The sequence below is a fragment of the Leopardus geoffroyi genome, chromosome A1 (assembly GCF_018350155.1).
Source record: "Leopardus geoffroyi isolate Oge1 chromosome A1, O.geoffroyi_Oge1_pat1.0, whole genome shotgun sequence".
NCBI lineage: Eukaryota > Metazoa > Chordata > Mammalia > Carnivora > Felidae > Leopardus > Leopardus geoffroyi.
Window position 1 is genome coordinate 188,003,102 of NC_059326.1, and position 127,532 is coordinate 188,130,633.

Here is a 127,532-nt window from a genome sequence, read left to right on the forward strand (position 1 = left end):
GCCACCTCCAATTCAGTGCACCCAACACCCAGGTCTCCGCTTCCCGAGATAGAACTCCTTATGAATCATTTAGAGTCCCTGAAAAACTCTTCTGGGACTTGCTTCTCGCCTTCACCCAGCACGCACACCAAAGTAAAATATGTTGTGTGTTGTGACTCAACAGAGAAGGGCAGGCTGCTGAAGCCTCTGGGATCTAGGATGCGGACTCTCTTATCCCTCCTCCCCATTAGCTCCTGGGCAACCCACTCAGGCCTGCTGCTCTGCACACCCTGTCCAGAGATTCCGTGTTTGGAATCCTCCTATTGGGAGGATGGCTCGGGTCATCCTGGGTGGCCCAGGTCCTGATTCCCCAGTTGGTGAGTTTCAGCCCACCTAAGGCTCTGTGCTGACAGCTGGGAGCCTGGAACCTGCTTCAGATTCTGTGCCAGTCTCTCTCTCTGCCCCTCTCCCGCTTGCACTCTGTCTCTCTCTCTCTCTCTAAAAAATAAATAAACAAATAAACATTAAAACAAACAAACAAACAAACAAAAGGAATCCTCCTATTAAAAGACTACCCTAGCCTTTTTTAAAAAATTCACTTAGTTATATATTTATTTGCTGAAGTAAGGATTTAAACATTTCTTAAATACATGTGCATTATAGAAAAACGAGAAAATTAGGATAACTGGAACATGCAGATGAGCAAAAAGAAAAGAAAACCCACATTGATTCTACCCCCTGGAAATAACTATTCACTTGCCTAGCCATTTGTTTATGAATTCTACAAATGTTTTTTGAAAGCCTGCCATGTGCCAGGCACTGTGCTACACATGCGAGAGATGCAGTGATGAACAAGACAGACATCACAAGGGTCTTTTTTTTCCCTAGGTATAGCTAGACACGCATTCCTTCCTAAACCATGTGGGCTGTTTTTAAAACAAACAAATACAAATAAAACAGAGTAGGAATTTGGCATAAGAATGTACCGAAGCAGTTTAGACCTGTATTTGCATATGTAGTCAGAGCACTGGCTGGGGGTAAACACTGGAATAGCCTTAAAATAAATGCTAACACTAGTGCCTGGTCCCTGGCTTCTGGCTCAGAATTTACTTCGGATGAACCAAATGACTTCCATGCTCCCACTCAGGCCTCCAGACCTCTGGGAGGGATAATAAGAACTGTTACCACCTATAGACATGATCCAATTTAATGTAACCTTCACAGCAGCTATTTGAGGTAGAGATGATGATGATCATTCCTGTATTACAAACGAGGAAACTGAAACAGAGGTAAATAATGATGACAGAGGAGCAATTCTATCAAAATGATCTGGGGGTTGTGGTTTCTCAAGATTGGCCCTCGTATCACATGTACCTCGTTAGCTGATGTTTCCACCTATTTTTCAGAAATCTTCACATAAGGTCAGGAGCTCCTTGTAATCAATGAGCAAATAAGTATTGATCTCTGATGCCTATTTTTATTTTTTATTCTTTTTTATTTTTTTAGTGATCTCTGCACCCAATGTGGGGCTCAAACTCACAACCCCAAGATCAAGAGTTGCATGCTCTTCTGACTGAGCCATCCAGGCACCCCATCCGATACCTAGATGTGCCTCAGTTTCCTAATCTGTAATGGTGATAATTATGGAATGTACCTAATTAGGATATAATATGGTTTAAGTGATTTCATGCCTGATAAGAAGTAAGCACATGATAGAGACTAAATACCATTACTTGGATAAGCACTAGTCTAAGGAAGCTATAAAATGAAATCTTTTTAAGAGTCTCAAAATCTAAGGGGCACCTGGGTGGCTCAGTCTGTTAAGTGTCTGACTTCAGCCCTGGTCATGATCTTGTGGCTTGTGGGTTTGAGCCCCGCGTCGGGGCTGAATCCAGGCTCAATCCAGGCTCAGAGCCTAGAGCCTGCTTCAGATTCTCTCTCTCTCTCTCTCTCTCTCTCTCTCTCTCTCCCCCTCCCCCGCTCATGCTCTGTCTCTCTCTGTCAAAAATAAACATTAAAAAAATTTTTTTTAAATAAACATTGAAAAAAAGAGAGTCTCATAATCTAAGACCTGCTACCTTTAAAATGATAGAAGAACCCAACTGAGAGAAATAATCAAATACATAAATGTTCTTATAATTTTTTTTGAGAGGGTGGATACAATCAAGGTAGAATCTAAGGTCAGGTTTAACTTGTGGGCTTGCAACTAGAAGGCTGGACAAAAAATGCACACTGATATGCCTTTTATCCAAAAATCCTGTCCTGGAGGATGGTGAAGGAAATAGAAGAAATAGCCAAGAGATCAAAGTTGCCAAGAGCACATCTTTGGAGACTCAGAGACCTGGTGCCCATCCTAATCCCATTTTCCAGCTTTAGAAGTTTTCTTTGACCTCTCCAAGGCTCCCTTTCCTTCTGGGTTGTTGCAAGGATCAGCATTCATTTCTGCAAGACACCCAGCATGAATCCTGGCCAACTATCACCATTTGCCCAGGACTGTCCGACTTTTGAGCTGAATGTCCTACATTCCAGAAAACCCTTCGGTCCAGGCAAACCAAGATGGTCAACATAGAACCACTCCCTCTAAAGCAGTGTCCTTGAAGTGCAATTTTAAGGAACTATGTTGACATGGCAGCTGTTGAAAATATACAAAGAAGGGAGGGGGAGCATGTGAAAAAACACCCAAGACTGTAGAGGAAGATGTCTCAGGACAGTACCCACCTTTGATGTACTTATCGTCCCCAGGCTTACCTGGCTGCTGTCTACACCTGGCACATAGGAGGTACTCACAGATCAATGATGGCTCTCCTTATAGGGATTGCTCTCAATATTAGGATTGACCTTTGTAATATGATGGCCTCTTCCACCTGCCTATCTGAGGTGTGCATCTGTTACTAAGGGGCTGGTGGTATGGGATGTACAGCATCTACATAGAACAAGAGGCTTTAACACAGTCTGTGGATGAGTATGTGGGGTGGGGGAAGATTTAGGGAAATATCTCAAATATTTTTCATTTTAATTTTTTTAAATCTTAAAAAAATTTTTTTAATGTTTATTTATTTTTTGAGAGAGAGAGAGAGAGAGAGAGAGAGACAGAGAGAGACAGAGAGAGACAGAGTGCCAGCAGGGGAGGGGCAGAGGGAGAGGGAGACACAGAATCTGAAGCAGGCTCCAGGCTCGGAGCTGTCAGCACAGAGCCTGATGCGGGGCTTGAACTCACAAACCGTGAGATTATGACCTGAGCTGAAGTCAGACACTTAACCAACCGAGCCACCTGGGCACCTGTCATTTTTAAAAATCTTTAAATTGTGTGGTAATCAGCTCCCAATGATCCTTGCCTCTTGATACTCATGCTCTTGCATAATCTTCTCTCTTAGTGTTTGGGCTCGACCTACTGACTCGCTTCTTTTTTTTTTTTTTTTTAACACTTATTCATTTTTGGAGACACAGAGTGAGATAGGGCGTGAGAGGGGGTGGGGCAGAGAGAGGGTGGGGGGACACAGAATCCGAAGCAGGCTCCAGACCCTGAGCTGTCAGCACAGAGCCCGACACGGGGCTCAAACCCACGAACCACAAGATCATGATCTGAGCCAAAGTTGGATGCTTAACCCACTGAGTCACCCAAGCACCCCTTGATCTACTGACTTGCTTCTGAATAGACCATAGCACAAGTGATGAGATGCCTATTCTGAGATTAGGCTATAAATGACTGTGACTTCTCTATTGCTTGCTCCATTTTTCTCTGATGAAGCAAACTGTAAATCATGAACTGTCCTATGGACAGGCCCATGTGACAAAGAGGTGAAGGCAGCCTCTAGCCAACAGCAATGAAGGAATTGGCTCCTGCCAAGAATCATGTTAGTGAGCTTGGAAGTAGGCCCTTCCCTAATCTAGCTTTCAGGTGAGATTGCAGCCCCTGTTGGCATCTTGGTTACGTTTTAAGAGAGACCCTAAACAAAGGATCCAACTAAGCTATGCCTGAATTTCTGCCCAGAGGCACTGTGATAAAATACATGTATGATGTTTAAGACACTAGCAGTAATAGATAACTAATATAAATCTATATACCAAAAAGCACACATAAGTGCATGGCTAGATGAACTTTTATAAACTGAGCATTCCTGTGAAACAAGTAGGTAGATGAAGAAACAGAAAATTATCAGAATCCTAGAAAACCCTACTCATATTAGCTTGTAGTAGTCATTAGCTGAACTGTCCTGTTCCCCTTCCCTGGTCAAAAATAACCTCTATCCTGACTTCTGAGAGCATACATTTGCTTTGCTTGTTTTGGTACCTTATGTGAATGGAGTCATACAATATGTAAAATATCTTTTTTTGAGCAGATTCTCAGAGAGATCCCTTGATACATTTAGAACCACTGAGTTGCATGGAGAGAGAGCCAATGATTGACATGTTTGTCAGTAGTTATCAATCACTGTCTTGATCTGAGAGTAGGTGATTTGATTTTAGAAGAGAAATATTGGTTACTGGACAGAAATTGTTCTAGAAAAGGAGGAGCAATTCATTCAGTGACCATGGTTTTGCAGTCATGTGCAGTGAGTTAGTTCCTTTTGTGGTGGGTCTCTGCTCCCCATGCTATTTTTTGTCTATAATTTGATTTCCTGAGAAACCAAGCCCAGAAAAAAATAACCACAATTAGCCATATTTAAAACTCTCCATGAACCAACACCCCAGTGTTTGGGGTTTTATTTAGTCTTTCACAAGGTTGGTTAGTGGGAGTCAGAGCCCCTAGAATATGATTAACACCAAATGTAATAAGACTGAATATCTAAGGGCACCTGGCTGGCTCAGTTGGAAGAGCATCCAACTCTTAATCTTGGGGTTGTAAATTTGAGTCCCACATTGTGTACAGAGATTACTAAAGAAAATAAATAATATTTTAAAAAAAAGACTGAATTTCTAGATCTAGTTGCTAACAATAATGGCAGTGTGCTTACTATGATTTAGGTTCTATGTTAAACACTTTACATATATCACTTAAAAACAAGCACACCCTTACGTAGTTATTATTTAGATATTTTGTAAATGAGGAAACAGAGATTAATCAACTAGCCTAAGATCATGCCCAGATCATATAGCTAGTCAGAGGCCAACTGGGGAATCACATACAGTTTCATACACTTCCACTTTGAGTTTTTAGCTACTGAACTGTAGTACCCCACAGAGCTCAAGATCAAAGTCTTCTTGTGACAGTGAAGATCCACTTGAGTAGTCAGCTATATTCCTTATCCCTGCCATTTATCTGTCCATCCATTCAGTGATCTGTTTAATCACCATTTATCTACCTGCTATGGTCTGGATGTTTGTGTCCCTCCAAAATTCATATGTTGAAATCCTAAACCCTCATGTTGATGGTATTAACAGATGGGGGTCTTTGGAAGGTGATTAGGTCATGAGGGTGGGGCCCTCATGAATGAGATAAATGCCCTTGTAAAAGAGGCCCAAGAGAGCTCCCTTGTCCCTTCCTACCATGCTAGTATATCAGAAGTCTGCAACCTGGAAGAGGGCTATCACCCAAACCATGGTGGCACCCTGATCTTGTACTTCCAGTCTCCAGAACTGTAGGAAATACATTTCTGTTGTTTGTAAGCCACCCAGTCTGTGGTATTTTGTTCTAGAAGACTGAATGGATTAAGACATCATCCAACCTTTCAACCATCCATCCAACCCTCATCCATTCATCTAACCATCCATCTAATCTCAGATACCATGTGGCTATCCATTCCATAAATACCAAGGGCTTCTTCTATGCTGATTCTATGCCAGGAAGAGGCTGAATGCAGGGTTGACTAGGATACAACAGCTTAGGTTCCCAATAGACTTGAAACTCCCTGAGGGTAGAATCTCTTGTTTTTATATCTTCAGTACATAAAATATGATTTGGCTCTGTATTCCTTTCCAATCTTATTTCACAAGCTATGTTCTTGCTCATTCCTCTTCAACAACACTGGTCTCTTTCTGTTTCTGGAATGAACTAAGCCCCCTTTGGCCTAAGGACTTCAGCAATTGCTGAAGTCATACAACAGTCAATAACTGGCTCTGTCTTATCCTTTGCATTTTAGCTAAAATGTCTTATCACCAGAGGGACTTTTTCTGACCACCTTATCTAAAGAAGACACTCTCTGCCCCTCTGCTAGAAATGATTGTTTATCACTCATCCTGTTATTTTTATGGCATTTCTCACAATCTGTAATCATCTTGTTTACTCATTGCTTATTTTCTAACTCCCTAATTAGAAAAATAAGCCCCAGGAGGCCAGGCATTAAGTTTCTTATGTTCTTTCTACATGCTTTCAGCCTGGTAAGCCCAGTAACTGGCACATAGTAGGTCTTCATATTTATTTGTTGAATAAATGGATGAAAGATGCATGATTAGCTCTTCCCAGTATTAACAAGCTTGAGGAGTACTACAAAACAAACCTGAAAGATAGAGGAGGAACAGAGAGGGCCTTGACAGAAAAGCAGAAGGGGTTATGCTTGATGTGAACATAGAGACCCAGTAGAGGCTCTTGGGTTGCAGGATGAAAACAGTGATTTAGAGGGAGGACTTGGTATGCGGCAGTCTGCCATAAATGCTTAATTTAAGTGATTCACTGCAGCATCTTGCGATGAATTACTGTAAGAGTTAATCAGGTCCTAGGACCTGAGCTGTATTTTTTTCCTTCTGAGAGGTTATACAGTGTGGGAACTCAGCATGGATCTAGGAGTTTTATAGAATTATATGTAATAATTAATTGACTATAGTGAATTATAGACCAAGTGATCATGGTGAAAACCCTGTAAGGTGGGATCCATGTCTGTTTACTGCAGGCATCTGGCCTGCAGGAGATAAATTATTTGTTCAATGAATGAGTGAGTGGAATAGTTGTGCACCTTGGCAGAGGTGTGTTAGATTGGACCTGCTGTTAGGCGTGTGACCTCTGAGATCTTTAACCTGGCTAAGGGTCAGTTTTCTCATCTGGAAAAGAGGGAGAGGATTTAATTCACAGGATTTTAAATGAGAGCTTATGGGAAAAATCTCTGACACAGACTGGACAGTCAGTAATTTCATTTCCTTCTGCTACTTTGGAGATGCTAAACCTGCCCTGACTAGGATTTCCTATTGGCTTTTCCCGAGAGCCCCGTGACTTGAAATAGTCAGAACATATGGTGATATTTAGTTTTTTCCATTTTTGGTCCTTTTCAATGTAAAATTGGAATTTTGTCTCTGAAATTTACTAGCTGAGTGACCTCTTTGTGCTTCAATTTATCTCTAAAATGGGTGTAATAGTACCTACTTCATAGAAGTAGCATAAGGATTAAATGAGATGCTATACTAAGGGTTTGTACTAGGGCCTGGTACACAGGTGCTCAATAATTGTTAGCTATGATTATTTAGAATTTCATTTTTTTACTCTCCTTAATACTGTCAACTTTTCTCTCCTCCCTCTGTTGGCAATCGCAGTGCCTACAACCTCTTCTGGAGAATAGGCTGATTCTGAGGTGCAATCTGAAATAAATGGCTTCAGTAGATTCTTCTAGACATAACAAATGAAGAGACTTAAAACGGGAAGAGCGTTAAGGTGGGAGCATTAGGACACTGAAAAGAGTTTTTGAGCCTGTGGCAGAGAGCCCAGGAAAGAAAAAGGTTTAAGCAAGGAACCAGGTGCGTCCACTTTCCAGTGAATTTGGAGACAGCAAACAATGTTCACATGTAAGCCCCTAAATGCCTCAGGACTGCTCTTTGGAACATTCATCAGCTGAACACAGTATGCATGGTGTCCCTCCTCTTTTCATTAGCATTTTCCTACTTTGAAAAAAGTAGGTGCATTGTTCCTAGAAAGTGGAGAGAAGTCAAGGAAAACACTCCTGTGTGTGGGCTGGAGTGTCTGTCACGGGGTTATGGAGAATGTCTTGCACATCATTCTATCTCCAACACCTAGCACGGTTCCTACCCTAGTAGGAGCTCAAAACATGTTTGAAGAATTATTTTCAAACTTTAGATGGCCTTCCAAAGAAGCTTGTCGTGCCTACAGGCGGCCGCAAGCAGGTCCGCGCCTAGAAATAACATTTATTCTAAGGGCCTCCGCGCAGGGATTCTTGGGAAGCTGTTCCCCTCGCATACTCCCCTTACTCCTCCCCTCGGTCGCCTTTGAAAGAACTAGCACGCTACGTGATTCTCTCCTTTATCCCACCTCTGAAAGCCTGACTGATAATGGGCAAGAGCGTAGACCAACCATAAAACTTTATTTCCTCTTCCAGCCAATAGAAAGAGGCGACAAGTATGTGGCTCAGCTTTTGTGACTTCCCTCGTCCCCTCACTCCTCCTCTAAGATTCAACATTTGACAACTCATCCCGCCAATGAGAAGTTCCTACTCTGCATGGGAGGGAGGGACTGACTGGGTGATAGACGCCCGCACCTGGCCAATGGAGTATCACAAGTGCGGGAGGGGTATAGGGCGCAACCAATGGCGCGGTGCCAATAACGAGCAGCAGGGAAAGGGCGGGACGAAACTGTTCAAGGGAGGGAGGGGAAGGCCCAGGGAACCAAGCAGCGCTGCTGCCGCCGCTGCAGCCCGAGCTGGAGGAGGGAGAAGCCAGGAAGAAAATGGCGGCCGTGGCTGCAGAGGCGGCAGCGACTGCAGCGTCCCCCGGGGAGGGGGGCGCCGGCGAGGCCGAGCCGGAGATGGAGCCCATCCCCGGCAGCGAGGCTGGCACTGACCCCCTCCCGGTCACGGCGACTGAAGCATCTGTGCCGGACGGCGAGGCCGACGGGCAGCAGTCTTCTCCCCAGGCCGACGAGCCGCCGCTCCCGCCGCCACCGCCGCCGCCGGGGGAGCTCTCCCGCAGCCCGGAGGCGGCGGGGCCAGAGCTGGAAGCTGAGGAGAAGCTGCCCGCTCGGGTGGCGGAGCCGGCGGCAGCCGCGCCTCAGGGAGGGCCCGAGCTTCTACCTTCCCCTGCACCGCAGCCCGAGCAGCCCCCCGCTCCCGAGGAGCGCCAGGAACCGCCGCTGCCCCAGCCCGCAGCCCCGGCGCTCGTGCCGCCGGCGGGCGGGGACTCCGCGGTGTCGCAGCTGATTCCCGGCTCGGAGGTGCGGGTCACGCTGGACCACATCATTGAGGACGCGCTCGTCGTGTCGTTCCGTCTAGGGGAGAAGCTCTTCTCCGGTGTCCTCATGGATCTGTCCAAAAGGTACTGCGCCCGCCCCAGCACGCCCCCAGGCCCGCTTGGTCCCTAGGGAGGGAGCGAGCCGGGACGACCCCTGCATCCCCGGCTCCCGCCGCCTGCACGCCCTCGGGTCCCGTGCGGCGCGGGGCGCGAGCTCCGAGTGGGGCATCAGCGCGAGCCCGGGAGAGGGCGGTCCCTGCCCCAGGTGGGCGCCTGCGAGGGCAGGTGTGTCACCAGGTGGGGGACGCGGGTGCCTGACGGGCTCGCGGAGCTCATCCCTCACCCCTGATCCCCGTCCCTGACGTGGCCCTGGTGTACCCCCTCTGGGGGCTGGTGGGTTAACGCGAAATGCGGGAGTTTTGCGGAGAACCTGGTGCGGGGGTGGGGGGACGTTGCTTGTGGGGCACTTTTCTTCTTAACCTTTAACGAGGTTGAAGAAAGGGGTTGTGCGTTGGGGTCCCCAGAAGGTTAACTGTCACTCCTTATAGGGGGAAGAGTATTTGTTAGAAATGAACCTCCAGACTTTTTCTTACTGTTAGAACTAATTCTCACTGGATAACTGTGCAATAGGGAAACACATTTGTCTAATTGAAGTGATGGTTTTAAGAAAAGCCTAAAGAAGAGAGATTTTTTTTTTTTACCCTGTAATATCAAGATGGTGTGGTATAAAACTGTTCAAATATTGACTTCTAATACTGTAGATATAGTATAAATTTATGTATTAAGGGCAAGAAGGTTGAGTTCACCCATAAGCCTTTGTCTTAGTCATTTTCATCTCTGATTTAAAATGTTTAAGGGCATTGCTTTAAACAGGTAAAGAATGTGTTCTAAGTCTAGAGTAAAGTTAATCTTTTTATTCTCTTCTTTTGCAGATATGAAGTGCAGAGACTCCCATTCACGGCTCTCCATTCTGTTTCCTGCAACAGCACACACTCTGATGGGTATCTCACCTGTTTGGAAATGGCTTATTTTAATATGTTTTATTTTAAATTTCTTGTCCTCCCATCACGATACCAGAGTCCTTTTCCTATTTGGGAGAAAAAAAAAAAAAAAAAACCGTTTAAAATACTGAAAGCGCTTGTAAAAAAAAAAAAAAAAAAAAAAAAAGGTTGAAGTAGGGTGTTTGGGCAGGGGGTGAAGATGGGAGCTGGAGCCTTTACAATTAATTACTTCTGTACATTGTGTAATCTCAAAAAAAAATTTTTTTTTTGGTTTTTCTTTTTTTTTTCTTTTTTTTTTTTTTTTTGAGAATTTTGGATTAGGACTTTTTGCACTTTTGTTTTCATAGTTAGAAAGCAGAATAAGACCAGTGTGCTTTCTACTGATGCGTTTAATAGTGAAGGAGAGAGACTCAGTAGTGTGTATGCTATTGAATCAAACAGAAATGAAGGCCAGTGATTGTGTGAGAATCTGGATTTCAAATCTGCAAAAGGAAGGTGCAAAAAGGTAAGTTGTTCCTGGCAATGGAATGGATAGTGCTTTTCTCTGTTGAGGTGCTCATGGTGTTGGTGTTTTATTTTATTTTAAAAAATTTTCTTTGATAGGAAATTGCAATTTGTTGTTTGAGTTCTACTCTGCTAATCATGCTTCTTATAGACAGCAATTTCTTTGCTTGAAGGAGGTATTTTTATTGCAAACCATTTGCATTTTAATGTTTTAAAGTGAAAGGATTCTGTCATTAAAGTTTTTTTTTTTAAAAGGTCGTTAAGGAAATCATATCAACCTTTCAACAAATACTTATTGAACACATCTGTGACTAAGGCACCTCTTAGTGTTTTGAATGTTATGAGATACAGTCCCTGCCTTCTGGAAACTTATATATGGGAGGTAGCCGTTGTGGAATTGGTGAGGAAATAACAGAGTTTTTAAAATTTAGCACTTGAAGGAATTATTATTGGACAAATGATTGACTAGTTGGGTATCTCTTTTTCATAATATAATTTGGAAAAATGGATCTGTCCATATATTTTGTAATCTGTGCTTTACCTTGATTGCATACTTGCATGTGCAGTTTGGGGTTAACTGATGATCCAAGAGATAGTCTTCATAGATTATACCATGACTATAGTAATCAGCTGCTTTAAAAACAGTTTGTATCCTATTTGAATTGGCTGTTTAATTAAACCTTTGGCTAAAAATAACAAGAACTTCCTATTGAGTGCTTATTATGTACCAGGCATTGTACCACTTGTTTTAGTCTTTATAACTCTGGTGGTATTTTTCATTTCTATAGGAGGAAATTGAAGTTCATTTAATTTGGCCAGTCACTGCGCCTATGGCAAAGTAAGGATTCAAGTGTAGGTTGATCTGATTCTGAAGCCTATACATTTTCTATTTTCATATTAGAAAGTTGGGCTGCAAATTTTCTTTTAAACAGTAAGTAAAGAATTGCAGATTTCTGAAATTTAGTGCCTATCTTGATTTCAGTAGTTATATGGGATAATACAGAGGGTATGAGTGTTGGAGCCAAGCAGATTCTTCAGTCAGGTAATAGCCATGAGACCCTTCTTCTCTGCACCTTCCCCATTTCCTTAGCTGTAAATTGCAGAACACAAAGCAGTCTCTGAAGTCTTGGTTCTTGTTCAAGGAGACAGTCAGGAAAGAATTACATTTGGGAGACTCCTAAGTGCCTCAATGTATGTGCATGGTTTTCTTCAATCTTTAAAAGGGCCAGTTAATGCTTTTGATTATTTTATTCTGACATTATGAATGGTACAGAAATGTCTTTTAACGTTGGAAGAGTTGTTCACTGTGTAGAAAAGTGTTCAGTCCTAGTGTACAACTTTTCATATATATGGATTGATCCGGAGTCTGCTTTTGTAAGCATTTGATGTTCTTCACCCTCCTGTCATTGTATTTTTTGCCTTATTTTTAGTTATTTGATTGAAGAACACATTTTTGAGGAGAATCTTTTTTGTGGAGAAAAGGAATAGGACACATGTGATTGAAAAAGAAAAAAGAAAGTGGTAGTACCACTTACTGAAAAGTAGATTGATCTGGGCAGAGTGTCAGAGTAATTGGGGTCTGACTCCTGGCGCCAGGCTTTCTAGTTAACACTGTAACTTTGGGCAAATCTTTATGCTTTTTTGGGCTCCAGTCTGTAGTCTGTGAGGATAATTCATTTTGACTTTAGGCAGTTCACAAACCCAAACATTAAACAAACTTCATGCCTCAGTTTATGTATTTTTGTAAAATAAATAGGGTGACCAGGAGGTCTGGTTTTCCTGTACCACCCCAGTTTGATTACTTCCTCCTCATATCTTCAAAGTAGCTTGCTTTGGCTACTATTTAAATGACATGGTCACCTAAAAATGAAGGTACTTGAATATCTGGTTAAAAACTGCTTTTATGTAGCTTAGGATTTATGAAACTGAATACCCTTTCAGGCATTCTTTAGTTTATTCTAGGTTCCTCCACTGTTGTTTTATACCCAGCTCTCTTAGGTAGTTTAAAATTACATGCCTACTCCTGATTTCATTAGCAATATGTGATGACAATAATCTAATACTAGCAGATAAAAATAATCAACTAACCCACAAATTCAGTTTGGTTTTCTTACTCCCTTTTCTTCCTTAATCTTAAGCTTTTGAAATTTTGACATAAATATATTTGTTTCATTTAGCATTATATAATAAGCATTCCTTCAGGTTGCTAAACTGTCTTAGTGATTATTTTAGAGTAATAAATCAGTGGTTGTACCATAATTTTCTTTTGTATTTTATTATGGGAAATGAACCTCCTTGTATGTATCATTCTTGCTTTGACGTTTATCAATTCTTAGTCACACTCCTTTCATCATATGCCCACCTCCACTGGATTATTTTGAAGCAAATTCTAAACCTATTTCTTTACCATAAGAATTTTGGTATAGATCTCTGAAAAGATAAGGACTTTAAAACCATAATTGTACTGTTGTTACCACAGCCCAAATAATGGCAGCAGTTCCTTTCTATTATCCTGTGGCCAGTCAGTGTAAAAATTTCATAGTGCATCTCAAACTTAACATCTCAGTCAGTATCTAAGTTTTGTTCAAATTAGGGTCCAAATAAAGTTTATACTTAGTAATTGGTTGATGAGTTTCATAAGTTTTTCTTGGGTAGTTCTCTTGCCGTTACATTTATTCCCTTGCAGTTTATTTGTTAAACCGTTGACTTTGGCAGAACTTTCCACATTCTGGATTTTTTTCCAGTTGCATCCCATTGGATGAATTTTCATGATTTTTAAAAGTAGTTCTTTTCCTTCAGGAGCAAACTGAAGGTGCAACAGCCACAGTCCCCTAAGACCTCTTTTGAAAGCCTCTCTTCCCTAGTTTGGGTCAGTAGAAATGATACAGGTATCACTTGCCTGCTTGCACACTGTAGACCTATCGCTTAAACACACTTTCAACTTTAATAATTCCAAATATAGAAAAATTTAACCAGTGAAGATTTTTTGCAGAGGGCAAAAGGCTGCAGCCCCAGTTTCTGAAAACGTAGTTTCAGCCTTCTCAATTCCTACCTGAAGAGACAGTATATACCGGGACCTATGGTTTCTAACTACACAGAGGGATCATTTAAATTGTTTATTACTGCTCTCCACATCTTAAAAAGTAGTTCTAAAGCTACTTTGAAATCCTGAAAAATCTCTCTGAATTCCATTTTATTTGATCTGATATGAATTAAGGAGTCATGAAGTAAATGTTTATGCTTAAAAACCCTGTGCATTTTAATTTTGTGGTACATGCTTATTAAAAGTTGCAGCTAGTTACATTTTAGACTTGACCTTTTACAAATATTGACTTGTGTATGTCTATGGGGTACTGTTGCATTAAAAAGAATTGAGGTGATTTCTTTAAAAAACTTCAGATTTCACTAAGTTCTTAAAACAGTTTGTAGAAAATTTATTTGTTTTTTTTAAGGAAATATAAACCAAGACAATGATTTTCTTTCTTTACAGAGACCATGAAACGTATGGTGCAATAGCTCTACTTTTGGTGGGAAAAATATACAGCCATTCTGGTGAAGCAGTGAGTAGTGGTATTAGTAGCTTATATTAAGCATCCAGGTTGAGAATTTAGGTCCTGAAGTAGTATGCTTGAATGCTTGTGTTGAGTTGTACATATTTAAAACACTTACATTTTTATTTTATTTATTTTTTTTTGGTGATTATACTGCTTATATCCCAAGGTGTTGATAAAAGGTTCCCATAGTAAGATAGCACAGAGGCAAGTGCCAACTACTTTCTGACCCAGTTTTAGGACACCCACTACTAAATCAATATATATGTTATATTGAGAGTGCACTCTTCCATAGCATGTTGGACTGCAAGGATTTTCTTTTTAAGAGGTGATAATTGTTGGACATTAAAAACCTAGTTTGAGTGTAAAGAATCCTGTAACATCATGCTATTAAAAACAGATTTTAAAGCTAAATTTTATAAACTAGATAAACTAGATGTAGACACAAACTATGCCAGGCGTGTTTTATTGGACTTGGGGTTTCTAATGAGGCTAATTTTCAGCCTTTTATATGTAAGACAGACCATACTTCACTATATACTGTTTTAAATCAAAGTTGTTGATGAAAATCGGCTTAATCTTCCTAAGATCTGTTTTTCTGTGGGGCTATTAAAGAGTTTGTGTAGTATGTGCTCATCTTCTCTGTTATGGCTGAGTTGATGTCACATTGATTAAAAAAAAAAGTTCTTCATAGTTATTTGTGCCTATGAAGTGCATCCTTATTTCTTGATATTGGCCCTGTTCTTCCTAAATTCCAGATTGATTCAGGCACACATTACCAGCAGAACAGAGCTTGCTCTAGTTAGCGTCTGATCTTGCAAGAGAGTAAGTGGAGGTTAAGTTACACTGGGTGGATTTAACAGAATGTTTTTGCTAAACATGTTGGGCAGTGGTTCTCCAAACAAATGTGCTTAAGCTCCAATTTGCAGTTTTAACCAAGATGATTCTGATGCAGGTGATTCTTGTACCATATTTGGAGATAACTAATATTTAAGGAGTGGTTTTGCCAAAATAGTAGGACCATAAATTTGTTAAACCTGTTTTAAAAGTTACTGGTTAATTTTAATTGGGATGTAATTACAAAGTAAGCAGTACATGTGGAGATGGGCCACTTGGGTGGCAAATCTAGATCCTTAGTATAGAACTGGCAAATAGGTATCCTAAATCTGGTTACCCACTAGAAATTTAGTAGTCTATAACTTTTATCTTTTTTCCTTGGACCAGTTTTATATAGTCACCTTAAAATAGAATGGTGGTTTTTAGCCTTTTAAAACTCATACCTCCGAAATATTTGATTTCACTGTCTGCATATTCCCATCTTCTAGGAAGGTTGCCAATCTTTACTTTCTGTAATTAACAGTAGCCACTATGTATTTCCCACTCTTAAACTAGGTCCTAGGCCAAGCACTTTGTATATACATTGTTTTCACTTGACTCTCTGGAAAATCCAATGAAGTAAATTCCGCTAATCCCCATTTCACAGATAAAGACACTAAGGCTCAGAGAGATTAAATAAATTGCCTGAAATTCTAAGTGGTAGATATTAGTGGGTAGTTTACAGATGCCCTTTTTGAACAATATGCAATTCTCTAAGATTGGTAAACAATCATGGTCTAAATCTAATACACTTCACTGTTTTTATCATTACCATTTAGCTTATGATTTTGATGGGGTGGGTAGAAATGATAGATTCCTTGTTCTTCTCTCAACCGGGCAATAGTTGCTTGCTTTTAAAATATGAATTGCTGGGGGGGGGGTGGGTGGTGCCAGGTGGCTCAGTCAGTTAAGCATCTGACTCTTGATTTAGGCTCAGGTCACGATTTCAGTTCAGGTTTGTGAGTTCGATCCCCGTGTCGGGGCTCGGTGCTGACGGCGCAGGGCCTGCTTGGGATTCTCTCTCCCTCTTGCTCTGCCCTTCTCCTGCTTGTGTGTGTGTGCTCTCTCTCTCTCAAATAAGTAAACTTAAAAAAAAAGAAATGAATTGCTTGGAGCGCCTGGGTGGTTTGGTTGAGTGTTTGACTCTTGGTTTAGCCTGGGGTTGTGATCTTAGGGTTGTGGGTTCGAGGGCTTCACATCAGGCTGCGAGCTGAGGGTGGAGTGGAGCCTTCTTGAAATTACATCTCTCCTGCGCCTCTCCCTGGCTTGCTCTGTCTCTTAAAAAAAAAAAAAAGGGGGGGGGGAATTGCTCTTCACTCCAATTTAGTGAATACTTTGGGCATTTTTGGAAATGGGGTTGCTTCATATATGGTCCTGGGGTGTTTTGCCAACTACTGAATAGCTTAATTGGAAAATAATTTGAAGACTAAAATATTGTAAGTTGTTGAACAGCCGGTTTTTGGTAAAATACGAATAGAAAAATAAATTGAATAAATTGTCTTAAAAAAGTCTGTTGAGAAATCATTTAGGCCTCTGTGTGGTGGACCCCATTAAACATAATACAAAAGAGATATTAAAAGTACTTAGAATTCATAATAGAAAGTTTGCAAACCGATGAGTGTTCACATTAATGAAAAGGATCCTTTGATACCAGTGTTCATTTTCTTGGGAAAATGTCAACTGTGTTGCTCCACGTGATGTATAAAAGTGAAGTCAAGATTTGTCTGCTCTTGACTGGTGTTGAGCAGCCGACTTGACACATGCTTCCTGAGTTCCGAGCCCTTCACTGGGCTCCCTGCTGTCAGCACAGAGCCTGCTTCGAATCCTCTGTCCCTCTCTCTCCCCAGCTTGTGCACGCTCTCTCAAAAATAAACATTTAAAAAAAAAATCAAGAGTTTACTATTAAGGAGTTAAATAATTTGACTACCATACAGATGTTATTACTATTTTTACTTTGAAAAAGACTGAAGCATATGGGCACCCGGATGGCTCAGTCAGTTAAGCGTCTGACTTCAGCTCAGGTCATGATCTCGCAGTTTGTGGGTTCGAGCCCTGCATCAGGCCCTGTGCTGACAGCTCAGAGCCTGGAGCCTGCTTGGGATTCTGTGTCTCCCTCTCTTTGCTGCTCCCCTGCTTGCGCTATGTCTAGAGAGACATCTCTCTCAAAAATAAACAAACATTAAAAAAAATTAAAAAAAGACTGAAGCATAAGTTTATCCATAGTTCTCTCCATCTTTATTTCCAAACTTAGTTATCCAGGTAGGTTTTTAGAGGATTGGTTGAAGGTACATGATTGGGAGCTTAAAATTGAAATTATTGTGTTTAACTCCCTGACCCCTCCAAAAGCTATCCATATTTTATAAGAGGGTTGAATAGACTTTTCAAAGATTGAGTATATTTTTTTTAATTTAGATGTTATTTAAAAATTTTTATGCAGCCTCCCTCCCTACCAGTGAATTTTAAAAGATACTTCCTGGGATTCTAGTTCATAATTGGTGCATGTTTTGTTTTTCTGTTGCTAAAGTCATCCTCCCTCCCTCCTTGCCCATTTGGGTACCCATAGTCCCTGCAGATTGCTCTTTTAATACTTGTAGTTTTTAATTAAAAACATGATCCATATTTACTTATATTTAATAAAATGAATACATTTTAACTTTAATAGTTACCATATATTGTGCCTACTTATTATGTTCTAGGCCCTAAGGTGAGCGATTATGCATATTCTCAATCTAGATGACAGTTCTTTGGAGTTACTTAACTGCAGTTACAGTATCGAAAAAGCTCTTAAAACTGAACTTTTTTGTTACTTTTTTGGTGACTATTTCATCTGTTTATCTATCAAACCTTTACATCTACTTATCCCATTTAGTGTGAATTTTCTTTCATTTCATTGCTGAAGTATTAGTATGCTTGATGATAGGCTGCTTGTTACCTCAAAAACCAGAAAAATTCTGAACTGGGAAGCCTGTCTATCTCCACAGGGTTCTGAAAAGAGCGTATGGAGCTGTCAGCTCCTCCTCTCCCTTAGTGGGGAGTGGAGGTAGAAGAAAGAGGATAAGTAACTTGATGAAACGGAGGTAGTGGTCGTAGCAGCAGCAGTGAGGAACCTGACTTTGGTTAACTGCACGGATTCATGTACTGGCTCTACTACGAACCAGCCGTGTGATCGTGGGAAGATCACTTAACCCTGTCTAAAATGGGGACAGGTCTAACACTTCACTAAAAGCGTTGTGGTGATGAAATCAATTAGTGAAAATAAGTATATATTAGAATAGTTGTTAGCATATAGTAAGTGCTATATGTATTAACTAAGTGGCAGATGTAAGCAATATGGGTTTGCTTGACTAGACACTCACCCTAAATCCTGTTATGTTGCAGTGTAATCTTTACCTTTAAAACACCTTAAAAGGACCGTAGAAGCTTCAGGTAATATCTGTGACGTATAACTTGGCCTTTTAATAAAGAAGAGTGACATTTACATTTTACTAGGGAATGAGTAAGTAGGAGATGCTTGCAAAATATATGGTGTGGTGTATTTTTTTTTTTTTTTTTTTTTTTTTTACGCACTGCCGCTTGGGGCAGATGGCTTTTGAGGAAATTTTGGGCTTTGTCATGAAGAAAAAGTTACAGTCTCAGAGAAATTTAGTCCTTATAGTGTTTCTACTTACTATATGCTTTTAAAACATTGAATAGGGCTTAGCTTTGAGAATGACATATTTCAGTGAGAGAAAAGAATATAATTTTGTGCTTTTCTTTACACTTATTAAATGATAGAACCAGACTAGCATGGCTGAGCCTGTTTTTATTTTTTTAAATTTGTTTGAGAGGGAAAGCACAAGCAGGGGAAGAGCAGAGGTTGGGGGGGGGGGGTGCGGGGAGAGCTGAACCTTGGTCCTGTGACTGTGAGATCATGACCCTAGCTGAAACCAACAGTCAGTTACTTAACTGACTGAGCCACCCAGGTGTCTCTGAGCTAAAGTTTTATCAAAATGATGGAGACACTTCCGATCCCATCACTGTACAATCAGAAGCCTTCATTGGTCTTGTTCTTTTTGGGGGGGGGCAATTAAAATGTTTAGTTTTGAGAGTGTGAGTTGGGGAGTGGCAGAGAGCAAGAGAGAGGGGCAGAGAGAGAGGATCCAAAACAGGCTCTATGCTGACAGCAGAAAGCCCAACTCAGGGCTGGAACTAAGGAACCTCAAGATCATGACCTGAGCCAAAGTCAGATGCTTAGTGAACTGAGCCATCCAGGTGCCCCTTTCTTGGTTTTGTTTTAAGTGACTAGTTTTCTCCCTTCACCATCGTCTCACCGAACTTTCATAGCAGTGCCCTCCCTCATGCACAGTGTCTCCGGCATGCGTTCTCTTTCCGCCAGATGGATTATCTTTGTTATTGCCTGTGTAAGCTGAATTCTTACCCCTCTCCTATGGAATAGGGAATCAGGTTGCTCTGTGGTGACTCCTAGTGCATCTGGTCATCTGCTGATTTTTTTTGTGACACCTGTTCACTGTTTCTCTTTCTTTCTTTCCTTCCTTCCTTCCTTCCTTCCTTCCTTCCTTCCTTCCTTCCTTCCTTCCTTCCTTCCTTCCTTTCTTTCTTCTTTCATTTTTGAGAGATAGAACAAGTGTGGGAGAGGCAGAGAAAGAGGGAGACATAGAATCTGATGCAGGCTCCAGGCTCTGAGTTGTCAGCACAGAGCCTGGCCTGGGGCTCAAACCCACCAGCTGTGAGATCATGACCTGAGCCGAAGTTGGACACTTAACTGACTGAGCCACCCAGTCGCCCCAGTGTTTCACTTTTTTAAACCAGCTTAAATTGGTTACCAGCATTCACAAATGGGTAACCACTTTTTACCACTCCTTGTTTCACTCTTCAGTAAATCTGTCTAGGTCCTTCTCGGTGTAGGCCATTTCCTGCAAAGCTCATTGCCTGGTCACTAATCCACTGTGATTTCTTCCCTCTCAAGTCTGTAGTTTCTTTGGGCAACAAGTATTACATTCTGGTCTTGCCTACTGAAGTTGGGTTCTAGGACTGAGGCTTGGTTTTATACTGTGAATAATTAGCATAGTTGTATCTGAATATAGATTTTGTGCTTAGTGGTACTTGAAGTGCATTTGTTGGCATTTCTGCTTAAGTAGGACAAGTTTTTGTTTTTAAGTAGGCTGCACATCAGTGTGAGGCTTGAACTTATGACCCTGAGATCGAGAGTTGCGTGCTCTACTGACTGAGCCAGCCTGGTGCCTCCAATTTTTCTTTTTTATGTACTTTCTTTGCTTAAATGTTTTGGTGGAGTTGAGGTGAACTAAATTTAAGATTATACCTTTTAAAAACTAATTTAGAAAATTTTTTTAATGTTTATTTATTTTTGAGAGACAGCGCAAGTGGGGAAGGGGCAGAGAGAGGGAGACACAGAAGCCGAAGCAGGCTCCAGGCTCTGAGCTGTCAGCACACAGCCCGATGTGGGGCTCGAACTCACAAACTGCGAGATCATAACCTAAGCCGGAGTCGGGAGCTTAACCGACTGAGCCACCCAGGTGCCCCAATTAATTTTTAAAACCTTTTTATCTTAAAATAATTTCAAACACAGCAGAGAACTCTTATAATAAGCCCTTTATCTAGATTCACTAATTTTTTAGCATTTTGCCATGTTTGCTTTATTATTCTTTAAATGTATTTTTTTCTTGAACTATTTTGAGAGTAGGTTGCATACATCATTGTCCTTTACCTCTTAATACTTGTGCATTTATTTCTTAAATCAATATAGTTTTCAAATCCAGGAAACATTCACAGAGGACTTTAATTTGCAGCCCATATTTCATTTTGTCAATTTTCCCAATAATGTCCTTTAAAGCTTTTTTCCTCCTCCAGTAAATGACCATGTATTGTATTTAGTTGCCATATAATATAGTCTACATGTAATAGGGACTTTTCCTCAATATTGGTTTGTCTGATAGTTGCTTACATGAGGTTCAAGCTATACAGGCAGGGCGGTGTTCTCAGGGCACCACGTCTGCAGGCACATAATCCTTATTTGCCCTCATTGGTGCTGTTCACTTGGATTGTCCTCAGGTCAAGGTATTGTTCTGTTATTCCTCAGTGTAGTGACTCTTTCCCTTGCACTAATCATTCCATTACTACCATGAAAATATACTGCTCATCAAACTTTTCCCTTCTGTATTAGGTAGATATATAATTAAAAATTCTTTTTAAATTTTAAAAGGCGCATATTGTGTTCCATCCTAACCAGTTTTAAGTGTGTAGTTCTGTAACTAGTGTTAAGTAGGTTCACGTTGTTGTGAAACAGATCTCCAGAACTTTTCAGTCTTCTAAAACTAAAACTCTAGACCCATGAAATAACTCCCCATTTCCCCTTCCCCCAGCCCCTGACAACCACCATTCTACTTTGTTTCTCTGAATTTGACTGACTTAGATGTCTTATAGTGGAATCATATGGTATCTGTTTTGACTTGTTGCACTTAGCATAATGTCAAGGTTTATCTTTATCTATGTTGTAACATGTGACAATTTACATTTTAAGGCTGAATAATATTCCATTGTATGTACATACCGCATTTTATTTACCCATCTGTCTTTTGATGGGCACTTGGATTGTTTCCACTTCTTAGCTATTGTGAATAATGCTGCTATGAACACGGGTGTGCAGTAATCTCTTTGAGACCCTGTTTTCAGTTATTTTGGATATATACCCAGAACTGTGTGTACAGGCGTGAAGTTTTAATTTTGGGGGGCTTAGAGGCACATTTTTATTTTGTAAAATTTTCTGTTGTGTACAGCTTATTAATTTCATTTGTCCTAAGATTAACATGGTAAGATTAACCTAAGATTTGACATGGTAACCAATCTCCAGAGATGTAATGTGAACCAAAATCGTGCTTTACGGTTTCCTCCTTCATGAGTTAGCCTGCTGCTAATTTAAGGAAGAAGTAATTTCTGAAAACATCTACTTGAGTTGAAATAAATCAGGATTATTATTTTTCAAGTGGTTAACTGCATATAATTTTTTCCTACTGTAGATTCTTTAAGAGAACATAATTCTGGGAAGGAAGAGTTTATTTTTGTTTTCTGTTTATTGGAGGGAGGTCTAGTTCAGCCAGAACACTGGGGTCTGTCTCAGCTAACCTCCTGAATTATTTTCTGAGTGTTGAATTCCTCGGGACCCCTGTTTGCTTGCCTAAAATAGTAATACCTTAGTTTTTTGTTTCTTTATTTTTACTGTACAATATTTTTAAAAGAATTTCCTCCTACAGTTGGAGCTTGGCAACCAGAATTTGAAGGAAGAAAATGAGAATCAGTTGTGCACTGTTAAACTGTTGTAAACAGGAAGGAAAAGAGTATAATCCTAGGTCAGAGATGAGGTGATTGAGGTTGCTGTGAAGTTAATGCAGATAAACAAAATACCGGCATTTAAAAAACACTTTCAGAATAAGAGGTAAGAGTTGTTGGTAAACATTTTTTGCTTTGTTTGAAGTGTTCCTGTGGAAAGGGAATTTGAATGATAATTTTTACTCTAAGAAGTGATGCCTAATTTAGGTATAGGATTGATTGGTAATGCTAGAAATCTTAAGCAAGCAAATATCATAATTTTATTAGTGGGTGATTAAGAGCTTCATTTAGTCAAAGCTAGAATCCTCCATGGAATTCAGACCTCTAAAGTAGAACCCAAATATTAGAAAACATTCTTATCATTCCTCTAGTAGTCACATTTTGAATTTTGCTGTATTAAATACTTTATATTACATTGGTTTCACCTTTACATTAGCTGAGGATACTTTTCCTTTCTTTCTTGCCTTGACACAAAATAACAAGCACCAGTATTCTCCCTCCTCAAGATTTTGGCATTCATTATTCCAAAATTATTAAGAAGATAACTAGTTTTAAAACTTAATTTTATAGATTCACAGGAATTTGCCAAGATAGTTCAGAGAGGTCTCTGGTGTACTTCACCTGGTTTTCCTTGGAAGTTATTTTTATTTTTTAAAAAAGTTTTTAAAAGATTAAAAACCAAATTTTTTTTAAGTTTATTTTGAGAGAGCCAGCTTAGGTGGGGAAGGGGCAGAGGGAGAGAGAGAATCCCAAGCAGACTCTGATAGTGCAGAGCCTGATGCAGGACTCAAACTCACAAACCACGAGGTCATGACCTGAGCTGAAGTTAGGTGCTGAACTGACTGAGCCACCCAGGCACCTCTTTAAAAGATTTTTTTGTTTTTATTATTAATTTCTTTAAAAGATTTTTTAAGCGATCTCTATACCCAACATGAGGCTCGTGACTGAGCCACCCAGGCACCTCTTTAAAAGATTATTTTTATTTTTATTATTAATTTCTTTAAAAGATTTTTAAAGTAATCTCTGTACCCAACATGAGGCTCAAACTCACAATCCTGAGATCCAAAGTCACATATTCCACCAACTGAGCCAGCCAGGTGCCCCAGTAGCTTTTTTTTTTTTTTTTTTTTTAAATTTTTTTAAAGGTTTACTTATTTTTGAGAGCGAGAGAGAGCGAGTGAGCAGGGGAGGGGCAGAGAGAGAGGGAGACACAGAACCTGAAGCAGAATCCAGGCTGTCAGCTGTCAGCACAGAGCCCACTGCAGGGGCTTGAACTCACAGGCCATGAGATCATGAGCTGAGCCAAAGTTGGGATACTTTACTGACTGAACCAGCCAAGGTACCCAGGAGCTATTTTTAATTAAGCTATAATACCTGAATATTTTTCCTTTAGAGTTTTTGGGTAGTGGTTAAAGATTACTGAAAATAGGTAAGGGTTAGGATGAGTCCCTGATACATTAATACCTTCGTGCTGCACGAAGAAGGGGTGAGGAAAAGAGGAAAGATGCTTTGTGTCTTATTTATTACTCAAGTATTTGTGAAAAGTTCTTTTAGAAAAAGCTCAGGCAAGGGATGTTAGTCAGCCTTCCACCTCTCCGTGATTGAAGTCTTCCTCTGCTGAGGTCACCCTTTGAACACTCAAAGGAGACCTAAATACCTTCACCTTAGAAAAAGCGAAAGCAAAAGTTCTTGTTAAAAATTTAAATTCTGCTTTCCACCCTAGGGGAGGGTCTTAGGATTGTCTTGTGGCAAGGGCTTAGGAATCTCCATTTTCAACCACCACAGAGTATTATGTTGCAGATTTTGAGAAATTAGATTTTGTGATTTTTTTTTTAAGACGTGACCTTTTTTTTTTTTTTTTTTTTTTTTTAAATCCATGCCCAACCTGAGGCTTGAACTCATGACTCTGACTGAGATCAAGAGTCACATGCTCTACTGACTGAGCCAGCCAGGTGCCTCAAGAGGGTATAGTTTTGTAGCTACTTTATATTCTTACTAAGGTTACAGTATCGTAAATTAGTGGTTTTCAAACTTTTGAGCATAGTTACAAATATATTTTATGTGAGCATCTGTATATACATACATAGATGAAACGGATTCATTGCAGTTTCATATATTTACACTCTGATTTTAAAAATTTAAATCATAGTTGTGATCCTAGAAATTGATATCTCAACCAGCATCTCCACCCTTAGTTACTAAGTGTTGCCCATGTTAGGGAGACGTATTAGGGAGACAACTGAGATGGAGTGGTACATTGATACCCCTTTTCTTCTTAAAGTGATTTAATCTTTCTGGTCCTTTGAGAAAGTTTCCTTAACAAATATTTTTCTGCTTTTGCCAATCATGCACCACTCACAGTTATCAGCTTGGCTCCCCCCACCCCCACCCCCTCTTTCGGTGCCATATTACACAATAAAGTGCCTTCCTGTGTTAGTAAAAAAAACATTTAATGCTTGTATTTTATATGCTTAAGAGGGAAAGGTGAGGGAAAAACCCCAGGTATGAAATTAATGTTTTTATTAAACTCTCTGAGGAAAAATATCAGATTCCACAGCTTATTTGATATAAAGTTCTAAAATAATTGGCTAGATCATCCCACTTTGAGATTATAAATTAAGGTTATAGGAATGTTCCTTAAGTCTAGTAAATTAGTTGAAAATAGGATCAAATTAATTAAATGAAGTAAATTTTAGTCAAGAAAAATGGCTGACATTTTCCTGTTAATCCTTACCTGAATCCTTAGTGGTAGGAAGTAGTGTTACCCATTTACACAAAAAATTTAGGTTTAGTAACACCTATGGATATAGAGTTGGTAAGAACAGGTGTGAAAGTTTACCTCAGACATTAGGATGATTATGGTTTTAGTTATGCCTAATAAAGGAATGGCATGTTTTTTTGTTCCACTGTGAAAACACCATGTGAGAGTGCAGGGGGGCAAAATGATAGCTTCTTAAATGGTAGAAATTTTATTGCTAATACCAGTTGTGGTTCTCACCTTAGATAAGTTACATTGTTTTATATAGCTTTATGTTAAAATCCAAGAATCACCTGTCTTGTTCTGTCATCTTGAAAAAGTGGTCATTGAGCATATAAGAGAACAGGCTAAATGCCCAGAGTGCCTTGCAAGTAAATAGGAAGCCAACATTAAGTACCAGATACTAGAATAGAAAGCCACTTGGCAGAGTCTGATAGAGGAGAGTGTCCTTGGTGGATTAGCCCAGATTCAAATTTGTCCCACCCTAGGTAAAAGCTTTCCTCTTCCTTTGTAGTTTGTAAGTATTTCTCTCAAACTGTTGGTTTGTGGTCACCAAATAGAAGACTTCAGGAAGAAAATGATTTGGGTGTTAGAACCAGATAGAACTTAGTGGTGTTGGCTCTTACTGTATCCCTGTCCGCGTTTGGGTGTGTTTATAGTCCTAAGAATGTAATCCCAACATTTCTTCCCAACAGAGATATTCTGAACCCTTTGGGGGACATAAGGACATTTTAGAGAGTAGAGAGTATGAGAACCAAAAACAGACATGTAAAACATTTGCATCTTATGAGTTCAGGCTGCCTGAAGCCGGTCCGTGGGTTCTAAGCACCTCTGCCTTAAAGGATTGACATTAGAATTGTATTCACTGGTATTCAAACAGCATCAAATAGTGCTTAAAAGTAATGTGTTAACATGTATATGATGACATTTTTTTGGTAGTGTGACTTTATGTGCAGGAGTCTGAGTGTGGCAAGTTTAGCTTTAAGAGTTCTTGATGTTTAGCCCAGGAGGATTAAACCACAGTGATTTCTAAGTCTACATGAGAAACAAGGTTATGTTGACCCCTGTTTTATTAGAAACGGAGAATTGTAAAGATTCGTGTTCTGTACCAGTGCTTTGCAAATTTGGTCGGGACCAGTTTTAAAATCCATGTAATGTGTCATATTACATAATATGAGGTTAAAAGTATTTAGTGAAACTGTGGCGTGTCTATTTATATATGTATACATGCATGTATACATAAATGTTTTAGATTGCAGTGTGAAAATATTTTTTTAATGTGTGATGTGTGTTTTAAACAGTTAGAAAGCCACAGCTCTATACCTGTCTGCTTGTGTGCTAACTTGAGCATCTGAATGTCTCATATTTTTATGATTTTGCGGGGCAGGAGGTAGATGAAGGGCTGAAGAGTTAGGGTGCAAGATGAGTTAAAGGAGCACAGCTGTCTTTGAGTCTTTAGTGATTAAACAAAGTTGAGATGGGGTTTTACTGATTCAGTGTTTTGGGATAGTTAAGGCTGAATTTGTTTTGTGAAGCTTTTGAAAGCTCATATAACCAGAGAGATATGTATGTTGCAGATTCATAGTCGCATTTACTAGACTTGTCCATAGTCCAGCGAATGTAATATCAAATGTCATTTCGTATTAAGCTACCTGATAGAATGAATGCCTTTCTGATCCAAGACTGAAAGGTCTATTTTAAATAATCTCAGTTATTCTGGCACTGCTTAGAACAGTCGTTTGAGTTTATACCTAGACATATAATCTGTTTAGCCCTAAGATATGGGACCAATGAAAAATTGAAGGGCTTTGGGATTTTGGGGGTGAGGTGGTCAGTTGGTATTTGTTTTTATTCTTTAATATGAAATAGTTTTCAGGAAAGCCATACAAACAAACATTAGGTGTTGTTGCAGTTTAAGAAACTGAATCTTAGACACTTACTTAATGACTTCTTTTTTTCTTTCATTTCTTTCTAAGGTTTGGGCCCCATGGGATCCCTGTGACAGTATTTCCCAAAAGGGAATATAAGGACAAACCTGAAGCCATGCAGCTCCAAAGTAATACATTCCAAGAAGGGACGGAAGTCAAGCGTGAAGTGAACGGTGCTGTTCCTGATGACCCTTCTCCAGTCTCGCCTCCCGAGCCGAGCCTGGCTGAAAGCCTGTGGACTTGCAAACCACCACCTCTCTTCCATGAAGGAGCACCTTATCCTCCCCCTTTGTTTATCAGGGACACATATAACCAGTCAATACCTCAGCCACCTCCTCGGAAAATCAAGCGACCCAAACGAAAAATGTACAGGGAAGAGCCTACTTCAATAATGAATGCTATTAAACTACGACCCAGGCAAGTCCTGTGTGACAAATGTAAAAACAGTGTTGTTGCTGAAAAAAAGGAAATTAGAAAAGGTAGCAGTGCAAGTGACTCTTCTAAATACGAAGACAAGAAACGGAAAAACGAAAGTGTAACTACTGTGAACAAAAAACTGAAAACTGACCATAAAGTGGATGGGAAAAACCAAAATGAAAGCCAGAGAAGAAATACTGTGGTTAAGGTTTCCAGTATTGCTCACAGCAGAGGCAGAGTAGTCAAAGTTTCTGCTCAGGCAAATACATCAAAAGCTCAGTTAAGTACTAAAAAAGTGCTCCAGAGTAAGAACATGGATCATGCAAAAGCTCGGGAAGTGTTGAAAATTGCCAAAGAAAAGGCACAGAAGAAGCAGAGCGAAACCTCTACATCCAAAAATGCACACTCAAAAGTCCATTTCACACGTCGATATCAGAGTCCTAGCTCAGGTTCCCTTCCACCCCGGGTTCGTTTAAAACCACAGAGGTACAGGAATGAAGAGAATGACTCTTCTTTGAAGACAGGACTTGAGAAAATGCGGAGTGGCAAGATGGCACCCAAGCCCCAGTCTCGCTGCACCTCCACCCGCTCAGCAGGTGAGGCCCCTTCAGAAAATCAGAGTCCCTCAAAAGGCCCCGAAGAGGCCAGCAGTGAGGTTCAGGACACCAATGACGTGCTTGTGCCTGGTGAGCGGGATGAACCACAGACACTGGGCAAAAAGGGCAGCAAAAGCAGTATCTCTGTTTACATGACCCTAAATCAAAAGAAACCTGACTCTTCCAGTGCTTCCGTGTGTAGCATTGATAGCACAGATGATTTGAAATCCTCCAACTCTGAGTGTAGTTCTTCTGAAAGCTTTGATTTTCCTCCAGGCAGTATGCATGCACCTTCCACCTCCTCCACTTCCTCCTCTTCAAAGGAAGAGAAAAAGCTCAGTAATTCCTTGAAAATGAAAGTCTTTTCCAAAAACGTCTCTAAATGCGTCACACCAGATGGCAGGACCATATGTGTAGGGGACATTGTTTGGGCCAAGATCTATGGCTTTCCTTGGTGGCCAGCCCGTATTCTTACTATAACTGTGAGCCGGAAAGATAGCGGCCTTTTAGTCCGACAGGAGGCCCGTATTTCATGGTTTGGGTCTCCAACAACCTCTTTTCTTGCTCTTTCGCAACTCTCCCCCTTTTTAGAAAACTTCCAGTCACGCTTTAATAAGAAGAGAAAGGGCCTGTATCGCAAGGCTATCACAGAGGCGGCTAAGGCTGCCAAGCAGCTGACCCCTGAAGTGCGGGCTCTGTTGACACAGTTTGAAACGTGAACATGGACAGTAAGGTAGGCAAGAACCATCGGAAGGCGCCACAGATTTTCTAGTCTAGTTAGGAGTAACTTCTACAAAATAGCTTGGCCAAATCGGAGAGAGAAATTGTGCTCAGTTGGCTGCTTTTTTATACTTACCTTATAGCCATTTTTAGACTGAGAAGTTAAAATTGAACAAGCAATCAATTTGTCTTAAGGAAGTGAGATTTCAGCAGTATTTTTCAGTTTTGAAGTCAAACCATCCCAAGGCATAGGAGCCATAGCCTCAACTGAAAATGAATTTTTGCAGGGACTGTTAGTTGCCATTTGTACCTTGTACTGTATGTGTGTATATTTATATATATATACACACACACATACATATATGTGTGTATATGCATACATACATATATACATACATACACACATACACATATATATGTATGTGTGTATATATATATATAAGATAGAGCCTGTCACTATGTGACACAGGTTGCATATTTGGGATTGCAGTAAGGGCTGGTGAGCTGGGGGCGGGGGGTGGTAATAGTGTGGATATTTAATGACGTCTTGTTTTTAATTAATGAACACTTAGCCTTTCTATGTGCATAATGGCGCAAGAGTTTGATACTTAGGTGTTTGACAGACTGAGATGCTTGCTATTCAGTTGCAGACTGGGGAAAGAGCCCGGTATTTGGGGTTAAGACTTTCAAGGCTGACTAGGTTTTTGAATCATCACTCTCTTTTGTCCAATGGGGATTTAACAAAAACTTTCAAATTTCTGGTTTGGGAGTTTAGGTAGGTTTGTCTTTGGATGTGTAAATAGTTGATTGCTAAATTTGGTCAGATTTCTCCTGACTGGCTGTTCCTAAATTCTTAGGATACGTCCTGGTAAATTACACTTTGTGAATTAATTGTCATATGTGTAATTGTTGCATTTTGGATGTACCTAATTTGATAATTTTTAAAAGATATTTCCGTTTAAGGTATCTGTTTGCAGGTCAGAAAATGAGAAAATGTAATTGTGTAATGCTCTGAAATGTAAAAAAAAAAAAAAAAAAAGCTGTAAATAAAATCGACTAAATCCAAATTATTTGTGTGTGTTTCTCAAAAAGCTTTGAAAAATTTCAAGATGGTAGAAAATTATTTGTTAGTGTGTAGAGGAGATGAAAAAAATCAAACTTTTATTTTCCTATTTGTCCTATCAGAGAAAATATCTGAGTATAGATGAAATTCAAGTAAGTGATCCTCATAATCTTAAAATGAAGTTTTATAGCATATAGGTCTGATGTGCTTCTAGATTTGAGACACTCTTCCCGCCAATTTCTCATAAACGTGTGGGGTTAATTTTCCTCATTTTTAGCCTTAATATTTCATCACATGGTTCTTGTAATTACAACCAGTCTCTCTTCCACCTGGTCTTCTGCCTCAGGTATCCTTGCTTTTGGGGCTAGTAATTTAGATCACTATTTTTCTACATGGTCCATGTAGATTTAACTTTCCATTTTTAGCTTTTCATTGTTAGTGAAAAATAGATCTGATTGCCTGTGGAAGCAAGTTTATCCCAAGACTTTTCAAGTTGCTTTCATTTTTTTGTGTGTGTCTAACTTACTTTTAAATTTGATGCAGTATCAGTTTGACATGGAAAATTGAAAATTTTAAGTAGAGCAACTTTTTGTGTAATTGTAAGTAATCCAATTTGAAATCTCTTAGTTACCTATGGAATTAATGGAGATTAAAATCCATAATCTGTCAGCTTCCTTAAGGTTATGGACTTCTATGATTTATGCACTGATTTCTGCAAAAGCAAGTAGAATTTCTTCTGGGGAACTCAGTCAATGCTTTTTGATTATAATAAACACACAATTGAAAAAAACAATGTTGCACTTGAATAGAACATATTCTTTCCTGCAAACAGAAACAACTATACTATTTTTAAAATTCTTTGATTATAACAGGTTGAAAGACGTTCACAGCGTGATTGAGGGGTTTTAAGGAATTAAAATATTTTTTTGGGTATTTGTTTCAGATTAATGAACTTGTTCATTCAGATATTTTTGAAAGTTTGAAATCTAAGGTTCAGAAAGATTTAAACAGGGCAAAGCAAAAAGTCCCTTAAAATATGTAATTTCAAGGCTTCATGTAATGATCCAGGTGAGTTTTATCTTAACGCAGTGGGTTTGACTGTGGATATTGCTAATAAATAGTCAGAAGCTTTGGCAAATGTGCCCTGGTTGCATAAACCGAATTTGATTTATTTCAGAAGCCATGGAGAAAAAGGGTAACAAAGTCCTGGTTGTTGAGTAAAATAACATCTAATTTTATGTAGTCCATACCACTGAGGGAAAGGTTGAAATATAATCAGTAATGTGCATGATCTCTAATTATCTTGCCAAATACTCCCTCTGTTTTAAACTATGGCACATTTCATTTGAAGTTTCCATAGGGGAAGAAACTTTAAAGAACTGCTTAATCTTAAAATCTGTATATTCTAAACACTAACCCAACAGCTGCATAGTAGTGTTTCATTCAAATGGAGATTAAAAAAAATTTTGAGTATAGTTGACACACGGTGTTACATTAGTTTCAGGTGTACAGCATAGTGATTCATTTTCTCTGTACATTATACCAAATAGAAATTTCTTAAACAGCTTAATGTATCCAGTAGAGATGGAGATAGAGTTGAATTGGATCATTGTAGCCATTTTCCTTTTACATTATTCTTTAAAGTGGTCAAGAAGGAGGCATGTACTCTTTGTATGGAGATAACCAAAAGTGGTTTTTTCCCCTGGCAGAGAGAAAACTAGGCTTAGGCCAAATCACATCTCCAGTGGTCTAAAAAAAAAAAAAAGTGGCTTAGAATAAAGGATTAACAAGGGGAGAAACCAAGTAAAAATAAGAGGTGTAACAGCGAAAGATGTCTTTATTTCTAGAATTGGTCAGAAATTTAAAGCATCAGAGTATTTTTATCTAGTTTCCCAGAACAGCCAAGTGTTAATCTAAAAGGGGTATCTTTTCGACTCATTTATAGATGTGGAACCAGAGATCAGCAAAATAGGGAAAGTAGAATTCATTAGTCTGGAGCCCACTCATATGACTTGATGGACATGTATGTCCTATGTGCTTTTGAAGGGGAAAATCTATGAATAGTAACTTTAAGTTCATACTAAGTAGAATAGACAAGAATATAGGTATGAAGACAGACTGAAGGCAAAGAAAATGAAGTGCTACCAAAATCAATTAAATGTGTATCTTCATTAGTGGGTTTGAGTTTCTAACTTACAAAATATTGACTTGCACCCCTATTTTGAACAGGTCATACTTAATGTTGGTTATGTTGAAGGAAAGATACACATTTGCATTCCTTTACCTACATATACAAGTCCTTTATATAGAATAACTGAATTGGGAATTAGAAAACAGGCCTACCTCAGATACTGGGTTCGGTTCAGACCACCCAATAAAGTGAGTCATGATATTTTTTGGTTTCTTAGTGCATATACAAATTATTTCTATTCTGTTACAGTCTGTTAAGTGTGCAATAGCATTGTGTCTAAATAATGTATATCTTAATTTAAAAAATAGCTTTATTGCCAAAAATTGCTAACCATCTGAGCTTTCAGTGGGTCTTTTTCCTGGTGTGGAGGGTCTGGCTTCAACGTGGATAGCTGCTGACCGATCAGGGTGGTGGTTGCTGAAGGTTGGGGTGGCTGTGGCAATTTTCTTAAGAAAATCGTGAAGTTTGCCACATCGATTGACTCTGCTTTTCATGAACGATTTATCTCTTTGTGGCATGTGATGTTGTTAGATGGCATTTTACCCACAGAAGAACTTTTGAAACTGGAGTCAGTCCTCTCAAAGTCCGTTTATCAGCTACGTTGATGTCATAGTCTAAATCTTTTGTTGTCGTGTCCACACTCTTCACAGCGTCTCCACCAGGAGTAGATTCCATCTCAAGAAACACTTTCTTTGCTCATCCATAAGAAGCACCTCCTCATCTGTTAAAGTTTTATCACGAGATTGCAGCAACTCAGTCCCATCTTCAGGCTCCACTTCTAATTCTAGTTCTCTTGCTATTTCTGCCACATCTGCAGTTACTTCCTCCACTGAAGTCTTGAACCTTCAATTTGTAAAAAAACCAGTATCTGCGAAGCGTAGTAAAGTGAAGCGCAATAAAACGAGGTATGCCTGTACCTTAAGAAATTTATAATTTGGATCTAAAATTAGATTTTTCCTTTTAACTTGTGAATTTTTCTATGGTTTCTGCTGTATTGGTTCATTTTTGTTGAGTACTCCTAGCAGAGAAGGGACTGGCAAGTGTCTAGAAAAGTTGATAATGTTTTGATTCAGGATATTGTTTGGATTTGGGCCCAGCGAAGGCCTCCATAGGGGATTTGCTAGAAGAGAATGAAGACCCTCAGTTGGGGCAAATTTAGCGTTTGCTTTGGGATGGTATTAGGATGGTGGCAGTGAAGATCATCTCTGACTGAGATGCCTGATACAGGGAATTCAGAAATAGAACCAGAAGGAGCTGGTGCCATGCCAACTGCCATGAGAAAATAAAAACAGCTAAGCTGAATTACTTACCTTTACCTGGTTCTGACTGAGTTAATAGGCTCTTCATATTCTGTGTTTACAGTGCGTGTATGCCCTCACTAAACAGAGTGCATAGAATTTAAAGAAAGAAAGCTTTAGCAATTTATGTGCTCCGTTGTGCTATTCTGAATAAAGGAATAGAAGGTTTAAAGTCATAGTGATATAGATGGTCTCTGTAGGGTTAGTTTTCCAGGATGTCTTAGTGTCTCTCCCATGGATAGTTGGTACCAAGAAGAGAAGCAAGTCTTCTTGTTTAGTCTCTACTCAAGAGACTTCATATTTATAGACTCAAGGATTTTTTTTTTTTTTTGAACATTTACTTATTTTTGAGAGAGCATGAGTGGGAGAGGGGCAGAGAGAGAGGGAGACACAGAATCCAAAGTAGGCTCCAGGCTCTGAGCTGTCAGCACAGAGCCCGATGCGAGGCTCGAACCCATGGACTATGAGATCATGACCCGAGCTGAAGTTGGATGCTTAACCAACTGAGCCACCCAGGTGCCCCAGTATAGACTGGGTGCCCCAGTATAGTCACCTTGTGACTTTAGGTGGAAATTATTTTCTTCCTTCATATACATACACAGAACACTATAATTTGTTAGGGTTTTTTTTTTGTTTTGTTTTGTATTTTAAAAATTAAGTACACCTCACATAAAATTTATTTTAACCATTTTTTTAAAAAGTGTATGGTTCTGTGTCATTAAGTACATTCACATTGTGTACCCATCACCATCTTTCCACTTGTAATTTGGATTTTGATCGAAATCTTTTACATCTGGACTGATAATTTCCAAATAGCTTCTAGAACAGTAAGTCACGGGAGTGTTTTTCTTGGTCAAGCACCATGACTGGAACATGCACCTTGGTGCCTGGCTTCCAGGATTCCTTCCTGATCAGCCTGGATCAGCCTGGTTAGTGCTAGAGCTGTAACTGCCTCGTGGTAAAATTTTTAGATGAGTTAGTGTGACTGCATTTGCCTATTAAAATCACTTAAGGGTAGGTTTTAAGTTAAAACCATTCCCTCCCAGTGACAAAAACAGTTGTTTTGGACAATTTTATCAATATGGAAATCACTGAAATTATTTTACTAATGGAATTAATTAGCTTCCAAAACTTAAATTATTATTATTATTTTTTAACATTTATTTATTTTTGAGACAGCATGAACGGGGAGGGTCAGAGAAAGAGGGAGACACAGAATCTGAAACAGGCTCCAGGCTCTGAGCACAGAGCCCGACGTGGGACCCTGAACCCACGGACCGCGAGATCATGACCTGAGCCAAAGTCGGACGCTCAACCGACTGAGCCACCCAGGCGCCCCCAAAACTTATTTATATACCATCACACTTTTTGCCATATTTTCAAATTTGTTTACTGTTACTCCCTTTGACACTTAAAAAAATTTTTTTTTGAATCTTTATTTGTGAGAGAGAGAGAGAGAGCGTGAGCAGGGGAGGAGCAGAGAGAGGGAGACACACAATCCAAAGGAGGCTCCAGGCTTGGAGCTGTCAGCACAGAGACCGATGCAGGGCTCAAACTTGCAAACTGTGAGATCATGACCTGAGCCGAAGTTGGACGCTCAACCGACAGAGCCACCCAGGCACCCCCACTTTTACACTTTTTATGTCAGTACAGTTAATGAAAAACATATACTCCTTGACAACATACTATTAAAATTCTAAAATTCTAAGATGATTTTGTGTACCACACTCTGGTAGGAAATGCTAAAGTAAATTAGTTTTTATATCCTGCCTTTAAGTCCAGTTTGGGATGGACTGAGTCAAATTTTAATGCATCTAATTTCTGAAAAATGCAATTGCTGAACTTGAATTTTCCTTAAAGATTTCTGTGTTATTGTGGCACAAGTTAAGATTGGATACAGGGAGGTATAAAGGAAAAGAAACCATAGAATCAAAAATTACAAGGATTTATCAAAATACTGAATTTCTGAGTCAGATTCTTATTTTCTAACCGAATAAGTTCGATAGCTTATAGTGTATGTTGTCCAATTTATAGCCTTCTACTATTGGACACTGGTTTATAAAACAATTTCTTAAAACTTTGATGTTCAAAACAGACCAGTTAAAAAATACCTAGTCTTAAAACTTGGTTTAAATGTGAATTAAAACTTTTTTCTTTAAATTCCTGACATTTGTATAAGGCCTCATTAAAAATACATTGAAAACACAGCCATAATTTATATTTTCCTTGTAATCATAAGAATGTGACAGGTAGCTGCTTTTTACTACTTTAGAAATCTAAGTCTTAACCAGAAATTATGATTTAAAACTCATAATTTTTTCTATCCTAGTGCCTGTATCTAGAAGGAAAACCACCTATGCCATAGCTAAAGCATTAGGCTGTTATTATAACACTTTTTCCCTTTTCATTTAAACTAAAAAAAATTGTGGGGCACCTGGGTGGCTCACTCTGTTAAGCATCTGACTTTGGCTCAGGTCATGATCTCACGGTTTGTGCTGTCAGCACAGAACCTGCTTCAGACCCTCTATCCCCCTTTCTCTCTGCCCCTCCACCCTGCTCATTCCTTCTTTCTTCCTCAAAAATAAATAAACTAAAAAAGTTGTAATTATAATGTATATCATTATACACATGTATTCATTATAACACAAAGATTCACTTAAAAGTTACTGAAAAAGTCTAGAAGGGATATAATTTTCCCCTAGTAAAACAGTTTTTTGCTTGCCTGGAGAGAATGTTTTTATAAGAATGTGAGGGTTATCCTGTTGAGTGTAAAATATAGAAATGGATACTTGTGAGTATATAACTTGCCAGTGACCAGCAGTGCTCTATACCAGGCTTGTATTGAGCAAAGAATCATTTTTTTTTTTAAGTTTTATTTGATTTTAAGTAACCTTCACACCCAACATGGGGTTCGAACTCACAACCCTGAGATCAAGAGTTGCACGCTCCTGACTGAGCCGGTCAGACCCCCAGAGCCAAGAAGCATTCTTTCTCACTTTTCAGGGACATGGCTGAAAGTACAGGATCTTGAGCCAGATTTCTTCCTGGATTCAATGGCAGGCATGGATCTGTCCCTTAGAAGCTAGCTGTGTGATCTTAGGTTACCTTACTGTCATCCTCTGTGATATGGGGAGAATAAATAGTACCTCCTCAGAAGGTAATTGTGAGAATTTAAAGCCATAAAGTGCCTAGCACAAGACCTATAGAAATAACTTGCTGTCATTTCCACAACCACTGCTTTCTGTGTATAGCATAGAAATTTCATTTCTGGTAGCTTTTGAAATAAGCTTTGTGTGACATACATTTATTTATAAACTGTTATAATAACAGTGTTATTACCTGAGATTTCAACAACCATAGCATGATCATCCATAAATATCTAGAAGTAGACTGAACTATTTCCAACAGGCATTTGTGGGGAGCAACAGGGCTTTATAGTGAAGGGAAAACTGCATTAACCTTGCATTTCAATTCTCCCCTTATTCACTTACGTACTGCATAAATTCCAGTCTGTTCCTCTCCCACTTCTCTCCTTTATGCCAAGCACAGGGCCTGACAAAGGAGAAATGATGTCTACTTGTGAATGAATGAGGAAAAGCAATTCTGGTTCCGACAGGTATATACTAATGACCAATCACCATCTCAGAAGCCTGGCACATCCCAAATCATTTCAAAGACGTGTGGGAACTATCTGCACTGGTGGGGCTCAGTGGAGTGAGTAGAGGTCCTCCTAGGAGAGCTTTATAAAGGCGTCAGAACCACAAAGCTTTGCCTGTCAGCTTTTAAGTGAGTCAGTTAGCTGATTTGCACAAATGCCATATTCCCTTGGGACCCTGGTGTTTTATTATTTTTTGCCAAATGGTAAAAAGTGGCTATTAATTTGAAAATTCCTTTTTATTGTTTATTGCTACTGGTATGACTGAGTAGATAGTTTCCACTTTTTAGGAGGGAAATACCACACATTCCAAGGCCTTGATCTGTGTGTGCTGTGGCCATATTTTCCAGAAGGTAGTTATCTTTACCCATGGCTCAATTTTGAGATGTTAATTACAAACCTATGATTGTCCCCCCCCCCCCGGTTTAGTTTTTAGCAGGGAATCTGGCTGGGAGTGGCATCTTAGTGTGAGTCCTGGTATGCTGGGAAGAACTGTGTGCAGTTTGTCTAAAACCCTATTATAACTGGTTAGAAAAACAGCACCAAGGCTAGAAAGACAGAATGTCTACTGTAAAATGAGACACTGTGCTTTTCCTATTTGTTCATGTTTAATGATTCTACAGTGTTTTGTTGTTGTTGTTGTTGTTTTTGGCGGGGGGGGGGGGAGCGAGAGAGAACGAATGAGTGGGTGAGGGGCAGAGAGAGAGAGAATCCTAAGGAGGCTGTGTGCTGTCAGCATAGAGCCCAATGCGGGGCTTGCTCTCTCTCACAAACCATGAGATTATGACCTGAGCCAAGATCAAGAGTCAGACACTTAACCGACTGAGCCACCCAGGTGCCCTGATACTACACTATATTCAAAGAAAACTTATATTGAGTGTTCAGCAAGATAACAGGTACAAGTATATAATCTTAATTCTTTAATTTTTAATGCTGAACTTTGCTCTAAGAGCATGACGTCTACTTCCTTCTTTCATGACTTCCCCCCATTCTGATCTGCCCATTTATAGTTCTGCCTCCCAGGAATAGTTGCCATTGTTGCAAATAAGCTTTTTCTTAAAGGACAAAATAAGTAATTTCAAGTGAAATTGCTGCCTTTCATGCGGGTATCACTGCTAGGGCTCCGTGGCTCTTTCTAATGGATCATGTATGTGTGGTCTGGTTCTAAAGAGAAACCCAAGGCCCTAAAAGCACTGAGGGGAAACTCATCTTAAATATTAGGACAAAAGACTTATTAGCCAGGTTCTGTGGACTGGGACTGGCATGTTGATATTTTATATGGTGTTTCAGGGGGTGGGAAGGGCAAATGCACAGCAAGAGATCATTTTTTGATAGAGCTTCTTGACTCTCTTAACTAGAATCCAAGAGATTTAGAATGATGGTTGAAAACCTAACAAGTTTTACTTCTGGAGGGAGAGGTTCAAAGTTAAATTCTTTTGTGCACTCAAGATTCCTTTTTTTCTTCTGTGATTGCTGTTGGATTACAATTAATAATATATAAAACATAGTGTATTTGTTTCCCATGAACAAAAGGGCACATAACCTTATTAAATCTCATTTAAGAAAATTGTTCTCCTTTGAGTTAAAATTCAGAATTATAGATCAGGTGTATGAGGTTTCTCCTTTTCAATGTCAGAAAAGCCTTTTTAAAAGTTTTGATTATTTGTTACTGTTTCTGATGTACCTTAGCATTCTAAAAATCATTTTATTATAAGGACTGAAAATCATCTAAATAAGTGATCCCAGAGTTGACTTTATGGATGCGATGAATTTATACTTAAAATAGGGAAGTAAGCAGACAAACAAATATGTTAAAATAAGGCTTAGAAGAGCAATCCTTCATTTGAATTATTCTTTGTATTTGAAATCTCTGTTCTAAAAGCCCCAGTGAGAAAGCTTATCTTGTCAGATTTCTTTTGAGCAGGTATTAACTCACACAGGAATGCCAGGTCCTGAGTAGTATGCATAGGAGGTCACAGACATTAAAAGGACAAAAGGATTCAGGTAGTTTTTGGTCATTCTGCAAAATAGGGTCTCTGAACTCATTAATGAAGTTAACATGGACAAGGATGACAACTTCGGCCCTCGCCGATCAGGACTACTCCAGCCCTAGGTTAGTGGTAGGCTAGAAGAAATTTTTTAGCAGGAACATTACACGGGAGCTAGTATTGGAGGGCAGCATCTTAGTGTGTGCGCCCAAGGCGTCTTGCTGCTGAACTGACTTGTTCTGGAGAGTGCCCTCTCCTGGCCAGTACTGGTGTGTACACACCTCAAATCTGTTTTCTTTTAGTATCCAAGCTTCACTTCCTGTGAAGTCAGCAAGTTATCCAGAATACATTCATGATGAAAATTCAACTGAATTTTGGTCTTATTTTTAAAAATTTTTTTTTGTAAAATGGATTTAAAAGAACTCAAATGACTGCTCTATTTTTGTTAACTTGGTTTTTTCTACCATAGGTCTCAACAAATGGCAGCTATTACATCAGACAGTGACGAGTCCTGCTGCTCCCTTACAGTGTCTGACAGACCACTGTGGATTCAGACTGGGAGCATTGAAGTTAACAGTGAAACGGGCAGGTCTGTCTGTGCTAAGCCCTGCCACAAAGTGAAGAGGGCATCATGTCACCACTTGATCATTCTGAAGTAGGTTAGGCTAGACATAAAAGAGTTCATTAGTTCTTTTTCCTGAGTTTTCATTGACCTTTGTAGCTGGGTGTATCTCATATAGGTGACCGTTTTACTGAAAGTAACTTTCAATTGGTATTACCAGCTGTGCTAAAAACAAGTAGAGCCAGCCTCCTGTGAGCTTCCGTGAAACGAGTTTCTCCTAGGGCAGTAAAAGTTGAGTTTCAGGTTGTAGAATTCTGTCAACTAGCAACAGAGTCTTCGTGGAAAGTCAAATAGTGGATTTCTCTATCTTTTCACTATCTCAGTCTTTGTCACTTTTATATTCATTTAACTTCTTAGTCATTCTTAATGTGTGTATATATAAGAATATATATATACATCTATGAACATATATATATTCTTAGCGAACTAACCTCAGAACTATTGTCATTTACGTAAGGAAAGTCAAAATTCAGAGGGGGGCAAAAGATAATCTTGAAATGTGGCCATAGTCTTTTTAAGTACATTTATTGAAACTTCTCTGGATAACGCCTTAAAGGCTTATTTGGGACTCTTCTACAGCTGGAAAGGTTTAAGGATTTCTGATGTACTGCTTCTGAACTTACTATCTCTTTTTGATTCCTTGAATTAAGGCTATTTAACCCTCTGGTGTGTGCAGCTGGTGGTGAGCTGTAATTGGGCTGTATCATTGCAGATAAGCTATAATTTGCAAGCTGAGTCACAATGGCACATTTTGGATGAGAGATGGAGGCTGGGATATTTTGGACTCTTACCTGGATTGCAAGGATGGTAGCTACCCTTATGGTGATTTCTTGAGGAAAAATCATGTTTTAATTTTCTGTACATCTCATAGGAATCATAAGACATGCTTCAATCCTTGGCTTTCCTGTCAACCTGATTAGGCCTAAGGTTGAAGCCAAACATTGAGTCATAAATAGAAGGAAATGAAATTGTACATGGGATTGACTGTTTACTTTTTTCTTCTCTTTCATTTTACTTCCAGAGTTCTGTGTGGGTCTAAATAGTATTACGATTGTTAGTTTTAACAGATGAACTTTTCTTAGTTCAATGTCAGTTCTAAAAGTGTTAATCATTGTTTCTTTAGAAGCAAAGACTACATTCACCTTCCATTCTGATGTGTGCAGTGTAGAAGCCATTTTTCATTGCTTGCGAAAAAGCATGATAGAATGCCCTGTAAGTTTATTTTATAGGCCTTGATCCAGTAAGTCAGTGAGGCAGCACTGGGAAGCTTAACATAAGAGCAAGAGTGCTAGCAAAGAATGGGAAAGACACCTACTTTGAAATATCTGGAAGTTAAACATTGGGAAGGATGGGGGTGGTTTTTCTTTTCTTTCCTGCATTCTGTGTTTGTTTTGTCAGTTATTATTCCACTGAAAACACCATAGTACCTTTGGCTTAAAAGTACATTTGACCAAAAAGTCGTCATTCTCTCTACAATCACCTCTTTTGGAATTGAGGCTCTTATTGGTACTAGTCTCCCAGGCTTGAGAGGCGTTAACCAGGGATTATAGAGGGCTTCAATGGGGTTCTTACCACTTGGTATTAAAGGGAAGTTGATAATGTTGGGCAGAAATTCTGGTCATGCTTCCTGGCAATCATTTTTATAAGCTTTGCCCTTTATAAATGTTTTGCTCAGGCTTGCTTTTTTTTGGAGGTATGGTGAAGAGAGCCTCTGCTCATGATCTGGTGTGATAAGGGACGCTGTATCTAATGAGTGTACATAAGTGGCCTTTGAGTAGCGAAATGGCGCTCTTGATGCCTTCTGATGTGCTGTGTGTAGCTCTGGGAAGGCACCCTCCACCCCCCTTTTTTGCTCTTTATACATATGTAGACAGTATGCTGTGCAGCTGACTTGCACGTAGCTTGATTTATTATATAAATTTGCTCCCGTGTGTAGGCAGCCTGTGCTAGAGGAAGGCCTCTGGTGCTTCAGAGTGGTCCACAGCAGCTGAGGATTCACAGAGTTTAGTATTGTTTCTGGTGAGGTAAAGAACATAAAGCCGCACAAAGAACAAAGCTAAAATCCCCCCTTTATTAGGCAAATGTTCATCAGGTATTTTAAAAAATATACTCAAGTGCAGATTGTGTGAAGGTGACAAGTTTTGTGTTGGAATTTGGCCAGATGTACCTCGGAAATAAAATGAAGGCTTCTGCTGGTTTAAAGTGGAAGTAAATTGTTTTCTCAAATATTGGTTAAGTTTAGCTGATTTAAAAGAAAAAAGTATGATCCTATAATCTATGCAGGGCTGAATTTAAACAACAAGGACATAATTTTTCTATTTACTTGTGCTTAACTACCTTTTCTTCCTTTTCTTTACTGTATTTCAGCACAAAGACATTAGCAGGCTGCTGGTTTCATGGACCTGTACCACAGTGACACAGAACACCAGAGCATCAGGACTGAATGAAATTGGAGATTCAGATTTTTAAAGCTGCACTAAGAAGTAAATGTTAAGGCAGTGGTTAAAACCAACAGTCTATAAAGGGGCACTTGCAAATTGTGCTATATTAAACCGAAGACAAGGCATTAGGGGAATGTTTTATAAAAAAAATAAACCATTGCAATAAGTTATGCATGAGAGGAGGAGAAAAGTGATACGAAACACGCAAGGAAATCACTTGAATTTTATGTATGAAGAATCACTGACCGTAACGTTTTTTGAATGTGAAGTTCTTACCAGTACGGTTTGGATAGGCCTAAGAAGGCAAGGGATGATGACAGAGAAGCTGGATTATTTTTTGAACTAAAACTTTGTGCTTTCTTCAAGGTTTTGTTAATCAGTTCAGCTATGAGCAAAGGCATTTCTAGAATGGATCTCCTGTGAAACAGCAATAGTCACATATGCCGAGGTGAGGCCAAGGTTTCCTTCAGGTGCTGGTGGAAACAACAGAAAAGATGATCTAACATCCTGCTAAAAGGATGGCAAAGTGCCCCACTCCACCCAGCAAAGAGATTTCGGACCTTTTTCTTTCTTTAATAAAGCAGGGCTGTATTATCTTGAATATACGTTTGCTTGTTAGAACATATTAAGATGTATTTATTTGCCACCAGTATTTAACATTTGTGCACATTTTCATAACAGCATTCTTACCTTTTAAATTCTGACTCAAAGTGGATAGGCTAGTGTTGATCTTAGAGTGAAAATGTATACTCTAGGAGCTAGTTCTTAATCCTACTGAGGTGGAAAGGCTTTTGCCCTGAATTGTGATGTGAACCTCTCTCATGGAGAGCCCTTCCTTCTAAGTGCAAGATAGTCATTCTCCCAGGTGTCAGGTGGGACTTGACCCTGGGAACACGTAGTAGGAACAGACCCATAAAGAGCTTTCACGCATGGAAAATGAATTCTTATTAATGGAGACCATACTGTTGTTTTGGTCTTTGGAAAATACATATTATGAAAAACTTTAATTTTTCTTTTTAATGAATGGAGAAAACATGAGAAAACCAGATGGACCTATTACTACTACATTTTTAAGGCATTTTATATTTGATGGTGCCGTACTTTTAATAATAATACTGAAGTTTTTTAGTGGCAATGCTGATTTATTTTTTACAAGATAATCCATATTGATTACTTAATACAAAAAAAAGGGAAAAATGCCAAAAAATAAAATACAAAATTCATTTGAAGCAACATAACTGAACATTTGGCTCCAGTGTTCAGGCTTTCCATAATCTTACTGTATAGGTTTGGAATTACTTAACCCCACACTCAGGATTAAGAAAAGGGTCTGGGTAAGAGTTGGGAAACATTTAATATACTTGACTAGGACTTGTTTTACGACTCAAGAAGAAAAGGTGAACAGTCTTCTAGTGAGCTTAAACAAATTTTGATTACGCTGCAAATAATTAAGTTTGGAGTGCATTCTAAAGTCTTTTTGGAAAGTTCTTCATGAAGTCATTACACACGTTTGATCAAATCTGAAAAAGCTCAGGAAATAGCAGCAGGGAGTTCTAAAGATTACAGGTACTTCTGTGGCGCCCTCTTAGACTTGGGTCCATCTTGTTCTTTCAGATGTTGAACACCAGCAGTACCTTTCAGGCTCACTTTAAGAACCAGAGAACTCTAAGCCATGGTGGGTTGTACAATAAGGATTTGTAATTAAGCTTTAGAATTCTTTGCGCAGTGATGGAAATGACCAAGAAATAATACAAAGGCAAAACCTGATCTCTCCCAATTCTTTTTAAGTATCTATTTTTTCTCATGACAAAACTCTCAAAGGCATTTTGTTATAAACCACATTTTCATTTTTTAATAAATGAAATTTGGTGGTGTTTAAAACCTAGACATACCATGTTGCTATTTCACTTTTCATTGCTTTAGTTGCTTAATATTTAAGCTTTGCTTCATGCTACCTTTGTATTTCAAATCTTCACAAGCCTATTTCATTTTGTAGACTTGAATGACAAAAATTGTTTCTCATCTAAAGTATGCTAAGACTTCAATGTTAAAGAATGTTGTGTAACATTTATCCAATAAAGTCTTGATTTTTTAAAATTTAGTTATCTAAAAACTTTTGTTTACTTTTTAGGAGTTAGATTTTTTTTTTAACTATTAGGACTCAACCACTGTTGTTCTTTAGGGAGCCGTTTTAAGTAACACTGCCTCCTTAGGCGAACAGCCTGTAAGTTTTTATTTAATCACCGGGAGATTTTATGGGACCCTCTATGATCAAAGGATAGAAGAAGGGTGAATAGTTTAATTAGGACCCTGTACACAGACATTACTGTTTTCTTCAAATTCTAGTTAACATATACTGTAATATTGTTTTCAGGAGTATACGGTTTTCTTTTCTGACGGAAACAAATTTACTACCATTCAGAGTTGGATGTGATTAAGTATCTACTGGTAGGTTTAATTTTAAGAAGTCCTGCCCTTATGGATAAATGGTTGCTTCTTTAAAAGCCCAGCATGTCTGGGGTACCTGGATGGCGCAGTCGGTTAAGCGTCCGACTCTTGATCTCGGTTCAGGTCATGATCTCACGCTTTGTGGGTTCGGGCCCCGCATCGGGCTCTGCACTGATGGTGCAGAGCCTGCTTGAGATTCCGTCTCTCCTTCTCTCTGACCCTCCCCCACTTGTGATCTCTCTTTCTCTCTCAAAATAAATAAACTTAAATAAAAGGCCTAGCATGTCCAATGTGTTTGAGCAGAAACACTCGTTTTCAGGAAAAAATTAGCCTTTTAAAGCCTACCAGAGAGCTGAGATTTTTCAGACCCAAAAACTTAAGTTACTGTGTCTCACCCCCGAACCCCCTCATTTGAGATAAGCAATTCTTTAGAAGGCTGCCTGTTACTCCAGAGTATATGCAGAATCTTTAGGCTCAAATATTCTCCCATTTCAGTTTATCTATGTAAGTGTAAAGACGAGGCCACTGGATTATGGCTCTGTTTATATTTTGTATCCCCCCCCTGAAGTTTCCTACTAATGGAAATGGAACTAGAGAGAACCAAGGTAAAGAAGCCATGCACACATCATCTGGAAGGCCGCCACATGACATCCACCCCACCCCGATACAGTCCAGATCATGTTATATACATGTGTCAGTGTGTTTACAGACACCCCTCTTAACAAAGGAGAGGGGATGAGTGATGAAACCCATGGATACAACTCAGGACCTTTCTGGTCTTCATATAAGGAAATGTAAGTTTGGATTCATGCCCTGGAATCCTGTATGGAATGTACCAGTACCTCCATGGACATGCCGGGTATGTCACTGCAAATATGCCCTACAGATAAAATTAAGCTGTTTTCCTGCTTTTATACCTAAGAACTCATTTTTCTTCTTTCAAGTAATGATTCTTCCCTCAGTGCTTTGAATAGAGCTGTGTTTTCTTTAAGCATACCTTGCTCTAGTGGTGAACATCCTGCCAAATCTTTGCTTATTCACAGTGAAATTTCATGGCCTAAACAAGTAGGTATCATATCAAGAAGGTAATGAACCTGGAAGGAAAGGGTATACGTCAGGAATACTGTGTCAGAGGAAGAAAGAGCTGGCCAAACCCAAGCTGCTAGGTCACCGTACTTAAGCATACTTCTGGGATTAGCCCTTTCCTGATTCCCTTGTGAAACACATTTGTAGAAGCAACCTTCTGACACAAAGGAGGCAAAGTGAGTTGGTGACATTAAGAGGATGTTTCTATACAGATAACCTGCTTTACAGGTAAGGATTCTAATCTAAGGTCTACCAGTCACCTTCCTGACAGAAGAATCACACGGTAACCTCACTGGCCAAAACCATGGAAGATGGAATTTTTTTCCCTTGAGTGAACTAGTCTATAATTTTGTGCTTCTGAATTCTAAGCTCAGTGCGTGATTCCTGAGTGGACGATCTGTGATCTAAAGCAGGTGAACCATATCATCAGTCTGAAGTACCTTGAGGTAAAGGAGTTGTCTGCTGTGCCACTGTTCCAGAAAAGCACAGCCAGGGGCTTCAGTAAGACACAAAGCAACCTTGTGGAAGACAGGGATGGGGCCGGGGATCCTTCACATGTTTAAATGAAGCTGCTCTAACACCTGTAGAAAACAAGGCAGTTACTCTTGACCTCTGATGTCAGCGCTGCCAACGGCAGGACCTCATCAGTGTCACGCTGCTTCAGGAAATCACCCGACCTTCTCTCCCAGTTAACTTCGTGAGGAAAAGTTGCAAATAGCGTATTCTATTTTGGGCTAGTCAAACTATTCCACAAAACAGTGTTGTGTACGTCAGACCAAGTACCAGAGACCGTCCACCAAAGCCTACATTCTTTGAGATGTAAACACTGTTCTCCCTACTTCACTCCATTCCCTTGCTTCCCATTCCTGGCCTCCCTGAGGACTTCTGTCTTTAGTCTGCCTGAAGACTTTACCAAATCTGTGGATTTCTAACTTGTTACATTTGGGGAATTGGAGGGCACTTGGGTGCTCAGGTGGCCTTAGGTGGCTGCCAGGTGGGTGTTCAGGTGGGGTGCCTGATGTAGACATCCACCTGACACAGCATCCCACAGGGGGACAACAAGCTTCCAGTATCTTCGTATCTAGCTCCTCACCTTTGGCACTAAGGATTTCCTGGAGAGGCTTCTGAGTTGGTTCCCTTCACATCCGCCATGATGCCTGATGGCTTAGAAGCCCCAGTGCCAGGCAGGAGTTCCCATCTGGTTGGGCTGTATTTTTTCAGCAAGCCAGAGCTCTAGGAGCTGGGACCAAATCGTGGCTGATAGTGGTTAGCTATGCGCTTCCTGGGCAATGGGACAGCAGGCCATGCTGTGCTTTAGCTAAGAGGGAAGTGTGGGCTTCCAGAGTTGCCTCCTGAGTGAAAGCAAAAAGAAGGTAAAGAGTCATATTTCTAGTTCTGGCTGATAGAGCTTAACTCCTATGTGATGGAGTTTATTCCTAGTTTGCAGACCTCACAGAGTTGGAAAATCCTTATTATAGAATATTCTAAACATCTGTAAAGTAGACTAGCATAACTAACAAACCCCATGTATCCAACCCTAGCTTCGACAATTAGCAGCTTGTAGCCAGGAGGACTGAAACGTTTAATGCCCTGAAGTATGAGGGCCATGCTCACTAGTTTTCATATACTCATGTTACTAGTTTCTTGACTGCCCCTTGAAGGGTTTGAAGCAATTGTTCTGATACTCTAGAGTTATTTTAGCCCCACCTCTCGGGTTGACTGGTAGCAAGCAGTCCATTGCTCACTTTCAGAAGCACTAATGGGCTTGGTCTAGTGGGGACTCAGGGCAGCTCTTGGCAGACAGGGGGCAAATGGAAACGATCACCTTTTTCTGTCCGGCTTTTAACTGTAGTTTCCTGAAGGTACAGACTTCCTAGCCCCTTCTGGTACAATGTGCACATGCTTCCTCTTTTAAAGGAAATGCAGGTGACGGAAGGACTAACTAAGCTCATAACTATCGAAGTGGGGGGGGGGCCGGGGGGGGGGGGAGTGGGTTGCAGGGTGAAAAGGAGCATACACACCTCGCTAAAAGTGTTCCAAGATTTTTACCAGGGTTTGGGGGTATCAAGCATGCAGTACACCCCAAAAGACGTATTAGAGAAGAGTTCAATGCCTTCAGAAATGAGGGGGCAATGAAGGGAAAGGCTGGCTTACGACAGGAAGTGATCACAGCAACACAGACACAGAAAAGGCAACAGCCGAGCTGGCAGTGACCCCCGGGGCTGCCCCTGGAAGACTGAGCTCCAGCAACTCTATGCTGCCTTGTAGGCCAACAGCAAGCTTAAGGGAAGTTCAGATAACAGAGGAAAAGGGACAGAGGCTTAAAGCACTGATTCTTCCTGTCCTAGGAGGTTTCTCAGATTGGCACCCTGGTCTTAGAGGGTTACTGGACCTTGCCCTTTAAAGACCTTAAGGATATTAAAGCAGCCATTCACCTGCACAGCTGTTCCCATCCTCCTTGATCTTCCCCTTTGACATTTCAATTTTTGCTAAACAGGTTGTAAAAGACAGGATTCACAGGTCTGGTTAGCTCTTAGGATCAGACAACTCGGCAAATACATCTCCCAATCAGGTTTACATTTAATACCTGCTGCCAGTTCTCTAGCCCATGACATTTTACTCAGTAAAATCCCTCCCTCTGTCTTTCTAAATCAGTCTGGATTCCAGCTTCAGAGCTGTGTAAAAGGAATTCAATTACATTTCCAATAGGCTCGGAGGCCAGCTCAGCGACCCACAGCACCAGAAATAATCACCAGGCCCAACAACATTTCCAAGAGCAGTTCCCTACTTTTAATGCCACAAAATGTTGCGAGAAATAGAGACTTTCGTCATTTAAGACTGAACAAGCATTCATGCCTTTGACTATACCTGAGTTAACTCTGAAGGTCCAATGTGTGAGGTCTTGCCATTTTACTGAAGTTCAAATGTAGGCCCAGTGCCACGATGTTCAGGTCATTAGCTAGTAGGCTCAGCCACTCCCCAGCCTCCACATCTCGGCATGGTGTAATATTCTCTATTCCTACAAGCACAATAACTTGTAGTAAGATATGGAGTTCTGGGGGGTGAGACAAGGGGCAAAAGGGTGGGGGGAAGGGAACCCAGGGGCAGTGTTTCTGATGGAAGGGAATCATATACGGAAAGTCAGAGTTCTTAGGGAAAGAGGTTGGATCTTAAGAATAGAATATAACCATAACTCAGATGCATGACATGAGGCAAAGGAACTAATCTACAGTGCACTCCACAGAAAAAGCATTAGATGAGTAGGACTTTGTTGTAGGAATAGTCCCAGTTTCCTGGGTGAACCCCCTGTGAACAGAAAAGTCGCTCATGTCAAAGTTAGAGGGGTGGTTAAGACATAGTATGGAAATACAGAGAACACAAGATTCAGTGGAAATGTGATCTGGGAGAGGGTGGGGAGGCTGAAACTACAGAACAAGGTGGGGATTTCTGAAAGTCTCAAGACAAACCCTTACAAGTCTCTAAGATGCAAAAATGAAAATTTACAGATGAGAAGACATATGCTTACAAGCCAGATTGAATGCTCAACATCTCAGGACATTTTACATGGCTGCACAAGATGGGCTCCCCACTGGCTTAAAGTGACTTTCTTTACAAAGTGTCTTTTTAAGCTTCACAGTGTGTAAGTACTGGATTCACTGTTGAGAAATCCTAGCTGAGCCCTCTAAATTAGCCAGAAGTGCATACCTATCCAAATAAAAACACTACTGTAGAAAGTTCTGGGACCATTAACTGTAGGGTGTTAAGGCCATTCTGGGCAATACACAGGGAAGTTCCAGATCAATCCACTGGTCTTGACTAGGTGAAACCAAGCTATTATCTTTCACTGCCTCCCACCATATTCTTTGGAAGGTGAAAAATAGCACATAAACCTGGCTGACATTAAAAACACTTGCCGGATCTTAAGATTCTGAGGAAATGACTAGTTTCTACTTACCTTGAGATAACATATAACGGTTGGTAAAGGAGACATTTTAAAAATCAGGTACTAATCAAAGGGTACAGATACTGGAGACTTCTGGATTGTGATGGTTATTCACATTGAAAACACTTCTTGTAGAATGCTCTTTAATACCAATTAACTGGGTTTCTGGTAGAGCAGTAGGTGTTGGTGCTATTAAAAAAATAAACATGGCCCTTACCTTCCAGGAGCTCATGGAGGCAGGGAATAGATCATTTTATTTAAATAAAATGTATCTTAATAGCCTTCAAGGAAACTGTTGAAGGAGATCCAAAATTATTTTGATCCATCATGATATTGTCGGAGTAAGAACATATACAATATCAAATGCTTCAATTCTATTCCATTCATTCTAATGTCAACCATTTTCAAAAGGTTGAATCTATTTTTTCTTCCAGATTTGTAAACAGAGAAATAATTGTGGTTGATTAAAAAACAAACAAACAAAAAAAAACTCCTTGGCTTAAGAAATTTCACACTTAGGGGTGCGTGGGTGGCTCAGTCGGTTGAGTGTCTGACTTCGGCTCAGGTCATGATCTCACAGTTCGTGGGTTTGAGTCCCGCATCGGGCTCTGCACTGACAGCTCAGCCTGGAGCCTGCTTCGGATTCTGTGTCTCCCTCTCTCTCTGTCCCTCCCCTGCTCGCACTCTCTCAAAAATAAACGTTAAAAAAATTAAAAAAAAAAATTCACACCTAGTTAGATTCTCTTTCTTTCAAGATTCATTGTGAGATTTCAGCAGGGTGGAGGTGGTGGAGAAGGGAGAGGAAGCAGAGAGGAAGGCCTAAGAAGCAAAACCTGGGCACCTGAGTAGCTCAGTCAGTCGAGTGTCCGGCTCTTGATTTCAGCTCAGGTCATGATCTCAGGGTTTGTGAGTTCAAGCCCTGCGTCTGGTTCTGTGCTGACAGTGCGGAGCCTGCTTGGGATTCTCTCTCTCCCTCTTTCCCTGCCCCTCCATTGCTCATGCTCATGCTCTCTCTTTGAAAATAGACTAAAAAAAAAAAAAAAAAAAAAAAAAAAGCATAACCTCTGGAGCCTGTGGCAATGACAATGTCTTAAGGAAGGCTGTATCTAGGCAAACATGTCTATTTCCTCACTCCCTGGAGGTTCAGACAGGTGCTCAGGAATCTCAGCTCCGACCTTGGCTGAGTCTCCGCTGTTGAGCCCAAAGTCAGAATCTGGCAAAGTAGCTCTCAAAATGTGATCTGAGGGGAGCCTGGCTGGCTCAGTTGGTAGAGCATGCGACTCTTGATCTTGGGGTTGTGATTCAAACCCCATGTTGGGTGTAGAGCTCTATTAAAGAAGAAAAAAAGTGCCCTGAGGCCTGCCAGGAATTCCTGAGACCCTTTCAGGTCTCCAAGAAGTCAAAGCTATTTTCGCTAATACTAAGAGGTAGGTCAACTGCTTTTCTCACTGTCACACTGTCATGGGTGTGTGCGGTGTAGGATTCGCCAGGCTACGTGACGGGATACTGTGACAACCTGAGTGCAGAAGCAGATCTGAATCCTGCTAGCCTCTACTAAGCCACACGTGAAAGAGATTTACAGAAATGTAAAATGATGTCATTCTTCTTACTGAAATGTCTTTGTTTTGGAAGACATTTTTCTAAAACTATTGTTTTTAAAAAAAAATATACATATATATACAAGAAATATATTTGCTATTTTTAAAGGAATTAACTAAGTATTTAAGGGACTTCTCAGTTTTAATTTCTCATCTGGTAAACACCAATGGATAAAATCCACATAACCCCAAACACTCTTCAAACGCTCTGGAGTGTGAGGGTCCTGAGGTGAGCGACCTGGGAATCGCTGCTCTGGCAAAACGGCTGCACAGGACGACATCACCACCGAGAGCCGGACACAGGCCTTTTGGCCAAAGCTCCTGCACAATCACTGTGATTCCTCACACACGCTTTTTTGAGAACTTCAGATGCCAGATTTATCATAAAGACAGCAAAGCAAAAGTAACCACGTGCTTTCCCCCTCTCCTTTTCCCCTTAATTCCATTTCAAAATCTGGAAGAGAGGCTTAGCATAGCACAGAGTTAACACTGCACATCATTCTGCGACCGACCAACGCACTGCACTCTAAGGGGCTCTGAGGAACAGATCAGAGCCGTGGCACATCTGGACACGGGGCAGGACTGCTGCAATGTCACTTACAGAATTATATGGGCACTTCAGTTCTGAGATGAAACCTGCAAGTCACTGCCTTTGACACTCAAACCAGAACTGAAAGCTTTCACCAACAATCAGTGATGACTAAGAAAGCCCAAACCTACCTTTGAAACCTCTGGGTTCGTGTAGTCTAAAAGAATATGCTTTTGTCTGGGATTCACATACCGCTCTTCTTGAATGGAGCTACTTTAAGTTGAAACTGTTAAGACTGATGCTTGGGCAAAAACACTGATCTCATCATGATCTGCACAAACCTGAAGAGGCCCAAGACACTGTGTGAGGTGGTTTCTGCATTCTAGTACCTGGCAGAATGGTCAGTTCTTCAAGATCATCTTCGAGGTGGCAACTAAGACTGTGGGCAGATCTGTGGATGCTGGTAACATTCAGCAACACTGAGCCTGAAGCCAGAGGAGCCTTCCGCTTTAGCTGTCATTATGGGGACAAAATTCACAAGCCAGCTCAGACCGTCAAAGAAAGCGTTTATTACCACAGAGGAAACCAGGAGATGCTGGAGCCCATGCCCAGCGGCCTGAGCAATGTGAGTAATCAGGGAGAGGGGGCAGCAGGCGGGAGCCTCATGAATCATGTCTGGGTAGAATCTGAACCTGGCTTGGGCCAGGAGACACTTTGGCTGGGCTTGTGTGTATAGCTCAGGGAGGTCAGCTTTGACAAGCAGGCTTCTGCCCGGACAAAGCAAAGGTCAGCCAGAATCAAGGGTAACAGATGCATAGACACCACCTTAAAATGGAAATCAAATTAGGCTTATTACATCAGAAGTGCATTTGACCTGGATCATAAAACAAGAGGGAGAAGGGAGCACTGGGCCCTAGCAGATAGCCTGTCTTTGAGATAAGATGCTTTTGAAAGTTAAATATTGGCAGGGCCTTCCCCCTTGCTAACAGCGAGCAGCATACAATCTCCAAGCCAGCTTCAAAAGCTACTGTAAACTTTGTTATCTGTTATTATTTGGATTTTGAACAAAATTGATGGAGTAGGAACCAGTAGAGGAATCCTGTTTGATCTGGAAATTTTCGGTGGAGAGTCCAAAAGGTCGAAGAACCAAGTTCCCAAGATCTTTTAGTTTACCTGCAATGTAAAAGTGGAAATTCAAATAAATATGGGGAATAAACAGATGCAGGAAGACCTCGACTGATCCTGCCTTCCTATCTGATTACAAAATACAAAGGACATGTCTCTTCAGTTAAAGAAACTCCTGCTTTTAAAATTATGAAAACTTTAGCCCCCTCAGCAGTGTGGTCACACTTTAGGGCCACCCATCCCCAAGCCTTTTTTTTTTTTTTTTTTAAGTTTATTTGGAGAGAGCAAGTGGGGGAGGGGGAGAGAGAGAGAGAGAGGGAGACACAGATTCCAGAGCAGGATCCAGGCTCTGAGCTGTCAGTGCAGAGCCCGATGTGGGGTTCGAACTCATGAACCGTGAGATCGTGACCTGAGCCGAAGTTGGACACCTAACCGACTGAGCCACCCAGGCACCACCCCCAAGCCTGTACTTTGTAGATGATCTTCCTGTCCAAACAGGCCAGGACCAACAAAGGACACAGGCCCTGGGATGAGTGATGGCCAAAGCGACTGCTGCTCCCAGGGGGGCTGAAAGCATACTGCCGAGCCCCAGGGACTGGTGCTAAGGGCGGTGGACCCTCCAAGTCTGTTCTCTGTGGAAAAAGCAGCAGCCACCTGCTGCATCCAATTCCACTCAGCAGACTTCTACTGAGCCTGGGTTCACACTGAAGAGCTTCCTGCTTTACTAGGGAAAGCCTTAGCTTCTACACCAAACTCGCTGCTTCTCAGGAAACAGGGGTTCTTATTCCTTTGATGGCACCACCCACCTCAATAGTCCAGTCTCTTCTCCCCAAGATTCGGGCTTTACTCATTAATCACAGGTGCATTCACGTTTCAAAAACCAAAACTGAGACACGTGGTATAAACAAGGAGTTTTATGTGGATTCTACATATAAGAGTGCCACAGAGTTTGTATGTCAACAGCTGGAGATTTATAGGGACTTATGGGGCAATGGGATGGAATATTTGAAGGTAGGGGCATTTTGGAAAATCTTTGGCTGGAACAGGTGAATACACAGTTTCAACTCTTTCTGAACAATTGTTCTTGCAGGTACGCTTCCAATGGAGAGAAGCGCGGGAGTAAAGGGGAAGAAGCCCCTAACTGTCAAAGCTACGGGTTCCTTCCCACCGTCCCACTTGTTAGCAGCTTTCTCTCTCTGAGGCCTCCCACCTTGAAGCAAAGCCCAAGCAGAGAACTTACAGATGCATGGCCTTCACATGTCAAGGCCTTTTCTAGTAACTCGTTCAAAGAACTTTTGGTCTCAGTCTAAGACTTATCCCCCGGAAGCTCCCAGACCCAGGCTGACCAGTCTCCAGACAGGCTTCCCAAACTTAAACCTGGATCACACGTGCTGAGTGCGCCTGTTTGAGGAGAGGCGCTGGCAGCCCATCCCCACACCCAGGTGCTGCCCAGAGCACAGCCTCAAGTGGATGGATGCCCAGGTAGGGGCCACAACAAACAAAGAAAGGAGGGGGCATCCTCAGGTAAGCATGAGTCACCCAGGACCTTGGCGGTCTGTCCTGGGGTTGAGGAAGGAGGGGAGGGGGGAAACACACATTTAAAGAAGCCAACTAAAAGGTCACTGCTGGCACAACCCTTGGCTCTTCTGACATGGAGCGAATGAAAGGAGAATGAATCTCAAGGGATGTTCACACCACGCTTCCCAAGAGCAGCAGCGCCATCTGGCAGCCTCCTCTGTTTGAGGGCCACTCTGGACTGGCGACTGAGCCCCGGGTGCCCCCTGGATGGAGGTCTTGCTGCGAGCCCATCTCACTGCACAGCAACCCGTGAAAGCGCCAACTGTACGGGCTCTGCCATGTGATGCAATGGGAGCTACAGACTTCGGAGATGCTCTCGGTCTAGCGGGGAGGCAGACACTGGAGCGAGGTGCGCCCCAAGCCCCGGGGAGGAGCTCTCCGCCTGTGTGGGGGTGAGAGGAACCTCAGGAGAGACTACACTGCAGCGCGCTGAGGAACTGAGAGGGGCAGGACGCTGGCATGCCACTGTGTTCCGTGGATGGCAAGGGGACAGGACTTTAAATTGCAGATGGAGAGGGACAATTAGGGCCTTCTGCAGGTTCTCACTTTGCTTGCCCTGCTGAAGAAGGTGCCCACCACAGTGAGCCTTGCACTTTTAGCTTAACTGATTCTCTGGACGGCACTCATGAAAACGTGCTTCCCCAGATGCCCTCTGCCGACACCTGCATGTCCCAGTCAATGACCGACTGAGCTCGGTAGGGGCAGACCAGGTGCTCTGACAGGTGAGTGGGGCTCCCCGATGGCTTTGCTGGAACTTTCTGAGCACTACATGCTGGGTGAGACTTCTTACTCCGCTTCCCTCTATCCTCCACAGCCATCTGACAGCTCCCACCCCTCTGCCCCACTTCCCCTTCCAGGTGTTTCCCCGATGGGTTTCTTGTACATCTAATCCAATCCTGCTTCTGTTTCTCTGAGGACTCAGCCTGCACACAGGCTATCATTCTCCTTCCTTCCATTCTCGGCCTCTCTAACATTCCGCAATAGTTTTACTATGTGATCTCCAGATCAGAATGTGGGAAGTTCTGCCTGCTACGTGAGACAATGCACACAAAGTGCCTGAGACACCTGATAAAGACACGATGAAAAAGTCTCCATGTTAGAGACGACCTGAGGTTCCCAGACTTGAATCTGACCAACAGTCCTAAGTTCACATGTGTGGCATCTCGCTGTGTGGTAGGGAGGCAGAGACAGGAGACAGTCACTTCACCAGAATAAGCTGAGATACGATGGGGAAGACAAGACACACACACACACACACACACACACACACACACACACACACACACACACACACACACACAAAGCCAGTTCACGGGGAAGCTGAGATATGAGTGCCAGGAGATTCAGTAAGAAGATTCCTTCCTGGGGGTGGGGAGGGGGGAGCCCTGCCAGAGCTTCTCGTGTAAGAGTGTCCATGCGAGTCATCATCAGAGGACAGACAGGACTGTAGTCATTTGAGACAGAGGGAGTGGGCAGGGCTGGCAAAAATGGTTTGGATAAATGTATAGAGAGAGGTGGGCAAGGGCAAGCAATGTGTCCAGTGGGCTCGGGCATGTTCTTATGAGCCAGGCCAGAGTCTATGGCTCTTGTGCCACGGGGAAGGCCACTGAAGATTTGAGAACTGAGCTTTAAGGGTTAATAATGCTGTGGCAAAGGAAGAATGAAAAGGAGAGCCTGGAGGTGGTCCTGACAGAAAGTTAGTGCAACATTCTGGGAAAGCAGCCATTTATTTATTCACTGAACAAATATCTGAATGCCTATAATGCTGGGTAAAGAAGTTCTGAGGGGTGCAAGGCTGGCTCAGTTGGTGGAGCGTACAACTCTTGATCTCGGGGTTGCGAGTTTGAGACCCAGACTGGGTGCACAGATTACTTAAAAATAAAATCTTAAAAAGGAAGAAGAAAAAAAACTCTGAAATCAGACTGAGGCCAGTGAGAATATAAGGGAACAGAGTAAAGCATTATGGTAGAACCAATGATTTTTTGGTTGAAAGATGATTGAAAAATTCATCTTTTGCTGTTTATGGTTACAGTAGAGAAGCACCTTCGGTAGAGATCATGCTCATAAATATACTCACACTCACCCTCAGGAGTTTCCCTGCTGCTGTTTAGAGTCCGGTTGGATGCTCAGAGACTAATGCAGCTTCCTGGTCCCTCGGACAGGATCTGCCACATTAGCCTATCTGCCACCCTTTCCACTGGCTGCCAAATTGTACGCCTTCCCTATCTAGGCAGTAATCAGTCAGATTTTCTTATTTCCACTTGGAGCAGATCTGGCACCATCACTCAGCTGGGACGTGTCAACATGTCCGTGTTAGGATCTCATCTATTAGACTAACTGCAGGCAAAGAGAAGAGTCCCAAATTGCTTGTGCTCAGACAGGAATGTTTATGACTAGAGATCAACGCTTGTCACTGGATCCAGATCTGATAAGTGTTAGTTTCTATGCCTCCAAGCAACACTGTGTCACAATAACCCAATGGACTCTTACATATAACTTCTCCTTGGAGATACTGTGTGGCAGTCCATTCACCCTGAGGAGGGCCAGGAATGCCATTTGTTTTCACTTCCTTAAGACAGCTGGGGTTTGGGCCCAGCAGGACACAACTGAATCCCTACTCACTGCATTTCCTCTTATGAGGCAGGAAAACTAAGCCATGCAGCTGCCTCTTGCTTTCCTTTGAGCAAAAGGCAAATCAAGCACAGAATATGGAAGATAAAATAATTCACAGCCAAATCAAATGCCTACATTAGCTTTTGGGTGAAAGTGGAGGCTGAAATAAGCCTTCCCAAGAACTGTCAAAGAAGCAGGAGTGACTTTTTTTTTTCTTTACAGTTTACTTATTTAAAGAGACAGAGAGAATGCAAGTGGGGGAGGGGCAGAACAAGAAGGGGACAGAGGACCTGAAGTGGGCTCTGTGCTAACAGCAGAGAGCTGGATGGGGGGCTCATACTCACAAACCGTGAGATCATGACCTGAGCCGAAGTCAGACACTTAACTGACTGGGCCAGCCAGGCGCCCCAGGAGTGACTCTCTTGAGAGGAGCTGGAGAAGGAGTGACTCTCTTGAGAGGAGCTGGAGAAGCAGCAACCAGGGAATGAGGCAGAAAGCAGGGCAGTGAAAATCTACAAACTGATACTCTCTGAGGGAATAATGACAGCAAGGGATTGGTTTAGAGACACTCATGTGGCCAGAGCACACTGCATGTGGAGTCTCTAACGAGCATCAGGCAGAGTGGCATGAAAAGAAATATGAAAAAAAGACCCTGGATTTCCATACTCACATGTATGACTTCAGAAGTTTTTTGTTTGTTTTGTTTTTTAATGTTTATTCATTTTTGAAAGACAGAGAGAGAGAGAGCACAAGCAGGGGTGGGGTGGAAAGGGGGACACAGAATCTGAAGCAGGCTCCAGGCTCTGAACTGTCAGCACCAGAGCCTGACGTGGTGCTCAAACTCACAAACCATGAAATCATGACCTGAGCCGAAGTCGGACGCTCAACCAATTGAGCCACCCAGGCGCCCCTATGACTTCAGCAGTTTTAAGAGACAGTGACAACGTCAAGGCTTTCTTATGACGTTGGGTGAGGGAGCTGGTTCTAGGACCCTCTACTATGAAGAGCAGAGAAGCACCTAATGCACGGAAAGAGCCAAAAGAACGTGTCAAATCTTTGCAAAGACAACGGACAGGTTACTTCTAAGTGACCTTACGTAGCTCTTGATCACGGCATCATACAAGATGGTGTTCTTAATTCAGTTCACAAATGTGCACTCGTTAGGTTGCTAGTGGCCAGGAGTGAACACCTGAGAAACTTCAGGAATCAGGAGAGCAGAAATATGTTCCAAGAGGGTGTAAGGAGGTGATGGTATGAGTGGAAGAGCTGGGCTGGATGGGAACAAGGCCCAGGCGTGTGCCACAGTGGCTGGGCAGGAAGCAGCCGCAGATGCCTATGAGAAGGAAGCATTACTGGGGTTGTTCTAATGATTTATGTACTTTTTTTTCTAATAATTTTCTCAATAACAGGCTAGAAAGGGAGAAGCAAGGATGTTCACCCCTTCATTAGTCCAATTAGGATTTTTTCCTTCGTGGAGGCAGCTTTATGCTCTTTTTTCTAACAAAAAGGAAGTCAACTTACTGAGAAAAGAAAAAGAAAAGGAAAAGTCAGAGATAACTGAGCAAACTTAAATAAAAAAGCTCATTTTGTTAAATAATGACCTCACTTTGTAAATGCCAATGACAAGTGGTATTGAGCAGGCTTTTAAAATCTTTAACTGCCAGTTTTTAGCAGAAGCCAGCATTCCAGAGAAACCAGCACTAAAAATTGTGTGGTCCACTGCAGAAGGCTTGCTCAGAATGTCTAGGGGTGAGACTATTCTGCCGTGAGTGGCCCCCGAGGACCCCCCAGCAGAGAAAGCACAGCCATGGCACCTGTAAGGGGGAGGGAAGAAGTCCGGAATGCTCTTGTGGGGCTGTGATTCCACCTCAAGAGTGCGCTCTCCCTTTTAGGCTCTCCTACAGTGGGGAACACCTAGAGGCAGTATCTTATTCATGATCCTTCTACTGAGTAAGAATGTAAAGGAGTCTAGTTATTCATACTTTTTATGTTTAACAACAAACTGACATATGATTTACCAAGCAACTTAAACTGCTGAAATCCGATGAGGGGAGAAGTCATTACAGAAGAAACTGAGAACGAATTCAACTTGAATATTTCAAACGAAGGGGACAATATAAGTAAAACCCAAAGCTACAGAAACAGAAATTTTGGCTCATGAGAATTTAGAGGGACTCAGCCAGCCAGGCAAGGAGAAATGCAAGTTTTGATTCCATCGGGAGTTGACGACGGCTATAAGATTCTGTCTACATTCATCCCTTCACGGTTTCAAACTGGCTCAAAGAAACAGACCCGGAGAACAACAAGGGTCTTTTCCAAGTGCACTGTGGCCACCCCAAATCTCCTCCAGCCTGAATCTGGCTCAGCTAAGTACAGATACTAGCTTTTTTCTAAAACAAAGAGTCACTGTTAGAATAGGTGAAAAATTCTCTTTTCCCTTTTCTTTGAAGAAAGAGTACCTCTAAAATATTTTTTTTTTGCTCAAACAAGGTGTCAATTAGGGAAAACTGTCAAGTAGATGTAAATTAGGGAAAGAAAGAGCCTTTTTTGGAAAAACTGGGGAATGCTCCAGAAGTGTCCCCAACTCTAAAACAGTTCTTAGCAGGAGCGAGAGGTTTTGGATTGTCCAGGTTTAATGGCTTGTTCTCAATCAGTTCTGCTATCAGACTGATCCTTTGGAAAATATGTTCTCATTCTCTGGATACTGACACCTATGCGGTGGCCATAAATGGCCAAGTCCAATTTATTTTAAGATTTTTCGTTTAGGCCCACCTGATGACAATATATTAAATTCAATTCACATAGTAGATTTAGAAAATATTCATAAGGTAAAACACAAAGCAGATCTTGAGCAGGGAAATACAAGACAGGTTATAAGCAGAATGTGATGGAGAGCTCTCTGTCTAGGAAACTTGACTTCCTTGAGTAAAACAGGCTGTTCATGGGAAGGCTTCTCTGACTCCAACTATAAAATACTTCGGCAAATAAGAGAAATAAACCATGAATCCATTTGACATATGCTTCACTCACACTCCTTTGTTCTCCTCACCATTTATTCCTCATTCCTGACTTCTCATGTCTTCTCAAACACTGAAGGGACTCTCATGCCATTTTCAAAACAAAAATTCCCTTAGTTCTGACACAGTATCAGCTGGTAGTGACTATACTCTAATGAAATGAAAAACATAAGTCATTTACTCCATGAAGAAACTCAACTCTTTTCATGAAATTCATGACCTGAAATAGTTGTTAGTGGGATCCCAGCACGAATCACATTTTACATTCTTGAAGGCAGGAAAAACTAAATAGAAGTTTAGTTTTTGAAAAGCTGACACCCTCTCTAAACCACTCTAAACCTCCTGGAGTCCAAAACAGCTCAAACTCACTAGGGGCCATGGTTTGGCTCACACAACAAATGAAGGGCCCCAGAGCTATTTCTCACTGTTGTATTCTCCTCCAGCAAGTACCAAATCTTGCTGTCCTGCATCCTGCCTCCCAGCTACCAGGGCCATGGGAAAGTAAGGGGCGCAAACTTACCTAACATCTCTGCCTTTAGCTTTTCATTACGTTCTTCAATCTGCTTAGGTAATCTCTGAGGGGAAAAGAGGAGAAACAAGAAGAGCTGGTGAAAAATCTTCTGGCTTTGTTTTGAAATTGAGTAACACACACTTAATGTGAAATCAGAGCAGGTGATGTACATATATATGATCCTGTTAAATACAGGAAAAAAACCCCACAAATATTTGTGGGTGAGCTACACAAAGGAATTTTGTCTGGTTCACTGCTATACTCCCAGTTCTTGGCCCAGTGGCCTGGGAAGAATCTCAATAAAAATTTGGTGAATATACACATAAAAAAATTTCTGAAAGAATACATACCAGATGTTTACAGTGGTAATATTTAGGTGGTAGGATTATAGTTTATATATTAAAAAAATTTTTTTTGGCTCATTTATATTTTTTAACTTGAAGTCCTTTATTAATATAATCTAATTTGCTAAGAAGGGGTCAGATGAATATTGGATGTTCCTAAATGATCACCTAGCTCAGGGTTTTTCAATCTTGGCAACATGATATCCTGGACTACGTAATTCTTTGTTGTGGGGGTTGTCTTGTGCATCTTGTGCAGGATGTTTAGAGCATCCCTGGCCACTAGATGCCAAGAGTACCATCCTGGTCATGACAACCAAAGTGTCTTCAGACATTGCCACATGTCCCTGGCAACCCATCCCAAATCATGCCAGCTGAAAATCACTGATCTAGATCAGAGTCTCAGATGGCTGCTTTTAGCTCTATGATCGGCCCTAAGTACTCTGCAATAACCCAGTTATAATAATTCAAAATAAAATAAATTCTTTATGCATATGACAACTAATATAAAAGGCTTCCTTTTACAAACGGTTTTAAACCTAATTTGCCAGGGATAAAGGATACCAAGAATTTAGCTAAGATTTTAAGAACTCTATTCCTTTTCTCCATGTCAAATTAAGTCAATACTACCACCAGAGATGTCAAAAGTCACATAAAGCACTAAAACTGGTGTCAAATTTACTTACGTATTTTAATGATCCGAATCAGTCTTTTTCTCATTGCTCCATTTTTAGATAAATAAAAAATTTGTTATTACTGAAGGAATTCATCTCGAGGGTGCAAAAACACAAAGCAAAACAAAACCCAAACCATCTAGGACATTAATGCAGGGAGACCGGTCAACATCTCTCAGGTCTGCTTGGTGGAATAATGATCTCGTGAAATGAGTGGGAAGTCCTACATGGCAGGGCCCTGCTCAAATGCTCTCAGCATCCAGACAGGAAATGTAACCTAGGAAATCAATCAGTGTAAGGCAATAGAGAGCAGCATAGTCAGCAAGGAACCGAAGAGTTCCAGCCGAATGCCAAGACACAGGAATTCAAGAAAGATCCAGTATGTCCACACCTCCCAATTTTTAAGAGGGGTCTGACTTAGATTTTCATCTAAACCTTTCCATTTTAAAATGCTGCCTTCGATGAAAAAAACGTCCCCGCCGTCTCATCTCCTGGAGGCCTGTAACCTGTGCTGTGTGCTGGTGCACATGACAGACCTCTCTGTCCTCATGGCCAGCTGGGAAGTTTGGCAGCGAAGAAGACTGTTTAATGAAGTCAGTGTTTCTCAAACGTATCTGAACATCTGTTATCTGGGAGGGCGATAATACAGACACATCCAACTCTGCAGCACGTGTGTTAGAGGGTGTAGTGCTCTGCACATTAGAGACCAAGAGCGGTGCTAAAGGTAAAGGCACAGATCCAAGGTTATTTTTAAGGGGAGAACTCCAGTAATATGTAGCTAATTGACAACTGACCTAAAAATACTGTGATGTTTGTTAGAAGCAAAAGGATCTACGGTGCCATGGACAAGAATAAGAGTCATTTTAAGAAAGATAAGGAGGCTAATTTGGAATATATTTAATTGGAAACATGCTGGCCATATAATAACTAGAAACTCGGTGACTGAGAAAGATGGACAGAAAACCAGAGTTTATGATCTATAACACTAAGATTCATTTTGGACTAAACTGTACAACTACAGTGGACAAGATCTGCCTAGTCCAACAATGAAACTGAGTTCTTATTAACCCTACAGATGAACAGAATGGGGATTAAATGGCACATGGTCACAAAGTTAGATCTCCCATATATTTTGTTCCAGGTGCTAGTCCATTATTCGTGATCACTTTGACTCCTTAGACCGTATTTGTGATTGGTGAATAAAATGACAAAAGTGTGAAAAAAAAATATATTATAATACAAATATATAAAAAACAGAAGGTAGTTGGGTCCCAAAGGATTATTTAAGATTCAATGAGTAGCAATACACGGAACAGAAAAAAAAAAAAAACACTTAAAAAAATTAGGTTTACCAGGATACCTGGGTGGCTAGGTCACTTAAGCGTCTGACTCCTGACTTTGGCTCAGGTCATGATCTCATGGTTCGTGAGTTTGAACCCCGCACTGGGCTCTGCGCTGACAGCACAGAGCCTGCCTGGGATTCCCTCTCTCTCCCTCCCTCTGTGTCCCTCCCCCACTTGCTATCTCTCTCTCAAAATAAATAAAATAAATAAAAAAAATTGGTTTACCATGCAAGCTTCTCTTGCTTGATGTATTGATGGATCTTTTTCTAATATGGATTTATAGTCCTCCAGGGCTTCATCTAGCTTATCAGTCTTCTCATACAACTCTGCTCTCCTCAATATTGCCCTGATATAGCTGGGGTTTAACTGAATAGCTGTAAAAAGAGAAGAAACCATTGTTACCATGAGGAAAAAGGGCCTGCACATCCTCAGCTATATCATGTTTCTTTATTAACCATCCTCCGAAGGTCTAAAAGGAAGAATCATTTGTCAAAGGCTACACCTGGCTCAGGCAAACTTTTTCTTATAAAGGGCAAGACAGTAAATATCTCAGGCTCTCCGGGACAGACCATCTCTTTTGCAACTACTCAACTCTGTGACTGTAGCACAAAAGAAACGACAATGTATAAATATATTTATTATAAATAAATAGATGGCTGTGTTCCCATAAACCTTTGTTTATGGGCATTGAAATTTGCATTTCATAATTTTCATATATCACAAAATATTTCCTTTCTGATTTCTAACCACTTAAGAATGTAAAAGCCATTCTTAGCTCATGGGCTGTACACACGCAGGTGGCAGGTTGGATTTGGCTTGATGATTATAGCTTACTAAACCCTGGTCTATACCCAAAGTCCTGTTTTCACATACTTGTCTTTCATCTAGTTCAGAACAGGCCAGAACACAGAGCCCATGTGCACAGTGCCAAAGTGAGCAAAAATCTGAAGGTACAAATGAAAGAGTTGAAGGAACAATTTGGTGGCACATTCTGCTATGATCCTTTTTTCTAGGCCTCAATGACTGAGGTTACGCCTTAACTACTGAGGCTACATGTTTAGCTAAACCCCCATTGTTCCTTCAAACTTGTGTTCCAACACCTTTAGGTCACTGGTGCATAACACCCTTTCCTTTTTTTTTTTTTTTTTAATTTTTTTAAATGTTTGTTTATTTTTGAGAGAGACAGAGACAGAATGTGAGTGGGTTAGGGGCAGAGAGAGAGGGAGACACAGAATCCGAAGCAGGCTCCAGACTCTGAGCTGTCAGCACAGAGTTCAACATGGGGCTCCAACTCACAAGCTGTGAGATCATGACCTGAGCTGAAGTCGGACGCTCAACCGACTGTGCCACCCAGGTGCCCCATAAAACCCTTTCCTTTATCCAACAACAATTGCCCTTTGAAAAATCCTCTGCCCATGTTTTGGATCAACTATATACTGTCTTTCTCCTATTCGTTTGTTTCTTTTTCTGTTAGAAAGCAATGTCATGGCTCTAGAACTTTTTTCTCTTCAAGTAATATACTCGACTTTTACTCATTCATGCTTTTAGTAACTATTTCTTTAGTACCAAATATATGTATTTCATGTAGTATTATCTCTAGAGTATAATGGTAAACAAGCAGACAAGATCCTTCACATGAAGCTTTAAGCTATTCTAGTAGATAAGTGAAGGGAGGAAAATAAGGTAACTTCAGAGAGTGCTCAAAGACTATGAAAAGGGAATATCTGAGGGAAGCCAGCCATTTGAAAGGTGGAGTGGTTACAAAAAAAGGAGATCTGAACATCAGCAAACTGTTCCTAATTTAAATTCTTCTAACCCACACATCTCACACAAATTAAGGTTAAATACCTTCCTCCAAACAAAACAGTATATTCAGAATTAGTTCTAGCCCAACACAGTAATAGATTGAAAGTACTTTGCTAGATTCAAAGTAGTAACACTTTCCTTCAGTATATTAAGAAGGAAATACTAAGTATACAGAAATACTAAGCATAAAGAAAAGAAAGCCAGTAAAGAAGGTGATTAATTAATGTGAAGAAAAAAAAGAGAGGAGTTCATGCTGAGCATGAGTGGGACTAGATAACATATAAGCTTCCTTCTAACTCTTCAATTCTCTAAAAGAAAATACTATCCAAATATGGAAAACTGAAAAAATTTCCCAAATTAGTAATTACCTAGAAACTCATGAGAGTAGTAGGATGCAAGGAAAAGTGATCATGTGTATTCTCCAAACCAACTGTCTGGACTATTAGGAAATTTTTGAAACAAAAACAAAAACCAACCAACCAACCAACCAACCAACCAACAACCCAATAGTGATCCTATGGCTGGGAGTGTGTCTATATGTTGGTGAGATGAAAAGACCATAATGGAACCCACGTAGCAGACAGTAAAGTCTCGGTTCACTGTGTAGAATCTGAAAATGTAATTAAAATGATGGCAAGTAGGTTTGGAGGAGTTATTACAAGTGAAAAGAGTACCAGTTCCCCAATAGAAGCTGCCCCTCACTGTGCTGCCTCTCTCTCCACAAATACACAGATCCAGATGCCCTAGCAGCAGTTAAAATCTTCAATTTCAATCTCCTCAGAAAGTAATTCAGACACTACAGAAGTGAATCCTGTTCCATGGGTTTCTGTTGCCAAGGTAGCTTTGAATTTTTCTTCACATATTTACTAACACAGGATAAACTGACAGAACTATCTATTCAAAAGCATGTATACTAAGGTGACTGCTATAAAGTACCTCCAAGAAGGCTGAACTATAAAGCTTCTTCTTTTAAAGGTTCCAGAATAAGGGTACACACATGTACAAGTACAGTTGACCTTTGAACAACGTGGGGGTCAGGGGTGCTGACCTGTTTACCAGAGCCTTACCAGTAACAAACAGATGATTAACACATACTATGTATATATGTTATATACTGTATTCTCATAGCAATGGAAAGCTAAACAAAAAAAAAAAAATATTAAGATATCATAAGAGAAAATACATTTAGAGCACTTTACTGTATTTATTGAAAAAACTCCACGTATAAGTAGACCTATGCAGTTCAAACCTGTGTTGTTCAAGGGTCAACTACACATATCTGACTGACTCTATTTGTCAGCTGAGGTAATTAATGCTCTCATATGTTAACATACAACAAGACTAAAAAGTTTACCTTTGTTGCAGTCACTGATGGCCACCTCTTTCTTGTCCTAAAAGGAAACAAAACATTAATATGTGTCACCCTAGTTCTATCTTAATAGTTCAAAGAGTCAATAACATACACTGATCATTAATAACTGCTTGTGGAGATGCACAATACTCTTCAAAGACATCACGTGAAAACATGCATGATATTTCCAAGCTAAAATTCAAACTAATGGTGACAGCTCTGATGTAAAAGCCTTCTAGCAACAAATTATTCATAGTTTCTTCCTAACACCTTTAAAGAATGTTGCAATTGACCTATTATATTTGCAAGGCACTTCACATTAGAATGCAGATATTGAGAAAAGGTTGTGATCAATGAGCAGGGCAAACGATTGATATATGAATAACTATTAATAACCCTCTTTGGCTAGCTGTTGTATTCTCACACCCAAAGTGGTATCTTCCAGAAATTATGCATTATGGACACACACTGTGGCTTATCGTTAGTCTCGGTTATAAATCTTAATTTATCCACTGATGAAATAAAAATACAAAACAATTCATGAAATAAGATATCTAATTAAACTTGCTGAATCTAGAAGAATGGCATAGTGGAAAGAACACTGGATGTCAAACGAACTAGACTGGAAATCCAGCTCTGACACTAACCTATTTAACTCTTCAAGCAATGTCTATTTTCCCCAAATCAGAAGTTTTCTACAATATTTCAGAAATTTTAATTCAAATAAATGTTCAATACTTCCTATAATGGCTATTGGAGAAAACACTAAATATTTTACACAATATTTCAGAGCAATGTCTATCAAACTGGGTTTCAGAATTCAATCAAAAACAATTCCAGGAGTGGGGAGTGACTGCCTAATCGGTACAGGATTTCCTTTTGGGGTCACAAAAAAGTTCTGGAACCAGACAGTGGTGATGGTTACATAATATTGTGTATATATTTAATCATACTGAATTGTACAGTTTAAAATGGTTAAAATGGTCAGTTTTATGTTATTTTGCATTTTACCCACAACAAACAAAAAAGGTTTCAGAGTCATCTGGGAGTCACTAACTATATTATCTCTCTTCCAATGTTCATCATAACAATTTACATATTAAAAGCTCTATGAAGTCCCGTAGTAAAGATATCTGTATACTTTTGTGTAAGTCAGTATTTCCCTAACTCACCATATTTGCATAAATCTAAAACACACAATTTCATATTAAATTCTTTTTTTTAAATCTTAAATGTTTCTTTATTTTTGAGAGAGACAGACAGGCTGTGAGTGGGTTAGGGGCAGAGAGAGAGGGAGACACAGAATCCGAAGCAGGCTCCAGGCTCCGAGCCATCAGCACAGAGCCCAACGCAGGGCTCGAACTCACAGACTGTGAGATCATGACCTGAAATGAAGTCGGAAGCTCAATTGACTGAGCCACCCAGGCACTCCTTAAAAAAAAATTTTTTTAATGTTTTTATTTTTTTTTGAGACAGAGGGAGACAGAACATGAGCAGGGGAGGGGCAGAGAGAGAGGGAGACACAGAATCTGAAGCAGGCTCCAGGCTCTGAGCTGTCAGCACAGAGCCCGACACGGGGCTCGAACTCACAGACTGTGAGATCATGACCTGAGCTGAAGTCAGACGCTTAACCAACTGAGCCACCCAGGTGCCCCTACAATTTCATATTTTAAAGTTTCTAAAATAGGAGTAAATCTTTACAACTTATGTGTATATTGGTGGTGGTGGTATTCTTTGTGCCCCTAAAAAACCGCTAAGTGGCAATGCATCTTATCAATAACCAGCCCCTGCAGATCAAGGAATTATGGCATTTTACTCTGGAATCCTTTGTTTGAGGCTTATAGTCTACTAACACCTCAGGGCACCCAGGGATTGTCTGCTGCTAAGAGTGGCAGTCCAAGGTGCTGTGTATTAGGGGCGCCTGGGTAGCTTAGTCAGTTAAGCATCTGACTTCAGATCACGATCTCACGGTTTGTGGGTTCAGGCCCCACATGGGGCTCTGTGCTGACAGCTCAGAGCCTGGAGCCTATTTCAGATTCTGTGTCTCCATCTCTTTGCCCCTCCTCCAATCACAATTTGTCTCTGTCTCTCTCAAAAATAAAATAAACATTAAAAAAAAAAATTTTGTTTTAAGTGCCATGCAATTAAAAACTCAGAACCTATTTGCCATCGTTTCATAACTTACATAAGTCTCTCTCTCACACACACACACACACACACACACACACACACACACACACACACACCACATTGTATATAAGGACAGTTTTAAAAATTTAGGGCTTTGTCTGCTCTTGTGTAGCCAGGCCTAGAGCTGAAACTCTGCCCTAACTCCAGTTGGCCTTTACTCACCAGATGTGAAATGTAAAGCCTGGTCAGTGTTGTTCAGTCAGGGATGCTGAGCCTACCTTTCAGAAATCCTAAAAGCAGTTAACCCACCACTTCTTGAAAAACTCAGAATATGCTCCTTATATCACTTCCAGTGCATTAATCCTGGAAGTTTTCATGTTTCTAATTTTAGAATCGTAAAATATTAAGAGTACAACTTAAAAGAATAAACAACTGTGCTAACAAAGCTATCCCTTGTACAGGAAACAGTCACAGAACAACTCTCTTTTGAGTTCTTCTCAGATGTGACAGACAAAAGACTAGCAAGACCATACCTTTTCCTAATTCCAAGAACCTGGTCAATGATACTAGTTCAACCTAGGCAGTATTAGTAACTTGGCAACTGTGGAAAAAAAGAATTCCAAATCTCAGGAGCCAAATGGGTATGATGCCTTTTCTCTGAAATTCAAGATAACCATGATGTCATTTCACAACGACAATTTCCAGTCTGAGAATGTGGCAAGATGTCTCCAGGAAGCAAAAGCAAAAGATTTTTCCAGCTAAGTGTAAAAACTGTTAGGTGTGAATTCAGGTCAATGGTAGAAATATATGAATGAATATTGTTCTAAGTAAACTAAATTATTTTATTTCTTCGAACAAAAAATGTCTGCGTACTCTAGAATTCTTTCTTTTCCCATGCCACATGAACCACTCTAAAAACACTTCACCTTGGAAACTGAATCCACTAATCAAACATACAGGTTTAAACATACCAAAAACCCCCCACCTTTTTTCATGTCTAATTACTGAAGTAATCCCCACCCTACCCCCTTAAAAAAAAAAACAAACACCCTTACTCATCCGAAGTGACTTTGGTAGAGGCACTGGAGAATTTCTGGCAACAAGATAAAGTGACATAGATACCTGATCTAAACAAACAAAAAACTACTTAAGCCAATCCTGACCATGTTTTGTGGTTGCTTAAAGGTATGCTAAATAACCCACTCTTTGAGCTTTGGATATAAATAGCCAGAATTTTAAATAATCGGTATGGCTTTTTTCAAAACTCTCACATCATCTCAATCCACTAAAATAGACTATGTTGACTAAACGGAATAGCAGATAAATCAACAAGAAATCTAACTTTTAATACCAATATAACACAAAACAAATACAACTGTACTCTTCTCTACACTCTTGTGGTTCGAAGTTCTCAAACCGTTGGAGATACAAAATGCATTTGAACTTTCCCGGACACTTACTTTACACTTTAGGGGCCTCTCATCTTAACTGTTGGATTTCTGCCTGTGTCCATACTTTTGACAGAAAATCAGAATCCTAGGAATAAGCATTTTGAAGTCTAGAGTTTTAATCAGTGTTTCCCTGTCCCTTTGAGTCTTTATCTAGAATTCCAGAGGCCTAAAATAAACAGCTGCAGCTATTCCAGGATATATATTACTTGGTTTTTTGCTTGATGGAGAATTTGTCAGTATTCCTCCCATGAAAGCATTCGATCAACCTCTCCAACAAGGAATGTTAAGAGTAATCTGACTCAAGTTTTTTCCTTTAAACAAACAAACAAAAACATTTATTTTGAGAGAGAGGGAGAGGGAGGGAGGGGGAGAGAGGGAGAGAGAGAGAGGGAGAGAGGGAGAGAGGGGGAGAGGGAGAGAGGGAGAGAGGGAGAGAGGGAGAGAGAGAGAGGGAGAGAGGGAGAGAGGGAGAGAGGGAGAGAGGGAGAGGGAGAGAGGGAGAGAGGGAGAGAGGGAGAGAGGGAGAGAGGGAGAGAGAGAGAGAGAATGAATGAACACATGGGAGCAGGGGAGGGGCAGAGAGAAAGGGGGAGAGAGAATCCCAAGCAGGCTCCATGCTAAGCGTAGAGCTGGACACGTGGCTCGATCCCATGACCATGAGATCATGACCTGAACCGAAATCAAGCGTCGGATGCTCAACTGAGCCTCCCAGGCACTCCCAGATACTTTTCTATCTTCCCTGTGCCCTTTACATCAGGGAAATACATGGGCAGGACAAGGGAGGCAACTTTAAGCCCCTGTGCTAGTTGTTTTTTTTTTTAAAGATTTTATTTTTAAGTAATCTCTACATCCGAGGTGGGGTTCGAACTCACAACCCTGAGATCAAGAGTTGTAGCCCCCATGCTAGTTTCGGAACAAAAGCTACCCTATGAAACACTGCAAGTTCATGTACTTCTTAAAAAGAAATGGTCAGGGGGCAGCTGGGTGGCTCAGTTGGTTAAATGTCCAACTCTTTATCTCGATTCAGGTCATGATCTCATGGTTCCTGAGTTCGAGCCCCATGCTGGGTCGGGCTCCACACTGATAGTGCAGTGCCTGCTTGGCATTCTCTTTCCTTCTCTCTGCTCCATCCTTGTGTGCATATGCTCTCTCTCTCAAAATAAATAAATAAAAACTTTTAAAAAGAAAAAAGAAAAAAAAAGGGTTAAAAACACATACCTGTTTCATCCTTGCAGCGGCTCTATTTGAAAACAGAATAGACCTGTCTTTCTGGAAGCAGGATGGGCACATCTGAAGGGCTTGACTATAAGAACTCTCAGCTTCTATATAATCTGAAGATAAGGTAAAAGAGGTCATTAAGATTTTGTCCCTGCTATTACTGTATGCCATAGTATCTCAGAATGCATAGCTTTCCATTCACAAAACAAAAGTCTCAAACAGAATGTTTTGTATGTTTAACTTTCATTTGGCTTACCCATTTAGTAAGGAATGTTGAAAGGGGATTAGAGAACTGGACAGATGAAAGAGACTAAAGTTGGGATTAATGGTTTAAGATAAAAAAAATTCTCTGTATGTATTTTCATTAAAGATATTATGCTTTTATGGAGTCACCAGCCAAAACTGCTTCTCTGAAATGCTTGGAGACACATTTTATGGAGCTAAAAGCAACAATGTAAAAATCAGTGGTTGACTAAAGACCTAAAGAGAAAATGGTGATAAATTTATTTATTCACTGCTACGCACAGAATTACATAGTCAGGGCACTAAAAGAAAATTGCCTGTTCACTCCTTTCTCAGGTTGGAAATATTTAACACTAAAATACAAAGAGATATGCTTTCAAAATTAGAAACATTAGTTCTCTTAGAAAAAAAAAAGTGATGATGACTAAACAGAAAGAAAATTAACTTTAAAAATAACTAGAGAGGAAAATGTTACTACTCCTAGTTTTCTAAAGCATACACATTTTACATATGTGATAGAATACTACTGTAAGATCACATAGTTCCCCCCAAATATCCGAATGAACCCAAGTTATTCCTCAGCAAATGTAAAAAATGCAGAAGGAAATGGAGAACATCTCTCTACTTAAGGCAGCTAAAGAAAAGGGCACATGAAAGACCAGCCAAAGTACAAGCAAAATACTTCCCTAGGCCACACTGGAACCACGGGGCCAGTTTTTACAGCATCATTACAATTGAGGAACAGGGATCCTGTTTTTACATTAATGAAGGCAGCAGCCTTTTAACTTTACAGGATAGTTTTCCAATGCATCACTTGAAGAGTCTGCCCTCCTAACTTTTAGATCTATAGTGGATTACAGAAAAGAAAAAGTATGCCTGTGCCAAGAGACATGTGGTAATTGATCACCATCAGGTGAGAATGATCTGGACCTGGTGAAAAACAAAATTTCAAGGTGCTGGGAAGCAACACTGTATTGTTAGTAGTTTAGGTCTGCTAGTTGTTCCCAAATGTTCTCTGGTGTTTCTTCACACTCTAAAACAGAATGAGGACGCAATTGATTAGACATCGGTGCCTTACCTCCTTTCTTTTTTTTTTTTTTTTTAATGTTTATTATTTATTTTGAAAAGGAGAAAGAGGGAGGGGGTTGAGAAAATCCAAAGGAAGCTCTGTGCTGTCAGTGCAGAGCCCAACGCAGGGCTCAATCCCATGAACTGTGAGATCATGACCTGAACCAAAACCCAAGAGTCAGATGCTTAACTGACTGAGCCACCCAGGCACCCGACCTTACCTCCTTTCTTAAACTGCGCGTTCCCCTCCTCCTTTAGTCTAGTGCTCTCTTCTCTTCTCTTCTGCAAGAGATCAATTACATCATTTCTCACAATGTTATAAGTGAGCAAAAAGGTTAGTTTTCATTAGGCTTTTAACAGGAAGTAACCGATTTTGTTTTTTCAGCTTGACTTTTGAGAACTGGTCAGTTTTATCTAAATCTCAAACAGATACAGAGAAACACCTGACCATCTGGCAAATCATCAATTGCATTCTTGATGTTTAAAACACAAAACCTGGGTTTCCGGTGTTTAAATATTTTGCACGGAATAGTAATTTAGGTATCATTTAATTTCTCTTTACTCAAAATAAAACTAAACAACATACCCACTGGCATGCACACCTCTGCAAATTCAAATTCTGAATCTGCTACTTGTTAAATGTATTTTGGACAAGTTCCCAATCCTTCTAAGCCTTAGTTTCTTCCTCTAAAAAATGAGGCTTTATAGTTTTATGGGTTAAAGTGATAAGGTGCAAAAAGCACCCAATACACTGCCTCGTAAATAAAGGCACAATAAATACGAGCTATTACTTTTCTGTAAAATAAGTTATTTAATATATACTGAACTACAAGTGTGGTTTACATGATAAAGATGACCTACAGAATGCTGGTAGAGTGTGTTACAGGGAACAAAGCCCATCTGCAGGGTCAGGGCAATATTCTGTTAACAGGATAACACAAGGAAGTCTGAAGAAACCGAGATAAATAAATCTTTAGTTTCTGAGCTGCTTCTAACAACTCAGAAATTCACACAGATGGCCAAGCACCCATCATACTCAAAGGCAGAGTGAATGTTATTCCGCAAAGATGCACATGCTATCCCCATGTGCTTTGCTTCCAGACCTAAACATCTTAGCAATACGGTTGGCACAAGCAGAGTTGGCAGAAGTGCCTGCCTGCCACCTTCTGAAAGAGCTTGAGAGAGAGAGAGAGAGAGAGAGAGAGAGCGTGCGCGCGCAAGCGCACACATGCAAGTGAGGGAGAGGGGCAGAGAGAGAGAGAGAAAGAACCTTAAGCAGGCTCTCTGCTCAGCACAAAGCCTGACACAGAGCTTGAACCCATGACTCTGGGATCATGACGAGAGCTCCCGACTGAATAAAAACTTCAAAGGGAGGAAATACAGTTAGCAGCTTATTTCATGCACAGGAAAAGCATGGAGCCTTAACAACTAGGACTCTTCAGATTAGGAACCAAAGAGGGGCGCCTGGCTGGCTCAGTCAGTTAAGCGTCTAGCTCTGTATTTCGTCGCAGGTCATGATCTCACAGTTCATGAGATGGAGCCCCGTGTTGGGCTGTGTGCTGCAGCGTGAAGCCTGCTTGGGATACCCATTCTCTCTCATTCCCCCCTGGCCCTCACAATAAATAAATAATACATACATACATACATACATACATAAATGCTTTAAAAAATGTATATATAAAAAAAGATTAGGAACCAAAGTAAAAATATGTCTATAGATTTGTAAATACACTGTTGAGACCAGGGTGCTTCCCAAATGCATTATTATACTCTAGATGATGAAGCTCAGTAAAGAAACGAAAAGGTGAGTATAAAATCAATCTCATTTTTATGGTATCTACTATGTGTCAGATATACGACAGATACAATAATTCATTCTAAAATATAACATATCTGGAACAGGGCTATTCTAAGGGAATACAAGAAAATAATATGGGTGATGGTGATGGGAATCAAAATATAAGAATATGGTCACACTTCGTTACCTAGTATTACCTAGGAGAGAGGTCGTAATGTTCTCTATGGTATCACAATTTATGGATGCAAGCAAAAAAGACTGTATCTTAGGTAAAAAAAATTTTAATGTTTCTATTTATTTTTGAGAGAGAGAGAGAGACAGAGCATGAGCAGGGGGCAGGGGCAGAGAGAGGGGGTGACACAGAATCTGAAGCGGGCTCCAGGTTCTGAGCTGTCAGCACAGAGCCTGATGCGGGGCTTGAACTCACAGAATGTGAGATCATGACCTGAGCTGAAGTCGGACGCTCAACCAACTAAGCCACCCAGGCGCCCCAGGTAAAAAAAATTTTAAAGAGGGAAGATTCACTGGAAAGATACTGGTACTCACAGAATCACTGGGAGGCCTAAAAACACAGGCTTAGAAAATGGGCAGGATTCAAGGCAGCTCTGTTAAGTCAAGAAGCAAGAAAGCATTAACTGTCTTTTTATTTATTTATTTATTTATTTATTTATTTATTTATTTATTTATTTTCTGGGGGGGGGGGGCGGGGGAGCACAGAGCGAGAGCAAGAGTGAGAGAGAGAATCCCAAGCAGGCTCAACATCATCAGCACAGAGCCCGATGTGGGCCTGAATCCATGAACCACAAGACCATGACCTGAGCCGAAAGCAAGAGCCAGACGCTTAACTGTCTGAGCCACCCAGGCTCAGTTAGGCTTCCCTAACTGTCCTTTAGTGGAAGGGCTGTAATAGGAGCAAATAAATCCTAACTATTTCCTTTTCTTTGCCCCAATCGAAATTCAAAGTCTTGGTTAGGAGCATCCAATAAGCCAAGCATAGCTCACATACCTTGGCTGTCAGAGAATGGAATGAGGAACACGGGGTAAGGCCACTGAACAAGACTACAATGCATAAGAATTCTTCCAGCTAGGAAGGGGAGTTGGATGCTGGAAGCAAAGAAAACTCCGTAACAAATTCGGCTAAAAGTTTTTTCAAGAAGACATACAGATGGCCAACAGACACATAAAAGATGCTCAACATTACTAATCATCAGGGAAATGTAAATCAAAACGAGACATCATCTTACACCTGCTAGAATGGCTAAGATCAAAAAGATAAGAAATAACATGTGAAGAAAAGGAACCCTTGTACACTGTTGGTGGGAATGTAAACTGGTACAGCCAGTGTGGAGGTTTTCAAAAAACAGCCATGATATGGAAGCAACCTAAATGAATAGATAAGGAAGATATGTTATATATACACAGTGGAATATTATGCAGCCATAAAAAGGATGAAATAGTGCCATTTGAGACAATATGGATGGACCTAGCAGGTATTATGCTAAGTGGTATAAGTCAGACAGAGGAAGACAAATACCATATGATTTCAGTCATAAGTGGAACCTAAACAAACAAAAACAAATGAATCAACAAACAAAAAGCAGAATCAGACCTATAAATACAGAGAACTGGCAGCTACCAGTGAGGAGGGGTGTAGGGGGTTGGGCAAAACAGGTCAAGGGCAGAGGGAAATACAGGCTTACAGTTATGGAATGAATAAGTCACAGGATTAAAAGGCACAGCATAAGGAACATAGTCAATGATATTATAATAGCAATATATGGAGACAGATGGTAGCTACAATTGTGGTGAACATAGATAGCATAATGTATAAACTTGGTGGATCACTATGTTGTATACCTGAAACTAATGTAACATAGTGTGTCAACTGTACTCAAAAAAAGTTATTTCAACCTTGAAGAGCCAAAGCAACCCTGACAGAGAAGAACAAAGCTGGAGGCATCATGGTCCGATTTCAAGCTATATTACAAAGCTATACTAATTAAAATAGTATGGTATTAGCATAAAAACTGACGCATAGATCAATGGAACACAGAGGCAAGAAATAAATGCATGCATATGCAGTCAATTAATTTATGACAAAAGAGCCAAGAATATACAATGGGGAAAGGACAGTCTCTTCGATAGATGGTGTTGGGAAAACTGGACAGCCACATTGTGAAAGAATGAAACTGGACCACTGTCTCACATTCTACACAAAAATTAACTCACAATGGATTAAGACTTTAATGTAACACCTGAAACCATAAAAAATTTCTAGAAGAGCACACAGGCAGTAAGTTCCTTGACATAGATCTTGCTGATGATTTTCTGAATCTGACACCAAAAGCGAAGGCAAAAAAGGCAAAAATAAACAAGTGGGGCTATATCAAACTGAAAAATCTGCTCAGCAAAGGAAACCATCAACAAAATGAAAAGGCAACCTACTGAATGGGAGAAAATGTTGGCAAATCATATATCTAATAAAGGGTTAATATCCAAACTATATAAACAACTCATACAACTTAATAGCAAAAAAACCAATCAGATTAAAAAATGGGCAGAAGACGTGAACCTTTTTTCCAAAGACATACAGATGGCCAATAAGTACATGAAAAGATGTTCAACATCATTAATCATCAGGGAAATGCAAATAAAAACCACAATGAAATACCACTCACACTTGCTAGAATGGTTATTACTTAAAAAAAAAAAAACAAAAAACAAAAAACAAAAACAAGAAACAAATGTTGAGGATGTGGAGAAAAGAACCCTGTTGGTGGGAATGTAAATTGGCACAATCACTATGGAAAATTGTATGGAGTTTCCTTAAAAAAATAAAAATGGAATTACCATATGACCCAGGAATTACCACAGGACCCATATTCCACTTCGGGGTATTTAGCCAAAGAAAATGAAAGCACTAACTTGAAGAGATATATGCACCCTTATGCTCACTGCAGTATTTACAATAGCCAAGATACGGAAACCTAAGTGTCAGTCAATGGATGAAGGGATAAATTGTGGATTGGGCCTCATTCCAGCCTCCTTCTAGCTGCCACCTTGCACCCCCACGTGTGACCACCTTAGCTCAGTTGGTCTGCCCAAGACTCCCTGAGCACTAACCCTAGTCCCCTGCTCGGTTCCATTTCTGCCCCCAAAAGATGAAAGAAACTATCACGAACCAGGGTAAACTTGCCAAACTGCAAGCAGAGTGTGCAGCTCACTGAAAGAAGGGGGATCACGGAATGGCGACATGATAAAAAAACTTCAGTTCTCCTTAAAGAAGTTGGGGGTAAACAGTATCTCTGGTATTGAAGAAGTGAATACGTTCACAAACCGAGGTATAGTGATCCACTTTAACAACCCTAAAGTCCAGCCATTCTTGGCAGTGAACACTTTTCAACATCACAGGCCATGCTGAGACAAAGGAGCTGACAGAAATGCTCCCCAGGATCTTAAACCAGTGCGGTGCAGATGGTCTGACTAGTTTAAGAAGAGACGGGCTAAAGCTTTGCCCGCACGATCTGTGGATGGAGAAGAACCATTAGCCACCAGAGAGGAGGAGGAGGATGAAGTTCCAGATCCTGTGGAAAGTTTTTGATGAAGCTTCCAAGAATGAAGCAAACTGAACTGAGTCAGCTTCTGGAGAAGATAAAACTTGAAGAAGTTACTGGGAGCTGCTATTTTATGACTGTTTTTTAAAATTCTGTTCATAGATCTCTAATATTTTTAAGCCCAAGCCTCTGGGACAATGCAGCTCTTTTTAGTTTTTGCTTATATGCAATTCATTCTTTGCAGTGAATTAAGCTGAAGAAGCCTGGGGATAAAGTTTGAAACAAGGTTAATAAAGTTCTTTGCCTAGTAAAAACAAAACAAACCAAAAAAACAAGAAGAAAAAGAAATTGTGATGTATATATACACACAACTGATTATTATTCAGCCATAAAAAGATGGAATCTTGCCATTTGCAATAACATAAATTGATCTCGAGGGCATTACCCTAAATGAAGGAAAAGATAAATATGATTTTTCTTATATGTGGAACCTAAACAATAAAACACAAAAAAATCCCAAGCTCATAGAAACAGAGAATAGATTGGCAATTGCCAGAGGTGGGGTTAGGGGGTGGGAGACATGAGTGAAGGGGGTATGAAAAAAAGATTATAAAACAATTTTAATTAAGGTAAAATTACAGCCCTATAAATAACAGCAAATTCATGGTCGGTTTTTAATTCATACACACAAAATGCATAATTGGCCAATTAGGTTCTAACGGTGAAAAGTTTGACATTAGAATACATATTAATGTAAGGTAGCATATTAATAAGTTAAAAGAGAAAATTACATAATCATACGAATAAATGCATCACAGGTCCTAAAGGTCTTTAATATATTTTAAAAGGCTATTGCAAAACCAAAAATTCTTTAGAGAAGAACTCATCAAGTTACTAGAGTTTAATATCCATTCTGAACTTTCAGTCTCTGTTTTAACTCTAATTTCAAGCTACTTTGTAAGCTATAATCTGTTCTCCATTGCAAACTCATCAGGAATGTTTTATGAACACAGATGAATCACTCAGACTGCCAGATCAGACTCGTGTGGGGTGTTGTGTGTGTGTGTGTGTGTGCACTCGCACGCGCGCGTATGTTAAGAGTTTAATCACTCTTTGGTAAATTTAGAACACTGACATACCAGTAGGCAAAACTTAGATCCAAGGTATACCAGAAGGAATTAATGATGATGGCCAGCCTGAGCAGGCAGTCTGGGAAAAGCTCACAGTGTCTTTTTTCAAACTATATTTTTTTACTTGAGTGTAGCTAACACACAATGTTACATTAAGTTTCAGGTGTACGACACAGTGATTCCACAAGTTTAAACATTATGCTATGCTCAGTGTCTCTGTAACCAGGACTAAAGGTTGAACTGGCAGAGGGAAGAGATCCAGATCATATTTCTGAAGCCAATTATTCAAAGGAAGGCATTTTATTTTTTCAGCTGACAAATCACAACTCAGTGACCCATTAAGTAGTAAACACTGGAAAAGAGCTGCTGTTTCCACAGATTGTGTAAATTGAGGATTAATGCAATTATCACTATCATGCTGAATATCTCCTTGGAAACAGCTAAAAATAGTACATTTAGGAGAAAGCTGCACTACTCCCAGCTGTGCCAAGGGACTATCTTGATCCCAGTACAAAGACTAGGGTTTATGCTGCTGCCAGAACATTCTCTTTCTCCAAAAGACGGCACGCATACTGTGTAATATTACTGGAATCCAAGCACAGATTGTATCATGAGTCTTATTTAGCATGCTAAATGCCAAGAACATACACACATAAATGAGCTGGTGGTGTTGACATTCAGCAGCATTATCAGGTTCAAACTGTTCCAGGTTTTGGTATAACATATAATGTGGTTAGGAGCCCTGTCATATGTCTCTACAATGTCCTTTTTTTTTTTTTTTTTGAGAGAGAGACAGACAGACAGACAGAATCCAAAGCAGGTCCCCATCTCTGAACTATCAGTGCAGAGCCCAAAGCGGAGGGGCTCGAACTCACAAAATGTGAGATCACCACCTAACTGAAGTTGGACGCTTAACTAACTGAACCACCCAGGGGTCCCTTAAAGTAAACTTTATATTCAATGTGGGGCTTACATTCACGACCCCAGAGATCATACTTTACTGACTGAGCCAGCCAGGTAGGTGCCCTTCCACAAGGTCTTTTAACACATTCCAGAGGCTTCACAGAGAAATATCTGCTCTAGAATTTTATTTCCATAACAATGGAAACCAAAGAAGTTTTACAGAGCTCTTTACTCAGTACTCCTCCCCATCATGGAAAACTCAGGAAGAAACAGTGACATTATTCTGCATTGTAAATCATCACAGGAGCTGTCAAGGAAAACCCCAAAGAGATAATGCTCCTGATGAATGGAGTTTATTTCAGCAGTTATTACCCCAACTGCAAACTTTTCAGCCTGGTGTTCAAAATTTAATATAACTTGTATCAGGATATAGCACATTACTTCTTAAAATCTGCAGTCACATACATTAGCTCATTTGCTTTTTGCAGGGCAATTCTCAGATGTGAGCATGAAAGTATTAAATGACCCATTTTACAGGTAAGAAAATCAAGATCAGATATCTCTTGGTTTTCTATTTTTTTTAAACTACATCAAACTTGTATTCTAATCTTCTCCACCTTACCTCTCACTACCACCCAACACAAGTCCTTCCTTCAGACAGTCTGATCTCTTCACTGTCTCTCAACACCTACCACGCTTATCTTTTATCCTTCATTCCATTCCTTTGTATATGCATCCCCACCTTGGAATGCACTTGTTTCTCTTCCGTATTTTCTTCCCAACTGTTTTCCCAAAAACAAAATTTTCCGGGTTTTCAAAGTCACACAAACCATATGTCCTCCCCAGAGCCACCTTTCGCTTCCTTCCCTGCGTGACCTTTCTGTGAATGCACTGTACCTGGTCACCTCTAATTTGGTATATATTACATAACTATATAATTATAACTATATAATACATATGTGTACAAACACTGCAGAATGTTTGGAATGTTACTTAATGCTTCAATGGGTAATACAACATTGTGCAGCCTTCAGACCAAGGCAAGAGGGGCCCCTGTCCAGGCCCTTGGCTGATTGCACCTTTCCTCCCAAGGGGCTCCAGGATTTAGACCAGGCTCCTAAATCTCCCAGCTCACTTCCAGGGGTTCCTATGGGTGGACTTTGCTGCCAGTGCATACCGTGTTCCAGATGTGATACTTTGTACTACGCCTGCTCCAGCCTTGGAATCAGCCATTTTTCCAAGGAGTCCTGGATCCTTTTGATGGGGAATGGTATTTAGAAACCAAGATCTGGATGCTAGTACGTTCCCTGTTACTAGCAAGTCATTGTTTTTAGGTCCTCTCAGTAAGAAATCCAGGAGATACAACTTTAAAAAATAAAAAAACAAAAATGCCACAAGTCAAAGAATACATAAACATGAAATCTTGTATGCAGTCAGACAAGTGAACACCACCAGATTCTTCCTCACTTTCTCCCACACTGAAAACTCTGGTTCCCAGTAACAGCAACATATTTACTCATTTGCTCTATCCTAAAATTAACAGAAAAGTCCTGAAGTTACTATATGAATATCAGTACCTATGATGAACCTACTATGTAAAGTTCAAGATTTCATTGTAGTTCTTTAAAACAATTTTTTAAATTAATTTTTTATCTTAGAGAGAGAAAGAAAGAGCACGTACACAAGCAAGGAAGGGGCAGAGAGGGAGAGAGAGAATCCCAAACAGGCTCCGAGCTCAGCGCAGAGCCTGACACAGGGCTCGATCTCACAACCATGACAGAAATCAAGACTTGCATGCTGAACCTACTGAGCCACCCAGGCACCCCTCATTGCAGTTCTTTGTAACTTTAAAATATATCCTACTAAGGGTGAACAGCCAGAGTACTGTGCTTAAAGTTACTGGAATTATCTTTTCTATGTGATCAAGTTGATCACATTAATTTCATTCTATTTGTAATCCATTTTAAGGCTTAATTTTTTCCTCATCCTTTCTGGTTTAATTTTAATGTATAAATATTTGAACAGATCAAAACTCAATACTGGATGGGACTTCTGATGTGGCAAACGTAAAAAATAACTATAAACTGGACAAAATGATTAACACCAGCCATTTCAGTGTCCTAAAAATTGACTAAAAGCTTACAGCAAAGTGAGTAACACTCGTGAAAAACTACTGAACTTCAGAAAACAGCCGTGAAATCTGTGGCTTCCTTGCAAGGACCTGCTCCCCTTCTTCCTCCCATCATTTGACACCGCAGTTCTTTAGAGCAAGGAAGGCCATGAAGAACCAGCAGCACCACTGCTTGAGGAGTCTGAGCTGATTCAAACCGGAGGTGAAATAATCCATGCCCAGTGGTACTGTCAGAAATAAGCAGCAATCTGAGTGGTAAGCAAACAGGGAAGGTCAGGGGTCCTACTAATCTGTGGTTGTGGCCCTGGCTGGGCAAATAAGGGACCCATGGACCAAGCAGAAATGTAACAGGGAGACAGAAGAGGCAGTCACAGAGGTACCTGATAAGCTCTCCTTGTACCCCTAATGGACTGGAGATGGTGCGCATGCCTGGTAGCAATGAAGAGGACCAAAGCTATTCATGCACGCTTGTCCTATCAGGAACCTGTGCACCTATGCTGAGGAGACACAAGAGGGTCCAGCTGGGCTGACCTGAAAATTCCCTAAAATTGTAATACACTTCTAAATCCACACACAGATCAGTAGGTGGAAGCCTTGTTGGTTTGAGCTGTTTGAACATAATCTCTGACCAGTTATCGGCTGACCACTAAGCTGTACAGAAACAAGAGCAACCCCAAGAAAGCCATACTTAAAAATATCAGCAAGAAAAGGACAAAAACAAAACCCAGCTGAGCAGAGCTGTCAGTGGCCACACAGACACCAGGAGAAATGGACTGTACAGCTTGAGACTAGGTAAAAAGCAACAGTTGCAAAAAAGCAACAGGAAAAATAATGCAAGCAGGGAAGGTGGTGGTAGAGGACAGAATCCAGAGCTGTTACATCCCTACTTAAAACGTCCAGTTTTAACAAAAAATTGTAAGGTATACAAAGAGACAGAAAAATCTGACCCACAACCAGGAAAAAAAAAAAAAACAAAACAAAAAGAGCAGTAAACAGAAATATCTGAATATCACCGATTTTAGATCTAGCAAAGACTTGAAAGCAGCTATAAACATGTTCAAAGAACTAAAGAAAATTGTGTTTAAAGACTTAAATGAAAGCATGACAATGATTAAAAAAAGAGAACCATTGGCACAAAAACAGACACATAGACCAATGGAATAGAATAGAAACCCCAGAACTAGACCCACAAACGTATGGCCAACTCATCTTTGACAAAGCAGGAAAGAACATCCAATGGAAAAAAGACAGTCTCTTTAACAAATGGGAGAACTGGACAGCAACATGCAGAAGATTGAAACTAGACCATTTTCTCACACCATTCACAAAAATAAACTCAAAATGGATAAAGGACCTGAATGTGAGACAGGAAACCATCAAAACCCTAGAGGAGAAAGCAGGAAAAGACCTCTCTGACCTCAGCTGTAGCAATTTCTTACTTGACACATCCCCAAAGGCAAGGGAATTAAAAGCAAAAATGAACTACTGGGACCTTATGAAGATAAAAAGCTTCTGCACAGCAAAGGAAACAACCAACAAAACTAAAAGGCAACCAACGGAATGGGAAAAGATATTTGCAAGTGACATATCGGACAAAGGGCTAATATCCAAAAATCTATAAAGAGCTCACCAAACTCCACACCCGAAAAACAAATAACCCAGTGAAGAAATGGGCAGAAAACATGAATAGACACTTCTCTAAAGAAGACATCCATATGGGGGCGCCTGGGTGGCGCAGTCGGTTAAGCGTCCGACTTCAGCCAGGTCACGATCTCGCGGTCCGTGAGTTCGAGCCCCGCGTCGGGCTCTGGGCTGATGGCTCAGAGCCTGGAGCCTGTTTCCGATTCTGTGTCTCCCTCTCTCTCTGCCCCTCCCCCGTTCATGCTCTGTCTCTCTCTGTCCCAAAAATAAATGTTGAAAAAAAAAAATTAAAAAAAAAAAAAAAAAAAAGAAGACATCCATATGGCCCACAGGCACATGAAAAGATGCTCAACGTCACTCCTCATCAGGGAAATACAAATCAAAACCACACTCAGATATCACCTCACGCCAGTCAGAGTGGCCAAAATGAACAAATCAGGAGACTATAGATGCTGGAGAGGATGTGGAGAAACGGGAACCCTCTTACACTGTTGGTGGGAATGCAAATTGGTGCAGCCACTCTGGAAAACAGTGTGGAGGTTCCTCAAAAAATTAAAAATACATCTACCCTATGACCCAGCAACAGCACTGCTAGGCATTTATCCAAGGGATACAGGAGTACTGATGCATAGGGGCACTTGTACCCCAATGTTTATAGCAGCACTCTCGACAATAGCCAAATTATGGAAAGAGCCTAAATGTTCATCAACTGATGAATGGATAAAGAAATTGTGGTTTATATACACAATGGAGTACTACGTGGCAATGAGAAAGAATGAAGTATGGCCCTTTGTAGCAACGTGGATGGAACTGGAGAGTGTGATGCTAAGTGAAGTAAGCCATACAGAGAAAGACAGATACCATATGTTTTCACTCTTATGTGGATCCTGAGAAACTTAACAGAAACCCATGGGGGAGGGGAAGGAAAAAAAAAAAAAAAAGAGGTTAGAGTGGGAGAGAGCCAAAGCATAAGAGACTCTTAAAAACTGAGAACAGGGGCGCCTGGGTGGCGCAGTCGGTTGGGCGTCCGACTTCAGCCAGGTCACGATCTCGCGGTCCGTGAGTTCGAGCCCCGCGTGGGGCTCTGGGCTGATGGCTCAGAGCCTGGAGCCTGTTTCCGATTCTGTGTCTCCCTCTCTCTCTGCCCCTCCCCCGTTCATGCTCTGTCTCTCTCTGTCCCAAAAATAAATAAACGTTGAAAAAAAAAAAACAAAAACTGAGAACAAACTGAGGGTTGATGGGGGTGGGAGGGACAGGAGGGTGGGTGATGGGTACTGAGGAGGGCACCTTTTGGGATGAGCACTGGGTGTTGTATGGAAACCAATTTGACAATAAATTTCATATATTGAAAATAAAATAAAATAAAATATAAAAAAAATAAAAAAAGAGAACCATGACAAAAGGACAAAAATTATTTAAAAGGAAAAAGTTGAAAAGTCCAATAACTGAAATGAAAAATTCATAGAAAGGAGATTTGAACTGGCATGAAAATTAAATAAAATTCAAGGTAGAGCAATAGACACCCAATCTGAAGAACTGAGAGCAGAAAAAAGATGGTGAAAAATGAAGAGCCCTCACAATATATGTGTTGAGAGTCCCAGAAAGGGGACAGAAGAAATAGTTGAAGAAATAATGGCTGAAATCTTCAAAATGTTGATGAAAAATGTTAATCTAAAGATCCAAGCAGCTCAATGAACCCCAAGTACATAGATCCATATCTAGAACCACCAGAGTCAAAATGTTGAAAGACAAAGAGAAAATCTGAACGAACAGAAGGAAAACAACTTATCAGGTTCGGAACAACAACACTATTATTATTATCTGATTTCTCGCCAAAGAAATCAGTGTGATGACATACTCAAAATGTTGAAAGAAAAAAACTGTCAACCAAGAATTAGATATGCAGCAAGACCGTACCTCAAAATGAAGGCAAAATAAAGACATTCACAGATAAAGACAGAAATAGTGCTACCAAACCTCCCTTACAAGACATACTAAAGGAAATCCTTTGGACTGGAAGGAAATGATACCAGACGGTAACTCAAATCGACATGGAGAAATGAAAAGCTTTAGAAATGGTTCTACAGGGAGACCTGGGGGGCTGGCTCAGTCAGTTAAGCTTCCAACTTTGGCTCAGGTCATGATCTCACAGTCTGTGAGTTCGAGCCCCACATTGGGCTCTGTGCTGACAGTTCACAGCCTGGAGCCTGCTTTGGATTCTGTTCTGTGTCTCCCTCTCTCTCTGCCCCTCCCCTGCTCATGCTCTCTCTCAAAAATAAACAAACGTTAAAAAAATTTAGAAATGGTTCTATAAATACATTATTTTCTCAATTTCTTTAAAAGACAAAAAAGACTAATTACAATACTTTGTGGATGAGTTTACAACATATAATTGATATAATGTATATGACAATGGTGGCACCAAGGAAGAGGAAACAGTTATCCTGAAGCAAAATTTCTATATTTTACTGGAATTACAAAGTGTTAAACTAAACTAGACTCTAATAGGATGCATAATATAAATCTATACAGCAACCACTAAATAAATTTAGCTAAGAAACAGTTTAAATATTAGAAATATTACAACAGTACACTAAAGAATTATCTAACATAAAAGGCACTAATTTTAATTTTTAAAAATTAAATTTAAATTTTAAAATATTTTTAATCCCCTTGCTATCAAGAATTAAGACACTTGTAAAGAGGATGACCTTGCTTTAGAACATGTCATCCAGTCCCAGAGAACTCACCTCGAGTTGTTTTGAGAACCATGTTAAAAATAAACCTTTACTGGGCACCTAGGTGGCTGTTGGTTGAGCATCTGACTCTTGATTCTGGATCAGGCCACGATGTCATGGTTCATGAGTTTGGGCCCAGTGACAGGTTCTACACTGACAGCAGGAGTCACTTGGGAGTTCTCTCTCTCCTCTCTCTGCCCCTCCCCCTGCTCATAGGCATGTGCTCTCTTTCAAAATAAACAAACATTAAAAATAAATAAATAAATAAATAAACAAACAATAAACCTCTACCTCACTGAATCAGGGACTCGCACCACAGATCTTCAGTTGTTTTTCTATAGGTAACCCAAGGCCATTTTCCACTGAATTAGCAAAATGAGTTCTTTGCAGACAGACTAATTCAGTTTGCAAATGTTTAAAATCTATTCTTTGCCTTCACAAATATAGGTATGCTAGGATCTTATTTTATTCTATTTTCCAGGGAACAATGTTCTTGGATTATAGGGTAAAAGTATTTCACAGAATAGAGAGAACTGTATTTTCTTAAAGACAAAACAACTTTGAAGTATTATATTGCAAAACGCAATCCCAACAAACATTCTATACTTTTAAACTAATCAATTATCTAGTTATTTCTTATTTTTTGATGTGGGGAGGAGCAGAGGGAGAAGGAGAGAGAGAATCTTAAGCAGGCTCCACGCCCATCACGGAGCCCGACACAGGGCTTGATCTCATGATCGTGAGATCATGACCTGAGCCAAAAATAAAGTCAGACAGTTCACAGACTGAGCCACCCAGGTGCTGCTCTCCAGTTATTTTTAAATTTCATCACCACTGAGGGGCGTCCGGGTGGCTCAGTCCATGAAGCGTCTGACTTCAGCTCAGGTCATGATCTCATGGTTTGTGTATTCGAGCCCCGCGTCGGGCTCTGTGCTGACAGCTATGAGCCTGGAGCCTGCTTTGGATTCTGTGTCTCCCTCTCTCTCTACCACTCCCCTGCTCTCTCTCTCTCAAAAATAAATAAACATTAAAAAAATTAAAAAAAAAATTCATTGCTACTGAGATCTTTCAACGGTGATCTAACCCATGTCTAAATGTGGTTACTTTGATTAATGATACCACTATAAACTAAGTTAGGTTTTAACTGATAATTTAACAGGTGGAAGGTGAGCATTTGGGAAAAAAAAATACAAACTCAGTCTGAGTTGATATTAAAATTTAATCAAATCATTGAGGCAAGAGTAGACTTTTAAAAATGGTGCTGGGACAACTTGGTAGTCATTTGGAAAAAGACAAAACTAGAATATATGTTGCATCTTACACAAGAGCAAACTCCAAGTAGACTGGAGATCTACATATAAAAAGTGAAACCATGTAAGTATTGGAAGAAGATATAGGTGAATTCCTCTTTAATCTCAGTGTGAGGAATAGCTTTCCAACTGTAACTCAAATCCTAGAGAATTTAAGTTGATACAACTTTAATTTTGGTGTAAACTGGCAAATGTCAGAAGGTGCTCCTTAATCCCTTACTAATCATGAAACAACCACCTTTTCAGTGCTAGCTAGGAATATTCTCTATTCTTAAGATCAGTGAATACAAAAGAAACAATTTGGAGCTTATAAATGTATACTCCTTCTATTATTAAATGATAAAAACTTGCATTAAATACATTTAAAAAATTCATTTAATGATCCTGCAATGATCATAGATTTAATAGATAACAAGGAGAAAATCAAGAGATTCACACCAGCAGGTTAATTTCCATATTGTAAATCTATCAGCAGGTCTCTGCTTCCCCCTGCAGTTTTGTAAAGTAATTGCTATAAAATAAACTTTTAAGTCAAGCACTGTGTTCAAAGATCACATAATGGTCAAAGAGAAGGTTAAAAAAGCCACACACTTACTAAAGGGTTGGAAAATGGAGGCACAAGTACCATTGCTGCTTCAGTCTTATCTAGGTGGGGTGGAACAACTACACACTGAAAGGACTGGAGACACCCATCCTACAAATGATCCTGAAGGGAATTCCTTTATCATTAAAAGAAAGACAAGCTTCAGTTTTGTTTTCTTTGAAATCAGACATCATTTGCTTTACACATACAGACATATTTGTTTTTTCCACAAGTTACTTTTAGAAGTCTTCTAGGGAGTCTGGAGGGAGGTTCTCTGGATTTGAGCTGTAGTGAGACTCTGACCTCTCACTAAGTCTTATCTTTCTCAGGACAGATGACTGACCTATAAGGAACTAATCCTGGAAATATTTCCTTGTTTCTTAGTTCAGAAAGTTCTATTTCCCAAAATTCAATTTAATAGAAATAAATTTCCTTATTTTAGTACTGTTTAAATTCAGCCCAACAAACCTTTTATAGAACCTGAGCGAAGAGGAAGATAAAAGAAAAACATCCCATGAGTCAACTCTTCTGATGTGAGATGCAGTCAGTATACTGGTTATACTTGCGTTTTGGAAGCTTGGTCGTATTTGTCAATCTGGCTTTCTGTCTCCCAAAGAGTGACCACAGTTCTACCTATAACAAAATGACCTGGAGATGTTTGTTAAAGCAGATTCCTGGCTGCCAACTCACAAGTCTGTGCTATCACACACTTCTCAGGGCTTTGCATGATTAATAAATTTCCTGTGACTCTTAGGCACTATACAGTTTGAGAACCATTGATCTACATAAAGTGATCTTCCTTAATAAACACAAGGAACGCTGAATGCCACTTTAACTGTTTCATCAGCAAACAATCTAAAATTATCCCACTAACTTCCAAATGTTTTGGGAGTAAAAATTTTGGAAAAGTTATTTCCCCTGACTTAAACTCAGGATCAGAAATCTAAGGTCTTTCCAATTCTTAAATTCTAGGATTTTATTTAATCATTTGTTAACAGTGTTCGTTAAATCCAATACTAGTAAACTTTAAGAAATTAATAAATATGGCAACCTTAATTCAAAAGGATGCCCATTAAAAAGGAAAAAACAAATCAGAAAGAGTTTTGTCATAAGGTTAACAGAATATGCAGGCCACTATAGAAAAGTTACTGAAAACTTTCTGGAAGCAACCAGAAGAACGTTCCCTGCAAACAGGCCCACTGCTACAGCACCATTGATAACAATTATGAAAATAATGCAATGAGAAGGCAGAAACATGGAAATCAAAAGGATTAAGTACTGTGAGATTAAGGAAAAATGAGAGGGAAATAACTGATGAAGAACTTCTGTTCCAAACAATACTTCAATAATGGTCTCTGGCTAGAGATAAAGTCTTGAAGGAAAGAATAATCCTTTATGTCTTCAGAGCCTAAGGAAAATGTTTTAAAATCCCAGAAATCTTGGGGTGCCTGGGTGGCTCAGCCGGTTAAGCACCCAACTCTTGGTTTCAGCTCAGGTCATGATCTCATGGTTCGTGAGTTCAAGCCCCATGTCAGGCAGCATGGAGCCTGTTTTGTATTCTCTCTCTGCCCCACCCCCATCCCCCAAGAGCTCTCTCGCTCACTCTCTTTCTCTTCCTCTCAAAATACACTTTAATATCCCAGAAATCTTGTGCTCTGAGTCCACATTTACCAAACACAGACTTCTGTACTTAAATGGATCTATGGGTGTACCTATTTACAAATGAATACCATGGGCAAACAACTGGTAGGAGGGAGCCAACCCATTAAAGTTAACTACCTCTGCACTTTGGCTTACAAATAAACTTTTCATTTATAGCAAGAATTACATCACTAGAGCCCTAATGAACTCTAAGTCCCTCCATCTTCTCCATATTTGTAAATGGAATCACCATCCACCCAGTAGCTGAAGCTAAGAAATCATGCTGTATACTACTTTGCCCCATTGCATGGAACATTTCCCTCTCTGATTGTCACACATTTGACTTTTTCCCTCCAAGTCTTTGCTGATCTACAACCTCTCCAGAGAAGGCTTTTCCTGATCAGCCAATCTAAAGTAGTCCTCCCCATCCTTCCAACCCCACCCCTACATCACTTCATCTTAAAAATTTTTTATACCTCCCAACTAGCATATAGCAGCTAGGAGAGAAGAGAAACCCTCTCATTCTGTTTACCACTGTATCCTTAAGGGCTTCAAACAATTCGTGGCATGTGGAAGAAATCCAAGTATTTCTGGAATAAATAAATGAGATAAACTCTCTGTAACTCATAAGATCAATTACTGACCTCCACGGGAGAGATAATCATAGTATTTATTCAACAGCTATTGAGTGAAGGAAGATGATGTGCAAGGCCTTGAGACAGTGGTCTTCAAACTTCAGTGAGCGTATAAGAATTATCTAGGGAATTTACATACGACTAAACTCCACTGTGACAAGTAGCCCATAAAAGGTGATTTTCTCACAGGATCAGCCCTATGCAGTATGTTCTATAGGTTCTGATACTATAAAGCATCTTTGTATCATAATATCATAGCAACAATTCTCATCTGCTACCAGATTTGTCCTTTACATCAGCCACACCTTTGAGAAGCACTTATTTGCTTCACAGTTCCAGTACATCTCAAATGTTTGCTAAAATCCCATTCCTCTGGATAGTCATGTCAACATTTAGGTTTTCACAAATACTTAAGATATAGTGCTGAAACACACACACACACACACACACACACACACACACACACACACACACACAGTGCTTTCCTTAAAAGATTTTGCCTGTTTTTAAAAAACTTAGCTGCCTTCTTCCTCCATTACTCTTGTTTTTGTTTTTGCCTCCTCTCCCTCCCCTTCTCCATTACTGATTTAGGAGTTCTGCTGAGAACTGGAACTCCAATTGAGCCTGGATTATCTTCTCAGCCACAGGGCAAGTCAAGTCAGCTTGAATAACAGGATTTAGCTATTGATACTTGATTCTACCTGAAGAGAAACATACACAGATCCTATAATAGCATTTCTTTCCAAATCCTCAAAGGTCAGCTTTCTGTGCTCTGGTAAAAAGTCCATGCTGGTGGTAAAGAATCAATTTTTATTTATATTCTCAAAATGGAATTACTTGTGTTGTTGATTATAAATGTGATGGGCACTTACCGTATAAAAAAAAAAGTAGAGAATAAAACAGGTGAAGGGGATTAAGAGGTTCAAACTTCCAGTTATAAAATAAGTCACAGGGATGAAAAGCACAGCATAGGGAATACAGTCAATAATACCGTAATAACTTTGTATGCTGACAGACTTACCGGTAAGCACTACCATGGCAAGAACTGAGTAATATATGGAACTGTTAAATCACTATGTTGTCCACCTAAACCTAATAGAACTCTGTATACTTCAAAAAAGTATATTAAACATAAATAAAAATTTCCCAATAATCACACCCCGTATCTTTCCAAACTTTCATGTCTGAACATATTTTTACACAGGTTTTTAACTCAAAAGGAATCATCATGGACTATTCTATAACCTGCTGTAAAGGGAAAACACCTCTTGCGTGTCTCCTCTCCTGCCAACACACCGAACACTTCTGTGACCAGACGTGTGGGAGTTTCCCCTGCACCAACAACTCCAACTCTACAGCAGACACCAGATGCTGCCCTGTGTTTTCACTCACTTTGGACACACTCCACCTGGAGATGCATCAGATCCTACAAATTAAGGACTTGCTCCCAACCCCACTCCTACTTCAGATGCCAACTGCCAGTCAAGGTTGTCACCTCTGCTTTTGACCCTTGGGCTATAAACTGGAAGTTCCCATGGCTTCCTCCTCAGCTGCAATTAATTTGCTAAAGAGACTCCCAGAACTCAAGAAAACAGTTCACTTACTAGATTACTGTTTTATTCTAAAGACTGTAACTCTGGGGCCCCTGGGTGGCTCAGTCGGTTAAGAGTCCGACTTCGGCTCAGGTCATGATCTCACGGCTTGTGAGTTCAAGCCCCACGTCGGTCTCTGTGCTGACAGCTCACAGCCTGGAGCCTGCTTTGAATTCTGTGTCTCCCTCCTCTCTCTGCCCCTCCCCTGCTATGCTCTGTCTCTCTCCCCTTCAAAAATAAATAAACATTAAAAAAAATTAAAAAAAAAAAAAAGACTGTAACTCTGGGCACAGGCAGACAGAAGAGATGGTATGCAGGAAGGGGCACTGAGCTTCCATGCTGAGTATGTCACCCTCCTTGCACCTCTACATGTTCACCCAATTCAGAAGCTCTCTGAACGCTTTTGTTTAATTTTTTTTTTTCATTGAGTACTTTTGTTTTATTCAAATGCCAAAACGTAAGTTTCAAGTACAAATCATATACTATACTCAGTTATACTGAGTATAGTATTATACTCAGTTTATTTATTTTTTAATGTTTATTTATTTTTGACAGAGTGAGAAACAGAGCATGAGCAGGGGAGGGGCAGAGAGAGAGGGAGACAGAATCTGAAGCAAGCTCCAAGATCTGAGCTGTCAGCACAGACCCCGAGGTGGGGCTCAAACTCACAGACCGCAAGATCATGACCTGAGCCGAAGCTGGATGCTCAACCGACTGAGCCATCCAGGTGCCCCATCAGTTTGTTTGATTTAAAAACATCGATTATGCTATGTTAACAACTTCCAAAACCAAATGGAAGTTGTTGTAACTAAAACATCTCCTAGTGCATTTCTGGAGGATTACCCTTAATATATTTAGTAGCTACTCCAATTTTCACTCCACAAAAAGGTAAATGATGATGCTATAAGAAAAAGATAGTGAACAGTTATAATATGAAAGACTTCCTGAGAAAAACTTTAACCAGTGCTAGACAGACTAAGAAGGATACCTGTTTCTGTTCCATATTATAGCAAACAGGTTTAAACATTCTGCAAAAGTGCATTTTTGGTCCTACCCAGCCATAAATAGATATCTCATATCTCTTATTACATCACAGAAAGCCCAACTTTTCATCAATAGGATTTAGAATTTGCTAATTGCTTGAGGTTCTTTTCCTAAGAAAAAGGGGGTAAGAAGAAAACTCAAGTATCTATGAACCAAATAACGAAAATAAATATTTAAATGTACTCTGATTTAAATACTTTCAAATGAGGTTGAACTGAGTGAACAGCATAGAAATTTGTATCATCATTAAGCTTAAGAGATACCCAAATATTTTAATATTTATAAAATCAAATGAAGTAACTTCCATTGTTAAGTCCCTCCAAATTTCCCCCACTGTTCAGTTTTGTTATATAATGAAGGTTAGTAACATATTTTAGTGTGAACACATTCATTTCTGCTGACAGCAAAACATAGATTTTCTTTAATGTTCTATGAAGACAAGAATTAGATACCTAGGATCAAAGAACAAAACAAAACAGGAGCCCTTGGGTGGCTCAGTCAGTTAGGCGTCTGACTTCAGCTCAGGTCATGATCTTATGGTTTGGGGATTTGAGCCCTGTGCCGGGCTCTGTGCTGACAGCTCTGAGCCTGGAGTCTGCTTCGGATTCCGTGTGTCCCTCCCCCTCTGCCCTCCCCTGCTTGTGCTCTTTCTCAAAAGTATAAACATTAAAAAAAAAAAAAAAAAAAAAAAAAAGAACAAAACAAAACTAGCTGAGTACTTTGGTAAGTGCACAATATTAGGGTATTTTATTTAGTTTAGCACATGGCTGTTACTGTGACTGATACCGCATGCTACTTTTAGAATTAGATGGTCTTTTCCTGAAGATTTAAGGCAGACTTCAATTCTATCTGCACACTCATAGTACTAAAATGGATTTTTTAATTTTTAAAAAATATTTATTTTTGAGAGACAGAGAGAGAGGATGACAGAGGGCAGAGAGACAGGGAGACACAGAACTCGAAGTGGGCTCCAGGCTTCGCAATGTCAGCACAGAGCCCGACGCAGGGCTCGAACTCAAAACCTGTGAGATCATGACCTGAGCGCTTAACTGAGCCACCCAGGCGCCCCTGGGGTTTTAATGTAGGTTTCAGTACATAAGCACCACTGGTCAAATCATTGGTCACTAGTGATTAACTCAACCTCCAGCCTCTGTCCCCTCCCCAGAGGTGGGGCTGAAAGCTCCAAACTCTGACAACCAGACCTCATTCTTGAGGTGATTTTTGGAAAGCTCCTATGTGTGTGGTTGAAAGGGGCTGGTTATAAATAACAAAACACACCCTTATTTCTTATTAGGAAATTCCAAGGGTTTAGGAACTCTGCTAGGAACTGGGACAAACCCAAGTACATAATTGTTATTATAAGCCATATTATCACACCTGCTTAATGCAATTAACAGGTATTTTTTCCACATCAATATTAAGATTTATCTTTCTTTTTTTTTTTTTTTTTTAATTTTTTTTTTTCAATGTTTATTTATTTTTGGGACAGAGAGAGACAGAGCATGAACGGGGGAGGGGCAGAGAGAGAGGGAGACACAGAATCGGAAACAGGCTCCAGGCTCTGAGCCATCAGCCCAGAGCCCGACGCGGGGCTCAAACTCATGGACCGCGAGATCGTGACCTGGCTGAAGTCGGACGCTTAACCGACTGCGCCACCCAGGCGCCCCTTATCTTTCTTTTTAATGACTGCATTACATGCTACTGCATAAAAATGGCAAAACTGTTTAAAGTAATACCCTCTGTTGAACATCATTTCTAATGTTCAAAATTATGAATGATGTTGTGACACATCTTTATGTATACATCTGTACACGTCTCTAATAACTTCCTTAAAATAAATGACTAAAAATTGTAAAATTCAGTTCCTCATCTCTACTAGCCACATTTCAAATGCTCCACAGCTGATGACTATTAAAATGTGGTTGATCACGGCCAGTAGCTACCATACTGAACAGCGTATACATAGAACATTCCCATCATTCCAAAAGGTTCTATTGATAGCCTTAGTCTAAAGAAATATTCATACTAAAAATGTGATACCTATATCCCACAGAAATGACACAGCACTTTAAACTCCCAAAATTAGCACAAGCACTCTTTATGTCCTCTCATTGCTGACATCAGATAAATCGAGACGTAATGTTTTAATCTGCACTTAAACACTATTAGTGAGGCTAAAAATCTGTTCACATTTTTTTGGCAATTTGTGTTTATTTTGTTGTCGTTGAATTATCTCAACTCTATTTTAAAAGAATCAAGTTTAAAGGTATCCTGTTCCTAGTGACCTATAAAAGCAAACCATGTGTGCAGTGAAGAGAGATTTCTTCATCTGTTTTGCTGGTTTCCTAATAATTTCATAAAGATATTTATCAAAACACCAGAAAAATACCCAAGAGAGTAGTACCACAATTAGGTAAAGGTAGTCTGCACTCTTGGAGGTTGTTTCCTTAGTGGAATTAATGGTTTACATTTCTATAAAATAACAATGGCTATCACCACAGCATGTTGTTTCTAAGAGATATTGTTACAAATTTTCAAATTAAGCTACAAAAACATACAAGTTGATACACAAATATAAAATACAAAATGTTTATATCTGAAAAGTGATTATATTTACACAAAAGTCTAGAATAGGAAAAAACCAACCTATGGAATAGGAATCAGAGCAGTGGGTCCCTGGGTTGGTGGGGGTGCAGGGACAGAATGAGTGGTGATGCACACAATGGGAGTTTCTGGAATGATGGTTATGTTCTGGATCCTAATAAGGGCGTGAGTTACACAGGTGCATACAGTTGTCAAGACTCACTGAACTGTACACAGAATGTAAACAGTTTCACTATATGTAAGTTATATCTTAACTTTTAAAAGGAAGAAAAAAGTTTAAAAGTCATTGTGCCATTTAGAATATTCAACTTAGAGGCAATAAAAGTAATTGTTTTAAATATTTATAGAACTTAAAATGTGATTCCTGACCAGGAGACACAAAGTTTTACTAAATTGGGAATGGGAGGCAGAGTATGTAACATCTGGAGTCAAATCACACAACTGTCAAACCAATGGCACAGTAGAAAATTCACCATCAGGGTAAAACACATCAAGGTATCAGAAAGGCATTGCTAACATTTTAACACAGACATTTAATCAATGCTTCTAAAAAGCCTGCACCTGTGATATGAATCAAACACTTTCTGGAAAACCATTTCCCTAATTATTGAACAGTATGTGATTTAATTTTCCGAGTTTCTGCTGAGGTAGTTTATGAAATTGGTTCATTTTGCCCTTTGTCCTTATCTTCTAAGCCATTGTTATTTTATCCTATCACACTAGCACAAAAGCTAACACATGCATGTTAAAACTAATAGACTTGGGGTGTGTGGGTGGCTCAGGCGGTTAAGCGTCTGACTCTTGATTTTGGCTCAGGTCACAATCTCACGGTTGTGGGACGGAACCCCATATCAGGCTCTGACAGCATGGAGCCTGCTTAAGATTCTCTCTGCCCTTTTCCCCACTTGCATGGGTGTGCACATGCTCTCTCTCAAAATAAAATAAAATAAAATAAAATAAAATAAAACCAATAGACTTAATAATGAAAAATGCCCAAGGAGAGACAAGATGCTCCATGTCACATTACTTCCCAATTCCCACCGTTACAGTGCACATCCAGAATCCCTGCCCATTACCAATGTATCATAACCTGTTCAGTGAGTGAGTTGTTCAGAAGCCTAAGCTACAAATCTCATTCAAGTTCCTTGCAGACAAGGAACTCAGATATTATGGTAACTCTTCAGATGATCTCGATTAGGAGATGAGAAGGAAGGATATGTGGAGGATACCAAGACTTTAGTCTCCAAAAGTGAAGGCTTGTCCAGTTAAGGATGTGGCCCAGGGGCAAAGCAGCAGGAAAATGTACATTGTATTAGTGTATTTGCTTTGTAGAAAGACAGCTGTTTTTGTTATTAAATGCTACATTATACTTTGGAATCAGACCTGGGTTTGAGAATCAGTTCTGCCATTTATTACATGTGTGATCTTGGGCAAGTTACTAAGTTCTGTTCTCTTATGGGAAATGCTAACAGTATATGTTTCATAGGTGTGTTGTAAAGATCACATGAAAACACAACTTTCTAAGTTTAGTGGCTGGCAAATTATAGGTGCTTAACAAATGATAACTACTATCATATACAAGTCTATTTCTCAAGAATGTTATGCAAACAATACAGGGCCGAGTCACTGCCCTCTGCAACCAAACCACTACCAGAATATTCAGGCAGTCATTTTTTTTTGTTTTTTGTTTTTTGTTTTTTTTTTGCTATCAAGGGATTAATACAAATAAGCAGCATACCATAATTCTAAAGTCTAACCAAAAAACGTCCCTTACAGGAATTTCAGCAGCCAACCACCAATAAAGCCATTTAAAAAAAAAAAAAAAAAAAAAAAAGCTAAAAGGTATATACAGATGTTATAAAATTATATGAGGCAAACAGAAGAACTCAAAGTTGACCAAAAAAAAAAAAAAGGAAAAAAAAAAGGAAAAAAAAAAAAGGAAATCTGTTAAGCAGACACACTCCGTGCTACTGATTTATCTCAGCTCGTCACTACTAAAGCAATAAGGACACAGATGGGCAAGTAACTCTTTCAGCACAGATGACCCAATCTGTGATATAGTATCAAACACATTTATTCATTTAAAAAAAAAAATTTTTTTTTTCAACGTTTATTTATTTTTGGGACAGAGAGAGACAGAGCATGAACGGGGGAGGGGCAGAGAGAGAGGGAGACACAGAATCGGAAACAGGCTCCAGGCTCTGAGCCATCAGCCCAGAGCCTGACGCGGGGCTCGAACTCCCGGACCGCGAGATCGTGACCTGGCTGAAGTCGGATGCTTAACCGACTGCGCCACCCAGGCGCCCCAAACACATTTATTCATTTTAAAAAGCAGTTTATCGTGGCAGATAGTGCACAATAAATATTTACCTGTTTCTCTTCATCTGGCATGTTTTTTTCCAGTTCTATTAGGTATTCTTCATCTAGTTCAGAGGAATTCACATTATCATCAGGTTTGTTCTCAACCCTGTCCACTCCTGGCTCCTCCTTTTCAAATGAGGTGCTAGGGTCATGAAAACACTCCTCTTCTCCCTGGTCCTCCTGGGGATGGGCTTCAACATCCTTGAGCAACTTGCTCTGGAAATGGTGATCTTTGGTATTAGAAACTGGAGGGCTAGCACACTCTGCTTCCTGGGGATCTGTAACTTTCAAACCATTGAAAAGATCCTCTGGAACCCTACAGTTTTCTGACTTCTCCCCCATGCTGATCAGTGAGGAAGGTGAAGCTGAAGTTCTGGGAAAAGAGAAAATATGTTAGGTAATGGTGTTTATACAGGTATCCACCACTTTCCGAAAGTATGCCTTATGCCACTTCGCTTTTAACATTAGCATGGTACATTAGCATGGCAATAGCTCTTTTCGTAAAAGTGAAAATCCCCTTCAGATTTCTTTTAGTGAATACATGTAAATATTAATGCAGGTCTTTGTAAAAGCAAACTGGTATAACTCGACCTTTTGGAAAGCAGGGGGTGGTAGGTGTGTGGATAATCTTTATTTTAAGCCATTTTGGCTCAGGAAAGGTTTGAGAAACTCTGAACTTTTGAGACAGCAGGGGAAACCTGTATTAAAAAAAAAGATCCTACCTATTACACCTAAACAAATTTATACATCCAAACCCCAAAACACACCTTAACTTCCTTTCATTGAAATTATTATATAGAAAAATTTGGTTATAAGCCCATAAATAATGCCAAACATAATTTTAACTGACACCCCTTTCAGAACTTCATATAAGCAACAAAAGAAAACGATTTTAATGTGACTCTTCCTTTGTCAGGGTTGTAAAAAATAGGCATAAGCTAAAACAAAAGTAAGAAAAATGAAACGCCCCTAACCTTTATTCAAAACGAATAGCCAGGTCGTAAAAAACAAAAAACAAAAAACAAAAACAAAAACGGGCCTTTCCAGCACCACGATACGAAGCTCAAGAATAAGTATCTGACGGTGCAGTGCCAAAACAGCGATTGTCAAATTCACCCAAGTGCGCGCTGTAGAGCCCACGCAGGTTATAGTGTAAAGGAAATCGTGGCGCAGCTGGTCCTAATCAGGACTCAAGCACGAAAAGAGTGGTTCTCAACCTTGGCTAAACACAATAATACTTGGGACGCTTTAGCAAGTACTGCTACCCAGATCTTATCCTCCACAGATTCTGATTTTGGCGTCTGGCGTAGGCCCAGGATACTCGTATTTTTAAAAAAGGCATCCAAGGTGATTCTAATGTACAGCCAATTGAGAACCACCGCTGTAGAAGCTGAGTCAGACCGTCAGCAGCTCCACCCCTCACCCCTCTGGTCACAGCAAAATCACGCCAACGCCCCTTGTGTCGCGACAAGAGCCCGAATTCGTCCCAGCTCGTCCCAAGAAAACTTCAAAAAACAAGACCTTAATACTAAGACTTAGCCTCCACACACAGTTTTGTTTCCCCTGCTTCCAGGTCTAGTGGAAGAATGCAGGAGTTTGAGTCCCCGGGGTTAAGAAGAGGCCACCCTACGCTTCCCAACAGTTTGTTCTCTGAGTCCCCCACGCCTTAAGCGGACAGCCCCAGGCGGCACTCACAGCTCCCCAGCTCCTCTCGTCCTCACCTTCCCAGCCTCTAAAATCTTCTATTTCCGTTCAGCCAAGTGCACTTCCGTCGGCGCCAACCAATGGCATCACTGTTGGCAAAGCATCCTGGGAAATGTAGTGGCACCCTCAGGGAGAAAGCACGCCGCTGTCGCGGTGTGTGACGCCATTGTACGGACTGAAATGCAGGCGGAAGTTACCATCTTGGGTTACGGCGAGAGTCCGCATTACTCAGCACCTGCGGCCAAAAGGTTGTCTCCAAGCTGTTCCATTTACTCCGTCACCTAACAATGTATAAAGGAATCCTGAAGCATAAACCCTGTCCAAAATAAAATTTTCTCTCCAATGATTCTCAAAGTGTGCCTTTCAAGGGGTCCATTGCTAGATCAAACAGTTTTCATAGTGACACTAAATTTGCCTTTCCCACACTTCTTTCATGAATATACAGTGTTTTCCAGAGGCTGTGTCATGTGATCGCGCAACGGCTTGAATGCAGCAGAGATTACTTAGTTTTCTTTAACTCACAGAACCTATTGCAGAGATAGCTGGGAGGGACTTTATCAGGAAGGATATCTAACCTGTTTTTTGAATTTGTGTCTAAATGAAGTTATGCATACCCTCGTATTTTTGTGTACATCAAAAGCTTTAATATACAAAAACCATTAAAAATAGAATTTTTAGAATTCTATTCTAGAATAGAATAGACAATTTTAGAATTGTCCAGAATTTTGGAAACCTTTTAATATTAAAAAAAAATTTTAATATGGCAGGAACTAAAAAACTGTTCGGTATTTAGGCCTTTTATGACCTTTAAGAAGTCTTGTTAGGTGCAAAGAGATACAAACTTCCAGTTATAAAATAAATAAGTCACAGAGATGAAGGGTACAGCATAGGGAATATACTTAATAATATTGCAATAATTTTATCTGGTAACAGTGACTACAGTTATGTAAGCATTGAGTAATGTACAGAATTGTCGAATCATTATGCTGTACACCTGAAACTAGTATGACATTGTATGTCAACTATACTTCAATAATAATAAAAAAATAAGTCCTGTTAATTAAATTCTGGTGTAATTGAAAAGCTATGAATTTTGGAGCAAAATAAATAAGTAAATACATAAAATAAACTTGAGTTACAATATCAGCTCTTTTACTTTACTAGCTGTCCAACTTTGAATTATAATTCTAGTAACTAACATTTATTATGTGTTTATTAAGTGTCACATGCTGTGAAAAATGCTTTAGGTGGATTATTTGATTATTTGAATTCTAATTTGGCTCTGCCATTTGACTAGCTGTATGACTTTGCTGCAAATTACTTAATGCCTCTAAACTTTCTATTTTTTAATGTTTATTTATTTTTGAGAGAAAGTGCAGCACGAGCGGGGTAGAGGCAAAGGGAAAAGACAGAGGGTCCTAAGCAGGGCTCGAACTCAAGAATGGAGAGATCATGGCCTGAGCCGAAGTTGGATACTTAACTAACTGAGCCACCCAGGAGCCGCAAATGCTTCTTCTAAACTTTAGTATATAAATTTGCCCTCAAATATAAAAATTGCGTTGGGTAACAATGATACCTCACCATTAAGTTTTGGGAGAAAGAAATGATGAAATCTCGGAGAACAGGGCTTGACACACACATAGTGTTTAATGAGTGTTAGAGACAATAATATTATGTGACAGGCCTTGTGACTGTAGCTGGTTACAGGAAACCTAGTAAGACACTGTCCCTGCCCTTCCCATTCCCAAGACTGCATAGGCTAGTCGGGGAAGGGGAGACTGGAAATAAGATAAAAGCACTACTGAGCCTGAAGGAAGATGCAATCCACTCTTTTTTTTTTTTTTTTTAATGTTTATTTTTTTGAGAGAGCCAGCAACAGAGCATGTGCAGGGGAGGGGCAGAGAGAGAAGGAGACACAGAATTCGAAGCAGGCTCCAGGCTCTGAGCTGTCATCACGGAGCCGGATATGGGGCTTGAACCCATGAACCGTGAGATCATGACCTGAGCTGAAGTTGGATACTTACCTGACTGAGCCACCCAGGTGCCCTTCAGTCTTTTTTTTTTTTTTTTTTTAACCAAGGGCCAACACCCAATTGGCCCACTTTAGTAATTCTTCACTAATAAGATATTTGAGTTATGCTGTTGAAAGAGTAATAGTTAATTAAAAGGAAAAAAAAACAGGAAAGGCTGAAGGACATCATAAAAATATCATGACTATTTTTGGAAACGACCAGTAGCTGGATGTTGCCATAGAGTACAAAGCAAGAAACAAATTTTTACAAATGGAAGCCTACTAATCAGATCCTGGAACTGTGGAAATTTTGTCTTTGTGCTCACAGCCACTGTTATAAAAGGAAAAGAAATGTTTTTCATTGAGAAGTCCGTTCTGTTATTATTTTCCTGAGGCAGAGACCATGTCTGTCTTGTTGTCAGTTGTAAGGGATCAGTGAACATCCTGTTATCACATGGGTGAATGGTTCTCTTCCAAGAATTTATGGATAACTAACTTGGATGTAAATCAAAAAATAAATTAATTAAAAAAAAAAAGAATTCATGGCTAAAACAATGCGTAATCTGGTGCTCTGATGAGTTGTGTAAAGAGATTTTGAGACTTCTGGAATTATCTTATAGGATTATTGTAAGAATTAAATGGTCATGTCTTATCTAAAACACAAGTGAAGTGCTCAATATAGAAAAAAATACTTTAATTGTAACAGCCCTTAACATAGTAAGTTCTCAATAAACATTTGCCGTTATTGTAATCATTATTAATGATGTTCTCACAGTATTATCAATATTATGATCAATTACTAATAGTACTTGATTTTTACTAGGGTTACTCATGATCATCAATATTAATAGTGATAATATTTATGAAGCTTTCATTAACACTCCCCAGACAGAGGATTGAGCCCCTAAGTTTGTTGAAAGAATGGAAGCTGAACATGAATGAATGAATGAATGAATGAATGAACGAAAGAATAATGAATGAATGCTAGGCATCATAGTAGACCCTGTGGCATGTACATAATGAATCAGGAGAATAGCAAAGGAGCCATTTTCTCTTTCCTTTTCTTTCTGGGGGAGCAGCTGGGTGATTTCTCGGTGGCACGGAATGATACAAGAGAAGGAGTCTTATGCTCAAGGTGATCTTTTGGGTCACTGGCATGACAATAGGATTGCTGTTGAGTATGGTGGAAGAGTGTGGGCTCTGGAGTCAGACTTCCTTGGTCTGAATCTCTCTGCCCAGCCTCTCAGCATCTATGTGATCTGATGTTAGACAAGTCACTGAACCTTGATACCTACCTCATAAGGTTTCATGAAGCTTAAATAAAATAACAAACCTAAAGCACTTCCTACAGACCTTCATACAAACTTTAACATAAATTGCTTTGTGGAGAATCTGCAGGAAGAGATGGGAATCACTTCTGCCTCCCCTGATGACTTGTTATGTATGCACTGTGCTAAACTTTTGGGAGGTTCTGTGCATCTACCCTCCCTGGAGCTAGATATTTATGCTATATTGACTCAGTTTTTTCTGTGCCCAGAGCGAATATATTCATACTATGGGGCTTACTGAGCCCAGCTTTGAAGATAAAGCTTCCTGCTCTGGGATCTTCTAAGTCCTGAGATCTATTCTCCACATTTCCCCGGAGTTGGGGTGCATGAACTTGCCAAAGCAAGGTCCAACATCCAGGAATAGCCAGGGATGCCACAAGAATTCCTTGAGGATGAGATATATCACATAAAATACAAAATTAAGATGCAGATCTTATAGTCCTATAGTGTTTCCAAAAGGTGCTATTGCTTTTTACTTTTTCCTAGTTCCAATCTTCAAATTGAGATTTCTGATAGGAGACATAACCAAAAGCTAACATTCTGTGCATTTAAATTCCTGGATTTCTGTTTTCCCTTAGATCAGCATGTCTAATAGTGATAAAATGTGACTGCCACATATGTAACTTTAAATTTTCTAGTAGTAGCATTAAAAACAGTAAAAGAAGTGAAATTAATTTAAGCAATACTTTCTTTAGCAAAATGTGCCCAAAATATTCTCATTTGAGCATGTAACTAATATAAAAATTAAGAGAATACTATACATTCTTTTTTTCATACTAAGTCTTTGGGATCATATATATATATTTCACTGTTAGGGCACATCTTAATTTAGACATTAAGTTTTCATTGAAAATACCTGAATCTGTACTCAGATTTCATAAAAATTATGGTTAAATAGATACATACATCTAAATTTTTTCAAAAATACTTCCCCAATGACTGAATTAGATATTAATTTTTAAAATTCCTCTTATTAAAATAAAATGAGATATTTAAGTCCATGATTGCACTAGCCACATTTCAAATGCTCAATAGCCACATGAGGTTAGTGTCTACTGTATGAGGCTTAAACTTTCTAGAACACCAGCCAACTAACTTTCTTAAAGAACTTATATGTGTCATGGGTTGTGCTCATTAGTTTACATTTGTAATTGTAGGTAATCCTTGCAATGATCCTGGCCTCCCTTTGCTGTTGTTTCTTATAATTCCTTCATTCCTTCACCATGCAGTAGCCAGGCTCATCTTTAAAAACATGAATCCTGTCCAAGACTTTTTAAAAAACGTTTATTTATTTTTGAGAGAGAGAGAGAGAAACAAGCAGGGGAGGGTCAGAGAGAAAGAGACGCACACAATCCAAAGCAGGCTCCAGGCTCTGAGCTGTCAGTGCAGAGCCCAATGCTGGGCTTGAACTCACGAACTGTGAGATCATGACCTGAGCTGAAGTTGGACACTTAACCAACTGAGCCACTCAGGTGCCCTGAATCCTGTACAAGTCTTAACCATTTTCATTGACTTCCCACTCTGATTAGAATAAAAGCCAAAATTCCTTATCATGACTCATAAGGCCCATGAGATCTGGTCTCTACTCACCTCGCTGACCTCCTCTTGTACCACTTTTCCTTTTGGATACAATATTACTTTCTGTTCTAAAACACAACAGTATTTGCCCCACCTCCAGACCTTTGTACTCAATGTTCCCTCTGCCTGAAGACATTAAGAGCGCTTCCTATGCTTTGCACAATTCTCATTCTTCTGGTCTTGCCTTAATATCACTTATGTATTTCACTCTAATACTTCACCCTGTACATTTCCTTTAGATCATTTAATAACATTGTAATGATCTTGAGTACTTACTTGAGTATTATGACTCCCTTTATGGCAGTAAGAGCCACAAGAGATTTGTCTTTTTTTGCTGTGAAATTCCTAGAGCCTAGCACAGAGCCTGGCACTCAATAGACAATCAAATATTGTATAAATGGATTACATTGGTAAGTATTATTATTACAAATAAGACTGAGGCTCAAAGAGGTTAAAATTTTTCCCCAAGGTCACCCAGCTAGTAGAACAGAACAAGGACACAAGGCTGTGTCTAACCACAAAGTGTATGTTTTTCTAAAGAACAAAAGGAGCGGGCAGATATAGTAACCTTAAATGCAAAAATGAGTGGTTTTGAAGGTGATTTGTATCTATAAAAATATATGTGGATATACACTTGGCAGGAAAACTCAGCAGTTTTTTTTAGTGGCAAGCAAATGGCTCAGAGCCTGGTTAAAGATGAGGCCTTTAATGCTTGTGATGGATGGATGAAGGTCCCATATAAAATGGAGACTGAATATCTTGGGTGAGTCATCCAGAAAACTGCCAAGGCAAGCATCCCACACCCACTTGCCTGACTGTCCAACCTCCTTATGCCTACAGCCTTGGTCATTTGGATGAAGAAGGGGTATTTGTGCCCCAATTACAAATGGAATGACTAACCTAGCACATTTTTCCCCTGGGACTCACCAGCTGGACCAAATAATTTATTCTGAGTTAGCAACCACACTTCCAACCTCACTTTGCTATATTAAATGTCAATGTCCATCTTAAAGCATAAAGCATTGTGTTCATGCTGTACAAACCTTTGCAAGTTCAGAGGGCCAATTTTGGTCCAGCAGGTGGCAAGGACAGGTGTCAGAAGGAAGAAGAAGGGGACGTTTGTGGAGTGCCAGCTGGGTGTCAAGCACTGTGCTGAACATTTTCATCTGTCACTGAATCCTCCCAGGCTCCCTTTGAAGGAGAAAGAAACCTTTGCACTCCGGAAAGGAGACTGTTCCTTTATCATCCTCTGCTCAGGTCAAAGTAGAAACAGTGGATATTTGGACAGCTAAATAGTGTACAAATTCCTCAGTAAGAAGCTCTATCCCAGGATTCAGATCTCCGCTTGTGAGGCCCCTACTCTGGGGCTCACATTTTAAAGAGGATGCCTCTAACTTCCTCTTCTCCCTCCAGTTATTCTCTCACAGCACTCCATTTCACAGTGGAGTGAAATTCACGTTAAAAAATTATTTTCAAGGGGCGCCTGGGTGGCTCAGTCAGTTAAGCGTCCGACTTCGGCTCAGGTCATGATCTCATGGTCCGTGAGTTCGAGCCCCGCGTCGGGCTCTGGGCTGATGGCTCAGAGCCTGGAGCCTGCTTCCGATTCTATGTCTCCCTCTCTCTCTGCCCCTCCCCAGTTCATGCTCTGTCTCTCTCTGTCTCAAAAATAAATAAACATTAAAAAAATATTTTCAAGTATTTTAATTACCTCTTATTCCTCCCCCCCTTTTTCTAGAGAGGAAATATAGCAGAGTTTTAGAGCAGGAGTTGGCAAACTTTTTCTGTAAATGGCCAGGGAGTAAATATTTTAGACCCTCTGGGTCATACGGTCTCTGCTGCAACTGCTGGACTAGCTGTTGTCACATGAAAGCAGTCGTAGACACCATGTAAAAGAATGGGAATTTTTATGTTCCAATAAAACTTTATTAACAGGTATCAGGCTGGACTTGGCTGGAAGGCTGTAGTTTGCTGACCTGTGTTTTAGAGCACAGATTGTAGCATCATACTGGGCAAGACTGAATAGCAGCTCAGTCCCTGACTAGTCCTGTAAACTTGGACAAACCCCTTAACTTCAATAAAGTTCCGATTCCCAACTATAACATGGGGATAATAACAGTATTTTCCTTCTAGGGTGATTGGGAAGTATAAATAAATTAGCATATGTAAAGTACTTAGAACAGAGTGGGTCTTTAAAAATGTTTAATGTCATCAACGTTAGCGTTTAAGTTTCACAAGGGCAGGGGCCACATCAGTTGTGTGCTGAATGCTTGGCACAGTGCCTTGAAAAAGTAAGCAGTCAGGAAACACTTGTCAAGAAATGAATGAGTAAATGAATGAATGAATGATCTCTTGTTAGTCTCATGATTTAAAAAAAAAACAGGGTTTATTCTCTGCTGGTTTTTTAAAAAATATAAAGTTTTTCTTTTTCTTTTTTAGTACCATAACTAAAAAAGTCTAACTTTTAGCTGGGTTCTCTATATAGCTCAAACCCCACTATCAGACTAAAATTCTCTCAAAGCCAGAAGAAAAGGCAGCTTCCATTGTGCAAACCAAATATTCTCCCCAATAAAAACAGCTCAGAGCACATACTTGCATAAATCCTTGGGGAAATTTATCAAAACACTAGCTTGTTTAGGAAGTGTCTTTCTTGGCCAAGTTGACTACCTCACGGTACCTTTTGTTTTTGAGTTCAAGACTGTGAAAGCACTCAGTAATGTCCCAAACATAATTTGAGGTCCGTTCTAGAATATAACTCAACAAGATATTTGTAGATCTTTACTTTGCTTTTAAAACATTAATTATGGCCACCTTGGAAGACTTCTTGGATGAATAAATATGTAATAAGTATTCACAGATATTTTAAAGTCACAGATTACGAAAGAAACCAACTTCCCAAACATTCCTATCACTTGTCCAACTATCCCTGTTTCGAGATTGCAAAGGAAATGACTGGTGATCCATGACTTTCTTTAAACCATGGTATGTTGGCTCAAATTTTTCAAAAAGTCTAAGTATAATTACAGCTATATGACTCAGTGATGAAATCTCATTTTATCTCCTTGTGGTCTTAAGTAGCTTCAACCAGGTGCACTTAAGGTGCATTTCCCTCATTATTATTGAATTTTATACTAGTTCGGTCCCAATCCGGCAATAGAAAATATATGCCATAGCAGGACACTCCCCCAGAGATGACGAAAAATATCAGCATCTTTGGAAAATAGGTCTAAAGTTGGATAATTTGACAACACTCAGCATTTAGTTAGCATTTCAGCAGGTAACCCTGTGTAACTGAACATGCATGAGCTTTGCAGTTGAGTGTGCTTTACGTAGATTACTTTGGTTCTCCTAGCAGCTCTAAGCTAGGCAATGCATATATTATTACCATTCCACAGAAGAGAAAACTGAGGGGACTTGTTCAGGGTGACCGTGATAGCTCGTGGCAGAGTTTCATTTATAGCCAGAAGGGCACAGAGGTTGCATACTTCAGGGGTTCTTCATTTTATTTGTTCTATGAACTTCTTTGGGGATGTGCTGATCCTATGGACCCCGCTTTCAGAAAAATGTTTTTAAGTGCATAAAGCAAAATACGCAGGATTATGAACAAAATAAATCATATTGAAATACAGTTACTGGATTATTAAAACATATATTTTTGTAATATAGATCACATTTATTATATGTATGTATATAATTAATACATTAAATATGGTAGGTATAATAACTACCATAATTTTGTAGTGATGAACATAGACAATATTTTAACATATCTAAAACAACTATAACATGCTATAAAAGTCCTGTGATTTTTTTTTTTTTGGTGAAAAAGTCACAGATTCTGCCAATATTACTGTGGTCTGTTGCCTACAATTACAATAGAAGAAGCAGCTAAATTTCCACTAGAGGTCAGTGAAAATAAGAATGTAATATTTTTCCCCATTCAAATTCATGACCCTCCCCCGTGATTTTGTTTTAAATGTTTATTTATTTATTTTGAGAGAGAGAAAGAGCACGAGCCTGAGTGGGGAAGGGGCAGAAAGAGAAGGAGAGAGAGAATCCCAAGCAGGCTCTGTGCTGTCGGTGCAGAGTCTGATGTGGGGCGCCATCTCACAAAACCACGAGGTCATGATCTGAGCTGAAATCAAGAGTCAGACGCTCAACTGACTGAGCCACCCAGGTGCCCCACCTCCCCCCCACCCTGCCACCCTGAATGTTATCCATGGCCTTGTGGGGTCTGTAGACCCCAAGTAAGAACTCCTAACTCTACTCTAATCCCTCACAAACAGATGAGAAGGGAAACTGAGGGCCAGAGAGGGAAAGAGATTTATCTGGGATGAGTTAGGCATGTAATAGCAGGGATTAAACTAGAATCCAGGCAGTTGTGGGGGGGCTACTGGCTGGCTCTGTCACATGCAACTCTTGATTTCAGGGTTGTGAGTTTAAGCCCCATGTTGGATATGGAGCCTACTTAAAAAAAATAAACTAGGACCCAGGGGTTGAAAAGGCCTTCCTTAAAGAGCTGTTATGAGGAATAAACAGAATAATACACGTAAATACTTTCCACAATATCAGATGCATAATAGCCATCTTGCAGAAAAGAGTGCCCATGTGACACAGTAGAAGTACACAGATGGAACTTTCTGGAAACCTCCTTAAAAGGGGGACAGAATCAGCTGAATGTGCCTTTGCCCTGCTCCCTTTCCTCTTTGGGAGTGGAAGAGGGACGTTATGGCCACATTAGAAGGATGGTACAGGCAAACTCTAGGAGGGACATGGGCCTTTCCTGGCAGTATGGGGTGGCCACACCATCCTTGGACTGCCTGCTTCCAAACTTCCTACATGAGAGAAAAATAAAATCTTCTGATTGTCCAAGCCACCATTACTTGTGTTGTCTTATGTGCAGCCAAACTCACTCCCTCACTGACACAGTCCTCTCTCTGGCTGGATGACTGAGCCTCTCTGAGCCCCTCCTCTATAACAGCCCCATTCAAGGTTTTTTGGCAAGGGGTAGAGGATATAGAGGACTTAAACGCCGTGCCTGGCCCAATTTCAAGTGCACACAAAAAGGCAGCTGTTATTACCTTTACTGTTTCAGTGTCTCACAATGCAGTGTGCTTAGTATCAGATTGGCTCCTAGCTTCAAAACCACACACAGCCTCACAGTCCCCCCCTCCCCCACCCGCTCACCGCGGCTCTGGTACACATGCCTCCAATTCAGCGTTGACTAAATGCTTATCATGTCTCACAGAAAGGAACAGTTTATGAAAATGCTGACAGTGACAAAACACCTAATAATTAGCGGCTAACAACCACAGGCAATTGGTGGTTTATATAAATTCAGGGACTAAAGCCACTGCTCTGCATTCCTCAGATTTCTTGCATGAGTGCTCGAGAGGGACTTCTGCTAGCAGTGCTGACTTTATAGGAAGAATGTGGCATGAGAAGTGACTGGAGAGGTTGTGGAGGCTGTGAAGGACCTTTCAACACCAAACGCCCCCCCACCCCCCACACTCCATGCCCTGCTCCAGTGGCCACTCTGCTGGACCTTCTGCTATCAGAGCTGGAGGCCTGTGGGTGGTGACAGCCTGCAGAAGCCCACAGGCTTTAGAAGGGGCCAAAGGGTGAAGATACAGTGCGGGGTCCCAAAGATGCGCTTGCCCTACAGACGCGTCACAGGACAATGCTATTTTTCCACGGGATCCTTTTCCTTCCCTTTGTACTGATGGGTCCCTGGGGACCACATGGGATGCTAATGCCTGCTGAAGTAGACTTCCTTCTCCATGGGGCCTAGAAGTGAGGCACATGGCTGTCAACACTCAGGGCTGGGTGGGACCTCTGGAGAGGTACCGGGAGGGCTAAAACTTGACATCCCTTCCAATTAATATCCCTTTATCACCAATATCTTTTAACATAATACCATTTTAAAAATTCAGTAGAAGAACAGGCCCAACTTGGATTCCCAGTGTCATTCCCCCAAAGTCACATTAACATCAATGTGCTGTGTATCCTTCCAAAAGATTTCAGTACACTGTTATGGACTGAATTACATGCTCTCCCAATTCCTATGTTGAAGCTCTAACTCCCAATGGGACTGTATTTGGCGATAGGGCCTAAAGGAGGTAATAAAGCTTAAATGAGACTGCAGGGGTGGGGCCTCGCTCCAGAAGGACTGATGGCCTTAATAAGAGGAGGAAGAGACACCAGGGATGCACACTGTCAGAGAAAAGGCCACGTGAGGACATGCAAGAAGGCAGCCATTTGCAAGGCAAAGAGAGAGGCTTTGCAGAAACCAACCACGCTGACATGTTGATCTTGAACTTTGAGCCTTCAGAACTGTGAGAAAATAAATCTCTGTTGTTTAAGCCACCCAGTTTGTGATGTTTTGTTATGGCAGCATGAGCTAGCTAATACACTGACTTAATTATATAAATAAACCAGGAGGACAATTTATCAAAGTGTTACATTGTGCTTCCCCTCTATAGTTTCCCCTTCCTCCTTTTACCAGTTAGGCAATCAGCTTTTGCAATTCCTTGGCCTGGGGGTAGCTAATGTGTACCTTCTCTTAAGAAGTCTTGTTTCCATTCCCATGAGTACTACATGAAAATATTTGTTTGCCCACATTCACCCTGAAAGCGAATTGTCAAACTTTGCCCTTCAGATTTTATTTAGTGAGGATGAGGAGGAACTGATGTTCCACAAATAAAAATTCAGAGAAACATGAATCACCGAGTAGTGCCTCCGTCCACTAGTAAAGCAGAATTAACGTTCCAAGAAAAAATTCAAGAGAGCATCTCTTGTTGTTCCATGGATGTATTCTCTCTTTAAGTCTCGTTTGTGGTTTCTCTGAACCAGATAACTTTTGGGAAAGCAGGTTAAAGGGTGCAAAATTAATGTAATTATATAAATCACCGACTCCCCAGGAACAGGCCAACAGTATGCATTATTTAGTTTCAGAATTTCAGCTACTGCGAAGCACCCATTGACTTTGTGAGCCTAACGTCAATTGTTTTCAGCATGTTCTTGTTCTAGCCCACCCACATGGTTCAGATGAATTAATCACCCCTTACCAGCAGGCACTTGGGAAGAAAAGAACTGCATTATTTTCTGGTGTGGACAAGAAGGAACAGCAAAAAATGGCATCAACTATTTATGTTTCATTCTTCTCCTGACTTTAGAGCAGAAGAGATCCATGGATTGGTGCCTATTTTTTAAAAAATTTTTCCTTAACGTTTATTTATATTTGAGAGATCAAGACAGCTTGAGCATGAGCGGGAGAGGGGCAGAGAGAGAGGGAGACACAGAATCTGAAGCAGGCTCCCGGTTCTGATCTGTCAGCACAGAGTCTGATGCAGGGCTCGAACCCATGGACCGCGAGATCATGACCTGAGCTGAAATCAGGAGTCGGATGCTTAACAGACTGAGCCACCTAGACGCCCCAAGTGGTGCCTATTTCTTAGATGGAGTTTTCTCATCCAAAGTTAGCGGCTCCTGCTGGATCAGTGTTCAGAACTTGGATTCCCCTCTCCACGTCTGGGAGAACCGAGGACGGGGTTGGCTATGATAACCACGATTACACACAGCAGCGTACCAGGGTATGACAAGACCCTCCATGCCTAAACTTCCAGTCTTGTCCCTCAGCCTGGAACCAGCTTCTAACTGCCTATCTCTTCCACATTTGTAAGCAGGGCTATTCTATCCTAGGAGCTGAGTTCAATTAATGAGGGCATTCTTTTGGCTGGGCTCTGCTAGGGGGTTGCACAAAGTTGTATTTTGATTTGAGACACGTTTTGAGCCAAAGTATAGTCAGTATTGGAACACCTACTTTTTAAGTTTATTTTTAAAGGGGGTAGGGTAGCCTGGGTGGCTCAGTCTGTTAAGCATCCGACTCCTGATTTTGGCTCAGGTCCTGATCTCATGGTTTGTGGGATTGAGCCCCATGTCAAGCTCTGCACTGACAGTGCAGAGCCTGCTTGGGATTCTCTCTCCCTCTCCCTGGCTCTCTGCTCCTCCCCTGCTAGCATGCATGCACTGTCTTTCTCTCTCTCTCAAAATAAATAAATAAACTTTAAAAGAAAAATGAAGGGAGTAGAAGCATTTGTAGGAGAATGCTTCCAAACACAGTCAGAATAGAACTGTAAGATATATGCTTTTCACTATGATTACCAACATTTTGTTGACTCTGACCGAACATGGTCAGAGTTAGGTCTGTGTTAGGAAAAAGTGGATTATTATTATTTTTAATCTCCCCACGGAAAAACTGTCTTCTGGAGGAGCAATGAGACCAATTAGCTTTTCCACTAATTTATCCCAGTGATGCATTAGCATTTCTTACAGATCATCCCCTTCCCCCAGGAAGCTACATAGCTGGTTGGCTACTGAATCCAGCTGTCTACCCTAAAATCCCAAGCTTTCAAGGCATCAGTCTGAAGGACATTGGGAACCCTTCATAATGCTTTGTCTTATCTAGGAAGATTTTTCTAAAGGTTAAAGCACAGACAGTTGTTTTTGTTACACCTTAAAATGAACAGCCCTTTGGATCTTAGATTTAGAGATGGTGTTCATTTTGGGGCTTCTTAGTAATCACTGCCTTGAGGGCTCTTGGAATAGGATGAATGATGGGAAAAATTTTGAGTGCTTGGAGAAATATCTTGACCTCACTTCTCCCTGGAGACTGACCCTGCCAGTGGCATCCTCTTGGGAAGATAACTAGGCTAGCAGTGAGAGCACAACTCATGAAGACCTATTTCTAGAAGATCCTTTCGCTTGTGGAGGATGAGGTGGGATTCTGGAGGCAGTGAGATTGACCAGGCATTCTTTTTGCCAACTGCCATCCTTCCCCCTGCTGAGGATTTCTGTTATGGAGTCACAGCAGAGTCCCCAATTACCTTCAGGGTCAGCTCAAAAAGCCTTGGACCAGAAGCCAACTCCTGCCTGCTCAGCTTTAATTTCCAAACCACAGGCCTCCCTGGCTCACTCCACTGGCTCCATTACAGTGACAGGGTGGGGGTGAATGAGGGCTGGTACAATCTGAGTCTAAACCAGAACCTTGTTCACAGCCTATAATTTCTAAAGGTTTGATGGGCTATAGTTCCTGAGAATTAACAGAAGTAATTGAACAGTGTACTTACCATCTCCCAAACTACAATCATTAGCATATCCACATCATGATTTTTGCCATTTCTGAGGTTCAGTATTATGGCCCATTCAGTGTTTCCCCTTAAATCATCATGAAGTAGGCCCAGTGCATCACCTGAGCAATTATGGCATCTTAAAAAGTTAGGACCAGAAGAACATAACAGGCATCGGCTTCCTTCTTGCACAGCTGAGGAGAGATGAGGATAGATGGTTTATCACTCTGTCTCTCTCTCCTACAGACAATGCCGCAGCAACACCCTTGTACATTGTTGTGCGCTTGGAGCACTATGTCCGTGGTGGGAGGCTTACATGTGCTCTGTTGAAGGGGTGTTCGCTTCAAAAGTTTTAGCCATTAGGGGCACTTGGGTGGCTCAGTCGGTTAAGTGTCCAACTTTGGTTCAGGTCACGATCTCACAGATCATGGGTTCGATCCCCGCATCGGGCCCTGCGCTGACATCTCAGAGGCTGGAGCCTGCTTCAGATTCTGTGTCTCCCTCTCTCTCTGCCCTTCCCCTTCTCCCTCCCCCTCCCCTGCTAGTGCTCTGCCTTTTTCTCTTTCTTAAAAGTAAATAAACATTTAAAAAATTTTTAAAACATGTTTTAGACATTGTCGAATTGCCCTCCAAAATGTTTGGAGGTGCCCTCACACCACCCCCTAGCACTATATGAGGTTGCCTCTGTCTCTACACTCTCAATAGATAGTCAATGAAAAAAAAATTTCCTGCTGTAATTTTAGAGTCGTTCAGAACCCAGGCCACTCTGCACATGTATGTTCTTTCTTTCTTTCTTTCTTTCTTTCTTTCTTTCTTTCTTTCTTTCTTTCTTTTCTTTGAGAGAGAGAGAGAGAGAGGCAGAGAAAGAAGAGAGAATCTCAAGCAGGCTCCACACAGTGTGGTGCCCAATGTGGGGCTCGAGCTCACGCAACATGAGATCACGACCTGAGCAAATCAAGAGTCAGACCCTTAACCAACTAAGCCACCCAGGCACCCAACACATGGTTTTTCTAAAGACACAGTAGCCAAACAGTGAGGTTGTTTTGTGGGTGTCTCTCCCTCCAGGAAAACCTTCCCTTCCCCTACCATTTGCCTTCTCACATCCTTCGAGGTGGGCTGCAGTTTCCTCTCCTCAGATGCTCCTGCCTCAGCCTCTGCCTGGAGGCCGCTGTGTAGTCGAGGTTCATCTCACTGCACTTTCCACCATTGGTTCAACATCACCTGTCCTTAATTTATAACTTTTTGGATTTGTCCACCAAAATGTCCCTAACTGCAGGTCAGAGTGAATGCATATCTGGGAAACACAGTTTCAGATGGCTAAAGAAGAGGAAAATTTCTTTGAAGTCTCTTGTTTTATCTTGAAATCTAGATTTATATTCAACATGTTTCAAACCTGGTCTTGTCCAGGAAATCGCTGCTCCAGGAGCTGCCCAGCGTTTACCCTACAGCGGTGTGGAGTCCCTGGCACGTCTCCCTATAACCCAGGTAGGAAAATGTGGCCTGGGCTTTATCTTCCCGCCTAGTCTCAAAGCTCTCCAGGAAAGGGGTTCAGATGTGGACTTAGCTCTCTAGCACAAGGGAGAAGTTCAGTAAATCGGTGTTAACTTGCACTTTCTGCCTCTTTGACTTGTCTCCTCCTGGAGAGGGGAAGGACCAGTCATATAGAGACCCTTGGCGTTGCAAAGGACTGTGAGTATGACGTCTCTAACCACCTTGAGGGTGTGATACCTGCTAAGATGCACGTGAGTTTCCTATTCCTGCTGTAACAAGTCACTACAAAGTCACCGGCATAAAACAACACAAATGTGTTCTCTTACATTTCTGGAGGTTGGAAGTCTGAAATAAGTTTCACTGGGTTAACGTCAAGGTGTCGCAGTTCTTTCTGGAGGCTCTAGAAGAAACTGTTTCTGTGTCCTTTCCAGCTTCCAAAGGCAGCCTATGTCTCCCCACTCTTGGTCCCCTTCTCTTCATCTTCAAAGTCAGCTGTGCGGCATCTTCAAATGTCTTTCTCTCTGTCCTAACTCAGATTTCTAGAATGTCTGGCTGCAGCCGAAACACCAACGGGGGCTCAGAGGAAGTGGGCAGAGCAGTGCAAACTGAATTGCAGCGTTGTTCTTTTACACTCCGTCGCTTAGGCGCGGTGGACGGCAGGTGGCGCCGGGGTCCTCCTCAACGCCGAACTTGCCCTGTTCCAAGCACCTGCTCAGGGGAAGGGAGAGTGGAGCGGTCGCGGTCACTGCAGTGCCTAAAGAACTGTTTCCCAGTCTCTGCACGTAGGGAGGAAGGATGCCCGGCTCTGGGCCGCAAGGAGAAGCCTGGGGAAGCTTCGTCTTCTTTGCTGAGTGCAGCTGGAGACGCCAGGGCGCCCGCAGGAGAGACCCTCGCACCTCTCGCGGGGGTAGGGTGTGGGGTGGGGAGGGCAGTGGTCAGATCTCCAGGCAGTCACAGAACTCGCAGAAACCCAATGCCAAATATTTGTGAGCCTGCAAAAGGAGGAAATTGAAACCTCTCGGCGTGATTAAAACTAAAGCGTGAGAACAACTGCTGTTTGATTTCTGGAAATGGGTTTCCGGAGCTTCTTAACAACACTGCCCTTTTGCCCCCAGGCCTGGCTCCTTCCTCGCTTGGAGGCAGGGGTGAGGAGGTCAACCATTTTAAACTTCTGGGTCAGATGGAAGTCTTACCGTCTCTGAAGCTGTCCTGAGTTTAAGGCAGATGGCAGGCAAGCCGGTACTGGAAGCTGCCCTATCAGGGCCTGGGGAGAGAGGAATTTGCTCCTTCAACTCTGTGTTTAGCAAGTGGTTCCCAGAAGACTGGAGACCCTGTAGGGGATCTTAAGGGAGCAAAAGCTAGTCTTTTACTGTGGGGGTGCATGCAGTGCTTCTCAAAATGACTACCCAGGACGTTTGTTGAAAATGCAGATTACTGGGCTTTACCGTCACCTACTAAATCAGCGGGAGGAGGCCAGGGGTGAGTCTGTATTCTCATTAAGCCCCTGAGTGGTTCTTCTACTCTGAGTTTGAGAACCACGCCCCAGCTCTTGATACCCAAAGCAGGCAGTTTAGCTATAAAAGCCAGCCTCTGAGCACCCTTCCCCTTGCAAAGTGACTAGCTCTAGTCCCACCTTGGGAGGGTGCAAATTAGGCCACATGAGTGTGAAGAGTCAATGTTCTTGTCTAGTCCCCACCTATCAAACCTCAGGCCCTCTTTTTAAAATTAAAATTTTTTTTTTAACATTTATTTATTTTTGAGAGAGAGAGAGAGAGGGAGGGAGAGAGAGACAGAGTACAAGCAGGGGAGGGGCAGAGAGAGGGAGTCATAGAATCCAAAGCAGGCTCCAGGCTCTGAGCTGTCAGCAGAGTCCGATGCGGTGCTTGAACTCCCGGACCGCAAGATCATGACCTGAGCCGAAGTCAGATGCCCAACCAACTGAGCCACCGAGGTGCCCCCAAAATTTTTTAATTAAAAAAATTCTTGTAAATGTTTTATTTATTTTTGAGAGAGAGAGAGAGAGAGAGAGAGAGAGAGAGAGAGAATGAGTGGGCAAGGGGCAGGGAGAGAGAGAAACACAGAATCCGAAGCAGGTTCCAGGTTCTGAGCTGTCAGCACAGAGACCAATGTGGGGCTCAAGTCCACGAACGGCAAGATCATGACCTGAGCTGAAGTCGGAGGCTTAACCAACTGAGCCACCCAGGTGCCCCAAACCTTGGGCCCTCTTAAAATGTCTTCTCAAATATTTCTGGGGGCTCTTGTGAATTCCTCATCTCCCACCACCTCCTTAATAACTAACTGCTTCCTGCAAGCTGCCTGAAAGAGGAACCGCAAGTGTAACCACTGGAGCTCAATTTCCTGGTGTTTCACACGCAGCTCTCTCCCTTGGGGCTATGTCCCAGCCCTCTCAAAGCTGCAAATCTTCAAGGGCCTGCTGGAAGTGTCTTCCCTTTGGGTCTCACAGTGCCCCAGCCATGCTTTGTTCCAAGCAGAATGCCCCTGTTTCTGGCTCAGGTGTTGTTGCCACGGCCCAGGGGCAGCATTGTTCGGGTTCCCAGGTGCCCTACAGTCCTTTGAGGAAAGAGCTTCTTCAGAGATGAAAAGTGGTGTGCAGGTAGACTGCCTTCCAAAAACGAAAACCAAAGCCCCGATCGGTAGTGTTTGCTGATTTCTGTAGAATATTCCCATGGCAGCAGACTTGAAGCTACCAGTGTGATGTCACTGAATGCAAAATTGGAAAGACTTGCTGGTAATCAGCCTTGTAGCTGGTAAAGGGCAACTTTAGCACACCACTACTTGAGGCCTGGCCAGGGACCAGATGCCAAGACATCATTTGCCTGATGCGGGGCTCGAAGTCACGAACCGAGAGATCATGACATGAGTCAAAGTGGGGCACTTAACTGACTGAGCCACCCAGGCACCCCTCACTCAACAAATTTTTAATGAGTGCCTACCTTGTGCCAATTGCTACTGTTTGATCTGGGGATCCAGAAGTAAATACAATGGGTTGAGTTCTTGCCAGGGTGGAGTTCACATTCTAATGGAGGAGACAGTCAATAAACAAACAAACAAACAAACAGTTCATGACAAGTGCTATAAAAAAAGGTAAGGAGCTACAGTGATAGGCAATCTATTTTATTAAAAAAAATTTTTTTTAAGGTTTTATTTATTTTTGAGACAGAGAGAGACAGAGCATGAACGGGGGCGGGGCAGAGAGAGAGGGAGACACAGAATCGGAAGCAGGTTCCAGGCTCCGAGCCATCAGCCCAGAGCCTGACGCGGGGCTCGAACTCACAGACCGCGAGATCGTGACCCGAGCTGAAGTCGGACGCTTAACCGACTGAGCCACCCAGGCGCCCCAAGCAATCTATTTTAGAACAAGTGATCAGGGGAGGCCTCTCTGAGGTGGTGACATCCACTCACCAAAAGAAATTGGGGGAGGAACCATTGAGGGAGAGAGAGAAACAAGAGGTCAGCTGGGGACTTGTTAAGTTTGAGAGGCCTATGAAAAGGCATGGGCTGGTGACACAGTTTGGGAGTGGTCACCATGTGGATAGAGTTTAATGCCACAGGAGTGGAGGAGGTCACCAGGGAGTAAAGAGAAAGATCCAAGGACTGAGCTGTGGGGAGCTTCAGCACTGAGGGGTTGGGATGAGAAGGTTCTCTGCTGAGAAGGAGTGGTCAGCTGGGTTGGAGGCTGTGTGAACGAAGTGCTTAAAAACATAGGGGACTAGGATCTGTTGTGCCAAATGCTGCAGAGAGGTGCCTGCAGATGAGGGCCCGTCAGAGCCCTTCATGACCTTGACAATCACGGTTCCCAGGGAGCGGTGGGGATGAAAGCTGTTTGCGATGGATGGGAGAGGGAACGGGGGGGGGGGGGGGGGGCACAGAGTGGAGACATGGATGTAAGCACAAAAGGGAAATAACGAAGTAGGTTGGTAGCTGGGAGGCGGGGGTTGGGGGTAAACAGAGATAGAAAGGAAAAGACTGGGGATGCCGGAATAAAAGGGATTATTGTCCCTCTGCCCCTAAATGCCCACCTACATAATTGGCCTTCTTGCAGACTCTTTTGATTCTGTGCATGCCAAGTTATGCAAGCAGACGCTTGGGAGGGCCCCTGGACCACCACCGGTGCGGTGGGCCCAATCACACCATGGATCCCAGATTCGGTTTGACTGCAACTCCTGCCACATTCCCATCACCGAGGCTGAGGGGCTGGGCGGTTCCGTCTAGTTCATCACCATACCTCAAGCACATCTGGCTTGGAGGAGGCCCTCAGCAGTATATGGTGAACGGTGTTGAAAAATACCTGTCCCTGGGGACCTTAGGAACGATGCTGAAGGTCCAGCACACCCGTGCTGGAATACCTGGAGCTTGAACCTTGCGTGAGGAAGATCCTGAAAGCAGGCATTTGGGTCCCCTGGCATCTCCCTGCAGGTAGTTCCCGGTGCTGGGGGGGAGAGGGAAGACCTTCCAAGGTGTTTCCTTGGAGGGGTCACAGCGGGGGGGCTGGCCCACTCCTGGGGCTCTCTGAGGGAAGCCCTGCAGACTCTGTTGTGTCCGGGGAGCCACTAGCTTCTGCCTTTGGAGCCCCTTCCTGAGAAATCTGCTGAGCTCATCCTGGGATCAGGTGAGGAGGGAAGGAAAGAGGCTGCTTCCACTCTGAAAGCTGCAGCAGATACTTCCTTATCAAGCCCTGCTCTGCAGAAGCTGGAGAGCCATGGCCTCGGGCTGGGTTAGTTGTGTGGGCCGGACCCCTGCACACCTGGCCGAGTCAGCATGCTTGGTCCTTCATACGTGTGCACGTACACATGCAGAACATCTTCGCAGCTGGGTTCACCCTTTGGATGGTGATGGCTTGGACATCTGGGTAGTGAGTGACGGATTATAATTTGTGATGTTCATCCACATCTCTGCCCCACCCATCCCTCTCCTTACGTTCAAGCAGGCAGCAGGTTCTGTGCTTCCCTCCCTCACATGAGGCGTGGGGGGGTGGGGGGAAGCAGAAACAGCATGCAAGGTTTCCTAGATTTGTTTTCTGAAAGCCCCAGACCAGAGAGAGGGCAGAGTTGGGGGGAAGGAGAAAGGAACTTGGAGAAGCAGAAGGGTGAGAAGCACTTCTTCCCACATACAAAGGGGGTTTCTGCAGTTTGGGCATGCGCAGAGTAAGATTAGTAGGCTGCTTGATTCAAATCCTGCCTCTGCCTCCTGGGGGCCACATCCTTTTGGATGACTTAAACTTCTCTAAGCCTAAAAATGAGACAATTATAATGCCCACTTCATTGATGTGTTCTTTTTTTTTTAACAATGTTTATTTATTATTGAGAGACAGAGCATGAGCAGGGGAGGGGCAGAGACAGAGGGAGACACAGAATCCAAAGCAGTCTCCAGGTTCTGAGCTGTTAGCACAGAGACTGACTGACACAGGGCTCGAACTCACAAACCGCAAGATCATGACCCAAGCCGAAGTCTGACACCCAACCGACTGAGCCACCCAGGCACCCCCATTGATGTGTTCTTGTAACATTACGGCTTTAGTCCTAAGGTTCTGGGTTGCTTGTTGTAAGCTGAATTGTATCCCTCCCACTCCAAACTCATGTTGAAGTCCTAACTTCCAGTACTTCAGAATGTGACTATATTTGGACATACAGTCTTTAAAGAGGTTAAATAATGTAAATGAGATTGTTAGGGTGGGCTCTAACCCAATATGGCTGGTGTCCTCATAAGAAGAGGACATTTGGACATAGACCTACATGGAGGAAGGGCCATGGGAGGACACAGGGAGAGGACGTCCATCTACAAGCCAAGAAGAGAGGCCTCAGAGAAAATCAACCCTGCTGACACCTTGATCTTACATTTCTAGCCTCTGGGACTATGGGAAAGAAATTTCTGTACTTTGTTATGGCAGCCCTAGAAAACTAATACAATAGTAAATAAACTTTGGAGGTCCTTGAGGTTGGGGAGCACATATCTACCGCCCCTAATTTAGTTGGGGAAAAAATAAAACCAGGTAGATGTATGCAGAAGAATATTATTTAGCCTTAAAAAAGAGAGAAATCCTGCCATTTGAAACAATATGGATGAACCTGGAGGACATTGTGCCAAGTGAAATAAGCCAGACACAGAAAGACAAATACCGTATGATCTCACTTGTATATGGAATCTCAAAAGTTGGAGTCATAAAAATGGAGAGTAGAAGGGTGGTTGCTGGCGGGGGGGGGGGGGGGGGGGTGGGGCACGGTAGGGGGAAAAGGGTGAAGTTGGCCAAAGGGTACAAAGTTCCAGATATGCAGGATGAGTAAGTTCTGGAGATCTAACGTAGAGCATGGTAACTATAGTTACTAATACTGCATCATATACTTGAAATTTGCTGAGAGTAGGTCTTAAGTGTTCTTGACACATCTACATAGAAGGTAAACTACATGAGGTGATGGGTATGTTAATTAGCTTGAGTGGGGTAATCTCATTTCGCAATGCATACATGTATCCAAACATCAAGTTGTCCACCTTAAATACATACAATTTTTATTTGTTACTTGTATCTCAATAAAGCTGGGGAAAAAGAACCAAACCACAAAGCACATCCCTTCCTGACCTAATTTCCTAGTCTTCCCTATCATCCTCTGTCTCCTTGGCAAGTCAAGATCAGGAGGTGCCAGATCTGAAATCTGGCTCAGCATTTCATTAGCTGTGTCAAGAGAACACGAACATGTTTTGGGCACTGGTTAGATGCTAGGGGTAATGGTTATGAGCAGGGGTTCCAGGGTCAGATGGCCTAAGTGGAAATCTGAGACCTTTTTTCCTTTCTAGTCATCTGTTGTTGTGTAAGAAACTTGTGGTGGAAAACAGAAGCAGTGGGTTATTATTATCTGTCACAATTCTGGGGGTTGATGGGGCTCAGTCGAGTGGCTCTCACTCAAGACTCACAGTCTGGTGGTTGAGGCTGGCTGTTGGCTGGGCCCTCAGTTGGCAGAAACATCTACATGTGGCCTCAGCTTCCTCACAGAACAGCAGATGGGTTCCTCTGCTCCTGCTTCTTGTTCATCTCTACTTAGCCACATTTTCAGACCCAGCTCAGATGCCGCTTCCTCCATGAAGCGTTTCTGATTCTGCTTTCTCCCTCAAGTTCCTGAACCCTTTATTTCCATGGCTCCAGTGGCATATTAGTAATCACAGTTGCCATTTATTGACCAATCACCCTCTACCAGGCACTGTACTAAACATGCCACATAGCCTATTGAAACTGATTTTCACAACACCCCTCGAAGACAGGTAGGATTCTCCGATTTTACAGATCGTGAAAACTGCCCCTCAGAGACAGTAGGTGATTTGCCCAAGCAGACAAAACTAATAAATGGGGGAATAAAAGTCCTCACCTGGTTCTGTCTGGCTCTGTGGTCCTTACACTTAACTCTTGTGTCACAGGGACCTCTTTCTACGCGACGTATACATCATTTTGAGTCCAGTTTCCTCTTCCAGCCTGAAGTATTCATGAGGGCAGAGCTGGGTTTTCTTCCTCTTTGTGTAGGTGCTCAATGATCATTTGTGGAGTAAATGGAAGAACAAATAAGTGAGAGCATAATGCGCAGGAGGCAGGAGCATGTGGAGGCGACAGGCGTACGTGGTTTCTGGCTCAGGTGACACTTGATGGAGACATAATATGCCTCTGACTGTACTGGTTGACATGACACGGGAGGACAGTCGCCAGATTTTAGTGTTTTCCTCTTCTCCCAAGCAGTCCTCTTATAAAGATGCCACTTCTCTGAATGAGGCCATTAGCAAGAACCAAAGCTGTTTGTCTTACTAGTCCCGATAAAGTTGTCTCCCAAAGCAGCTTGTCCCTGAGGACTGTGCATTGGGGGAAAACAAAAGCTGGAGGCACAGACTGGCAGGGCTTGGCCAGCTCGTCTCTGGTTCAGTGTTCCTGAGCAGCAGTCTGAGGACAGAGGCCTAGAAAGAAGTGGGGACATGGGGCCCGGCCTTCAGGTTCTCATCTCCACTGAGGGGCGTGTGAGAACACTAACAATGGAAGCACATTGGGTGTTGGGCGGTGGGGGCCCATGACACTCTTCAGCTGCCACTTCCTGCAGGGGACCTTCCTGCAGGAAGGGATCAGAAGTGCCCCTTCCTCTATCATCAGGTAGGGGTCCCTGCCATGAGCTCCCCTGGTTCCCTGTTCTACTCCTATTATAGACATCCATACTCATGCTAGGGATATATATACTCATTCATTCAAAAATATTTGAGCACCTACTGTGTGTCAGGCACCACTTTAGAGGCTGAGACTGCAATGGTGAACAAGTTGACAAAAACCTCCACCCCCGTGGAGTATGCATTTCTAGTGTGTGTGTGAGGAGACAAACAAACATATAAACCGATGAAATACATAACATGCTAAGTAGTGGCAAGTGCTATAGAGAAAAATACAGCGGGAGGGGCTACACGGTGTGCTGGGAGGCATTGGCAGCGGGAAGGTCGGTTTCTAATAGGATGGTCAGAGAAATCAGATGGCCAATGAGAAGTGACACTTGAGCACAGATGTGAGGGAGGTGAGGGAGGACGGGACTTTAGGCAGAGGACCGGAAGTGCAGAAGCCCTGAGTGGGGAGGTGGGCTCCCCCAACTTGAGGAATGGCAGAGGCAGCCTGGCTTCAGGGGAGGGAAGAATGGGGAAAGGTGCAGGGGGAGAAGGAGACAAAAGGGGAGCAGTTGCACCCCTGTGCCCTGTCTCACGTCCCAACACACATACTTCAGCAAATTAACTTGCAAACTGAGACTCTGACTCTAGCCAAGCCAGCTAGGAGTAAGCTGCCCATTGCCACCTAGGGGAAGGTTTTCTAGGAAAAGCCAAAGAAAACAGTGTCAAATTCTTGGCTTTTAATATTCAGAAGGCAGGGCCAGGTATAAGATGGGAAAACTGCAGAAGGATGCAAGTTCTTCCACATTGATGCAGACCTCCCTCCATATACTCCCCGCACCCTCAGCCGGACTAAATAAAGACTCCCTGGGCTGGTGAGGTAGAATGGAGAGGGTCCTGAAGGGACCTGCTGAGAGGAGGTAGGGTGGCTAGAGGCCGCCATGTCTGCTTCCGGGGCCAGGAAGAAGTTGACCCTGAATCTGAGGTGAGGAGTGGTTGCTGTTCTACTTCTTGTCACCAAGAGGCTGACAGCAGCCAGGATAAGGTCAGTTCTTCATCTGGAGGAGTGATGCTCAATGCTTTGCCCAAGTGCCATCCAAACCCCTTCCAAGAACCTAACCATCACCGCTAAGCTCCAGATGGAAAGTGGAACCTGACACTCAGGGTGTCACCAAGTGAGGAAGGTGTTGGATCCCTGACTCCTGTTACACACTCAAATGGGACTGCCTGATGGGTGGCCTGCCCACCTGTCATCTGGGTTGACTCCCCGAGAGAGAAGACATTCATCTCTGTACCTGTCTCTGGATTCAGCCACTTCTGTACATTGGGGAAGTTGAATCTGTTGAGAAGTTTATAATCTGGGTTCCATGTGTCCATTGGGAGATTTGGGGCATGAATGGTAGGTGAAACTTGGACTGGTACACTCTTCTCTGGTTTTCATCAGATTCTTTTTTTTTTTTTTTTTTAAGTTTATTTGCTTTTTTATTTTGAGAAACAGAGAGGGAGCATGCAAGCAGGGGAAGGGCAGAAAGAGAGAGTGCACACACTCAAGAGAATCCCAAGCAGGCTCCCCACTGTTGGCGTAGAGCCCGACGCAAAGTTTGAACTCATGAACCGTGAGATCATGACCTGAGCCGAAATCAAGAGCCCGATGCTTAACTGAGCCACCCAGGTGCCCCAAGTTTTCATCAGATTCTTTTTTTTTTTAAGTTTATTTATTTATTTTGAGAAAGAGAGAGAGAGAGAGAGACAAAGAGAGGGAGAGAGAGATAATCCCAAGCAGACTCCGCACTGTCACTGCAGAGCCCAATGCGGGCCAGAACCCATGAATTGTGAGATCGCGACCTGAGCCAAAACCGAAAGTCGAACGCTTAACCAACTGAGCCACCCAGGCACTCCTTCATCAGATTCTTAAAGGAGCTGCTGATGCAGGAAAAGGGGAAGCTGCTGGAATGGGGATATATAAGGTCACACATAGACACTAAAAATAGTGCCTACTCTGAGCCAAGCTCTTTTGTTTTGTTTTATCCCCAGCTTGTGGGGTATGTGCTAACCATATTCTCAATTTACACACAAGACAGTTGGCCTCAGGGAGGCCAAGTTACCTGGTTCAGGTAGTAGAGCTGAGGCTTGAACACAGCTCTGTGTGCCCCCAGCCACCCACTGTTCCCGCCCCAGCTCCCATCACAGGATGCACAATCCCTAAGACATCCGGCCTTCTCTCGTGCACCCATTCTGGCTCTGTCACGCTGGAATGTTCTATAACTTTTATTGAATTTCATTTTTCCTTTCAAACTTGGGCTGTTCTCCTCTTTGAGTAACATGTCTCTTCCTGCTGTAGCATACAAAATTCTTTTGCTCCATTATAAACTTGTGTCTTTCTTCTTCAAGGTGGATCCTGAGTCCTAAAACACTGGACTCTGATGAATAACACTGAATTTGTTTTCTTTGTTCATTAATTCAGGTTTTCTAAATGTCATACATCGAGGTATTGAATAGTTAATACCTTTGCTAAGAGTAGCTACAGTTCATTGGATGTTTCCAAGTGACTGACATAGTGTTGATTTATACTCATGATCTCATTCGATCTGCCTAATGTCCCTCTGAGGTAAGTACTATTATTATCCTTATTTTAGAGTTAAGGAAACTGAGGTTTACACCTGTGACGTGAGCTGCCCAAGGTCACATAGCTACTAAATGGCAGAGGTGGGCTTTGAACGTAGATCTGGAGGATTAACTCTTACCCCATCTTGCCAAGCCACTTGCCTCTTTACTTCGGTTGGCAGATGCATTCCCGTGCATGTCTCAGTGGTGACAATGACCTAGTAATGTTTGGGTGGCTGGAGAGGATTAAGCAGGACTGATTTGCTGCCAGTTGGGAGGTTCAAGTAAAGAGGACCTGTTTTCTTCCATAAGGGCTCTTGAACTCCGGACCTTCTCTGGGCCTGACCACAGCGAGGTGACCTGAAGAGGTAGCATAAAGCAGACTCTGGCTGGGGTCAGATCTGGAGCCCAGCATCCTATGAGGATGTAAGCCACTGCTTGGTCAGCTTTTCTTCTGGAAGAAGGTCCCTGTGTCACCTGGGTGGCCTCCAAACACTGGTGATGCGTGAGGTCATCAGAACCAAGCAGCTCAGGAAATGCCTTTGGTGCTTGTGGCTTTAGGTATCTGTGGTCCAAATGATAACTTGCACCTGCCCAGTGAGTCACAGTTTGGGGTTTACCCCACAGTTATCTCACTGAATCCTTTGTGCTTCCTGGTAGGCTGTGATGAGCACGGCCATTTGGTAGATGGGAAAACAGACCAAAAGAGGCAGGGTGAATTGCTCAAGGTCACACAGAGCCAAGAGCTGAACCCAGGTCCTACTGACTTCGAGTCCCACTCGCTTGCACTAGACCAGTGATTCCCAAGCCTCATTCTGTGGAGCCTTGGAGTGCTTGGTGCAGGCCAGAGGGAGGGGCTCAGGAGGAGGGCACTCAAGGGGCTGAGGTTCTGCTGTCCCTTTCCTTCTTCACTCTGGGCCTCAGTTATGTCAGGATTCTGTGTAAAGCCTGTTTGGAAGATCTGTGTTGCTAACAAAATGTTTTCAGAGGACTGCTCCAAACTGTTTCTTCTTCCCTGGAAATTGGGTCCAGGCTCTTCTTTTTCTAGGACTTTTTTATCGGTATTGAGACAAGAAAAAATCTGCTCTCTGTTAGAGGACGTACTCAACCCCAACATGGCAACACAAGGGAGTATAAAAGGTATGGACACAGAGGCAGCAGATTGGGGTCCTGCTCAAGGACATAGTGTCACATAGTCAAGTTATTTACCTCAGTATCCCTATCTGTAAAGATGAGGGATTAGCCTACAGAATTCTAAACTCCAATTTTGCTCAAATAACCTGTGGATCTAGGGCATCATGCTTGGTTCATGGGATCTTAAACAGGGATGAGTCACTTGAAACTGTGTAAAAATATTATATATCTATATTTATAGATAATTTTTTTTTATGGAAGGAGAATGTACAGCTTTCTCCTTGAGACTGTACAGAGTCTCAAAGGGGTCTCTGACACAGAATACCTAGCCTCTCAGGACTCTTTTTCTTTCTTTCTTTCTTTCTTTCTTTCTTTCTTTCTTGTCAGAATTAGTGGGAGATATTTCTCCTTTTCCTGGGGTTTAAGTTGTAACAATAGTGTGAGAAAGCTATTTTCAGAAACAGGGAGAGATAAGCAGAGCTAAAAGTTGAAAGCTAAATAAAAGCATCAGAACCTGTGAACAAGTTGACAATCTTGTTTAAACTCCTGGATGCAGCCATGCCTGATACCCCTACACTTTTCAGTTACATGAACTATTGCTTGCTCCTTTTTCACTAAGCCTTTTCTATTTCAATCGCCTATAGAA

General features: G+C 41.2%; 2 protein-coding genes, 1 long non-coding RNA gene and 1 pseudogene across 19 annotated transcripts; 2 read left to right on the plus strand and 2 right to left on the minus strand.

Annotated features, from left to right (window-relative positions):
- The first annotated feature begins 8,486 nt into the window (after positions 1-8,486).
- Positions 8,487-44,138, plus strand: PWWP2A (PWWP domain containing 2A). 15 transcript variants are annotated; one of them, XR_006718546.1, is made up of 6 exons: positions 8,498-9,168; positions 27,095-28,059; positions 32,851-32,938; positions 39,444-39,563; positions 40,720-40,808; positions 41,964-44,138. XR_006718546.1 is itself a non-coding variant. In XM_045503069.1 (5 exons), the coding sequence occupies exons 1-5, from the start codon at positions 8,585-8,587 to the stop codon at positions 42,010-42,012; spliced, it is 1,806 nt and encodes a 601-aa protein (XP_045359025.1). In that variant the 5' UTR covers positions 8,487-8,584; the 3' UTR covers positions 42,013-44,138. The 15 variants fall into 15 exon arrangements, 14 of the variants coding, with proteins under 14 accessions (XP_045359025.1, XP_045358993.1, XP_045359002.1 ...); XM_045503069.1 differs by lacking the exon at positions 40,720-40,808 and having other exon boundaries at positions 8,487-9,168; XM_045503055.1 differs by lacking the exon at positions 40,720-40,808 and having other exon boundaries at positions 39,444-39,629.
- Positions 42,243-48,432, minus strand: LOC123611340. Its single transcript, XR_006718603.1, has 4 exons — positions 46,665-48,432; positions 46,012-46,152; positions 45,483-45,579; positions 42,243-42,510 (listed from the first exon to the last, which is right to left on the minus strand). It is a non-coding gene; the product is annotated as an uncharacterized LOC123611340 (long non-coding RNA).
- Positions 48,433-52,190: 3,758 nt separating this feature from the next.
- On the minus strand, positions 52,191-99,598 carry TTC1 (tetratricopeptide repeat domain 1). 3 transcript variants are annotated; one of them, XM_045503140.1, is made up of 8 exons: positions 99,497-99,598; positions 97,785-98,148; positions 72,332-72,392; positions 70,800-70,912; positions 66,004-66,040; positions 63,069-63,217; positions 60,495-60,549; positions 52,191-52,814 (listed from the first exon to the last, which is right to left on the minus strand). In XM_045503140.1, the coding sequence occupies exons 2-8, from the start codon at positions 98,115-98,117 to the stop codon at positions 52,681-52,683; spliced, it is 882 nt and encodes a 293-aa protein (XP_045359096.1). In that variant the 5' UTR covers positions 98,118-98,148; positions 99,497-99,598; the 3' UTR covers positions 52,191-52,680. The 3 variants fall into 3 exon arrangements, with proteins under 3 accessions (XP_045359096.1, XP_045359089.1, XP_045359104.1); XM_045503133.1 differs by having other exon boundaries at positions 99,471-99,540; XM_045503148.1 differs by lacking the exon at positions 99,497-99,598 and adding an exon at positions 99,297-99,414.
- LOC123611333 lies at positions 77,064-77,670 on the plus strand (annotated as a pseudogene).
- Positions 99,599-127,532: the final 27,934 nt, after the last annotated feature.

What these genes read in the sequence shown, in the direction of transcription:
- PWWP2A (XM_045503037.1), top strand. Translation starts at nt 8,585, where the DNA reads ATGGCGGCCGTGGCTGCAGAGGCGGCAGCGACTGCAGCGTCCCCCGGG. An exon ending in CTCATGGATCTGTCCAAAAG is followed by an intron (nt 9,169 to 27,094) that starts GTACTGCGCCCG and finishes TTTCTTTCTAAG; the next exon opens with GTTTGGGCCCCATGGGATCC.
- TTC1 (XM_045503140.1), bottom strand. Translation starts at nt 98,117, where the DNA reads ATGGGGGAGAAGTCAGAAAACTGTAGGGTTCCAGAGGATCTTTTCAAT. An exon ending in TGCCAGATGAAGAGAAACAG is followed by an intron (nt 72,393 to 97,784) that starts GTAAATATTTAT and finishes GATCTCTTGCAG; the next exon opens with AAGAGAAGAGAAGAGAGCAC. An exon ending in GCTAAAGGCAGAGATGTTAG is followed by an intron (nt 52,815 to 60,494) that starts GTAAGTTTGCGC and finishes TTTACATTGCAG; the next exon opens with GTAAACTAAAAGATCTTGGG.